Source organism: Ranitomeya variabilis, chromosome 3 (assembly GCF_051348905.1).
Source record: "Ranitomeya variabilis isolate aRanVar5 chromosome 3, aRanVar5.hap1, whole genome shotgun sequence".
In the NCBI taxonomy this organism is placed as follows: Eukaryota; Metazoa; Chordata; class Amphibia; order Anura; family Dendrobatidae; genus Ranitomeya; species Ranitomeya variabilis.
Window position 1 is genome coordinate 724,719,855 of NC_135234.1, and position 144,179 is coordinate 724,864,033.

The 144,179-nt window shown below is 43.6% G+C and overlaps 1 protein-coding gene and 1 long non-coding RNA gene across 4 annotated transcripts; one reads left to right on the forward strand and one right to left on the reverse strand.

The window, feature by feature from the left end:
- Nucleotides 1-12,941: 12,941 nt before the first annotated feature.
- LATS2 (large tumor suppressor kinase 2) lies at nucleotides 12,942-87,121 on the reverse strand. Of its 3 annotated transcripts, none has more exons than XM_077298374.1 (8): nucleotides 86,933-87,121; nucleotides 67,832-68,297; nucleotides 28,356-28,488; nucleotides 25,189-26,681; nucleotides 21,549-22,131; nucleotides 17,987-18,169; nucleotides 16,307-16,413; nucleotides 12,942-14,099 (listed from the first exon to the last, which is right to left on the reverse strand). In XM_077298374.1, exons 2-8 carry the CDS (start codon nucleotides 68,177-68,179, stop codon nucleotides 13,605-13,607), a joined length of 3,342 nt encoding a protein of 1,113 aa, XP_077154489.1. In that variant the 5' UTR covers nucleotides 68,180-68,297; nucleotides 86,933-87,121; the 3' UTR covers nucleotides 12,942-13,604. The 3 variants fall into 3 exon arrangements, with proteins under 3 accessions (XP_077154489.1, XP_077154490.1, XP_077154491.1); XM_077298375.1 differs by lacking the exon at nucleotides 86,933-87,121 and adding an exon at nucleotides 78,693-78,939; XM_077298376.1 differs by lacking the exons at nucleotides 67,832-68,297; nucleotides 86,933-87,121 and adding an exon at nucleotides 42,122-42,592.
- On the forward strand, nucleotides 13,668-18,056 carry LOC143817187 (uncharacterized). The gene is made up of 4 exons (XR_013224083.1): nucleotides 13,668-13,752; nucleotides 14,476-14,557; nucleotides 16,324-16,436; nucleotides 17,920-18,056. It is a non-coding gene; the product is annotated as an uncharacterized LOC143817187 (long non-coding RNA).
- Nucleotides 87,122-144,179: the final 57,058 nt, after the last annotated feature.

Here is a 144,179-nt window from a genome sequence, read left to right on the forward strand (position 1 = left end):
TACAATCATGTGATGACATCCACCTGAAGACTACAGACCAGCAAACTGAAAAACTTCTGCTCTTATAAAAAATGAATCTGTGACGCTAGTCACAACCCACGGCCAGGCCGTGAATCAGCGCAGTCAGACGTTCCAGGGTCAATACCAAAAGATCACATAGTAAACCAAGGGAAAATAGGAAGTCGCAAGTCAGGTCACATGCCAGGGTCAAAATGCCACAGAAACAGCGGATAAGCAAAGGGGCAATAACAAACGGGTAGTCTGAACACGGTCCACAGGTCAGGAGCAGTATAAGATCAGAACTTGCAGCACAGGGTACAGGCAAACACACCAGAGAGCACAAGCTTAGAACAAGCTTTTGACTGGCAATGATCTGGGCCAGACAGCTCACCTAAACAGGGCAATTAGCAAGAATATGGAGCATTTATGGAAGTCTCTGCACCTTCCAGTCAGATAGGTCAACCAAGCTGTCAATCAAAGCACCAACAGCTGAGCACGCCCCAGCACAGGATAGGATTCCAGAGCTGTCCATCACAGAGTCCCAGACACTCTGAGCAGAGGAATCATGACAGAATCCAAGGGTCTGGGGCTTCCACCACTAAGGTTGAAATGAGTGTAATATGATGACACAAAAAACTTCCAAAGGATTTCTTGATTTGGTTTATTAAAACAATAAAAACACAACGCATTTCAGCTGAGAATAGCCTTCTTCAGGTGTCTACAAGTAAAATGTGAGATCTAACTCTTATACGCTCTTCGACTAAAGAGGAGTGGAGTTAATCGGGTGACAAATACATAATGTTTTTCCCTGATTCTGAGATTCGTGACATATTGTACTTCATGTTAGTGGTAAAATTTCTTTGATATGACCTGCGTTTATTTGCAATTTTAAAACTTTGAATTTTTATCCCTTAAATCACTAACCCTAATCCCAACCCTAACCATAATCCTAGCTCTAAGCCTAACCCTAACTTTAGCCCAACTCTAACCCTAATGGAAAAATGGAAATAAATATATATTCTTTTATTTTACTATTTTTCCCTAACTAATAGAGTGATAAAGGGGGTTTTATTTACCATTTTTTAAAATATTTTGATCACTGTGATAGACCCTCTCACAGTGATCAAAATGAACCAATAGGAAAAAATTTCCTTTGGTTGCCGGGTGCTGGCTGGCAGACCTCAGCGGGCGCACACCATTTTCTCCAAGAAAATGATGCCAGCGGCCCGGGGGACTTCATGAGGGATGCCTGGACACCAGAGGTACCGGGAGGGTGATCGGGGTCCCTAATTCTCTCTCCTCTGATGTGCGATCACATCAGAAGAGAGAGAAATTAAATGGAAAGTCAGGCTTTTTTTTGCGGTCCCCGTTGTACTGTTAACGGCGATTGCAACCCCTGGGTCGCTAAAAACCGACCTGAATCATGTTCTCTGGGGTGTCAGCTACCCCCAGCAGCCGAGATCCCAGAGAAATTCTGACACTGGGGGGCGCTATTCACTTAAACCTCAGTGCCGTTAAAAAGCAGCTCTGTGGTTTAAGTACCCTTAACCGCTGCCTTTTTGGAGATGGTAATTTCATTCTCCAGCAGGACTTGGCACCTGTCCACACTGCCAAAAGTACCAATACCTCGTTTACAAACAGTATCACTGTGCTTGATTGGCAGCAAACTCGCCTGACCTCAACCCAATAAAGAATCTATGGGGTATTGTCAAGAGGAAGATGAGACACCAGACCCAACAATGCAGACGAGCTGAAGGCTGCTGTCAAAGCAACCTGGGCTTCCATAACACCTCAGCAGTGCCACAGGCTGATCGCCTCCATGTCACGCCACATTGATGCCCCGACCAAGTATTGAGTGCATTTGCTGAACATACATTTCAGTAGACCAACATTTCGGATTTTAAAATAAGGTTTCAAGCTGGTGTTATAAATTATTCCAATTTACTGAGATAATTACTTTTGGGTTTTCATTGGCTGTAAGCCATAGTCATCAACATTAACAGAAATAAACACTTGAAAAAGATCACACTGTTTGTAATGACTATATCTGAGTTTCACTTTTTGTATTGAAGAACTGAAGTAAATTACCTTTTTGATAATATTCTAATTTAGTGAGAAGAACTTGTAGTTATACTCAGACAGAAATCACACAATCAATAACAGTCTTTAGAGGCACTTCATGGTACAACTTGGAAAAAGTAGGGGGACACCTGGGGATTCTAAAAAAGTTAATTTACATATTTGATACATACTGATCAGTTGAAGTATTAGAATATTCTAAATGTTAAAAAATTAGATGAGATTGATTTTGTATTGATGACGAATGTGAACTTTGTTTATATTTGTGGACATGTCTATATCCTTTGCTCTTTTTCTCATCAAATAAAAAAAAAAAGTTTGTTAAAAAAAAAAAACATTACAAATGTGGTATTGCTGTGATCGTACAATTTTATCACACATGGAACAGCATAACCCCCCCCCCCCCACAATAAAAAAAAAAATCCTGTATTGCTGGTGTTTGTTCATTCTGCCTCCTAAAAATCAGAATGGAAAACGATCAAAAAATTGAATGTGCCCAAAAATGGTACCAATAAAAACATCAACTCGTTTCGTAAAAACAAGCCTTCACATGACTCGATGGGTCGAAATATTATAGCTTTCAAAATATGACGATGCAAAAAACTAGTTTTTGCAAAAAAAAAAAAAGGAGTCTTTGAGGGTATCTGCACACGTTCAGGTTTTTTCGCGGTTTTTATAAAAACTCATTAAAAACATACATTATGTGTCCTATCATTTAAAATGCATTCTGCATGTTTTGTGCACATGGTGCGTTTTTTTCCACGAAAAAAATGCATTGCGGTAAAAAAAGCAGCATGTTCATTAATTTTGCAGATTTTCTGCAATTCTATGCATTTGGAAAAAAACACACCAAAAAGGCACAAAAAACGCGTCAAACGCATGAAAAAACGTGAAAAAAACGCATGCGGATTTCTGGCAGAAATGTCCGGCTTTTGTCAGGAAAATTTCTGCTAGAAATCCTGACATGTGCACATAGCCTTAGTGTATGACGTGCCAAAGAAAACTATATAAATCTGGTATTGCTGTAATTGCACTGTCCGAAGAACAAAGATGTGTAATCACTTATACCGCACAAGGAACGGCGTAAAAAATAGATAAAACCATTTATTCACCTGCTGTTGATTTGTTCTATCTGCCTCCCAAAGATTGCAGAAAGGTTTGACTCATATTTATCCTACACTCTATGCTGAGCGCTTACACCAAAGTTTCAGTGTAAATCTCTGAAAGACGTGATTCAGCTGGAACCCACGATGGAAGATTCCCAATAATGAGGCAGATGGAGGCAGTGTGCACACCGTCTGACCTGCAATCCGGTTTTGTCCGTCTGTTTATTAGGAGCGCATAAAAGTGCCGTCAGCCGCAGTTTTGTGCACCTCTGAAAAAAAGGACACTGCTCAACAGAGGCCAGACGGAGTCCAGAGTAACTCTGCTGCATCATTATAGTGAGTGCCTCCCTTGGGGGTTTCATCTGAATCACGTCACTCAGATTTACATGGAAACCCCAATATAAGTGCTCAGCTTAGAGTGCCAGATAAATGAGCTCCCAAGCATTATTTAAAATGTTCCTAACAAAACCATCAAGTCAATCCACAAAAAAAGCAAGTCCCCACTAAGGTCCATCATCTGTCAATGGAACTATAGGGGCTTCCACGTTAATGATAGTATAAAGGCTCTGGAAAGGTGATATGGCCCCTCAACGCTCAAAAGAAATCCAGAGAATTCTGTGCTCCCAAATCGAAATGCCCCCTCCCTTCTGAGCACCACAGTGTGCCTAAACCGCAATTAGCGTCTACATGTTTGGCATTTCTGTAACTGAGAGCTCACCTAGTTTACGGATGCATGTCTCCAGAAGCACAAGCTGAGCACAACGTACTGGTGACTACAGCGTACTGGTGACTACAATGCACTGGTCACTACAATGGCAGTTCACAATTTTCACTCAGAAGCATCCACTGCTGCTTGTTTCTGGAAAACACCCATGGAGTAAAATCGGCACACCTGTAGATAAATTCCCAAAGGGGTATAATTTCCAAAATGGGTTCACTTGATTCTGCTTTTTTATCACTTAGGAGCTCTATATATGGAATCCGCAAACTATTGTAGGAAAATCTGGGCTCCAGGAGGCAAATGGAGCTCCGTCCGTCCCTCCCGAGTGTCACCGTGTGGCTAATCAGTACTCTACAGCCATATATGGGGTATTTATACATTCATCAGGAATTTTCTACCCATTTCCCACTGTGAAAAGGTAAAATCTGGGGCTAAAACTAAATTTTGGTGGTTAAAATGTAATTGTTTTTTTTCTTCACTGCCCAATGGTATACAATTCTGTGACCCACCTGTGGTGTCAATCTGATCACTGCACCAGTAGATGAATTCATTGAGAGGTCTAGTTTGTAAAATGGGGTCCCTTATCGGGGTTCTGTTGTTCTGGCACCTCAGGGGCTCTACCAATGTAACATGGCACCCTCAAACCAGTCCAGCAAAATGTGAACTCCAATATGGTGCTTCTTCCCTTCTGAGCTTTGCACTGTGCCTCAAAAGTAGTTTTTGACCACATATCGGGTATCTGCGTACTCAGGAGAAATTGCATGAATACGGTTAGTGACTGTACTTAGGTGATGAAATTAGGGTAAGACAGTGTTAATGTTTGGGGCTAGCACATAGTTTGAGGGGCTTGGTATTAGGGCAGGTGACTGTAGTTAGGCAGATAGAGACAAATTCAAGTTGATGCAAGAAGTGTCTGTGAGCATTGCTGTCATTTGGGTGAACTACTAAGATGGAGACTAAGGGACAAGGGAGTAGCGCAATCTGGAATTGGCCAAAGATGAGACAGTGTGGCCTTAAGCCTTCAAGGGGTCCTTGGAAAGGACGATGTGTCGTGAGAAATCCTGAGCTTCCAAAATGTCAACGGGTAACGGACCTAAACAGGACTGAGTTTGTGGGACTAGTGGGTGGTCTCGAGTGGTAGATTCAGGGCGCCAGTAGAAGAAATATTACACAGAACCACTGAGCAGGTAGAGAGACTTGCTGATCAGGACTGTGGCAACAAGCTAGGTTGTGACAAAGTAGGGCGAAACAGTGTGCGTTACCGGCCCTGGGGTGGACTACAGTGGAGGGATAATGTTTTTGAAAATGCTTTACACTGTGAAGGAAACGTCCATAACACTTTGTACTCGCTACCCCTTGTACGTAACCCTAACCAAGTAACTGTTCAGTAAAGACAGGTGGGGGCTGGAATAGGAACAGCTAGATGGAAGCACCTCATGACTGCAGTTGGCTAGGAGGGGTTTCCAGAAGGGGTCATAGGAAGGACAGGGATTGGTTGAGGGTTAGAAAAGGGGGGGTTATAGGGAGCGGGCCTACACAGTAGTTTGGGCGGGAAAAAAGTGTGGGAATATCGCCATTTTCAAAAAGAAACCAGAGAGTGAAGACCCACCCACCCTTCCTCTTTTTGGCTGTTCGTGGGTTGGATCAACGTGTGGAATTTTTATTTACAATTATTTTTTAAGGGGTTGTTTATTGTGTATATATATAATTTATAAAAAAAAATTGGTTTACGAGTGGAGCAGGGTAAAAAAAATAAAATAAAATTCCGTGAATGATGGTTGTTTTTAGTAGATGGAGTAGAACAGTACTTCGTCACAGTGGCTAAGTTGCCGGGGGGGTAGGGTTCTTGGAGTTGATGCTGATTTGTCGGGGAAGGAATTGTGAGTAAATTCTGGACAGTAAAAATGAGATGGGGTTGATCTGGCATTCGGCTATGGGCTCTGGACAGGGTCTTACCCTGGGAGCTTTGGTGGTTAGTCTTCCCTGAACGGGTTGTTTGGTGCCCTCGAGCTGGTGGTTTACGGCTGACGGTAACATGGTGGTTGAAGTTCGTTGGTTATTGCTAAATAAAAGCCAGATCTTTTAACTCCAAGAACCCTCCCCTCATTTTAGAGATTATATCAATAATTGATATGTATTTCTTATTTGTTATTAAACTGGCCACTGTGGCCAATATTATCCAAAGAAACGATGAATAGTGTTTTATTTTCGAGGGGTATAATGGTCTACGGGTTGGGTGCAGATTGTGGGGCAGTTGTAAGGTAAGAAACCCGTATTTGCCATACGCGGTCATGAGTTTTAGAACGCAAAAGTACTGCTGATCAGTGGAGGTCCTGGCATCTCATCGATCGCTGAAGCTTCAGGAGCGCTACACAGTATGGATTCATTAGAAACTTTGTGGGCCTTTGAGAGCAGTGTACAGACCCCCATAGACTTCCTACTGAGCCTATGTACCTTGTTATATAGACACTATATGGAGAAAGGTATTGGGGAACTTTCACATTACACCTACAGAAGCTTCTCTTACCTCCAATTCTTAATCCATAGGCATTAATATGGAGTTGGTCCCTTTGCAGATACAATAGGTCCCGCTCTTCTGGGAAGACTTTCCACAATGTTTTGGAATTGTCTGAAGGAATCTTCACCCATTTATCCAGTAGGACACTTGCGGTCTACACTAATGTTTGATATTTCTAGTTCATCCCAAAGGTGTTGGATGGTGTAGAAGTCCAGGATCTGTGCTTCTGGTCATGTTCTTCCACACCAAAGTCCGTCAACTATGTCTTTGTGGACCTTACTTTATGCGCTGGGGAACAGTCATGGGCCTAAACAGTTCCTACCAAGCTGAAAGCTACAATTGTCCAAAATGTATTGTATGCTGAAGCTAAAATTTCCCTTCATTGGAACTAAGAGGCCTAGGCCGACCCCTGAGAAACCGCCCATTTCATTATCCCAAATGTTACAGTTGGCACAATGCAGTCAGGCAGGTAACGCTCTCCTTACATTCACCATCCCAGGCCCGTCCATCAGTTGCCTCACAGAGAAGTGAATCAAGCAGCAGAACATATTTCCTCTGCTCCAGAGTCCGGTGGAGGCAGCTTTACCCCACTCAATCTGACGCTTGACATTGTGCTTGGTGACGTAAGGCTGCATGCAGCTGCAAGGCCATGAATACTCACATCATGAAGCTCCCAGCATATAAGATTTGAGCTGATGTTAATGAAAGAGGAGGTCTGAACATCGTGGCCTCCACATTGGGGCTGAGTTGCTGCGGTTCCTTCCACTTCTCAATAATATCACTCACAGGTGATGGGGGAAGATTTAGGAGGAAGAAATGTCAGGAACAGACTTGTTACCCTGGTGGCTCCTATTACAGGACCTCTCTGGTGCCAGTGAGGTCTGCACCACCAGCCATTCTGTCATATATTAGTAAAGGCAGACGGCATGGCGAGGGAATGGAGATTATACACTAGGGGCAATGGGACTGAATGAAAAACCTGAATTCTATAATTATAAGGCGAGTCCTTCTGTCCAGTATCTGTTATCTGTCATCGTAATCCTGGCTTTTATAATAACAAAATTATTCTTGTAAACTGGGAGCAGGACCCTCGCTCCTCTTGTTCCAGTTATTGAATAATGTCTGATATGTATCCTCTGAATTGCAAAGTGCTGCGGAATATCTTGGCGCTATAGAAATATGGACAAGTTTATTATGAGGCTCAGTGGCCACTGCTTTGACTGCAAGATTCTCTTTTTTTTTTTAGTATAAATGATATGGGAAATAAAAAAAAAAATCACTGTAGGTATCAGATTTGTTTTTCTTTACCCCCATTACAAGCTTTAGAAAGACGAATTTCACACAAGTACAACTTTAGATGCAAGGTTTTGTTAAAATAAAGAGATTTATTCAATGTATCATACACAGAAATTATATATTTTATTATTTATTGTAAATAATTGTGTTTCCCTTAAGCCCAACAGGATGGGATAGCAATTATTTATCGCGTGATACAATCTCTTCTTTATCTGTTGGTTATTGAGGTTTGCATATGGCACATACGATAGATTAGGATGGAGCGCTGGGCAGACAGTGGGGGTTATTCCCCGTAAGTGAGCGATATCATAGATTCATACAGATGCAGCAGAGGTGAATTATGTCCTCACAACGTATGCACTAAAGCCGTAATCCATGCGCCTACAGTGGGGCCCTTTAAGAGAAGGGACCTAAGAGAAGGGACCCAGCCCTGGTGACTCTCATAACATTAAACACTCCAGAGGAATTGCAGTTTGCAAACTAAGGCCGAGTGCACACTGCGCCTGTGAACTTGGCCTACATTAAACGTCAGCAACTTTCCCGGATGTGGACGGTGACCTTCCCTTAGGCCCCCAGTCATAAGACATAGGGCAAAAGTGTGTTCTTTCGGTCACCGTCAGGCCAGGAAAGTGCAGCAGACTGAGCATTCTTATATAGAAGGCCACTGCAAAAAAAAAAAAAGCAAAAACCATACCGTGTATACATATAAGTGTACATTTTTTTTTAAAATGAGTCCTGATTTATACATTTTTTTTACAAAGTGAAAAAAAAAAAGAATCGGCCACAATTTGGCCAACATCGAAAGCAGCATGAGATAAGAAACATCCATAGTTACGGAGGAGAATAAACAATAGTGCATAAAACTATAGAGAAGGGTGAAATATTGTCTTGGATAGGTCAGTCAGCAGCTAAACGCTTGTGTATTGGGCCCATATGGTGGTTAGATGCCTAGGCATCCCGCCTACTGTGGGCTCATAGCAGTGTCGGACTAGGTTGGCAAAGGTCCACCAGTAACTGCACTCAAATTTACTTTTGCTTCTATGTAATATTAATTTGGCTAGCTTGTTTACTGAATGAATTCATTTTAGCTTTTATCAGCAAATTGTGAATCAACCGTAATAGCACTACTCATTAGCACTTCATCACAGCGTCCTACCGGAGGATTCTCCGTTTCCCCCGTGGGCCAGTCCGAGCCTTATGAATGGGAAATTGGAGCAATAATTATGGGAGCAGCGGCATCATAATAGTGGGCCCATTTTGATCTTTGTTATGTGTCCTTTCTTCTATGCATTAAAAAAAGAACCAAGTGGGCACAACCCTATGGATCCATCTATAGAAAGCCAAAATAGATAATGAAGAAACCAGAAAAGAACTATGCCAAATCAGGGATCCCTATTTTGGAATAGTTCTTTTCTGGTTTCTTTACATAACACAGATGAACCCCGGAAAGTTAGTGCGCTCAGAATCTGCTATGGACAAGATGTCCGGGTGTGTTGTGCCTGGGCTTTCACATGTGACGCCCAATAGATCTTTCTGCAGATAGCTCATCATGATATGACCATGTATTGTGCCTAATGACAAACTCCGGTCTGCTGCATGTGTATGACTAAATTGATCTGGAGTCATTGACGAGGCACCGTTCTGTTAGACTTCACTTAATAACAGTGATTTATCGGATAACCCCCAATGTATGTCCGTGTCCTCCATCCAACAGGTTTCTCGAATCTGAAAATAGAACATACATTTAGTGAAGAAGCCTCTCTCACATAAGTAATATATTAAAACTGATAATGCAAAAGCCTTAGAGAGGTGCGGATCAAAATCATTTACTTATTGCCGCGTACACATCACCGGCCCACGGTGCAGGCGGCCGATCCGGAAGAACCACCAATATGATGTAGGCTCAACCCCAGCGAGAAACGGCTCACTGCACCGCGTGCAGGTGACCGGTACAGGTCAATGTGGTTATAGAGATACATACAGAACAATCCAGAATATATTACACAAAATACATCCACATTCTCCAGCAGAGCCCTTGAGAGCCGCCATCTTCCTCTCTCCTGACACAAAAGCTGGACGGAAGACAAGTGCATAGAAAAAAAAACGAAGATTGTAACATCAAGCCTATTGTTTCCCGATGTGCTCATCATCCTTTGGTCCAGCCTTCGCACGGACAAACACACAATTATTACACACATCACCAAATTTCTCAATTCCTACTTCCTCCTACAGTCTCACGGGACCGGCCTGTGAATCTGGGGACAATAAAACCTAAGAGTCAAAACCAAGCAATATGCAAACACTTACTCACACGTCCTACCAAAAACCCGCCAGGCAATTACAGAGCAGCCAAGTAAGAAAGGATGTATAAATGGCACAAACACTCCTATAAAACATACCAAACAACAACAACAAAAAATATATATAGTGTATTCATATTGCACAAGAAAGATGTCACATGTTTTGGGGTTAAAGGCCATTTCCTAATTTAGGATTTTTTTTTATTTATTTAGGTGCAGTCTCATTTCTCAATATATATAGATATAAAACTTTATATAAAAATCTGTTTCATTTACAATTTACAACCTTTTTTTTTTTTTTTGTACTTTTTTTTCTATTTTGTTTCTCGAGTCAGTAAATTCCATTAATATGGTTTAAAGGGAACCTGTCGCCAGGTTTCACCGATATGACTTACGGCCACCACCTTTCCGGCCTTATTTGCCCCCAACGAAACCTGTAAGAGAAGAAAAATAACTTTTATTATAATCACCTGCAGGGCGATCCGGTCTGAGGAGTGTCGCTGGTTTTGGCTGGCGACTCCCATCTTCGTACAATCGCCGTCCTCCTTCTTGGTTCGTGTGGATGACGCGTCCCTACATCATCCACACGATCTCCCCGGCACCGTGCTCCGGCGTACTTTGTCCTGTTGAGGGCAAAGTACTGCAGTGCGCAGGCGCCGGGAAAGGTCAGAGAGCCCCAGCGCATGCACACTGCAATACTTTGCTCTGCCCTCAACAGGACAGAGAAGTACGCCTGCGCTGGAGCGCGAACCCAAGGAAACTGTATGGATGAGGCAAGGACGCGTCATCCACACGAAGCCAAAAGGAGGACGGCAATTGTAAGAAGGTGGGAAGCACCAGACCAAGACCAACGACGCCCCTTGGACCGGACCTCCTCGTTGGTGAGTGTAATAAAAGTTATTTTTCTTCTTTTTCAGGTCGGGTTGGGAGCAGATCTATGATGCTGTATATCAGCCCTGATAGGTGGTGGCCGTATCTCATATCGCCCAATCCTGGTGACAGGTTCCCTTTAAAGGTGTTGTTGAGCTTGGGATCAAAATTCACTTTAAGTGATTGCAGAATCGTGACAGTGTTCAGTGCACACGCAGTCAGGATTCCCCCTGTGCGAGCGAGTACATACTTGCGGTCACTTGCCGACTAACGTGTGCAAATGGCCTATAGGCGGTCTCGTAGAAAACCGATGAATTGTGACAATGTGTGCGCCATCATGATTCCACAGACTGCAGTCACAAAGTGGCCACAGACTTTTCTACCAAGCCTTGACAACCCGTTAAAAGGCCTAGAAATTGTTGTTGGTTTTTTTTCAGTAAATATCTTCCAAGAGGAAATTTTTGTTAAGAATACTGCCGTCTTTATTATATATTGGTTACAAATTTTTTTAATTTAGCTTTTCTCGAATAAGATCTCCCTCTTCCTAGGGGATTACAGTACGTGTGGTGACCTTGCCCGAGGCTATAAAACCCGGTCACTTGCAGAGCATAGTAGACAATCATGGCTTATTGTTGTGGCGTATCTAATAATCTAACAGTTCTTTAGTGTCACAAAACCTGTCGCCAGCTACATGAAGTGGCCGATTTGCTGCAGTCGCTTCTCTGTGGAATAAAAAAAAAAAAAGAAGAGGTAGCTTGGCTTATACATGATCCTCTCCATTAAAGTCTATTGGAGAAAAGCAAAGCAGTTTTCTGCAAATCCACAGAGAAAAAAAGATAGTGTAGAATTTATAAGCCTCGATTCATCAACGTTTTTACGCCCCAAAAATTGGAGAATAAACTTTGAAAAGTTGCAAAATTTTTAGCCCAAGTCAAGAGTTTTCACGTCAGCTCCACTGATATGGGCGGGATGGGAGCGCCGTGAGGGCATGACGCCACAACTCCTCTAGTTCATGACGACCTGAGGCTTTCCCTACACCAGAAGTCTTACTCAAGTCCTTGAGTGGAGTAACATTTCTGGCGGGGTGCACACTACTCATCAGATGCTCCCGATTCTTTGAAAGGCGTGCACCTCTTAATGAATCAGGAGCGTCTGACTCCATCACACCCCCTCATCAATCCCGGGCTAGAAAACCACCGGGCTTTAGGAATCCGGGCCATGGTGTGAAAGATGAGGGTCCCAGAGATGGAACCTCTATAATGGAAATTTGCAGTATTGGCAGACCTCATTGTCCCTTCGAGTGATCAGCCAAATAATCATCAACAATATTAAACTCTGTATATTAGCTTAAAGGGGTTGTCTAGTATTCGAAATACCCATGCCCATACCGGTCCATGGGCCAGTGATAGGTATTGCAGATGATCTCATTTGAAGTGATTAGGGTTGGACGCAATGCCACATGGAATTGCACGGACTGGCTGGCAGCTGTATAGAAATATATGAAGCTGTCAAACTCGGCTCAGGAGAGCCGCCAGCCAGTCCGTGCACTGATCTCAGGATGATTTATACGGTAGTCTAACTGCGGACCAAGAAATATATGAACCCATTCAAGTTTTTTGAAGAATCCAATAAAGGAGAAGGTTTAACCTCTATAATTTAGGCTCTGATCACACACACATCATAGCTTCCATTCACACAGAAGCTTTTTGAACAGATCCCAGCCACTTACAATAGAGTTCATAAAAAAAAAAGTAACCACTAATGGAACGGCAGAAATATAAAATGTGAATTTTACCCTTGAATCAACCTCCACTACCAAATACTGTCAAGTCGCCATCTAGTACATTAACCTTTTTTTTTTTTTTTTTTAACTTATATTCTGCATTTTAACTGCAGCGTAAAAATCCAATAAACTCTGCGAGGATCAAACCAATATTAGAAAATATATAAGTGCTCTTTTGAAAAATATATGGGTAATGGTTTGAGGCTGTAACAGAAGTCTTAAGATCTATAAAGTTTGTAAGAAACAATAAAAAAACAACAATAGTTAATCTCCTTCAATATCCGTAAAAATATTTTTGACCAAGTAGATAAAGCAGCGGACTGAGGATTTCCCACACTGCCGTCCTCCCCGCGGTGGTCTCCTCTCGCACATCACAGTTCAGTCATACGCAGAATATTTATGATAAGTGTTTGAAAATGATGGACCCCTTTTCCAAAGTTTCACAAAAAAATGAACCAAGATGCAGCCAGGGAAATCAGAATATTCTTCAGATGTGAAGAAGCTGAAGTCTGGTGGAAAGACATAGGCTACTGCTAGGTAAGAAAGGAATAAACTGTGCTGCATCGGAGGGCAAGTCAAGTACGAGACCACTTCTAATGATACCGTTACTTGGCTGGGATAATGCCAAAAAGGTGCCACGTGGTACAGGTACCATAGTCTTTGGTTTTTGCTGGTAGCGTATCATCTACATGTATCAGCTCATGCCGTGACACAGCCTCCATAAGGTACAAATGGTGAGATGCCAAGAAGTCCCAAACACTTCCAACGCTCTGCTTCTATCCTGATAAGTGCCATTTTCCTAATGCCTCAGTATTGTGGCAAGTGGCTGATAATGATCCAAAGGCAACCCATCTTAAGGACAGATATGGACATCGGTCATGGGTACTGGCCTCACTGGAGAAGATTTTCAGCACACGAGTAGTGAACCATTTCATACATAGACCGGTTGGCAATTCTCCGTCTCACTTGTGCTCGTTTCTTGACTTTCTTCCCTAGATTCTTCGAAAGGTGAGGGCTCCATTCGAGATGGCTTTGGATAGCGGAAAGGATAGCCATTATCATCAAAGAACCTTCTGAAGGTAAATTCGTAGAAAGCATGTTCCGTGTGCTTGCTATTAGGCGACATGAAAGTGTCCCAAGCCATGGTGCTGTCTCCACTCTCATTCCACGGGCTTTCTTCATCCACCGGATCAAAATTGGACGTGTCCATTGGGTGACTGATTTTAGGGACATAAGGTGCTGGCTGCCGTCTGATATCAGAAGAGAAGTCAATGGACTTGAAGAATGGGTGGGCTTTAATTTCATCTGCCCCATTTCTGCCGAGTCTGTTCTCTGCAGCACAACAGAGTTTGGTGATCAGATCTGTCGCCTCTGGGCTAAGCTTGATCTGGGAGGGAATGTGAAGTGTGTTCTCCCAATTTATTACCTTTAAAAACAAAAGTGAAGCCAATATTAACGCATAACATACCACATACAACTGATGTAAAAAAAAGTAGAAATTCAAACCAAACTAGATCAAAGCCATTTTTGTTACTGCTGACTACTGGTGATGAGTGAACGTGCTGGGATAAGGTGTTATCCGCCGTGCTCGGGTTCTAACCGAGTGTCTCCGGCGTGCTCGAATAATATGTTCGAGTTCTCGCGGCTGCATGTCTTGCGGCTGTTTGACAGCCTCAACACATGCAGGGATTGTCTAACAAACAGGCACTATGGCAAATGTATAACCCCAATATTACGTGCTGTAATTACCGGTATGTTCAGGAAAAAAAAAAAAAAGTTTAAATGTAAAATTTTTTTTTTAGCATTAAATTACCGTAACTGATGTTCGATCTGAATTTACTGACCAAACTGTGGCCAAATAAATCCCCATGTTTCTGTATTGAGGTTGGTGGATTTTATCTTACATATAGTGTACAAATAAAAGGATAAATAACGAATGAATGAATGACTGAATGAATGAATGAATAAATAAATGCTGATATATACAGTGGGGAAAAAGGTATTTAGTCAGCCACCAATTGTGCAACTTCTCCCACTTAAAAACACGAGAGAGGCCTGTAATTGACATCATAGGTAGACCACAACTATGAGAGTCAAAGTGAGAAAACAAATCCAGAAAATCACCTTGTCTGATTTGGCAAGATTTATTTTGCAAATTATGGTAGAAAATAATTATTTCGTCACCTAAAAACATGCAAGATTTCTGGCTCTCACAGACCTGTAACTTCTTCTTTAAGAGTCTCCTCTTTCCTCCACTCATTACCTGTAGTAATGGCGCCTGTTTGAACTTGTTATCAGTATAAAAAGACACCTGTGCACACCCTCAAACAGTCTGACTCCAAACTCCACTATGGTGAAGACCAAAGAGCTGTCAAAGGACACCAGAAACAAAATTGTAGCCCTGCACCAGGCTGGGAAGACTGAATCTGCAATAGGCAAGCAGCTTGGTGTGATGAAATCAACTGTGGGAGCAATAATAAGAAAATGGAAGACATACAAGACCACTGATAATATCCCTCGATCTGGGGCTCCACGCAAAATCTCACCCCATGGGGTCAAAATGATCACAAGAACGGTGAGCAAAAATCGCAGAACCACGCAGGGGGGACCTAGTGAATGACCTGCATAGAGCTGGGACCACCGTAAAAAAGGATACCATCAGTAACACACTGCGCCGCCAGGGACTCAGATCCTGCAGTGCCAGACGTGTCCCCCTGCTTAAGCCAGTACATGTCCGGGCCCGTCTGAAGTTTGCTAGAGAGAATTTGGATTCTCCAGAGGAGTTTTGGGAGAATGTCCTATGGTCTGATGAAACCAAAGTAGAACTGTTTGGTAGAAACAAAACTCGTCGTGTTTGGAAGAGACAGAATGCTGAGTTGCAACCAAAGAACACCATACCTACTGTGAAGCATGGGGGTGGCAACATCATGCTCTGGGGCTGTTTCTCTGCAAAAGGACCAGGATGACTGATCCGCGTACATGAAAAAATGAATGGGGCCATGTATCGTGAGATTTTGAGTGCAAACCTCCTTCCATCAGCAATGGCATTGAAGATGAAACGTGGATGGGTCTTTCAGCATGATAATGATCCCAAGCACACCGTCAGGCAAATGAAGGAGTGGCTTTGTAAGAAGCATATGAAGGTCCTGGAGTGGCCTAGCCAGTCTCCAGATCTCAATGCCATAGAAAGCCTTTGGAGGGAGTTGAAAGTCCGTTTTGCCCAGCGACAAGCCCAAAACATCACTGCTCTACAGGAGATCTGCATGGAGGAATGGGCCAACATACCACCAACAGTGTGTGCCAACCTTGTGAAGACTTATAGAAAACGTGTGACCTCTGTCATTGCCAACATAGGATATATAACAAATTATTGAGATGAACTTTTGTTAATGACTAAATACTTATTTTCCATCATAATTTGCAAAACAAATCTTGCCAAATCAGACAAGGTGATTTTCTGGATTTGTTTTCTCATTTTGACTCCCATAGTTGTTGTCTACCTATGATGTTAATTACAGGCCTCGCTCATCTTTTTGAGTAGGAAAGCTTGCACAATTGGTGGCTGACTAAATCCTTTTTTTTTTTTTTTTTCTACGTACAGTGGGGAAAAAAGAGAAAGATCTGGGCTCTTACCTTTAGTTGCGTTTCAGTAGGGTTGGGGGCAAGGAAAGGCGGCTGTCCGACCAACATCTCAAACAAGATGACGCCCACACTCCACCAGTCACAGAGCTGTGTGTACCCTGCACAATGACAGCAGACCGTGGTAAGACAGCATTCATGAGAGCAAATCGGAGTTTATTATGTGATCATTCAATATTTTTTACGTCTGTTTGTATTAAATATTTTTCATGATTATATGCAATATCAAAAAGTGCATCCATCAAATATGTATCTAAAATTGTGCATTTGATTCAATGACAGAGTAAAGTTAATTTTCCAATATTTTTTTTTTAAAAGTTCATCCTTCTATTTTTTCCTATATTCAGATTTCAGAATAAAAAAATGAAGTTTGTATATTTGAAAAACGGAAATTAAAGCTTGGTTTGGGTCGCCATTTATCAGCAGTTGGAACTCTGAGGGCTTGTTTTTTTGCATGTCTAAATGTCATTTTTATTAATATTAATTTAGGATTCATATGTTGTTAAAGGGAGCGGTGATGACCGAAAAAAAGAATAATTCTGGCTTTTTTGATTTTTTTGTTGTTGTTTTGCTTTACTGCGTTTACCATACAGGCTACATATTTTTCAGTTTTGATACATCGGAATTTTAAGGATATGCCAATACCAAATATGTTTTTTTCTTATTTTTACAATGGAAAAAATGGGTGATTTTTTTTTTTTTTTTTTTTTTATGTAAGGTATTTTTAGAAACTCTTTCACTTTATACCCAGTGCTTAACATGAGTACCAGCATGGCAGCAATGGGGGCATTTAGCCGGCCCCGAGCTGCCAAGACATCCCGCATTTGCGTTGATGGTGGGAGGCAGATGGACGCTAGAATTTCTTCACCATGGAGATTGCACCACTGATGCTGCCTGTTAATGATGACAGTGCCATTTAAAGGGTTAAACAGGAGTGATTGTACCTAGATCGGGAAGTGGGTGATATGGGAAGCTGTGTCAGTAATCATTTGGGATCTAAGGGGTAATGTTTCTCCTTGTGGACAGTTACAAGCCAGGCCTGGCATGTCAGAGTGAGGAGACTTATACACCATGCATGCTCGTCTGGGAAATTAAATATGCAATGTGTCTCTTCAGAGAGGAAGAGGACTAAAACTCAAGTGCCGCCTATTGGAAGTAGCAATCCTAAAAGTCAATATCGACCCTTTAATGAGCCTTGCCACATGACTTAGGATAAAAGCCAAATCAGAATCCCAATTTGCAAACAGTGTTTCGGGGTGCTGCCCCTCATCAGTGCAAAGTATTAAATTTGATCTCATACTTCCTACTTCTAATAGGTGGCGCTAGAGATCAAGTCCTCTTCCTGTATTAAGAGGCAGTTTGCATATAGTAATCATTTGGGAACACTTGTGACATGGGAAGGATCGTTTGCTGTCACCCAAGGATCTGGTATAGAACTTTGCGAAAAACCTTGTGTATTGGTTTAAATGTTTAAGTTTTTGACCAGCATCTCATATTTGGGTTGTTTACCATATATGTCTATTAAATCTTTTATTGTTGGGTCAATTAAAAAAAAAGGCTTCTGAATCGGTCCGTCTAGCTTCTATCATCAATTTTGGATTTCACAGAAACGATGGCTCCAAGTGATGAAAATGCTGAGCCATCATATGGACAGAGGATTTCTGGACTCCTCACCTTTACGCAGGAGAACTTCTGGGGCGATATAGTTAGGGGTCCCCACTAATGAATGAGCCAGACATCGATGGTGCTGTCTCTTAGCTCTTTGCTCCAGCGTTTTCAGACGATCTCCACATCTGCAGTTGGATACATCGTCCCAGTGCTCGCTGGGCTCCATGCTGTCCTGTCGAATGTGATTCCCTGAGAGATAGAAAAATCTGGAATGAGCATAAGAGTTTCAGAATTTGTCTCCAGTGTATCTATCGGCTGACTTAAATGTCAGGCAGAGTAAATACACTGAGATACTTATTAATAAAAGATAATTATTAATGACATTAATCACATTTACAATAGTAAGTTTTAATTTTTTTAGCACATAGTAAAAGATACAATATATTTCATGATCTTTCAGAAGATCGGCTTATTATAGGATAGCATGGTTAGTGGACAAATGGGCCACAACCAAAAGAGGTGAAGAATACAATTTTTGCCGAGGACGAGTTTTGCTAAATATTTGGGCAGTTTGTGCGCTACAAATAGGCTAAAGCAGATTTTTGATATACCGTATTTTCCGGCGTATAAGACGACTTTTTAACCCCCGAAAATCTTCTTAAAAGTCGGGGGTCGTCTTATACGCCGGGAATCGACTTGTACGCCGGTGTATATGGTGGGTGGGGAGGGGGAGTGATCCTGATGACGAGGGGGCGTCTCACAGGAAAGTGAGTAATCCCCATTACCTTATCCTAGCGGTGCAGCGTGGGGGTGTCAGTGCTGGGAGCGGCGGCGGCTGCTGTGTTCTGGTGCGGCGGCTCCTCTTCTGTGTGGGGCCTCTGTGCTGTGAGGTGGCGGCGGCAGCGGCGTATCTTTATCCAGTTGGGGCTCCTCCGGCATCTCCTTAGCCCTGGAGGCCCCGCCGCAACTCCATCGGTGCAATGTGGTGGCCTCCGGGAAAATGGCCGCTGCTCAGATTCAGATCTCATGTCCCGAGATTTCGGGACGAGATCTGAATCTGAGCAGCGGCCATTTTCCCGGAGGCCACCGCATCGCACCTATTGAGCTGCCTCCGGGAAAATGGCCGCTGCATTGCACTCATGGAGTTGCGGCGGGGCCTCCAGGGCTAAGGAGATGCCGGAGGAGCCCCAACTGGATAAAGATATGCCGCCGCCACCGCCACCGCCCAGCACAGAGGCCCCACACAGAAGAGGAGCCGCCGCACCAGAGCACAGCAGCCGCCGCACCAGAGCACAGCAGCCGCCGCCGCCACTCCCAGCACTGAGACCCCCACGCTGCACCGCTACGATAAGGTAATGGGGGATACTCACTTTCCTGTGAGACGCCCCCTCGTCATCAGGATCACTCCCCCCCCCCCCCCCCCAAAAGGCACATATTCACCGGCCCTATAAGACGACATAGGGTGTATAAGAAGACCCCCGACTTTTAAGAAGATTTTATATTTTAACTGGTAAAGTTGGGGGGTCGTCTTATACGCCCAGTCGTCTTATACGCCGGAAAATACGGTAATTTATTTTTTATGTAAACTATTATAAATCAGTTAGGTCTTGGACAACCCATTCCTCATGCTTTGGGCTCATCCAGACTGCTGTGCACATCGGTCCCAGATCGGACTAACCAAGGATCTCTTGCTTTGGGCTCATCCACACTGCCGTGCAGATCAGTCCCAGATCGGACCGCAAGGCACGGACTGACCACAGAGCTCTTGCTTTGGGCTCATCCACACTGCCGTGAACATCAGTCCCAGATCGGACCGCAATGCACGGACTGGCCGTGGGTCTCATGCTTTGGGCTCATCCAGACTGCCGTGCAGATCGGTCCCGGATCAGACCGCAATACACGGACTGACCACGGATCTCTTGCTTTGGGCTCATCCAGACTGCTGTGCACATCGGTCCCAGATCGGACTAACCACGGATCTCTTGCTTTGGGCTCATCCACACTGCCGTGCAGATCAGTCCCAGATCGGACCGCAAGGCACGGACTGACCACAGAGCTCTTGCTTTGGGCTCATCCACACTGCCGTGAACATCAGTCCCAGATCGGACCGCAATGCACGGACTGGCCGTGGGTCTCATGCTTTGGGCTCATCCAGACTGCCGTGCAGATCGGTCCCGGATCAGACCGCAATACACGGACTGACCACGGATCTCTTGCTTTGGGCTCATCCAGACTGCTGTGCACATCGGTCCCAGATTGGACCGCAATGCACGGACTGGCCGCGGGTCTCATGCTTTGGGCTCATCCAAACTGCTGTGCAGATCAGTCCCAGATCAGACCGCAATGGACGGACTGGCCGTGGGTCTCATGCTTTGGGCTCATCCAGACTGCTGTGCACATCGGTCCCAGATTGGACCACAATGCACGGACTGGCCGCAGGTCTCAAGCTTAGGGCTCATCCAGACTGCCGTGCAGATCAGTCCCAGATTGGACCGCAATGCACAGACTGACTACGGATCTCTTGCTTTGGGCTCATCCAGACTGCTGTGCACATCGGTCCCAGATCGGACTGCAATGCACGGACTGGCCGTGGGTCTATGCTTAGGGCTCATCCAGACTGCTGTGCAGATCAGTCCCAGATCGGACCGCAATGAACGGACTGACTACGGATCTATTGCTTTGGGCTCATCCAGACTGCTGTGCACATCGGTCCCAGATCGGACCGCAATGCACGGACTGGCCGCGGGTCTCATGCTTTGGGCTAATCCAAACTGCTGTGCAGATCAGTCCCAGATCGGACCGCAATGGACGGACTGGCCGTGGGTCTCATGCTTTGGGCTCATCCAGACTGTCGTGCATATCAGTCCCAGATCGGACCGCAATGCACGGACTGGCCGCGGGTCTATGCTTAGGGATCATCCAAACTGCAGTGCAGATCAGTCCCAGATCGGACCGCAATGCAGACTGGCCGCGGGTCTCCCGACACGATTGTGACAGTTTCATTCTGTGCATTAGAGGTTCCTGCTCATACCAATGTGCACAGACATCTGAATCAGCCCTGAGCCTGTTTACACGTATCCATTTTTTTTCTCATCCCATTTTTTTTTTTTTTTTTTTTTTAGTAAAGCAGGAAGACTTTCTGGACTTTTTTAGCCGATGACTTAGCAATGGATTAGTTAATCACGGATGAAAAACTGAAGTACAAAGTCTGTCTTCTGTGTGTCATCCGTGTTATACAGATTCCTATAGGCTTGAATGGCCGAGTCTGATCTGCAAAAAGGATGAGAATTGGGCAAGCTCTGATTCTCACCAGAGACACGGATACATTTTTATAACTGATGTGTGTACGAATCAATTAAATTCTATAGGTCCGTGCGCTGTTTGAGGAAACAGAGAGCGCGAAGACGTGTCACATGGATGTGTGAATGAAGCCTAACTGATCAACTTTTTGAGGAGTGGCAAAAGTGATGGAAACAGTGCAAAAGGTCAAATAATGCGCAAATATTTTCACCTTCTTTTACCACAATTGTGGAGCATAGCTCTTCATAAACCCACCACAGTGTCTAAAATACGTAGTAACAAGCACAGCATGCGTTTGCATTGTGGATACCCATAAATACTTGCTTACCTTTCTGATAGTATTTGGAGTTATGCGTCCATCTAAACCCAGTACAAAGTCCAAAATCTGTTAACTTTATATGTCCATCTAGATCAATGAGGATGTTATCAGGCTTAATATCCCTGTGGATGAATCCCATCTTGTGGACACTTTCAATGGCCAGAGTCAACTCTGCAATGTAAAACCTGGCCAAATGCTCTTGGAATACCTCCATGCGTATTAGGAGACTCATCATATCGCCTCCAGGGATGTAATCCATCACAAAGTATAAATTATCTTTGTCTTGGAAGGAATAGTAGAGTTTCACCACCCACTCATTGTCAGCCTCGGCCAGGATGTCTCGCTCAGCTTTCACATGGGCCACTTGATTTCTGTTAAGAACATCCTTCTTTCTCAGGGTCTTCATAGCGTATAAAGCTTTGGTGTCCACTTTGCTGGCCAAGCAAACTTCTCCGAAAGCACCTATGCCCAGGGTATTAATCTTCACAAATAAGGACTTGTCCATTTTGGCTCTTTTTAGCCTGTTGTAGTTGGACTCCTTTTGGTAAAGGATTTTTCTCATCTGTTCCTGAACGGCCTCACAGAGTCCAGCCTGAAAAATATGAGCCATCAAACATACATGTAACATGGTACGGCAGTATAAAGGAGACAGGAGTTCGCTCTAGATCAGTGATGTCAAACTCGAACACATAGAGGGCTAAAATTCAATGCTTCGACAAAGTCGCGGGACAACCTTGATATTTATTTTAAAAAAAGTCTACAGTTGAGGAAGCTTTTCCTGATCATCAACTATAATGATGAACCTGTTCAAATGCAAATAAGCCTAAAGGAGTTGTCCCATTAACAAAGAGCATTTTAATTAATAGATCTTAAGAGTCAGATCACATGACCGGAGCATTGGGTATTTCCTCGCGGGCAGGGGCGTACATAGAAACTATATGGCCCCATACCAGAAGTTCTAATTGGGGACTGTGACAAGCCTGCACCTCGCCACCCCACCTGACGTCACTATTATGTCAGAGAGATCACGCAGTATGGTCTTCGCACTTGCACCAATGTAACGTTCTGCACCCCCTGGGGACACATAAGGTCAGCTTGGCACAGTTTTACAAAGACACCCCCTGTCCAGGATTATATCGGACCATAAACCAGCCCCGGTAGCATGGAAAGTTTAGCTGAGAACACAGACGTGTGGATTCGTGGATAGAGATAAAAGAGCAACCCAAGGTTAAACTATATATTTACTTGCCTTAAGGGCACACTAGACAATATGCTATATACACAAAATGTATACATATACAATGGTCAAATATGCAAATACAAATAGTGGAAGGACAAAGTATGCACAAAATGAGAGTCAGTTACTAGTCAGATGAAAGGCTAGTGGCTGGTGGGGGAGGGGCTGCCACATGGGAGGCTGGTGGTCCCGTCTGTTCCTTGACTTCTCCCCACATGATATGTCATTGTGACCTCCCCAGAAAAGCATTTAACCACTTGGGGTTACTCCCCTCCTGCCCCCTTGGCTGGACTTAAATCCCCTCCCCTTGCATCTAAAAACTCCAAAACCTAAGATGAGTCATAACTCCTTAATGGATGGTCCTAGGGAGGCGTTTCTGGTGATATGTGATCTGGCCGGGCCTCTGCTACGTGTTGAGACCAAACATGGCTTTGCTGCCTGGCTCCTACTAGTCATTCTATATAGCTCCCCACCATGGGGTGCTAGAACGGATCGAGAACCTGGAAGGTGTTCAGCCCTTTCCAGAGATCTTGAAAATGTAACCAGTGTGTGGTTTGGATGTACAATAGCTTCATATTTTCCTTGTGAAATCCTAGCTGTCTGAACAAAGTTACACTACATCAGCTCCACAGGAGGTCTTCTTGAAGGAGCTTGGATACTAGCTAGTGGGTCTGGACCACCTGCTGATCTAGGTGTCCTGTTACAGCTACACATGTTTTCAGGAGGTTTGAAAGCCATTAAATCCCCCCATCCGGGTCACAGAGAGAATACCTCACAACTTTGCAGCCCTTACAAATTAGTTTTCCTCTTACTGAAGCCATTTGATTGCCCTTTCATTGCCCCCATAAATTATGATGCTAACAAACGTTCTCCCCAAACACAGTATGATACCCCAACAGTGAATTCCTCCACACGAGCGGTATGATGACCCCACTCTACCCTCAACTTCATGGCAAAATATAGTCACCCCAACCGAGCATGGTGCCCTAACAGTGATCCCCACTCAGATATCCACCCAGTATAATAGGCCCCACATAGTCCCCCATAAAGTTTAATGCGCCCCACATAGTCCTCCATACAGAATAATGGTCCCCACATAGTCCTTCACACAGTATATAATGGCCCCGCATAGTCCACTCCAGTAGGGATAAGTGGATCAACAGCAGGTGATGAATTAACGAAGTAACAAAGGATCCCAATAAGTATATACCGTACTTTTGCAAAACCATTGTGGATTTCCCAAATGTAACAATGCAGACCACTAATATAAAGCCATGCAAAACAAAACTAACAAACATTTTACTGAAATTTTTTTTAAAAATGCTTCACTCGTGCACTTTCTATAATTACTATCCACATTGTTTACAAGGTTCTGAAGCAAATATCTTGTGAATGTCATGTACTGGAGACAGAAGGAGATCCTTGAATCAAAAATAGACGATTCTTTCTCTCCAGCTGTCACAATTAGACAATCTCAAAATAAAGGTTTCAGAAAAATGTCACTAAATATAGCAACTAAATGACCACATCATCTAATATATTCTGGGATGTATTTTTAAGCGGTGCCCATGATCAGTCTATATGTCTGACAGAGGGAATGTAGCACCAGCTCTTATTACCCAACCAGCAACTGTCTGCGCTCCAGAGGCATATTTTCATATTTTTATGTTGAATAATTTATTATCCTTATCTACATGTAGCCATGCTATTGTCGGACCCGCAAAGCTAGGCTACTGCCTAGAATAATGCGTCCACATTTTAGCATCTCAAGCCCATGTCCCAGACCCTACTGTAAAACCTTATGTAGTCCAAGTTTGGTTCACAGTGAGGAGTCCAAGTCTTGTGAATGCTAAAATGTACTCCTCATTACGGGCATCTGAATAGGACCGTAAAGAGAGACCTTTGGGTCAGGTCTCCGTAACATCATGGTTCAAGACAACTTATAACAGTATGGCTGTATTGCCACTCACTGGCATTGACCTATACCTGGCAAAAACTGAATTGGAGGGCACTGCAAACTGTATTGTCGTTCCTTGGAAAAAAAAAAGGACATCAGACGGATAGCACTAGGACCAATGGTATTCAGTTGGGCTTCTCAGATGACCGTTTTTTACATGGACCAAATTGGTGTGCACACGTTCACATTATAGCCAATGTTCAAGAGCACATGGCCGATTTTCTCTATATCGCCCAACAGTCTGCGAGGAAAAAATGGCAGCTACACTGGTCTGACTTACGGATCCCACTAGTGTATGTAATTAGCAGGCAGCTCCATCACTCGTCTGCTATGCGGATGAGCACACGGAACCAGTATAGAGAACTAGATATTGATAGGGTTGACAGAGAATGATTCTTCCCCATGTTATTGAGCCTTACAGATTAGTGTTAAACTCGAGAAACAGAGACAATTACCTCGGCCATCTCTTGTTCCAGCTGTAGCCGCCTATTAATCTTTTGCTGGTAGGTTTTTATTACATTCTCCACATGTTGCTCCATGTAAAACTTGAAGGCAAATGGTGAGTAGCTCTTGATTCTCGATTCCCTCTTTTCCTCATCCTTGCTATTTTTACGCACCGGTACAGGTGACGTTTGTATCTGTTTTTTATCCTTCCCAGACTTACTGGTTTTGGAAGGTTTATTTGCTTTCTCATGTTTTACATCACCATTGACTTCGTCCACTTGATTATTTGTCACGTTGTCCACGACGCGCAGATTCTGCTCCACTCCTTTGCATATAGAGTTTATATCATGCTGCTCTGGGTGGAAAATGTGCTTTGGGTAGGGTGGAGGTGGAAATCTCATATCCTGACTACTATAATCTACATCAATCCCATAAGCACCTTGGCCACCAACAGATAATGGATGGGACTCAATCTTCTCTAGATTGTCTGAGACCGGTGTTTGTGAAGGCAACCAGGCAGGGTGTGATGGGCCCACTGCAGTCAGGGGTTCTGGCCTCAGCACCCTCATACTCTTTACTGGTTGAAGAACGTGGGCTGAAGTCAGAGTCGTGATGGTTGGTGAGACCATAGAAGTATCTGGTTTGTTCTGAGGCGTTTGCCACATTGGCACTTGCTTTTGTTGCTGGTGGTTATTAAAGGAGTTAGTACGGCTTGGTACCTGGGACTCTGTTCTGAAGGGGACATGTTGCCGTATTGAGGATTCAATTACAGCACCTTGTAGAGAATCACGGCGTGACTGCTGATTTTGCCACACACCTCCCATATCATACATTTCCATATTCATGCTATTTGGTGTTGGATTCAAGAGGTTCTGAGGAGCATCTGGAAAGTCGTTAGTATATGGAGACCCCCTAGACATGACAAGCATCTGATGGGAAGGACTTGACTGCTTGTGGTGGGGATGTGGCATGTACAGACCTGCTGATGCTTGCTGAAATGTATGGCCTGGGCTTGTCTGTACCACTGGTCCTTTGTTCTGAATATTTACATAGCCACCATCTTGTTGCATTTTGTTTTGAAATGAAGGGGTTCTTTGCACACCGTAACCCATCGGCTCTCCCTGTACAATCAGATGCTGACGGGAATAGTGTGGGCTGTTTGATGTGTGAGGAGGCTGCATTGGTAAACCCTGGTTGGTGATAGTATAGTTCATGGCAACTGATTCTACATTGGCAGCATAGGCCTTCTGTTGGTGCTGATGGCCTGCGGTAGTAGTATGAGCAGTAGGTCTTGGAGATGGTCCATTCATTGCTCCTGACTGAGGAGCAGAAAGCAAATAGTCCATGTATTGCCGTGGAACATCATTAAGAACATTCGCACCTTCAACAGGAAAGTTCGGACCATCATAGGTTGCATTATTCATTGGATGGTAAGGCGGAAAAGGTTCACTTGGTCCTTCAAAGCTTGACCGGTGAAGAACGTTATTTGGGGCTGGACCTTTCCCTTCAAAATAAAACACATACAAATAAAAATTAACAGCACTAATTACTGTCCAACCGCTTTTCTGCATGTACTGAATTAATGCACAGGAAACAGAATTTTATAGGGTAACCTTAACTTAATACCAACTCCATATTTTATTGAATTAGGTCTCGGTATTTATATCCAACTGGGACCGGTATAGAGTGTTTTAATACTCCCCAGCCATATTTAACCATAAATAAGCCTCAAATTATAGTATTTGACTCTATTTAATCTCAATCTTCTGCTTAATGTATGTCCCAGAACTATGCATATGTAAGCACATGTATGCCCATATAAATATATAGTAAAACGTAGTCCAAAATGGCAATGGTCTCTTGGCATTAAAAAACTTATGGTTCATCACATTATAGGTTTCTCTGGTTAGTGCAGGCTTCATGACAAACTGACATAGTGGCAAACCTCTTTAAAGAGAATCTGAGCCATGAAAATGGTCCCAGACCACTATTTTGTCTGGATACAAATTAATGACTTTCTGAACTCACTTTTACTCTGCTTCAATAAGCTGGCAAATAGTCCTTGCTCTGCATCTAATGCAACTCTAAGACTCCTAAGCTAGTAAAATAGTACAGCGGACTCCTAGATGCCTCATTAGCATATATAAAAGGACTGTTCGCTAACAATTCCTGAGACCCTGCTAGTCTCCACTTCCTGGGACCCAGCTAGTTTCCACTCCCAGGGAACCCGCTGGACTACACTTCCTGAGAACACGCTTGTCTCCATTCCCGGAGAACCCGCTCATTTCAACTTCCAGGGTAACCGCTCGTCTCAACTCCCGGGGTTACCGCTAATCTCAGCTCCCAGGGTTACCGCTAATCTCAACTCCCAGGGTTACCGCTCGTCTCAACTCCCAGGGTAACCGCTCGTCTCAACTCCCAGAGTACCCGCTGGTCTCAACTACCAGGATATCTTCTGGTCTCAACTCCCGAGGTAACCGCTCGTCTCAACTCCCAGGGTAACCGCTCGTCTCAACTCCCAGGGTAACCGCTCGTCTCAACTCCCAGAGTACCCCCACTGGTCACAACTACCAGAATATCTGCTGGTGTCAACTCCCAGGGTACCCGCTTGTCTCAACTACCAGGGTACCTGCTTGTCTCAACTATCAGGGTATTCGCTTGTCTCAACTACCATGGTATCCGCCGGTCTCAACTCCCAGAGTACCCGCTTGTCTCAACTACCAGGGTACCTGCTGGTCTCAACTTCCAGGGTGCCCGCTGGCCTGGTGGGTTCCACTTCCTGGGAACTTGCTGGACTTCACTACCTAGGAACCCACTGGTCTCTGCTGCCTGATAACCCACTGACTTCCACTTCATAGGAACCCAATGGACTCTACTTCCTGGGAATGACTCCTTAGCCAGTCATAGGCTGCAATTGTGACCCAGCACATCGTGCCGTTGCCTGTGTAGTCATTTCCGGTGTGTTGAAGAAAACCAAGAAGTTGTGACTAGTGAGAACCCAGGAAGCATTAAAACGAGAGCAATGGGAGATTGGTGAGTACAATTTATTTTATTTTTTAATGATTTTTTTTCTAAATATTAGCTGGACAACCCTTTTAAAATACTCTACAACTAAAACTATTATATAAAATAGCATGAATGTGCGTACAGTGAATCCATTATTCATAAGGGATTTTACCTGGTGACGTTTGCTTTATTACTTGAACGATCTGCTCATTTCTGGGGTCCAGATATCCCATTTTACTATAAAATTCAAGTGCTGCCTCAATGCTCCGACTCCCAGTCTGCTTCAAAGCTCGTATTGCCATTTCCTATTTACAAAGAAAATAACGACGAGTAAATTAGAAGATTAATGATAAATGGTCTCTAGATATCATAAGGAACAGTGTTATTCATTCTATCAGAATACAGCCAGCTTTATAGATGATGGGGAGTGCGTTGGGTTACTGGTTGATGACTTAGAAATACATCAATACAATAACTGCAATTGTTCTTGGAAGATACTGGGTCTTCTTGTGGAGATCCAGCTGCTGCAGGGAATTCGATAAGCAGTGCTTCCTGGGAAAAATATGTCAGGTAGCTCTCCAGTAGGGTAAAAACAGTCTCCCTAATGCCCCCTATAGCTAGCAACTATGTAAGTCAATTTACTACCCATTAATGAGCCTTGAAACGTAACTAGGGTTATGAGCTAAGTAAGAGCCACCATCTGTAGACCTCAGTTTCGGAGTTCTTGCTTCTCGTCAGTGTAAAATACCCCTGTATGCAAATTAGTTCCTCTCCAAGAGGAAGAAGGCTGACTGTAGCGCTACCCATTGGAGATACGGTAACTATTCTTCAGTATAGAGTTAGCTTTCTTACTTGGACATGAGCTAATTTACATACCTTTTTCCCAGGGAACACTGCCAGGCCTTTTAAGTATCTAGCTGGTGGCAGACTTCAGATACAACGGTTGAAATAGCAGATTTCCACCATTATCTCCCCAATTATTGCCCTTCACTTAACAGTGATCCAAAGGCCATTCTAAAAAGGCTTTATGGTTTTTCTTTTTTTGTGTGTGTCTATTACGGCGTTAGTAAAAAGTACAGTTAGACTAGTGATTGCGCATCGGTTGGCTACGTCAGACCTCATGTTTATTGCCAGATAAAAAGTCATAACTAAAAGCTGCCAGTTTAATCAGGCTGCCAATTACCCAATGAATGAGCGAAACGCAGAGAAAAACATCATCATTCTTGGCGGTGCATTGTCCTGTGAAAACAGCACTCACACAGTCAAGAACAATGGCAGCCTGTGCTGCGTGCACTGAGCGATCTATGATAGATAGTGCAGCATGGATCATTTACCATGGTCAGCCTCTATATACAGGCTATTAAATTACTGTTGATCAGTAAAGGTTGGTGGATGTTTAATTCCGCAAGTTGGTCCATGTAGGCAGACCCCGAGACAATATGGTATCAACATACACATCCAAATTCCTACGATTGTTTGCCACATTAGATAAATGTCAGCTGATGGATCCAATGTTGGTAGAATCCATTTTGATGTGTCTGTCGGAAGCACAACAGTTTCCTGGCAGTGGAGAAAACACGGACTGGTGGCACATTGGATTGCAACATGCCCGATCCTGTGTTCCTCCATTTGAAACCAGTCCTCGTTACTTTAAGTGATATCTGATTTATTTCCAGTTCTCAGGCCAAGGCTTATCTACCAGTTACATTGGCATCCTTTCAACGACAATTAAAAAGAGTGGTATGACAGTTTCACCCCCCAAAAAAAGAAAATGCGAAAGGAAAAGACAGAAAGGAGGTCCAATGAAACTAAGCAACAAGAACAAATATAAAGACACGGCTCGTAATATGACTTCAGGTTTCCATTCTGAATCAGAATGGATTAAGATTATTTTCTTAGCACCACAGAACAACAGTGGCTAAAATAAGAGATGGCGTGACCGGCTGACACTTCATGGATGTCATGAGCAGTTTTACTGAAACCATCCATTATATCACCAAGAGTGATCCCACCCAAAGCCCATGCAGTGTTCTAATTATCTCAATCTTGACTATAACTAGAAAAACAAATGAAAAGGTTTTGCATTGACAAGTCCACATTTCCATTCTGTAGCTGTTACATTCATGAACACATCCATTAGCACATGGGCAAGCTTTCCGTTGGAAGGCAATGTACAGAATTATTTTTAAATTCTAAAAATGGAACAGGATAATCTTAAAATGTACTGTATGCTGCCACAATAGTAATGGAAGGGCCATCACTAAGAATTTTCATATGCTATATTCAGTATTTCTGTACAGTCAAAGTAATAGTGTGGCTGTATGGTGCAAGTCCCTATGGGTCCATGTTGCATTTTTTTGGTCCCTTAGAAGCAATGCCCTTATGGTATAATTTTTATTTCTTGCACGTATATATATATATTTTTTCAAAGCAACCTATAGAATTATAAGTTACCTATGGATAACTACACAGGCCCCACATTACACAACATGGTTGTGCGCAAAAGGCAAATTTTTGAGAAAAAAAAACTACTGTTTCATATTTCGTATTTACACTTGGGGACATCCATGTGATGCATTGGTCAGGAATCTGATTTCAATGAGTGCAGTGTAATGCCTACCTTCACCTGTGGAGGCGTTGTCGAGACACTAAGCACTTGCTGTTGGGTTGCCCACCTGTTAAAAAAGATTTTTGGGGATCACAAACAATGTGACGCCCATTTACCAGATTTTAGTTTAGGGACCCTACTAACAAAAAGGGATTATCCAGAGTGAACAATCCATTTTGTTGTCAAGACAGCTTGGCCTAACATTGAAAATTCTGATCAATTTGAAGTCATCATCTTCATAATTGTATCCCAAGCTGTAAATATACAGAGCAGCAAGGTATAAACCAAGCCTACCCTACAGATGGGTATCAATTTGTGCCTAAATTTGCAAGATTTTCTGGTGTAAAGCAGACGCTGTTTAGCATACTCACTGAAAAGGAAAGGGAAGGGAAGGGAAGGGAAGGGAAGGGAAGGAAGGAAGGAAGGAAGGAAGGAAGGAAGGAAAGAAGCTAAATTGTGGGAAATGTCACACTTTTTGTAAGTTTCTTTACAGAATTTGTAACTTTTGCAAGTTCTTGCACAATTTGCCACTTTTTGGGGCTCAGTTTATACAAAAAACTGGCATAAATTGATTGCTAAGCATGGCTCAAGCTGTAAAGAAAACCAAGGAACTTTCTATGTGATGCAGGAGTAAAAGAGGCCACATGACATACCAACAGTTTATTTTTTTCATAGTTCAATAAATTAATGAGACTGCAGGAATTCACCTATAACGCATCTCACGCAATGGATTACTCCAAGTCACTGCTGAGAAGAATGCTGAGCTAATCTGACTTCTAAGAATTTCGGAAAAGAATTGAAGATTCATGGCTAAGATTATAAGCAACCTCCAGCTGTGGCCAAGCATCATGGGAGATGAAAAACTCAAAGACAAACATCAAACTGTTCTTTGTATAATCCCATCGCAGAGATGGAAGTACGGCCGACCATAACAAAGCTGGAGTAAAACAAGAGCAGCTATGAACTATGGAGCGATGGGACCAAGAAGAAAATGTATTCTGAATATGGGCAGAAGTTACTTTTTCATTTTTACACAATATGGCATATTTAGCATTACTGTCTAATTTTTGGACAGTTAAACTTATACTAGATTGAATTACTGTGTAATTTTTGGACAGGCAAATTTAGACTAGAAAGTTTCAAAGTGCACCCTATTTATCATATCTGCTCTTACCGCTTGATGAATTTGGCAACTATTACGACTGTCTAGTCTAAGTTTACAGTATCTATTTATTGACTTAACTTGTGCCATAAGTTCGTGCCAAAAATTTTCCGCACGGTGTCACTAGTGATGAGCGAGTATACTCGTTACTCGGGTTTCCCCGAGCACGCTCGGGTGGTCTCCGAGTATTTGGATGTGCTCAGAGATTTAGTTTTCCTTGCCGCAGCTGCATGATTTGCGACTGCTAAACAGGCTGAATACATGTGGGAATTCCCTAACAAACAGGGAACCCCCACATATATTCAAGCTGTCTAGCAGCCGCAAATCATGGGGTTGGGGGGGGGGGTGAACGAAATCTCTGAGCACATCCAAATACTCGGAGACCACCCCAACATGCTCGGGGAAACCCACACATTAGGCCATGCCTCTTCCACTTAGCCATGTCCTTTCACCAAAGCTACACCTCATAGATGCTGAAATTGTGGAAAACACATGTTAAATATAGTGGAAGTCACGCAAAGAAGCTTTTTGGCGCAAATACGGCAATTTTGTGCTTTTTTTTAACCAAAAAAAATAATCACATGATATTGCAGAGACCATTACAATTGGGAGCACAATTTTGCATATGAAAAAGGTCTCTGCAAAATAATTTTAAAAAATTGTTTAACCAGCAATTTTGGCTGCACCATGCATTGTCTTGGCCAGTCGTTTTACACTTAGGGTACCGTCTCACAAAACGATTTACCAACGATCACGACCAGCGATACGACCTGGCCGTGATCGTTGGAAAGTCGTTGTGTGGTCGCTGGGGAGCTGTCACACAGACCGCTCTCCAGCGACCAACGATGCCGAAGGCCCCGGGTAACCAGGGTAAACATCGGGTTACTAAGCGCAGGGCCGCGCTTAGTAACCCGATGTTTACCCCGGTTACCATCGTAAAAGTAAAAAAAAACAAACCGTACATACTCACATTCCGGTGTCCGTCAGGTCCCTTGCCGTCTGCTTCCCGCTCTGACTGAGTGCCGCCGTAAAGTGAAAGCAGATCACAGCGGTGACGTCACCGCTGTGCTCTGCTCTTACTTTCCGGCCGGCCGTCAGAGCGGGAAGCAGACAGCGAGGGACCTGACGGACACCGGAATGTGAGTATGTACTGTTTTTTTTTTTTTTTTACTTTTACGATGGTAACCAGGGTAAACATCAGGTTACTAAGCGCGGCCCTGCGCTTAGTAACCCGATGTTTACCCTGGTTACAAGTGAACACATCGCTGGATCGGTGTCACACACACCGATCCAACGATGACAGCGGGAGATCCAGCGACGAAAGAAAGTTCCAAACGATCTGCTACGACGTACGATTCTCAGTGGGGTCCGTGATCGCTGCTGCGTGTCAGACACAGCGATATCGTATGGATATCGCTGGAACGTCACGGATCGTACCATCGTAGTGACAAAAGTGCCACTGTGAGACGGTACCCTTACATCTTAGAATAGGTGTCTAAGAAATAATCTAGGACTCCCTGAACAATTATAGGTGAAATAATCGTATATTAGTTGACATCAATAATTGATAATGTCTTAGTTGTGTCCTTCATTTCATTTTGTACCTTCTGCAGCCTCCCACCATACATGATGCCAGTCTTCTTTGGCCAAGTACTAGTCTTTATATTTGCGGCCTAATCATCTATTACATCTTTTTTCTCTCCCTTCCCTACCTCACCAACCCAATACATACTCATTTTCATTCTGTACTTTTACATCTTTTTCATTTATTGACTGTGGCACTATTTTTTCATTTTTTATTATTACATTTCTTATTGGTGTGGAAATACTAAAAAAAAAAAAAAATTGGATTTCTTGGCCTCTTAGCTTTCCCAGAATGAACCAATATAGAAGATGAACAACCTAGTTAATTTGTTATTTTAATAACTAAGTATGACTAAGATTTGACTGGAACAAGTAAAAACAATACTTGAAGCCCGTCCCGTGTATGTCCCTGTATGTAGAACAATATGTGCCTGAAAGTAATATTTCCATTCCCTACTGACTAGCAAGAAATCGTACACATTTTGTACTAATGTCATGGCATAGTAATCTTCTAATCTTTCTAATGAAGGCACAGTGGCATTTTTCCAGAAAAGATCATCTAGATTGGAAACATATGTAACACACATTCGGAGGGGTATAAAGCATTTTTGTGGAACAAGCTCTCTCTACAAGTCATCATTCCTGCCATTCTCGTTTGGGAATGTAAACATTTCATACCTGCTTATTGAAGACAGATTTCTCAGAAATGCTGCGGGTGAAAAACGCTCCATCGACTGCCTATGAAACTTGGCGTACCACTCATTTGTAGCCATTTTTTTTTGATAGTGCAACAAAAAGAAATAAAACTTATATATACCCACACAACGTCATGGTCGAAAGTGTTGACACCCTTGAAATTATTCCAGAAAATGAAGTATTTCGCTCAAAAAATTATTACAATTAGGCTGTGTGCACACGTTCCGGATTTTTTTTGTGTTTTTTCACTAGAAAAACGCGATAAAACCGCGGAAAAAAACGCATCCATTAAGCATCCTATTAATAGAATGCAATCCGAAATTTTTGTGCACATGTTGCGTTTTTTCCCCACGAAGCATGTTCATTAATTTTCAGGATTTTTTGCGGATTTCCCGCTATTTAATGCATTGGGAAGTTCTGGAAAAAAAACATGCATTCGTATTTCCTGCAGAAAATGTCCGGTTTTGTTCAGGAAATTTCTGCAAAGAATTCTGAGGTGTGCACATAGCCTTATGCATTTTGTTGTATACATGTTTATTTCTTTTGTGTGTATTCGAACAACACAAAAAATGAGAAAAAAATACAAATTAGACATAATTTGACACAAACCATGCCAAAAGGAGAAGGATTCAGAGCAATGATTTATAAAACAAACTTTAATTACCATAAATAGTACAAAGATATATTTCAATCACATATTACATTATTTGACTGAAGCACAGGATGGGTGCCCCAAGAATGCTGAAGCAGCGCCCATCCCCCCATTCCCCCAGATGTTAATACCCTTGTATTGGCATGCATAAAAAGAGGCACCTAAACTATCCAACCAAGGTCCCCCCAAAAAGTGGGATTCTATAATAGTACCATTGAGTATGGTGGTGGGAAAAGGTGCTAGCACTTACCAATATACAGAGGTAGAAGGGGGATGCGGTCGGGCGATGGTCCCCAACGCACGTTTCGTGGCCACCAGTGCCACTTCCTCAGGGGGATGAGGCGCTTTTTATGCATGCCAATACAAGGGTATTAACATCTGGGGGAATGGGGGGATGGGCGCTGCTTCAGCATTCTTGGGGCACCCATCCTGTGCTTCAGTCAAATAATGTAATATGTGATTGAAATATATCTTTGTAATATTTATGGTAATTAAAGTTTGTTTTATAAATCATTGCTCTGAATCCTTCTCCTTTTGGCATGGTTTGTTTTGAGCTGATTTGGTGAGGTCGGGGTCGTTTGGCGTATTTACTGCCAGACCTCGTTTGCTCACATTATGCATTTGGGAGTTTTGTGTTCATAATTTGACACAAAACCCGAAAAATGGGCCAGATATATTGTTGGCACCTTTCCAAAGTTATGGGTAAATAACTTCGTTTCAAGCATGTGATGCTCGATCAAACTCACCTGTGGCAAGTAACAGGTGTGGGCAATTTGAGAATCATACCTGAAACCAGATAAAAAGGGGAGAAGTTGACCAATCAGCGACGGGCACAGTATCGACGTAGATGTCATAATGGTTGCCATGGCGACGATGATGTCATAAAGGTTGCCTTGACCAATCAGCGACGGGCACAGTCTGCCGCGAATTCTGGAATCATCATTGTCCATATACTACGGGGACATGCATATTCTAGAATACCCAATGCGTTAGAATCGGGCCACAATCTAGTCTATATATATAATTGTCTAAGGGTTTAATTGTCTGTCTGTCCTGGAAATCCCGTGTCTCTGACCAATCAGCGACGGGCATTGTCCTCCACTGCTGTCAAGTGCCGCCATTGTGTTGTCTAAGGGTCTAATTGTCTGTCTGTCTCGGAAATCCCGTCTTGCTGATTGGCCGAGGCCAGCCGGCCTCGACCAATCAGCGATGGGCACAGTCTGCCGCGAATTCTGGAATCATCATTGTCCTCCACTGCTGTCAAGTGCCGCCATTGTGTAGGGTGTGTGCCTGCGTCTCCCTGTATGGGCGGCATCTCCCTGTGTTTCTATCTTAGAATGGGTCGTAAATGAAAATACGCCAATGAGGATGACAGAAAAGCAGCAGCAAGAAAACGACAACATCGGGAACAGGAGACACCACAACAAACTGCCGCCAGACAAGCCCAGGATGTGGAATCTCACAGACAACGTCGCCAACAGGAGACACCAGCAATATACTACGTGCTGGGCAATATACTACGTGACTGGGCAATATACTACGTGGCTGGGCAATATACTACGTGGCTGGGCAATATACTACGTAACTGGGCAATATACTACGTGGGCTGTGCAATATACTACGTAGCTGGGCAATATACTACGTGGCTGGGCAATATACTACGTGGCTGGGCAATATACTACGTGGCTGGGCAATATACTACGTGGACATACATATTCTAGAATACCCGATGCGTTAGAATCGGGCCACCATTATATAGTAGATAATTGTCTAAGGGTCACTTCCGTCTGTCTGTCCTCCTTTCTGTCACGGATATTCATTGGTCGCGGCCTCTGTCTGTCATGGAATCCAATAAGGTAAATTGGTGTGCACTCAGTCAATTTGGAGGGTGAGGTGCAGGTGTCACGGACAAATGAGTCCTCGTATAAGTAAAATTTATAAGACACCGCACACTCTTAGTAATAATTAATGCAAATTGTGCAAGGTTTATTACATATAACACATTGGTGACACATGGAAGCAGGGGGCAATGTACAATTATAAGATAAGCGACCACTTGTAGTAATAATTGACGTTTCGGCTCTCCTGAGCCTTACTCATAATGTCGCTACAAAAACACAAAAAACAGAACAAGGGTAAATAAACATAACAAAAAAATATATACATATATAAAGCATCTGTGCATAATGGACCATTGAGGAATAGTATGCCAGGGCATAAGATGGATGGCAAGCAACTAGATAAATATCCAAGCACCAAGGATGCACCGAAGTGAATAGAACTCCTAGCTCATGGAATCCAAGTCGCTGATTGGTCGTGGCAAAACGCCCACAACCATTGCCACGACCAATCAGTGACGCGCACAGTCCGGAAGAAAATGGCCGCGCCTTACTCCCTGCACTCAGTGCCTGGCGCCCGCATACTCCCCTCCGGTCAAGGCTCACACAGGGTTAATGCCGGCGGTAACGGACCGCGTTATGCCACTGGTAACGCACTCCGTAACCGCAGCTATTAACCCTGTGTGACCAAGTTTTTACTATTGATGCTGCCTATGCAGCGTCAATAGTAAAAAAATCTAATGTTAAAAATAATAAACAAAATAAAAAATCATTATATACACTCACCTTCCGGGGGCAAGGATGGTATGCGCGAAGGACCTGCCATGACGTCAAGGTCATGTGACCGCGACGTCATCACAGGCAAGGCGCGAGAAGGACCTGCCATGACGTCATGGTCATGTGACCGCGACGTCATCACAGGCCCTGCGCGAGAAGGACCTGCCATGACGTAACTGTCACATGACATGACTCTTGCAGTGACTGTGCAGGTCAGAGGGCGCGATGACATATTAGTGTGCACGCCGCCCTCTGCCTGAACAGTCAGTGCGGAGAGACAGGACGCTGAGGAGCAGTGACAAGAGGCGAGTATGTGATTTTTTTTTTTATTGCAGCAGCAGCATTACATGTGGCACAATGCTGTATGGAGCGTCTATGGGGCCATAAAGAACTGCATGGAGCATTATACTACATGACTGGGCAAAATACTATGTGGACATGCAGATTTTAGAATTTTGGACACACCTTCTCATTTAAATATTTTTCTGCATTTTCATGACTATGAAAATTGTACATTCACATTGAAGGCATCAAAACTATGAATTAACCCTTGTGGAATTATATACTTAAAGTGTGAAACAACTGAAATTATGTCTTATATTCTAGGTTCCTCAAAGTTGCCACATTTTGCTTTGATGCTTTGAGGACTGCCTTACACACTCTTGGCATTCTCTTGATGAGCTTCAAGAGGTAGTCACCGGGAATGGTCTTCCAACAATCTTAAAGGAGTTCCCAGAGATGCTTAGCACTTGTTGGCCCTTTTGCCTTCATTCTGCGGTCCAGCTCACCTCAAACCGTCTCGAATGGGTTCAGGTCTGGTGACTGTGGAGGCCAGGTCATCTGACATAGCACCCCATCACTCTCCTTCTTGGTCAAATAGCCTTTACACAGCCTGGAGGTGTGTTTGGGGTCATTGTCCTGTTGAAAAATAAATGATGGTCCAACTAAACGCAAACCGGATGGAATAGCATGCCGCTGCAAGATGCTGTGGTAGCCATGCTGGTTCAGTATGCCTTCAATTTTGAATAAATCCCCAACAGTATCACCAGCAAAGCACCCCCACACCATCACTCCTCCTCCTCCATGCTTCACGCTGGGAACCAGGCATGTAGAGTCCATCCTTTCACCTTTTCTGTGTCGCACAAAGACACGGTGGTTGGAACCAAAGATCTCAAATTTGGACTCATCAGACCAAAGCACAGATTTCCACTGGTCTAATGTCCATTCCTTGTGTTCTTTAGCCCAAACAAGTCTCTTCTACTTGTTGCCTGTCCTTAGCAGTGGTTTCCTAGCAGCTATTTTACCATGAAGGCCTGCTGTACAAAGTCTCCTCTTAACAGTTGTTGTAGAGATGTGTCTGCTGCTAGAACTCTGTGTGGCATTGACCTGGTCTCTAATCTGAGCTGTTGTTAACCTGCGATTTCTGAGGCTGGTGACTCAAATAAACTTATCCATCCTCAGAAGCAGAGGTGACTCTTGGTCTTCCTTTCCTGGGGCGGTCCTCATGTGAGCCAGTTTTTTCGTAGCGCTTGATGGTTTTTGCAGCTGCACTTGGGGACACTTTCAAAGTTTTCCCAATTGTTCGGACTGACTGACCTTCATTTCTTAAAGTAATGATGGCCACTCGTTTTTCTTAGCTGCTTTTTTCTTGCCACAATACAAATTCTACCAGTCTATTCAGTAGGACTATCAGCTGTGTATCCACCAGACTTCTGCACAACACAACTGATGGTCCCAACCCCATTTATAAGGCAAGAAATCCCACTTGTTAAACCTGACAGGGCACACCTGTGAAGTGAAAACCATTCCCGGTGACTACCTCTTGAAGCTCATCAAGAGAATGCCAAGAGTGTGCAAAGCAGTCATCAAAGCAAAAGGTGGCTACTTTGAAGAACCTAGAATATAAGATATAATTTCAGTTGTTTCACACTTTTTTGTTAAGTATATAATTCCACATGTGTTAATTCATAGTTTTGATGCCTTCAGTGTGAATGTACAATTTTCATAGTCATGAAAATACAGAAAAATCTTTAAATGAGAAGGTGTGCCCAAACTTTTGGTCTGTACTGTATATTATATATATATATATATATATATATATATATATATATATATATATATATATATATATATATATATATTTAAAAAAATTATTTTTATGAAATTATCAATCCAATAAAAACAGAGGAAAGGTACAGAAAAAGGATGAACATAGAGGGTTTTTTGTATCATTAGGGCATTAAGTTAAAATAATATGATGATTGCAATATATTAAGAGAATATAAACTTTGATGGGAGGAGGAGAAGGGCTTCTGTAATAGGAAACTTTCTGAGATGCTGGACATATGCTTGTGTTTGAAGATTTGGGCACCTTTCAGATGTAAGGTGTATTATTAGTACATTTTATAACGTTCTAATTATTAGTCATTTGAATGAAATTTTTTTTTTTATTATTATTAATAAAAAAAGCTTGTGTTGTAATTTGTATATAGCTTGAAGATATGTATATTTATGGCAAGAAGAAAACCGGAGGGCAGGTCTCCAATATTTTACAATGTATTTTGGACACGTGTTTAAAATTCTTTTTTATTCTTATATTTGCTCAATGTCGGTCAGAGATCCACCTGTCTACTTAGGTTGGTCTAAAAAGATCGCTTATTACGGTATGTTAGGAATCTTTTCTTCTGCAATCTGGCTTCTTCCAGCTATGTGCAGCATGTGTTGAACCAGCAACGTTTACAGCTAATTCTGAAAAAGCATTCCCACTCCAAAAATAATGTGTCTGGATAATACATGGGCGAACCAAGGAGGACACTGTTCTGTGTCAGCGACAACCGGGACTCCACATATAACCGAGCCCTGGACCAATATCTCCAGGACGTTCTGCAGGGCATTATACAGGTTAATAGTATCAGTTAATTTGCATATGCAATGCCAAATGATTCAATAATCGTATTGATGACAGTACTGGAAGCTTCAGCGTCCATCTAGGTAGACCGACCCCTATAGTGAATTCTTTGTGGCCATAATATACTATGGCAAAACTTCTGCTGGGTTTATCAAATTGATGGAATACTTCCTGCCGCGGAGACTACACTCCCATCCTTTTAAATAAACAGTTATAACTCAAGGGAATACTAAATTATCAGATACCTTCCTGCCAGACTGCCGGCCATTCCGAACAATCAATTCTTACAGGGCACCTATCACCAGTCTAGGGCTGCCCTTTTTATTTAAGAATAGAGTGAGCAGCCTCAGACATGTGATTTTTGTACATACGAGCTATTAAAAAAAAGTGGTCATACGGGTCCCTAATGCCCCCTAAAGGATCCAATTTTCTAGCAAAAATTGGTTCCGAACTACAGGATTTTGGGATCCTGGCATGCATAGTGGAATACCATCGCCCTCCTTGCTGTGACGGAGTAGAATCTCTTTTTTACATATTAGCTATTCAGAAAGTGGTCAAAAGGGTCCCAATGACCCCTAATGCATCCAATTTCATAGCAAAAATTGGTTCTGAACTACAGGATTTTGGGATCCTGGCATACACAGTGGAATACCATCGCCCTCGTGGTTGTGAAAGAGTAAGATTTTGAGTTTTATTGCAAGATCACGCTACTTGCGCTAACCCAGCACTGCTCCACAATAACTGCTATAGTGATGGGACCGTTCAGTTACCGATGGTGGATACAGAAAGGCTGTAATTCCTACTTCCCCTGCAGACACATAAAAAACCCTGTATGTGCAGATTTGCCCATTTGTACATATAAATTGTGTGTGTCCTTTTCCTAACCATACAGAGAAAGCTTGTGAGTTTTTTTTCTGGCCACATATAAAGCATGCGAGTCCAGCTTCCTCTTCGTAAACAGAAAAAGCCTGCAAGTCCTACTGTCCCTTTGCAAAGTGATTGACAGCGCTCCCTGTATGCAAGGTGCAGATGTAGGACTCACAGGCTTCTCCATGTGTGGACAGAGGAAACAGAACCCAAAGGACATCAGGACTCACAGGTTTCTCCATGTGTGGACAGTTTCAGCAGGACCCAAAGGACATCAGGACTCAGTCTTTCTCCATGTATGGGAAGTGGAAGCAGGACCCACAGGACAGGAGAATTCACAGGTTCCTCCATGTGTGGACAGTGGAAGCAGGACTCACATGAAAGTAGGGCTCGCAGGCTTTACCATGTGTGGGCAGTGAAAGCAGGGCCCAAAGGAAAGTATTTATAACACATGTGGAATCCTATATATCCCCAACCACAGTGTATCTTCCATTACTTTTCAGTGCTACTGGTGAAGAGGAATGGAGTGCCCGCTAGGGCCGTGGGGTACTCGGGCCTGGTCGGGCAGTTCTTTGGCAGCAGTGACCCCGTCCGTGGCCCTGGGCATCCAATAAAATAATGAGGGAAAGGGGAATAAAGTTTATAGGGGATTAGTTTGTGACGCCACCCGTGGTGTTCGGCAATAAGAAAATGGCCGACTCTGCGATTCAGGTCCACTGGGGCAGTTGGCGATGCAGCTTTCCACGGGTAGTGCTAAAGTCAATTATGAATTATTGTAGTGCAGGGCAGGTGACGCAGTAATAATTCTGAGGATACAGCAGGGTGCAGTTTTCACTCTTTACTCACAGATGTTAGGTTACAGTCACCAGCCGGGTGCTGTATCCTCCGGGTTGGTGGTCTAGCCAGCTCTCAGGTAATTTGGGTGCACTTTACCCAAGAAAAGGGAGTCTTGGAACCTTCCCAGGCCGTCTCTCTGTGCTGGCTTCGCCCTCCTGCCCTGCGCCTCACACACAGTGTCCCAAGCCAGCAGCCTCAGGTCCTGTCGGGCGACGCTCTCCTGGTCCCCATGACCCTATATGACTGCCTTTTCAGCGAAAGTGCGTGGATTTGGCTGTGGTGCATACAGATACCACAGCCTCCGGTTTGCTATCAGAGTCTTGCAGTTCCTCCACTAGTCTGGGGCCGGTCCCCAACTGCGACCTGGTCCTTCCACCCGACTGCGGTCGGATGGATTCGGGCGCCACGGGTGGATTCCTCACTTCACCTACTCCTATGACCCCTTCTCTCTCTCTCAGGAGCTCCTCTCTTCACGTTAGCTCCAATCAACTCCTTCTCACAACTGACTACTTTTCCTCCAACTGTCACACCACTCCCCACCAGAGCTGGGGCCCCTCCCACCTAGCCTGGAGCAGTGTCGTGTTGGATGAACAAGTGCGAGTCCCGGGTAGTGCCCCCTCCTTACCCGATAGCAGAGTACCACACCTCTGGCTGAGGTGCAGTACCTCTGTGGTGACAGGACCCTCTGGGGCGCCACAAGTAGGAGACCTACCAGAGCCATTAAAATAATAGAGTTTTACTATACCCTCTTAGGAGACAAGTAGACAAACTTCCAAAAGAGGAAAATCTACCAAAAAAATGTACATGAAAGACAGGAAAAGATCAGTAGGTAAATTGTTTAACTCCAACCTGACCTTACCCCAAGGCCTCCAGCACATGGCAGTCATGTGCTAAAGCTGTACAGAGAACCGGAGTCCCCTGTGGCTCCATATTATGTAGCTCCAGGGTTTGCCGCTTCGTGATGGGTGCCATATGTGGGAGAACCAATACTTCTAGGTGATATATCTTTGTAATATGGCATTCATTAGTGTATGACCCATATGAAATCAGAGGGTAGCATTTCTAGCTAAACTATTATGGCATGCAGGCAAAAATGAATGTGGCATATTGGACCCCACCAGAATATCCAGGTTTCTAACACCAGACACGATCCATTTTAAAACGATCTTACTTTTCAAGTTACAAAGTTTGGAATAATAAAAAAAACATGTCTAGTCAGAGCCGATGCATGAATTATATCCACGGAGGAATGTGTGAGATATACATACTGCGCATACCTTCACAGGAGGCAACTACATTACAGGGTAAATAATTCACTGTGGACACGTTAAACTATGCAAACGCTGCCTTCTCTACGTTACACTACTTGTTCTATAAGTCTCCAACAAAGCTTCCAAGTCTGACAGCGCGCATCTCACCAGAAAGTGAGGTTATTGGTGAAAACAAAACAAAATGATTTCAAAACAGTTTAATCAGTGGTGACTTGGATGTAGAGACCACCACTAAAACGAAAGGGCAAAAAGACCCCAACACTGAAGATGAGCTCAATAGAAATTCTATGGTGTCCGTCTTTACTGTCGAGAGAAACACTCAGCTGACTCCACAAAACAATACTCTAGAACATGTCAAGTTGCTTTTCAAATATATGGTGGGTTAACGCGATTATTTTTTAGAACTTTCACTGTATGGAACATTAGAAGCACAACATTTTTCCTGCTTCCAGTCTCAAAATTCCCTAGATCCCTCCTGCCAATGAAAATTCCATATACAGGAGCCCCAGGCTGAGAAGGGTTTTTCTCTACTTTTCCTGTGTAGCTATCAAGCCAATTACGGTACGTGAAGAATAGAGTCTTACCTTGAGGCCAAGTGCAGACTGGGACTGAAACTCAGCCCTGGCATTTGAAATCACACAGGCCCATGTTGTCCCCGTCCCCAAGCACCGTATGGGATATATTACTAATATTACCCTGGATGGAGGAAAGGAAGATTTACTACAAAACCAATATTTCTAATGATCCTTGTGACCTGCTGGGGTAAGTGATGGAGTCAGCGACTTTGTGCAACTCTTAACAGTATGGGTGTCTTGAGAACACCGATTCTGCTTGAGGCCACGTTTACACATTCAGTATTTGCTCAGTGTTTCACATCAGTTTTTGTAAGCCAAAACCAGGAGTGGGTGATAATTACAGAAGTGGTGATGTGTTTCTATTATACTTTTCCTCTAATTGTTCCACTCCTGAATTTGGCTTACGAATACTGATGTCAAATACTTACCAAATACTGAACGTGCATTTTATACTTTATAAAATACTGAACGTGTGAGCATGGCCTTAACTGGCTAAAAAAAAAACTTCAGCAGAAAAGTAGAATTAAGTCAAGTATTCAGCCGAGGTCTTCTACAAGCAATGATAGTAGGAGATATTTAGGCCCCCAAACTCCCGTCTACAGAAGCTACAAAAGTAGCTTCATACATTATCTTATGTCCTAGGTTCTCAACCTGTGTTATGTGATCAAGCCATGTCTCTAGAACAGCATTTCTCAACCGGGGTTTTGTGAGACCCTCAGAATTCCCATGCAATGTCGTAGATGTTTGCACAAGTTTCAAGGCTGAAACATTGTGCTGTACAAAAAGCACACAAGTAAAAAATTTATTAAGTTAAATATTTCTTATGAAAAAAAAAAAGTAAGTAGTAGGGGTTCCCTGTATTAACTTATCCCCAAGGTTTCCCAATGCAGGGAAACCCTGTTTTATGAGAACCCTTGAAAATACTGTGATGTTTTACCCCTTCTTCCTAGTTCAGTAACAATATCCTCGTACTCTTGTCTGCCATGTTTCAGAATCAGTAGAGCTGTGGCCCTTCATGGTTTCTTCAGACTGACACTTCTATTTCCATTCCTCCCTTATTCATTGATAGTCCACTCCTGACCCTTCTCACACTGCCTGCTGGAATCAGTTCTGATGCTGCTGTAATCATAGGACTATAAGATAGCAAGTTCCTTGTCACAGGTTAACAGCGACAGAGGAGCCAGAAGACCGCAGCGCCTGCGTTCTCCTACTCCTGCGCTGAATAGAAGCACTTCACCTTCTTATTAAACTGTAAATTTCTTTTGGAAGTGCAGGGGTTAATCTGCTCTGTTGAGAGCTCCTGGAGCTAATGCTATCAGTTGTGCACTGTTAGCCACTCCCATCTCCTACATACTCTGGGCCCTGTCTAGCACTCATTGTCAGAGTTAGCTTATGCTGCATGAGTGGAGGTTGTTGTTGGTTATTATTGGAGAAGGCATTTGCTGGATTTATCGGTGACTTTTGCTAGGTTTTGAGTGTGTGATAATTCCATTTCTTTTCCTACTTTGGTTTAACCCCATCCACCACTCCCCGATGCATTCCTCTGTTATTTGTGTGTGTATATTTCTATGTTTGGTATTTGCTCATAATACCTTGTTAGCCTGGTTGGTGTATTACAGTACACTACTACCACCCTCTTCCCTGGGTGGGGGGAAGGGTACAGACTGAAGGTGGATTCAGGAGCTAAGGTAAGGTATGTGGCCCTGGCATCTTCACCATCAGAAGTAATCCGGGGAACAGGGCAAGCTAGGGCACCCGTAGCATTAGGGACAAGGAAGGAGCCCCTGGTCCCAGGACACCTGACAGCAGAGTCGTGACATTCCCTCTACAGGTAAATCTGTTAACCAAATTACCTATTTAAGTTATTTTAGCAGTACTTCTATCTATATATACCAACAGCACTCCGAAAACATGACTTTACCATTTTCATCAAAATGTGTGAGCCCATTTGCAAGCAACAATGCAACTCATTTCAGTTGTAACCCAATACTAAAGGTGTCCCTATGTCTGTGCATAGGCCTGCTCTATTTCTAAAGTCTTAGAAAGATGGGTGGATAGTGTGCAAGGCCTTGGGGGTATGTATCTAGATAATCTGTCTACTTTATCTATCCATCCATCTATCTATGTACTCATGCAGGAAGTTAGTATAGTAATTCCATATTTATTTTCCTGAAATGTATAGTGTGTAAACTGTCCGTAGATGCAGATATTGCTTCCAATTCCCAACCTCCTGTTATACTGCACTATGGACGATCATTTCCATGAGCACGAAGGGCGGAGGGGCTATAAAAGCAGCTTCTGCAACTGTAAAAACACAGCAAATAAAAGCACATTTCACCAAATGCAAATTCTAAACACAGTAAAAACCAGAACCCTTGTTCTGCAGATGTGGAAGACGTCCAGCAGGAAGTCACCACGGAAAGTCAAGCATGTGTGACAAGTCTGGTTTCTTCCCATATAGTGCAGATAATACGGGATATACCCCGGTGTGCATCTTATCCTGCGGCTCATGGACGTAGACTGTCTATGCTGCCAAGTTTAACAGTCGTGTTTTTTAACCTCTCTCAGCAATTACTGAGCAATGATTATATGTCTACACCCAGATCGTTTGGCTTTCTAATAATAAGCAACTTTCCTGGCATAAGTTTTTTGACAGAATGACTTAAAATATTCAGCAAAAGCAAAATGACCGTCAGCGATCATCCTGCTTAGAATCACTACTGCTCCTACTAGACTAAGGAGCAAGACTTAGCCCCGCTACTCCTTCCTGACTTGAGACACAGAATGGTTTACTGTGCCTAAAGGGGTTGTCCGCTTTAGAAAACCCATGTACTCCCTTGACTGTGCACACAACGTCTTTTAAAGTTAGGCGAACCCGATGAGTTTTTCAAGATTCTTCAGGAAACGCTGGAGTTTTTTTTTCCTGAAGCTCCTTTTGTGTAGTTCCCTTTTCAGTTGTTTCCTGAGTGTTTTTTTTTTGTGTATGCTTTTTTTTTTATTTTCAGACGGTGATTTTGGTGGGTTTTTGTAATTTTTTTTTTTTTTACTTTTGTTTTCCAGTCATTCTTTTTATTCCATTGAATAATTAAGAAATCGCTAAAGTTTTTTTCAAATATTGGCAAAGTGTTAAAAGAAAACGTCCGGTCAACAACCAGGCGTCTTTTGAGCTTTCCCATTGAGTTGTATTGTAAATTACACAGCTGAAAACGCTAGTAGAACAAGTAGAACAGGTCAATTCTTTTAACCGCTAGGTATTTGTAGAAACCTGAAGTGGTTAAAAGAAGCTCCAAAGACTGAAAATACGAACAGCGAGTCGTTTTTACATAGAAATGCTTGTTTGTTCTTTTGAGCATTTTTGACAGGTTTTTCAGGCATCGACCTAAAATAAGTTGTGTGTATATAGCCTATCGGGAAACTCTGCGTTAGTCAATATTAGGACACTCATCGCATGGCCAGAACGTCGCAGAAATCCTCGCGATTTGGATTAGCCATTGGGTACACCTTGATTTCCCTTGTAGTGCTGCAGGGTAATAGTTTCCCCATAGATTACACCTGATTGATGAAAGTCAACGCATGAAATAGAAAATGTACCAAGTTTAGAACAACCCTTTTATAAGATTTGATGATGATTAGTGAATAACAATGATCAACAATGCTACAGTCCATGGACAAGAGTGGCGACGGGTGGGAAATATAGTTAAAATATCTGTTTTTTTAATTGTTTTTGATACATTATGATTTTCTACTTTTTTGCTAAATGAACTGAAGAAAACAAGACAACTCATTTCTTCTTGTAGTTTCCTTATAAAAACTTTTCAACATGTATATATCTATATCTTCCCTGAGGACACATTGCGAAACGTACGTTGAAGGGTGAGGAAGAGGATGAGCAGTGCACTCTGGAAATATCCATAGTCCTTTATTATTCTTCTAAAGAAGTGACAATAGATCCATTATTTTTGCATATTTTTAGGCAATTTATCCTTGGTATTTTAATCAGTTATTATTCTTTGAAATCTATATTATTTATTTCATCATGAATTAAGAGATGTATTATTTATTGTGCACTGGCACTTTGTTTTCTATACTGTATATAATAAACATTTTAATAATTCACATCGGTCCTGTGCTGGATTTTTGTAGGTTTTATTACTTTTCTATTTATATGACTGACTTATTAGTCTTCAATATATGTTTTGACCCTCTGCTATAGGTGTTAAAGGGAACCTCTCATGTAAAATAACGCTATTAACCTGCAAATATGGGGTTATTCTGCAGCTTAATAGCGTTCTGACACTGACAATGCAACCGGGGAAGTGTGTACCGAGTGGCGGCCACAAGGAGAATGAAACTGCATTTTCTCCCTGCAGCCGCAGCTCCATAAGCCGGATGTTATCTCCCTGCAGATAAATCCTATATCCGCAGGGAAATAGAGTTTCTGAATATCAAAGTTTTTGTTTAAATCTCAAATTAGATACCACATCTTCAGTATTTGTATATTACATCAGTTTAGTCTTTCACTGAGGCAAAAATACACTTAAGGGCTTGTGCAGACGACCATAAAAAGCGAATAAGTGCGATGCGTCGTTTTGACGGATAGCACCTGTCCCAATGTAATTCTATGGGGCCGTGCACATCTTTTTTTTTTCCTCGGACCGCCATGCATGAGTTGCATCCCATTACTGGATTGTACTCGGCCATTCATGTCAATGGGTCCGTGGAACAAAAAAAAAAAAAATCAGATCGCAGTCGGATGACCTCAGAACAATCCGATTTTCACGGACTGACAGAATGGAGAAGATGGAGAAATATCTCCACGTGACAGAATGACTGCGAAATAAAGAGATCGATTTTAACTTGTGTACATTTATAATCAGAGAGGAATTTCCTAGGACCATACTTTACATTTTCTTCATATTTGCAGCCATTAATAATCCTCTTTACATGCTTTGTCCTGTGCAGCCAATTCAATGGTAAGGAAGAGACAACGCCTCCCTGGAAAAAGCCTGGAATGCTTGTAATTAGCCTGACACATTTCCTCTCCCAGTAACGGGCTGGAGAAACTGCAAGGAAGCTCAGGCCACCCCCCACCCAGGACCACACCGCTCCAGTATTTCCACTCCGGAATGTAGGATCTGGTTAACCCATTTGTGTCTGTCCGATTCTGTGCAGCCAACACGCCAGCAATATACAGCAGGGTATCTTAATGGTGCACTGGAAAAATTGGAATATACAGATGCTAGCATTCGTCCAGTATGGCCAACGTCTTCATAGACTACGCACAACGCTGACTGAGTAAATCTGAGAGCCAAGAACTGATCTGAATATTAGGCTGGGGCTTCACGACAACTTTGGTTACGCCACCAAGGTTTTCCCAGTTACGCCACCAAGGTTTTCTCTACATCGTGAATGGGGTCCCATTACGACCCCGAGGGTACTGCAAGTTGCAAAAAATCCGGCAAGGTTGGACTTCTTACGGTACTCTCAGGGTCACAATGAGACCCCACTTACTTGTGTTGCGGTGTGATGTATCACTGGCACTGAGTGGGCGTAATGGCATGCCAGGTGTTGCCGCCAAAGCTGCCGTGTAGTCTCACCCTTAGGGTGCACTCAGACATCTGTGCAAATGAGTTCCTAGATCGGAACGGAATGCACGACTGGTCGCGGGTCTTCTGATCCGGGCGTGATGGCTTCATAGAAATATATGAGAGACACTGGGGTCAGGAGACGCTCAGCCAGTCAATGATTTGGGGTCCAATCTTGGGCCAGTTTTGTACGGACGTCTTAATGCGCTCTCTCTCTAAAGGGCTACGTCACACATCAGGGATTTTTCTCATACGCAAAAAAATGGTCTAAAGTTCATTAGTGTTTCTGATCAGACTGTCATCAAAGTCTGGTGAGATTGTCAGTTTTTACTATCAGAGTTTGGTCAAAGATTTATAAACTTTTCTCGAATGAAAAAAAAAAAAATTAAATAAATAAATTTATTTTTTTTTGTTTCCCAAGCGACTTGCATTGGCAAGTTTGATCCAACACTCAGATGAGTCTGGGATGGGTCTCCGTGCCTTTGTGCGGACCACTTGGCCAGAGGAAAAATAAAAAATAAAAATAAAAATCGGACATGTGAACTGCTACATAGACTATCTTACGAACGAGTGCTATCCATGAAAAAAAATAAATAAAGGAGATAAAATTAGTACCTGTGAAGGAGCCCTTACTTTGCTTATAGGGAAGTTAGGGGATAAAGCGGATGGTTGGCATAAGCCTAGGAAATCATGGCAACGTGCTGCGCGGCTCAAACATCATGGTGTCGCATTATGGTGTTGCACCTAATAGTTGTCAATGGTTGTCGCCGTCACGCTGCAATTTCCAAACTGCAACCCCTGCACTCGCTAAAGTTACGCCCCTGGCACGAGTATGATCCCGCAGGAGAAATTATACAACAAGCAAGGAGAATATGGATTTATGCATCCGCCATGATTTAGCATCAGAGTCACATTTTCTGTGTCTTTTGGCAGCAAATAATTACAGACAGGCAGAAAAAGTAAATGATAAAGACTCCCTGCCAACACTGCAATGAGAATATTAATGTAAAAACTGCAGCTAAGATACGGCATACACCCAAGAAAAAGAATATAATTATAAATTAGGTTTACTCTAAATTACAGGACTTGGAAAACCCCGATCCTAGATCAGCCAAAACAGCATATGGAATGCGGGTTTCCAAAGTGGGCACTGCTTACTTCGCTGTCTCCAAAGCGTCCATAGACCAGGATGAAGAGTCCTTACCATTCAGTCTGCACCAGGAGGGGTCTAAAATAAGCAAACCCCGCACTCAACTGAAGTGAACAAACGATAATATAATGTGGTTCACTGTAGTAATCAAAAACGTTTCAGTCTTACATCAGACCTTCCTCAGTTACGAGTTGCAGTGATTCTATTGTGTCGGGTGGACCAATAGGTTCAGTGATAGATCACTAGATCAAAAGACTTCGTCCTGGAGAAAGGGATGGAGAGAATAGCGCCTGTATCCTGATAGTGCGGCGTGCCACCATGGCGTTTATGGACGAGGTGTCCACCGCTGGTCCAGGAGGTGGACGTCTTCCTTTTTTCCAATAAGTGGGTGTCGGGAGAAAATCTCTATGTCCATCTAGTACTACATTCAGAGGCTTAACTAGAGTCTGAGTCTGCTTCTGGGACAAATATTTAAGCAGTTCTTCATTGTTTGATGGCTTGTGACTATCCATCATCCTGTTGATTACATTCCAGAGGTTTTCAATGGGGTTCAGGTCTGGAGATTGGGCTGCCCATGAAAGGATTTTGATGTGGTGGTCTCTTAATTTTTGACACAGCTGTATATGGCCCTAATCTTGGCTCCATGATGGTATATGTTCCCCGTTCTGTCGCTGTTCTTTAATGTATAGAAGTAAATGAACCATTATACTCACCAACGGGCGTACATACAAGTCACAGGGCTCCATGGTAGAAGTATAATGCACCCCATACTCATCCATTTAATATAATGCACAGTCCATAGTTCTCCATACAGTATAATACATAGCCCATATCCTTCATATACAGTGCCTTGCGAAAGTATTCGGCCCCCTGGAACTTTTCAACCTTTTCCCACATATCATGCTTCAAACATAAAGATACCAAATGTAAATTTTTGGTGAACAACAAGTGGAACACAATTGTGAAGCTGTACTAAATTTATTGGTTATTTTAAATTTTTGTGGTAATTCAAAAACTGAAAAGTGGGGCGTGCAATATTATTCGGCCCCTTTACTTTCAGTGCAGTAAACTCACTCCAGAAGTTCATTGTGGATCTCTGAATGATCCAATGTTGTCCTAAATGCCTAATGATGATAAATATAATCCACCTGTGTGTAATCAAGTCTCCGTATAAATGCACCTGCTCTGTGATAGCCTCAGGGTTCTGTTTGAAGCACAGAGAGCATCATGAACCAAGGAACACAACAGGCAGGTCCGTGATACTGTTGTGGAGAAGTTTAAAGCCGGATTTGGAAACAAAATGATTTCTATAACTTTAAACATTTCAAGGAGCACTGTGCAAGCGATCATATTGAAATGGAAGGAGTATCATACCACTACAAATCTACCAAGACCCGGCCGTCCCTCTAAACTTTCATCTCAAACAAGGAGAAGACTGATCAGAGATGCAGCCAAGAGGCCCATGATCACTCTGGATGAACTGCAGAGATCTACAGCTGAGGTGGGACAGTCTGTCCAATAGGACAACAATCAGTCATACACTGCACAAATCTGGCCTTTATGGAAGAGTGGAAAGAAGAAAGCCATTTCTCAAACATATCCATAAAAAGTGTTGTTTAAAGTTTGCAAAGAGCCACCTGGGAGACACACCAAACATGTGGAAGAAGGTGCTCTGGTCAGATGAAACCAAAATTGAACTTTTTGGCAACAATGCCAAACGATATGTTTGGCGTAAAGGCAACACAGCTCATCACCCTGCACACATCATCCCCACTGTCAAACATGGTGGTGGCAGCATCATGGTCTGGGCCTGCTTTTCTTCAGCAGGGACAGGGAAGATGGTTAAAATTGATGGGAATTGGTGGGAAGATGGATGGAGCCAAAATACAGGACCATTCTTGAAGAAAACCTGTTGGAGTTCGCAAAAGACCTGAGACTGGGACGGAGATTTGTCTTCCAACAAGACAATGATCCCAAACATAAAGCAAAATCTGCAATGGAATGGTTCACAAATAAACGTATCCAGGTGTTAGAATGGCCAAGTCAAAGTCCAGACCTCAATCCCATCGAGAATCTGTGGAAAGAGCTGACAACTACTGTTCACAAACGATCTCCATCAAACCTCACTGAGCTCGAGCTGTTTGCCAAGGAAGAATGGGCAAGAATTTCAGTCTCTTGATGTACATAACGGATAGAGACATACCCCAAGCGACTTGCAGCTGTAATCGCAGCAAAAGATGGCGCAACAAAGTATTAAGTTAAAGGGGCTGAATAATATTGCACGTCCCACTTTTCAGTTTTTGAATTTCCACAAAAATTTAAAATAACCAATAAATTTCCTTCAACTTCACAATTGTGTTCCACTTGTTGATGATTCTTCACCAAAAATTTACATCTGGTATCTTTATGTTTGAAGCAAAATATGCAGGAAAAGGTTGAAAAGTTCCGGGGGGGCGAATACTTTCGCAAGGTACTGTAATATAATGCACATTCATAGTATAATGCAACCCAAAATTCATCTATGTAATATACTGCACAGCCCATAGTCATCCATGTAATATAATGTACAGTCCATAGTTCTCCATACAGTATAATACACAGCCCATATCCTTCATATAATATAACTAGATGGTGGCCCGATTCTAACGCATCGGGTATTCTAGTATATGTATGTATGTATATATAGCAGCCACACAGCATATAGCAGAGGCCACGTAACACAGACAGCCACGTAGTATATAGGAGCCACGTAGTCTAACACAGCTACGTAGTATATAACACTGCAGACGTAGTATATAACACAGCCCACGCAGTATATAACACAGCCCACGCAGTATATAACACTGCCCACATTATATATAACACAGCCCACGTAGTATATAACACTGGGCACGTAGTATATAACACAGCCCACGTAATATACAGCATCCACGCAGTATATAACAGCCCACATAGTATTTAACATTGCCCACGTAGTATAGAAAATTGCCCAAGCAGTATATAACAGGCCACACAGTATATAACACTGCCCACATAGTATATAGCAGCCTCGCAGTACATAAACACAGCCCAAGTACTATATAGCACTGTGGGCACCATATCCCTGATAAAAAAAGAATGAAAATAAAAAATAGCTATATACTCACCCTCCGGCGTCCAGCTAAGCTGTCCCTATGCGCGTGATGCGGCCACCAGCTTCTGTTCTGTGCATTGCGAAATTACCCAGATGACTTAGCGGTCTCGCGAGACTGCCAAGTCATCATCTCGCGAGACCGCAATGCATGGCCCGGAGAGTCACGAGGAGCGGGAAAGGCGCCGGAAGGCGAGTATACAATGATTTTTTTTAATTATTTTTAACATTAGATCTTTTTACTATTGATACTGCATAGGCAGCATCAATAGTAAAAAGTTGGTCACACAGGGTTAATAGCAGCGTTAACGGACTGCGTTACACCGCGGTGTAACGCAGCCATTAACCCTGTGTGAGCACTGACTGGAGGGGGCACTGACAGAGTAGGAAGGGGCAATTTCGCAGCCCAACTGTGCCTGTCGCTGTCCGTGACAGACAGACGGAAGTGCCCCTTAGACGATTATATATCTACAGTTATATGAAAAAGTTTGGGCACACCTATTAATCTTAAGCTTAATGTTTTATAAAAAAAAAAATTTTTGCAACAGCTATTTCAGTTTCATATATCTAATAACTGTTGGACACAGTAATGATTCTGCCTTGAAATGAGGTTTATTGTACTAACAGAAAATGTGCAATCTGCATTCAAACAAAATTTGACAGGTGCATAAGTATGGGCACCCTTATCATTTTCTTGTTTTAAATACTCCTACCTACTTTTTACTGACTTACTAAAGCACTTTTTTTGGTTTTGTAACCTCATTGAGCTTTGAACTTCATAGCCAGGTGTATGCAATCATGAGAAAAGCTACTTAAAGTGGCCACTTGCAAGTTGTTCTCCTGTTTGAATCTCCTCTGACGAGTGGCATCATGGGCTCCTCAAAACAACTGTCAAATGATCTGAAAACAAAGATTATTCAACATAGTTGTTCAGGGGAAGGATACAAAAAGCTGTCTCAGAGATTTAACCTGTCAATTTCCACTGTGAGGAACATAGTAAGGAAATGGAAGAACACAGGTACAGTTCTTGCTAAGGCCAGAAGTGGCAGGCCAAGAAAAACATCAGAAAGGCAGAGAAGAAGAATGGTGAGATCAGTCAAGGACAATCCTCAGACCACCTCCAGAGAGCTGCAGCATCAACTTGCTGCAGATGGTGTCACCAGGGCCGTATTTGCCACTAGGCACGTGCCTAGGGCGGGGCAATGCGGGGGGGGCGGCACCTGAGCAGGTTTTTTTTTTTTTTTTTTTAATATCACTTTGTCCGGTCCTGTCCGCCTTCCCCCCCCCCCGGCGCCGCCCCCATTCACTGTCTGTCTCATACTCACCTCACCTGCTCCAGCGGTGCCGGCTGGTCTGCTCTCAGCGACTGCAGCTCGCCCTGTGTGAGCGGTCACATGGTGCCGCCTCATTAAGGTGATGAATATGCATGCATATTCATCACCTTAAATGAGCTGTACCACCTGACCGCGGCGCTCACACAGGACGAGGCGAGGAGGACGGTGCTGCGCAGGGACAGAGCCTGGCGGAGGATTCCGACTCCGAGGATTCCGTCCTTCTGCGCGGTGTGTGTGAGGTGAGTATGAATGATGATTGACAGCGTCAGCCAGGGAGGAGGGGGGGGGGGCCGGGGAGGATGTAGGAGGCCCGCGGTGGACGGGGAACCGAGCCACACAGGATGGGAGCGTCGGTGAGCCGATGAGCCGCGGCACCACGCATACAGCCAGAGTCAGGCCCAGGGGGGGGAGATGAGCCGCGCATACGGCGGGGCCGGGGGGGGGGGGGGGTGTGTGTGTGTGTGAATATGAGCCATGCATACAGTAGGGGGGTGAATATGAGCCATGCATACAGGGAGGGGGGGGGGTTAATATGAGCCATGCATATAGGGAGGTGAATATGAGCCATGCATACAGGGGGGGGGGGGGGAAATGAGCCATGCATACAGGAGGGAGGTTAATATGAGCCATGCATACAGAAGAGGGGTTAATATGAGCCATGCATACAGAAGGGGGGTTAATATGAGCCATGCATACAGAAGGGGGGTTAATATGAGCCATGCATACAGGAGGGGGGTTAATATGAGCCATGCATACAGGGGGGTGAATATGAGCCATGCATACAGAAGGGGGGTTAATATGAGCCATGCATACAGGAGGGGGGTTAATATGAGCCATGCATACAGGAGGGGGGTTAATATGAGCCATGCATACAGGAGGGGGGTTAATATGAGCCATGCATACAGAAGGGGGGTTAATATGAGCCATGCATACAGAAGAGGGGTTAATATGAGCCATGCATACAGAAGGGGGGTTAATATGAGCCATGCATACAGAAGGGGGGTTAATATGAGCCATGCATACAGAAGGGGGGTTAATATGAGCCATGCATACAGAAGGGGGGTTAATATGAGCCATGCATACAGAAGGGGGGTTAATATGAGCCATGCATACGGGGGGGGTGAATATGAGCCATGCATAGGGGGCGGGGAATATGAGCCATGCATACAGTAGGGGGGTGAATATGAGCCATGCATACAGAAGGGGGGTTAATATGAGCCATGCATACAGAAGGGGGGTTAATATGAGCCATGCATACAGAAGGGGGGTTAATATGAGCCATGCATACAGAAGAGGGGTTAAAATGAGCCATGCATACAGAAGGGGGGTGAATATGAGCCATGCATACAGAAGGGGGGTTAATATGAGCCATTCATACAGAAGGGGGGTTAATATGAGCCATGCATACAGAAGGGGGGTTAATATGAGCCATGCATACAGAAGGGGGGTTAATATGAGCCATGCATACAGAATGGGGGTTAATATGAGCCATGCATACAGAAGGGGGGTTAATATGAGCCATGCATACAGAAGGGGGGTTAATATGAGCCATGCATACAGGAGGGGGGTTAATATGAGCCATGCATACAGGGGGGGTGAATATGAGCCATGCATACAGGGGGGGGGGGGGGGAATATGAGCCATGCATACAGGAGGGGGGTTAATATGAGCCATGCATACAGAAGGGGGGTTAATATGAGCCATGCATACAGAAGAGGGGTTAATATGAGCCATGCATACAGAAGGGGGGTGAATATGAGCCATGCATACAGAAGGGGGGTTAATATGAGCCATGCATACAGAAGGGGGGTTAATATAAGCCATGCATACAGAAGGGGGGTTAATATGAGCCATGCATACAGAAGGGGGGTTAATATGAGCCATGCATACAGAAGGGGGGTTAATATGAGCCATGCATACAGAAGGGGGGTTAATATGAGCCATGCATACGGGGGGGGGGGGGTGAATATGAGCCATGCATAGGGGGCGGGGAATATGAGCCATGCATACAGTAGGGGGGTGAATATGAGCCATGCATACAGAAGGGGGGTTAATATGAGCCATGCATACAGAAGGGGGGTTAATATGAGCCATGCATACAGAAGGGGGGTTAATATGAGCCATGCATACAGAAGGGGGGTTAATATGAGCCATGCATACAGAAGGGGGGTGAATATGAGCCATGCATACAGAAGGGGGGTTAATATGAGCCATGCATACAGAAGGGGGGTTAATATGAGCCATGCATACAGAAGGGGGGTTAATATGAGCCATGCATACAGAAGGGGGGTTAATATGAGCCATGCATACGGGGGCGGGGAATATGAGCCATGCATAGGGGGCGGGGAATATGAGCCATGCATACAGTAGGGGGGTGAATATGAGCCATGCATACAGAAGGGGGGTTAATATGAGCCATGCATACAGAAGGGGGGTTAATATGAGCCATGCATACAGAAGGGGGGTTAATATGAGCCATGCATACAGAAGGGGGGTTAATATGAGCCATGCATACGGGGGGTGAATATGAGCCATGCATAGGGGGCGGGGAATATGAGCCATGCATACAGTAGGTGAATATGAGCCATGCATACAGGAGGGGGGGGGGGGGGTCAATATACAGTATGGAGAACTGTGTGTGGCCATAATACAGTATTGAGCATCATGTGTGGCCGTTATACAGGATGGAGCATCATGTGTGGCCGTTATATAGTATGGAGCATCATGTGTCGCCATTATACAGTATGGAGCATCATGTGTGGCCGTTATACAGTATGGAGCATCATGTGTGGCCAATGGCCATTATACAGCATGGAGCATCATGTCGGGCCATTATACAGTATGGAGCATCATGTGTGGCAATTATACAGTATTGAGCATCATGTGTGGCCATTATACAGTATTGAGCATCATGTGTGTTCATTATACAGTATGGGGCACTGTGTGGCCATATTTTTTGTTGTTTATAATTATTGTATATAAAACAGTGTGATCAGCAGTGCTAAATGGCTGTGGTTGGAACGTGGATATGGGTGTGACTAGTTGTGAAATGGGTGTGGTCAGAGGCGTGGCCTAAAATTTGCCGCGGCGCACTACGTGCGCCGCAATCTTTATACCTCCTTCCCTTCTTCAAAAGTTGGGAGGTATGGTACCACATTTTCCAGATCATGGCAAGTGCCACAAATCCCATAGGGAATTAATGACGCCAAACGCAGTGTTGCTGTAAGTGATCCGATACGCGGCACATGCAGAAAAACTGCCGGATCTGCTGCAAAAGGCGACTTTCACATCAGCGATTATTGCCAAAGTCACTGCCGATAGTGTCATACTCACCAAAGGGGGAGGCAGCGCTAAAAGTGCCTAGGGCAGCAGAAACTCTAAATACAGCCCTGGGTGTCACTGTGCATCGGTCAACTATACAACGCACTTTGCACAAGGAGAAGCTGTATGGGAGAGTCATGCGAAAGAAGCCGTTTCTGCAAGCACGCCACAAACAAAGTCGGCTGAGGTATGCAAAAGCACATTTGGAGAAGCCAATTTCTTTTTGGAAGAAGGTCCTGTGGACTGATGAAACCAAGATTGAGTTGTTTGGTCATACAAAAACGCGTTATGCATGGCGGCAAAAAAACACAGCATTCCAAGAAAAACACTTGCTACCCACAGTAAAATTTGGTGGAGGTTCCATCATGCTTTGGGGCTGTGTGGCCAATGCCGGCACCGGAAATCTTGTTAAAGTTGAGGGATGCATGGATTCCTCTCAGTATCAGCAGATTCTTGCCAATAATGTTCATGAATCAGTGACAAAGTTGAAGTTATGCAGGGGATGGATCGTTGAGCAAGACAATGATCCAAAACCCCGCTCCAAATCTACTCAGGCATTCATGCAGAGGAACAATTACACTGTTCTGGAATGGCCATCCCAGTCCCCAGACCTGAATATCATTGAACATCTGTGGGATCATTTGAAGAGGGCTGTCCATGCTCGGCGACCATCAAACTTAACTGAACTGGAATTGTTTTGTAAAGAGGAATGGTCAAAAATACCTTCATCCAGGAACTCATTAAAAGCTACAGGAAGCGACTAGAGGCCGTTATTTTTGCAAAAGGAGGATCTACTAAATATTAATGTCACTTTTCTGGTGAGGAGCCCATACTTATGCACCTGTCAAATTTTGTTTGAATGCAAATTGCACATTTTCTGTTAGTACAATAAACCTCATTTCAAGGCAGAAACATTACTGTGTCCAACAGTTATTAGATATATGAAACTGAAATAGCTGTTGCAAAAACAAAACAACAATTTTTATAAAACATTAAGCTTAAGATTAATAGGGGTGCCCAAACTTTTTCATATAACTGTAGATGCACATTCATAGTATAATGCACCCCATAGTCATCCAAAAAGTATAATGCACCTCCATAGCATATTGCACTCCCAGAGTCGTCCATAAAGTATAATCATGGCTGGTTTTAGGCAAAGTGGGGCTCTGGGCAAACGTTTAACCCCTTTACCCCCAAGGGTGGTTTGCACGTTAATGCCCGGGCCAATTTTTACAATTCTGACCACTGTCCCTTTATGATGTTATAACTCTGGAACGCTTCCACGGATCCCAGTGATTCTGACAGTGTTTTCTCGTGACATATTGTACTTCATGATAGTGGTAAAATTCGTTTGATATTAGTTGCATTTATTTGAGGAAAAAAACGGAAATTTGGCGAAAATTTTGAAAATTTCGCAATTTTCCAAATTTGAATTTTCATACCCTTAAATCAGAGATATGTTACACAAAATACTTAATAAGTAACATTTCCCACAGGTCTACTTTACATCACAATTTTGGAACCAATTTTTTTTTTTGTTAGGGAGTTAAAGGGTTAAAAGTTGACCAGCGAGTTCTCATTTTTACAACATAATTTATTTTTTTAGGGACATCACATTTGAAGTCACTTTGAGGGGTCTATATGATAGAAAATACCAAAAAGTGACACCATTCTAAAAATTGCACCCCTCAAGGTACTCACAACCACATATAAGAAGTTTATTAACCCTTCAGGTGCTTCACAGAAATTTTTGCAATGTTTTAAAAAAAAATGAACATTTAACTTTTTTCCCCCAAAAAATTACTTCAGATCCAATTTGTTTTATTTTGCTAAGGGTAATAGGGCAAATTGGACCCCAAAAGTTGTTGCACAATTTGTCCCGAGTACCCGGATACCCCATATGTGGGGGTAAACCACTGTTTGGGCGCATGGCAGAGCTCGGAAGGGAAGGAGCGCCATCTGACTTTTCAATGCAACATTGGCTGGAATGGAGATGGGACGCCATGTTGCGTTTGGAGAGCCACTGATGTGCCTAAACATTGAAACCCCCCACAAGTGACACCATTTTGGAAAGTAGACCCCTAAGAATCTTATCTAGATGTGTTGCGAGAGCTTTGAACCCCCAAGTATTTCACTACAGTTTATAACGCAGAGCCGTGAAAATAAAAATTCTTTTTTTTCCCCCACAAAAATTATATTTTAGCCCCCAGTTTTGTATTTTCCCAAGGGTAACAGGAGAAATTGGACACCAAATGTTGTTGTGCAATTTGTCCTGAGTACGCAGATACCCCATATGTGGGGGGGAACCACCGTTTGGGCGCATGGCAGAGCTCGGAAGGGAAGGAGCGCCATTTGGAATGCAGACTTAGATGGATTAGTCTGCAGGCGTCACGTTGCATTTGCAGAGCCCCTGTTGTACCTAAGCAGTAGAAACCCCCACAACTGACCCAATATTGGAACCTAGACCCCCCAAGGAACTTATCTAGATGTGTTGTGAGAACTTTGAACCCCCAAGTATTTCACTACAGTTTATAACGCAGAGCAGTGAAAATAAAAAATAATTTTTGTCCCACAAAAATGTTTTTTTAGCCCCCAAATTTTTATTTTCCCAAGGGTAACAAGAGAAATTGGACCCCAAAAGTTGTTGTCCAATTTGTCCTGAGTACGCTGATACCCCATATGTTAGGGTAAACCCCTGTTTGGGCGCACAGGAGAGCTCGGAAGGCAAGGAGCATTGTTTTACTTTTTCAACGCAGAATTGGCTGGAATTGAAATCGTACGCTATGTCCCGTTTGGAGAGCCCCTGATGTGCCTAAACAGTGGAAACCCCCAATTCTAACTGAAGCCCTAATCCCAACACACCCCTAACCCTAATCCCAACCATAACCCTAACCACACCCCTAACCCTGACACACCTCTAACCCTAATCCCAACCGTAAATGTAATCCAAACCCTAGCCCTAACCCTAGCCCTAACCCTAATGGGAAAATGGAAATAAATACATTTTTTAATTTTTTATTATTCCCAAACTAAGGGGGTGATGAAGAGAGGTTTGATTTACTTTTATAGCGGGTTTTTTAGCGTATTTTTAGGATTGGCAGCCGTCACACACTAAAAGACGCTTTTTATTACAAAAAATATTTTTTTGCGTTACCACATTTTGAGAGCTAGAATTTTTCCATATTTTGGTCCACAGAGTCATGTGAGGTCTTGTTTTTTGCGGGACGAGTTGACATTTTTATTGGTAACATTTTCGGGCACATGACATTTTTAGATTGCTTTTTATTCTGATTTTTATGAGGCAGTATGACCAAAAACCAGCTATTCTATTCATGAATTTCTTTTTTACGGTATCCACTGAAGGGGTTAACTAGCGGGACAGATTTATAGGTCGGGTCGTTATGGACATGGCGATACTAAATAGGTGTACTTTTATTGTCTTTTTTTATTTAGATGAAGGAATATATTTATGGGAACAATATATTTTTTTCTTTATTTAGGAATTTTTTTATTTTTACACATGTGAATTTTTTTTTTTTTACTTTATAACATCAGGCATCATGTTATAGTGACAGATCGCTGATCTGACACTTTGCTGTGCACTGTGTCTGATCAGCGATCTGACGTGCAATGCTGCAGGCTTACCAGCGCCTGCTCTGAGCAGACGCTTGGTAAGTCACCTCCCTGCAGGACCCGGATGAAGGACCCGGATCCGGGCCTGCAGGGAAGAGGAGGTAAGAGACCCTCAGAGCAACGCGATCACATCGCCTTACTCCGAGGGTCTCAGGGAAGCACGCAGGGAGCCCCCTCCCTGCGAGATCTTTCCCTATACCGCCGGAACACTGCGATCATATTTGATCGCAGTGTGCCGGGGGGTTAGTGTGCCGGGGGTTAATGTGCCAGGGGCGGTCCGTGACCACTCCTGGCACATAGTGCCAGAAAACGTTTGACCTCTGTCATTGTAAACAAAGGATATATAACAAAATATTGAGATGAACTTTTGAAAAATGACTTATTTTCCACCATAATTTGCAAAATAAATCTTTCCAAATCAGACAAGGTGATTTTCTGGATTTGTTTTCTCACTTTGACTCTCATAGTTGTGGTCTACCTATGATGTCAATTTCAGGCCTCTCATCTTTTTAAGACAATGAGAAAAATATCCGGCACTCCAAATAAATTATAAAATTTTATTCAACACAAATCCAGTTTAAACGTAACGTTTCGGTCAATCCTGACCTTCATCAGACTAGAACATAAAAGACAGATATAACACGATATTACATAAATATCAATCCATACTACAATCAAGAAATTTAGAGAAAATACAAAATAAGGAAGAAAAAATCAGTATAAACTGTTGTACATGATTTATCCAATATTATCGATCAAACACCATCCACATGATGGTAAAATTATAGATTTAACATTAGTATACAGTTCACAGAAGTGCTTTTCTCCATAGACATATACATATTGGATGTGGCCACACAGCTCTCCATTAAATCAAAACAATCAAAAATATAAAAAGACAAAATAAACGCAGCAGCGTACAGCCCCTTATGGAAACGAACAAATCAGTTTGCTTACCGCTGTATGCAATAACAGTACGGACCACCTTTAATATAAATACACGTGACTCCGGCAGGAGTTCTATAAGGCAAGTGAAAAATGATCACAGTCAGTGAAAACAAAGTGAAAAGAAAATAATGTGAAAAGAAAATAATGATAGAAATGAATACGGTGCCGCCCTGTACCAACATGACTATAGTCCAGCTTAATCTAAACAGAGAAAGGGGCTTATCGCAAATGTGTCCGGTGATCAGGAGATAGTGAACCGCCGTCCGCGGCAAACAGAAAGTCTGCATACATTCACCTATGCGTCCCCGCATTAAGTAGCCCAAAACCCGGAGGTGACGTCTAGTGAAAAGCGGCTGAACCGCAAGGTGGAACGCATAGATCGAGACGTCCCAACCGGAAATACCTCACCGCTAGTGCAGGGAAAGTCCATCCTCCTATGGGAGACGAAGTGTCAAGAACGTGAGTAAGCGGTGAATATCTTAACATCGTGCGGTAATTCCCAAATCCAGTGCCACGAAGAAATCAACGCTGGAGCATGTGGACTAGGTAAGTATAGAGTAAAATTAGAAAATCAGATGGCAGCCTGGAAGAAGCAAAGAAAGTTTGAATAAACAGTATATAAATACTATTCGTGCCACAGTCTCTCTTAACTCCATTTAAAATAATAAAGTTATAATAAAAAGGAAAAAGAAACAAAAGATTTCCCATCCACAGACAGGTTTGGACATTCCTATTCAAGGATTCTTTACGTGTAATTCAAAAGAGGTGGTATATGCCATAAAATGTCCCTGCGGGAAGATGTATGTGGGGGAGACTACCCAAACTATTAAAGAACGCATCTCACATCACAAGTCTGATATTCGGTGTGGGAAATACCATCTTCCAATTCCTAATCATTTCCGTGAAGCAGGGCATTCGATAGCCCAATTACGATTTTTGGTACTGGAACAAGTATCTTTAAATAGGAGAGGAGGGAACTTGCATAAGAAATTATTGCGGAGGGAGGCTTTTTGGATTTATTTTTTGCAGAGTCTGGAACCCAAGGGCTTGAATAGGGATTACAATCTCTCTAGCCTTTTCTGAAGTTAATTTATAAGGCTATATATTAATATGGGTCCCCTTTTTTAGGGACATTAGAAAGGATAAGGACGGCTTGGGTAATCTGACCGGGTGACTTGTGATGTGGCTTTCTTTTTCTTTTGTTCCTTTTTTTCTTTTGTTTCTTTTTCCTTTTTATTATAACTTTATTATTTTAAATGGAGTTAAGAGAGACTGTGGCACGAATAGTATTTATATACTGTTTATTCAAACTTTCTTTGCTTCTTCCAGGCTGCCATCTGATTTTCTAATTTTACTCTATACTTACCTAGTCCACATGCTCCAGCGTTGATTTCTTCGTGGCACTGGATTTGGGAATTACCGCACGATGTTAAGATATTCACCGCTTACTCACGTTCTTGACACTTCGTCTCCCATAGGAGGATGGACTTTCCCTGCACTAGCGGTGAGGTCTTTCCGGTTGGGACGTCTCGATCTATGCGTTCCACCTTGCGGTTCAGCCGCTTTTCACTAGACGTCACCTCCGGGTTTTGGGCTACTTAATGCGGGGACGCATAGGTGAATGTATGCAGACTTTCTGTTTGCCGCGGACGGCGGTTCACTATCTCCTGATCACCGGACACATTTGCGATAAGCCCCTTTCTCTGTTTAGATTAAGCTGGACTATAGTCATGTTGGTACAGGGCGGCACCGTATTCATTTCTATCATTATTTTCTTTTCATATTATTTTCTTTTCACTTTGTTTTCACTGACTGTGATCATTTTTCACTTGCCTTATAGAACTCCTGCCGGAGTCACGTGTATTTATATTAAAGGTGGTCCGTACTGTTATTGCATACAGCGGTAAGCAAACTGATTTGTTCGTTTCCATAAGGGGCTGTACGCTGCTGCGTTTATTTTGTCTTTTTATGTTTTTGATTGTTTTGATTTAATGGAGAGCTGTGTGGCCACATCCAATATGTATATGTCTATGGAGAAAAGCACTTCTGTGAACAGTATACTAATGTTAAATCTATAATTTTACCATCATGTGGATGGTGTTTGATCGATAATATTGGATAAATCATGTACAACAGTTTATACTGATTTTTTCTTCCTTATTTTGTATTTTCTCTAAATTTCTTGATTGTAGTATGGATTGATATTTATGTAATATCGTGTTATATCTGTCTTTTATGTTCTAGTCTGATGAAGGTCAGGATTGACCGAAACGTTACGTTTAAACTGGATTTGTGTTGAATAAAATTTTATAATTTATTTGGAGTGCCGGATATTTTTCTCATTGTCTGGACAAAGGGGTGGCATCCCTCCTCTGAGCACCCTATTATCTGCAATTAGGAGTGACGTGATAAAATATTTTTTCTCATCTTTTTAAGTGGGAGAACTTGCACAATTGGTGACTGACTAAATACTTTTCCCCACTGTATCTCACACAATTTTAGCACTTTTCCTCCCATCTGTCAATGTCCACCTTTTTATATTATAGTCAGCAAATAAGTAATGAAATAGAGAGAAGATATACAGGGAGGAAGAAGGGGGAAACGTGGAGAGGAACAGGTCCACCCCTGGACTATTGTCAGTCAGCTTCCTCTGACTAGAATTGATGAAATGTTTGTCACGAAACACTAGGACCTATGTTTTCTTTCCAAACTCTAGACAGCCCCACCAACAAAGCAAAACCTACAAAGTCCTAACGTCAATCTATGAATGATTTAAAAAGCTGGCGTCACGTAAGCACTAGGAGAAATAGCAATTTTATTCTCCTGTCAAATACTGGACAGCTCCGCTGTCAATCTCAGAATAATTCTGGGCAAAATGTTCAATTTTGTTAAAAATATTATGAACTCCAAACAAAATTATGAATGCCAAACAAAATTATACATTTGGGGCAGAAGTGGAGCATAACTCTCGACCTGGAAGACAGAAGTCACAGACTAAGCATCTGCTGCTCAAAATTAGACATCAGAAGGATTTATAGCAATGGGGTGGTCTAAATACTCTTGGAGGAAAATTTCCTTTTGCGTAAAGTTATTCTTTACACGGTTTTGAGATACATACAGCTTGTGTATCTGAGGACACGTAATGCTTCTAGGATATGAAGTCCTTAAAAGGGGACACTGTCAGCAGAGAATGACTGTTCAAACCAAGTACAGGCGCTCGGTGCACAGAGGCGGGGTCAATCATTTAAGTGCAGCTTCCTACCTACCTGATTTTCCTCCATCTGCACCCTTCTTTGACTCCAATAAGCCAGAGCTGTCATTCAAAGAAGAGGGAGGAGAAGATATAGGGAAAACAAGTAGGTGGTAAGGTGCACTTAAATGTTTGACCCCGCCACGATGCACTGAGCGCCTGTACTTTGCTTGAACAGTCATTCTGTGCTCACAGAGTCCCTTTAAGACCAACCATATTAATGAAGATGAATTCTACTGTATGGCATCCATCACAGTTATCTATTTATGGAGGTTTGAGTCTTCGTGATTGGAAACCACTCTAAAGCAGTGGTTTCCAACCAAGAGCTCTCCAGCTGATGGAGAACTACAACTCCCACCGTGCATGCCAGAACTGCCACAGTTAACAGCTGGTGATGCATGAGTTGGAGACCGCTGCCCCGAAGTGAAGAGGTGCTATACATAACACGGCCATTTGCTTCAGACTGCATTTATATTTACTAATTAACTCAGAGATGCACTTGGAGACTACAAGTGAAAAACTTCTAAAAATGCAACTAGTGCCACAAAGATCAAAGGAATGGTGGAATGCAGTCAATAAAAAGAAAGATAAGCCAACACTTAAATTCCAAGACCAGCATGTAATGCACATGACAAGATCTAGTAGGTGCAGACCAGCTTAGCATGAAAACATCCCGTCCATTCTGGATTCCTCTTGAAGACGGTGTCGAGACCTCAGACTTTAAATACCCCGGAATGCTCTTGGATTAGGTTAGGAGGGAGACTGCTTTATCTTTGGAAGAGAATTTGTACAATCTCTTCAATATATTTAAGTATCCTCCACATGCCATCACTGCAGTGAATTTAGCCGAGAGTGACACTTTCCACTGGAAACCGTCACCCTACAACCGGATTTGCTGTCCGATCTCTTTCAGAATATGTGGTGTCCCATTCATTTCCATCTAAATGTATTTTGCGCAGGTCAATTATTCTACCCAACACAACAACCTAATCATTATTTGACTATTTTTGAGTCCATCTGATTATTGACGCACAGGATTCACTTAAAAAAAAAAATGGCTGCTTTCTTCCAAAAATGTCCTCAGGTTGTATATTATATTGCAGCTCCACTCCCTTGAAGTTCATTACTGCACACAGGATAAAGGACCGGCCATGCTGCCTAATATCAGACGAGTTGACATCATGGTCAGAATACAAGGAACAAGGCAAAGAGGAAGACCATCACCCCGATGGCTTGATACCATGAAGATAACGCCAGAGAAGACTCTGGTAGACCTATCTAGGCTTGCAAAAGATCGTTCTTCCTACAGATTGTTCATCCATCAAGTCACCATGGATTAAGATCGAGCTGAAGGCCGTTAAATAATAAAAGTCGCCATACTATTAGATCATCAACTTCCACAAAGCTTTAGCTACAAGTTTGGCACATAACAATCAGTAAGTGACCGGCTTACCCCATGACAGGGCACTAATCATTCTCTGAATATAATTATGCAATTATTGAAGAAATGCCTGAAGCGTACCTGATCACAGCCAACTTTCACCAGGTCTTGCAGCATTTGTCTATTCACCTCTACCGCTGCAAGGTTTCCAGATTCATTGGCGAAGGGTAGAAGAGAGTAGCGGATCTCTCGTAGAGCCTTCTGGTAGGGTGCAAACTTGGCCGGCTGTCGGAGCTGCTGCTGCTGCTGTTGTCTTCCTGCATCTTTGCCAGGAATAACTTTGGCGTCCATTAGGCCATCATTGGCAGGTCCAATAGATAAACCCTGAGCCAGTGGTTTGGATGGCTGTTTTAATCCCTCACGGATTTCCTGCAGTCTCTGCCTGCTGTTTCCAGAATATGTGGTGGTGGGGAAAGTTTTTGGTCTCATGGTGAATCCAGTTTAGAGTATTCAGCAGGCAGTTGTTTTATAATCTTGGATTACCATTGGGTTTCCTTGTTTTATGGTGCAACCACTCACGAGCAGTGACGAGATCCACATTCTCAACCTGAAACAGAAGATACAGAAATGAACAGGTCTTACAGGTTTGCAAGCAGGCGGAAAAATCTTGGGTGGACAATCTTACTAGTAGCGCTCGAATTGGCACCTGCAATCTTATACAGCGGATAAAGATGGTGGCCCGAGACCAGCGCAGTAGAAAACTCAATAGGGCAGCTTGGAATAGACGAAGAACAGGGCAGGATGAGGACACGAGTAATGAATGTCAGCTTGTTGCCAGGCACAAAGCAGTGCAAAATATAGGAACTCTCCACCGACAATGACAACTTCTCATTGTTTTTCATGAACAGGAGAGCGGTTGTCACACCGAGAAGCTCAATTAGATATGCAGCCAGAGGAATGTACAAGGATTCCCATACATGCCTTCAGGAATAGGAAAGAGCAAGTAAAGCCAAGTCTGTGTATTCCTGTCCGCTTAATAACATACCTGAAATATCTCGTGTGTTTATACTAAACTAAACCTTCCAAGCATGCAGCCGCTTTAACCTTTACAGAAAGCAGACGTAGCTCGGGACAGTGTTAGTGTCTCCATCTTGGAGCTTTCAAATAAAGGTATGTTCACACAGTGCATTTTTGCAACCCCCCCATTAAATAAAAAAAGTGTTGGCAGGAAGAACGTTGAATGCGTTAGTCATATTTTTGATGAGTTTTTTTAATGCAATAAATTGAATGACTAAAAAGCGCAACAAAAATGTTAAATGTTAAAAAAAACACACCATATGATTGAGATTTTAGGAATCCTAGTTATTTTGCTGCTATTGTAAAATGCTCTATTTTTTTCCCGTGAACTAAGTGTGAACAACCCCTAAGTTGGCTTTTTGAACGGCCAGAAAAATAAGACGATTTTTCACCTGTATGGCATCCATTTTTATACATCATCAGTTGTTAAAATTTACGGGAACATATATATTAATAATGACAATGTATCTGTAAAAATCAAATGCTATACAGATGATATGCATGGGGTCCAATTTTGTTTTGCGCTACCATAGACTTAGAAGAACGTCTCATCCAAAATACAGATAGCGCACGCTGCCAGTTCTTACACCCATACAGTCCGTGTGAAAATATTGAGATCTGAAAAGCCCGATTGCATAACAGTGGTCCAAGTGCTGGAAATAAGGTTGTGTGAATATAGCCATGCAGAGATGATGTGTCAGTGGTGGCGGACATGGTCCAAGAAGGGACACCATTTTAACATGAAATAAGGAATATCAATTCTAAGAACATTTATTCTGTTGACAAAGTCTCATCACAATCGTAAGAATAGTTGGAATCCTTGAGAATATCAAGAGGGAAGCATGGGATTGCATGGGGTTTACCACCACAAAAAGTCACTTTCGAAACATAATGCAATTGTACAGTACTCTTATTCCCCTCTATTACCTAGGATGTTATGAGCTGGTGACCTTGGAGCCGCATGAAACTTTCTCTGGAGTCGGTGGAACCTGTACTGACCGCAAATCCTGAACTAACACCGCAACTTGAAGTAGCCGTGGGGTGTGCCTAACATACCCTAGACACCTCGATACAACCGGAGGACTAAATACACCTATAGATGGAAATAGGAATGCTACCTTGCCTCAAAGCAGACCCCCAAAGGATAGGCAGCCCCCCACGAATATTGACTGTGAGTAGGAGAAGAAAAGACACACGCAGGTAGAAAACAGGATTTAGCAAAAGAGGCCACTCTAGCTAAATAGGAAAGGATAGGACAGATTACTAGGCGGTCAGTATTAAAACCCTTCCAAAAATACCCACAGCAGATAATACAAAAAGTTCCAAAATCTAACTAAAGACATGGAATGTATATCTGCCACTCCAGAGAATCCAACAAGACTGAGAAAATACTGACACAATCTAAGCTGGACAAGAAAACACAAAGAATAGCACTGAATTGTGAAGCACACAACATGTGTGCCACAGGGGAAAAAAACCCAGACACTTATCTTTGCTGATTTGGCAGAAAGGCAGGAGGAACCAGGCAGAGGTCCTACACCTCCCAACAACAATTGACAACTGGCAAGGACTAATGAATCCTGCACGCCTAAATACCCCAGTCAGAACTGCAATCAGCAGATACACCTGACCAGGACTGCAACTCAGGGGCAACTGCATTACCACCTACAACCACCGGAGGGAGCCCAAAAGCAGAATTCACAACAGTACCCCCCCTTGAGGAGGGGTCACCGAACCCTCACCAGAGCCCCCAGGCCGATCAGGACGAGCCAGATGAAAAGCATGAACCAAATCAGCAGCATGGACATCAGAAGCAAAAACCCAAGAATTATCCTTCTGGCCATAACCCTTCCATTTGACAAAGTACTGAAGCCTCCGCCTCGAAAAACGAGAATCCAAAATCTTCTCAACCACATACTCCAACTCCCCATCAACCAAAACAGGGGCCGGAGGATCAACAGAGGGAACAACGGGCACCACATATTTCCGCAATAAAGATCTATGGAAGACATTATGGATAGCAAAAGAGGCCGGAAGCGCCAATCGAAAAGACATTTAATTAATAATTAAAAGATTAATAATCTCAGAAATCCTATAAGGACCAATAAACCGAGGCTTAAACTTAGGGGAAGAGACCTTCATAGGAACATGACGGGAAGACAACCAAACCAAATCCCCAACCCGAAGCCGGGAACCAACACACCGACGACGGTTAGCAAAACGTTGAGCCTCCTCCTGAGACAACACCAAATTGTCCACCACATGAGCCCAAATCTGCTGCAACCTGTCAACCACAGAATCCACACCAGGACAGTCAGAAGGCTCAACCTGCCCAGAAGAAAAACGAGGATGAAAACCAAAATTACAAAAAAAAGGCGAAACCAAAGTAGCCGAACTAGCCCAATTATTAAGGGCAAACTCGGCCAATGGCAAAAAGGCCACCCAATCATCCTGATCGGCAGACACAAAGCATCTCAAATAAGTCTCCAAAGTCTGATTAGTTCGCTCGGTCTGGCCATTTGTCTGAGGATGAAATGCAGAAGAAAAAGACAAATCAATGCCCAGCCTAGCACAAAAGGCCCGCCAAAACCTAGAAACAAACTGGGAACCTCTGTCGGACACAATATTCTCCGGAATACCATGCAAACGAACCACATGCTGAAAAAACAACGGAACCAAATCAGAAGAGGAAGGCAATTTAGGCAAAGGCACCAAATGAACCATCTTAGAAAACCGGTCACAAACAACCCAGATAACCGACATCCTCTGGGAAACCGGAAGATCAGAAATAAAATCCATAGAAATATGCGTCCAGGGCCTCTCAGGGACCGGCAATGGCAAAAGTAACCCACTAGCACGGGAACAACAAGGCTTGGCCCGCGCACAAGTCCCACAGGACTGCACAAAAGAACGCACATCACGTGACAACGAAGGCCACCAAAAGGACCTACCAACCAAATCTCTGGTACCAAAAATACCAGGATGACCAGCCAACACAGAACAGGGAACCTCAGAAATCACTCTACTAGTCCATCTTTCAGGAACAAACAATTTCCCCACAGGACAGCGGTCAGGTCTATCAGCCTGAAATTCCTGAAGAACCCGCCGTAAATCAGGGCAAATGGCAGAAAGGACCACCCCTTCTTTCAGAATGCCGACCGGTTCAAGGGCCTCAGGAGAATCAGGCAAAAAACTCCTAGAAAGGGCATCAGCCTTAATATTCTTAGAACCCGGAAGGTACGAAACCACGAAATCAAAACGGGAAAAAAACAAGGACCATCGAGCCTGTCTAGGACTCAGCCGTTTGGCAGACTCGAGGTAAATCAAATTCTTATGATCGGTCACGACCACAATACGGTGCTTAGCTCCCTCAAGCCAATGTCGCCACTCCTCAAACGCCCACTTCATAGCCAACAACTCCCGATTGCCGACATCATAATTGCGTTCAGCAGGCGAAAACTTGCGGGAGAAGTAGGCACACGGTTTCATCAAAGAACCAACAGAATCCCTCTGAGACAAAACGGCCCCTGCCCCAATCTCAGAAGCATCAATCTCAACCTGAAACGGAAGAGAAACATCTGGTTGGCGCAACACCGGAGCAGAAGTAAATCAGCGTTTAAGCTCCTGAAAGGCAGAGACAGCCGCAGAGGACCAATTCGCCACATCAGCGCCTTTTTTCGTCAAATCAGTCAAGGGTTTAACCACGCTGGAGAAGTTAGCAATGAAACGGCGATAAAAATTTGCAAAACCCAAAAATTTCTGAAGGCTCTTCACGGATGTGGGTTGAATTCAATCATGAATGGCCTGAACCTTAACCGGATCCATCTCCATAGATGAGGGAGAAAAAATAAAGCCCAAAAAAGAAACCTTCTGCACCCCAAAGAGACACTTAGACCCCTTCACAAACAAAGCATTGTCACGAAGGATCTGAAATACCATCCTGACCTGTTCCACATGAGACTTCCAATCATCGGAAAAAATCAAAATATCGTCCAAATATACAATCAAGAATTTATCAATATAAGTCCGGAAGATATCATGCATGAAGGATTGAAAAACAGATGGAGCGTTAGTGAGCCCGAATGGCATCACAAGGTATTCAAAATGGCCTTCGGGCATATTAAACGCAGTTTTCCATTCATCACCCTGTTTAATACGAACAAGATTATATGCCCCCCGAAGGTCAATCTTCGTAAACCAACTAGCCCCCTTAATCCTAGCAAACAAATCGGAAAGCAAAGGTAAAGGGTATTGAAACTTGACCGTGATCTTATTCAAGAGGCGATAATCAATACAAGGTCTCAAGGAGCCATCCTTCTTAGCAACAAAAAAAAAAACCTGCTCCCAACGGTGAAGAAGATGGCCGAATATGCCCTTTCTCCAAAGACTCCTTAACATAACTCCGCATGGCGGTATGTTCAGGCACAGACAGTATGAAAAGTCGACCCTTAGGAAACTTACTGCCTGCAATCAAGTCAATCGCACAATCACAGTCCCTGTGCGGTGGAAGGGAACTGGACTTGGGCTCATCGAATACATCCTGAAAATCAGACAAAAACTCAGGAATTTCAGAAGAGGAAGAAGAGGAGATTGACATCAAAGGAACATCATTATGAACCCCCTGACAACCCCAACTAGTCACAGACATAGATTTCCAATCCAACACAGGATTATGTACCTGCAACCACGGGAAACCCAGCACGATAACATCATGCAAATTATGCAACACCAGAAATCGACAATCTTTCTGATGGGCTGACGCCATGTGCATGGTCACCTGTGTCCAAAACTGAGGCTTATTTTTAGCCAAAGGTGTAGCATCAATCCCCCTTAAAGGAATAGGGTTCTGCAAAGGCTGCAAGGGAAAACCACAACGCCTGGCAAACTCAAAATCCATTAAGTTCAAGGCGGCGCCTGAATCCACAAACGCCATGACAGAAAATGATGACAATGAGCAGATCAAGGACACCGATAACAGAAATTTAGGTTGTACAGTACGGATGGTAAATGAACTAGCGATCCTCTTTGTCCGCTTAGGGCAGACTGAAATGACATGAGAAGCGTCGCCACAATAATAACACAACCTATTCTGACGTCTGAATCCTTGTCGTTCCGTTCTAGACAAAATCCTATCACACTGTATTGGCTCAGAACTTTGCTCTAAAGGACAACGCCATAGCGCGCACAGTTCTACGCTCCCGCAAACGCCGATCAATCTGAATGGCCAGAGACATAGAATCACTCAGACCGGAAGGCGTGGGAAACCCCACCATAACATCTTTAACGGATTCAGAAAGACCCTTTCTGAAAATTGCCGCCAAAGCATCATCATTCCATTTAGTCAACACAGACCATTTTCTAAATTTCTGACAAAACAATTCTGCCATCTCTTGACCCTGAGACAGGGCCAACAAGGTTTTCTCCGCTTGATCCACAGAATTAGGTTCATCATATAATAATCCTAAAGCCTGAAAAAAGGAATCTACATTAAGCAAGGCCGGATTCCCAGATTCCAGGGAAAATGCCCAATCCTGTGGATCGCCACGCAGCAGGGAGATGACAATTTTAACCCGCTGAATGGAATCACCGGAGGATCGCGGTCTCAGAGCAAAAAACAGTTTACAATTATTTTTAAACCCCAAAAATTTGGACCTATCACCAAAAAACAAATCAGGAGTAGGAATCTTCGGCTCTAAAGCAGGAGTCTGAACAATATAATCAGAAATACCCTGTACCCTAGCAGCAAGCTGGTCTACACGAGAAGCTAATTCCTGAACATCCATGCTGGCACAAGACTCCTCAGCCACCCATAAACAAAGAGGGAAAAAAAGACAAAACAGACTGCAGAAAAAAAAATGGCTCAACACCTTTCTTCCCTTCTTCTGAGATGCATTTAACTCATTATGGGCCAGTTGTACTGTTATGATCTGGTGACCTTGGAGCCGCATGAAACTTTCTCTGGAGTCGGTGGAACCTGTACTGACCGCAAATCCTGAACTAACACCGCAACTTGAAGTAGCCGTGGGGTGTGCCTAACATACCCTAGACACCTCGATACAACCGGAGGACTAAATACCCCTATAGATGGAAATAGGAATGCTACCTTGCCTCAGAGCAGACCCCCAAAGGATAGGCAGCCCCCCACGAATAATGACTGTGTAGGAGAAGAATAGACACACGCAGGTAGAAAACAGGATTTAGCAAAAGAGGCCACTCTAGCTAAATAGGAAAGGATAGGACAGATTACTAGGCGGTCAGTATTAAAACCCTTCCAAAAATATCCACAGCAGATAATACAAAAAGTTCCAAAATCTAACTAAAGACATGGAATGTATATCTGCCACTCCAGAGAATCCAACAAGACTGAGAAAATACTGCCACAATCTAAGCTGGACAAGAAAACACAAAGAATAGCACTGAATTGTGAAGCACACAAGATGTGTGCCACAGGGGAAAAAAATCCCAGACACTTATCTTTGCTGATTTGGCAGAAAGGCAGGAGGAACCAGGCAGAGGTCCTACACCTCCCAACAACAATTGACAACTGGCAAGGACTAATGAATCCTGCACGCCTAAATACCCCAGTCAGAACTGCAATCAGCAGATACACCTGACCAGGACTGCAACTCAGGGGCAACTGCATTACCACCTACAACCACCGGAGGGAGCCCAAAAGCCGAATTCACAACACTAGGCCTGGTAGCCACTAAAACCTCTGAGCTTCATACAAGAGAGCACCAAAATACAGTAGGTTTGTCCATTGACACAGTCTATTTGACTAACCTTAACGAAGACTGAAAAGACAATTTTGGTGTGAATGACCTATGTACAATATTGGGGTCTCCTTGATCTCTCATGACAGATGACAGAGGAGAACAGAATCTCACATTTGGACTTTACATCCTCAAACTGTTTGTTTGCAGGGGAGATAAACTGTCATGTCTGACAGCTGCTTAATCTCTTCTCACCATTAAAGGTGTTCTCGGGGAATAAAAAAGTATGGTAAATACATAAATAAAAGGACATTATAATTAAATTCCTAAATTTCTTTACTTAGCAAGTCACACTCAATGTTCTAATCACTGTAGAACATTACCATGTCCGCCATCTTGTTACACTGACAGAAACCTGTACTTGAATGGTAATAGGACAGGAGCCTGTGCAGTAGGAAGCTCCACTGCTGTGATCTGGAGATAGCATGACGATACGTGGTATATACTGCTTAGCATTTGGAAACACAGGGTGGACAGCAGTCTTAGCAGCTAACAGCCTCTTCTTACCTCAGCACCCCTGGCATATCGAATATTAGATCATATAAACAGGATGGATAGCAGTGTGAGCAGCCTCTTCTTACCTCAGCATTCTGGTATCTCCAGTATTATATCAGATGGACAAGGTGGACAGCAGTGTGACTGGCCTCTTACCTCAGCACCCCTAGTATCTCTAGTATTAGATCAGATACACAGGGTGGACAGCAGTGTGACTGGCCTCTTACCTCAGCACCCCTAGTATCTCTAGTATTAGATCAGATACACAGGGTGGACAGCAGTGTGTGCAGCCTCTTCTTACCGCAGTACTCCTGGTATCTCCAGTATTAGATCAGATAGACAGAGTGGACAGCACTCCTGGGGTCTCCAGTATTAGATCAGATAGACAGGGTGGACAGCAATGTGAGCAGCCTCTTCTTACCTCAGCACTCCTGGTATACTGGTATATCCAGTATTAGATCAGAAAGACAGGGTGGACCGCAGTGTGAGCAGCCTCTTCATACCTCAGCACTCCTGGTATACTGGTATATCCAGTATTAGATCAGAAAGACAGGGTGGACCGCAGTGTGAGCAGCCTCTTCTTACCTCAGCACTCCTGGTATACTGGTATATCCAGTATTAGATCAGAAAGACAGGGTGGATCGCAGTGTGAGCAGCCTCTTCTTACCTCAGCTCTCCTGGTATCTCCAGTATTAGATCAGATAGACAGAACGGTCACCAGTGTGAGCAGCCTCTTCTTCCCTCAGCACTCCTGGTATCTCCAGTATTAGATCAGATAGACAGGGTGGACAGCACTCCTTGTGTCTCCAGTATTAGATCAGATAGACAGGGTGGACAGCAATGTGTGCAGCCTCTACTTATCTCAGCACCCCTGATATCTCCAGTATTAGATCGGATAGATAGGGTGGACAGCAGTGCGAGCAGCCTCTTCTTACCTCAGCACCCCTGGGATCTCCAGTACTAGATCAGAATACCCACTGTGGGTCCCATTAACTTCCTAGGACAGGTTTCTGTCAGTTTAACAGGATGGCGTACATTTGTATGTACTATATTGATTACCTTCCTTGAAAAAAGGAGTGAGATTTTCAGCTTAAAATCATTTAGGAATTTACTTATAATACCATTTTAGTTATGTATTTTTTTTTTATTCTGGGAGAACCCCTTTAATAACACAGGTATGCTTAGCTACGCTGAGTGTGCATGTTTCAGGTACTGGGGCAAATTCAGAAAGGAATAGATGTCAGCCAAACATCCATTCAGCCAAAAACGATGTAATGCATGTGGCCAGCCTTAAAATTATAACCCAAGCATCAAATATCAGCACCATCAACTGTTAAGAGTCTCCCAGAATTAATAAAAATATGTATTTTATACAGCAAGGATCCAACCGCATTTGTTGCGACTTAAAGCCAACTTATGCAGATTTATTCTCCAAATTACTATATAGGTTAAAAATGTCTCCCCCACCGAAAAAAAAAAAAAGCAAACATTTTCTTAAAAGGAGAGTTCCAATTTACAATGATGCTCCAATCCGGAAAGTCACATAACACTCTACAAGGTAAGTGAACCCAAATGTCACAACTCAAGGGATTAGTTACTGAAAATCTGACATTGACAGAAATGGCATGTGTTTGGCCCCATTACGGTTCCCCATTAGTAAAACTAGACGTTACCGCATCATTAAAAACATCTAAAATATTTTGTGAAATGAGAGGTGGTGATGACAATAATGCCCAATACTTCATGTGACAAGAACAATCCAGCGCACACACGGCTACATGTAATCTCATTCCGCTCAGTAATACAATCGAGTCGACATTCTGACAAACTAAATTGTGACGGATCGGGATACGTTGTCCTGTTTTCATCATGCGCCCTATAAATAATAAATCACACCAGCGGAAATCAGGGATATACTGCGACAGCGGCTTCCCTGCAAGGAAACGTTTAATTGGGACCTTTGGAAAGGAATATCAAGAACATATGCTGTAGAGATCCTACGGTTCAAGACGACGGAGGTAAGCCTGTGCACATCTTCTTCAAATTTCAACCATACAAGGTATGTCATGGGCTCGTTAAAGAGTCAGTGAAACAGGTTAAAAGCACATCTGATGAAAACGGGATCACAAAGCCCCCCTCACGTCACACCGTAAAGGATCGAAATGGACAGCGACCAACTCTGCACGGTCGGAGAAGTCCACATACCTGTGGTCACGGAGTGATCGCCACTCGGATAGATGTGTGATTAGAGTCGTATTTCTGTGAGTCAGACACTATATTTAACTCTTTTATGAAGAAAAATGCACATCTGCTTTACAACCGAGTATGAAAACCGCCATATAACACAACAATAAATCTGCTAAATATGTGACGCTGCAGTTCTACACGTCTCGATGTATCAAGACGGTCAAAAGGCATGAACTCTTAATTCTTGGTGGTTCTCAGGTCATAAATGGACCGGGACTGCATTACCCATAAAAAGGCGACTCACGACTTTCCTAATTACCTTACATTCCTTCCCATACAAGACTTAAACAACCTCAACCCACGTAAAAGTGGCCTCATGACACCCCGCTGTGAAACAGAACTAAGCAGTCCGAGGACGTGTCCGATGTGTTGACAAATTGGTTTCGAACGCGGCGAACAGAGCACGTTACCTTGGCTCGTCTCCCGGCCTTGGCTGTGCCACTTTCCAGTTAATGGCACGATCATATCCTTCATAGAGGGACGCTGAGAAGAGGCTTCTATGTGACAGAGAGGGGAAAAAAAAAAATCTGAGGAATAGGACACCTCCTTTCTCTTTGGGAAGTTGCTTAAAGTTCCTCCTTCACCTCCTCCTCTTTCCTCTTGGCGTCAACTACTCAGTCACAGAGGCACATTCCAAGCTGGGGAGAATTTACAGTCCGATCAGAGACTTAGGAAAAGAAAAAAAAATCCCCATGTGCATCTCATGCAGCAGGAATGAGCTGGGCCCGGACGAGCACACTGACTTATTATTGGGTTTGGGATTTTTTTTTTCTTTAAGAAACTTAAGTCTATACGAAGAAAATTAGGGCTGAGAAATGATATAACCGAAGCGCTATAAACTATGTAGAAACAGTACGAATGCTATGATACCGATATGGTCCCATGTATAAGGAAAGGTCACATCAGCATATCATAACGACCCGAATATGGGACGCATGACCAAGACCATTCAGAAACACAAAAGTAGAACATAATGAAAAATAGATAAAAACATATGAAAAAAATACAGATCCGGGAATCCGTACAAGGTTAACAACCGGACAAAAGGAAAAATGGACAAGGCAGTGAGAGGATGGCACAACGCAGATGGGCATGCATGAAGGAATGATGATGAAGTAAATGAAGTATATATAATTTAAAAAAAAGTGCAATAATCAAAAGGTGAATGATACCAGTAATAATAATAATACTAAAAAAGTACAAGAGTATACAGTATATAGTGATGCCAGTTATAAACAATAAGTATAATTGAAGATAATAATGATAGGCATCAAACATGTACAAAGTGGTTACTGGAATCACACACAACAGAGAAAAATCACTCAAAATATAATATAAATTAAACAATGTTAGAGCATGACGAAATGCATAACATCAGCTAAAGTGTCCGGACAACCTGACGCGCGTTTCACACAACATGCTTCATCAGGGGTACTAATACTACATCATATTAGAGCCTGCAGAGAACATTTGCAGTGAAGGCTTATCAAACACATGTATAAGCCCCCCATCAACCGGACAAAGTCATAGCCCATTTATTAGAGTTGCTTTTTTGGTCTCCATTGGACCGATATGTCTTTTTGTCATGCTGGCCAGCACTGATGTGCTATTTTATACATGGGTATCCAGGTATACATTCTTATGACATGGGTGCCTATGAACAATTTGAAACGCAGGAGACATCTGCAGCCAAGCCAGAAAAACTGCGGCATGCAATCGAATCTTCTGAACCCTATTCACACGCATTGATCTGGAGTTAGTTACAGACATGCTAAGCAGAATCCAAACCAAGAATCTGCGCCACCTACTCCACCTGTGAGTATGGCCGAACTCTGGCATTGCCCAGTAGAGCAGTGTTTCTCAACTCCAGTCCTCAAGACCCCACAACAGGTCATGTTTTCAGGATTTCCTTACTATTGCACAGGTGATAATTTCATCACCTGCTCAAGCATTAATTCCATCATCAAGTGGGGTCTTGAGGACTGGAGTTGAGAAACACTGCTGTAGAGGAAAGGTCGGTGATGAGACACGCACAACCCCCAAGCTGAAAATATGTGGAAGAGATCCCAGGTAAATGGACAATCAATGATTAACAATTTTATGGAAACAGCGCCACTTAAGGCTGCGTCTGGCATTGAGGTCAATTCAAGTAAATGGGGTTCAGACATACCGTATATCAGACAGTAACTACTGCAATTGGGGAAAGACCCCCCATTGCTACTTCGTACATGCTGCTGTCAATCGTGGCAGCGGCAGAAAAAAGGTTAGCAATGGTCGTCTCCATTCTGTCATACTTTAGTGTTGCATAAACAATAAAGCGATCACAGTTTCACCTAATACAAAAAAAAAGGTAAATATTTTTTCAAAATATAAAAATTAAATAAAAGAAATGTAAATCGCAAAATATAGAAAGATAAAAAGTGTACTTACGGTATTTGGTTCTGCCATGTGGGCAATTATCAGAACTAATAAAAATATCACAATTCCTATCCTTTACGGTGAACTCCAAAATTAAAAAAAATCTAACACAGCAGAATCAATGTTTTTAGTCATTTTTCCTTCCCCCATGTTTTTTTAAGTAGTACAACAAAGAAGAAGTGTGTGTGTGTGTGTGTGTGTGTGTGTGTGTGTGTGTGTGTGTGTGTGTGTGTGTGTGTGTGTGTGTGTGTGTGTGTGTGTGTGTGTGTGTGTGTGTGTGTGTGTGTGTGTGTATATATATATATATACACACACACACACACTCACCGGCCACTTTATTAGGTACACCTGTCCAACTTCTTGTTAACACTTAATTTCTAATCAGCCAATCACATGGCGGCAACTCAGTGCATTTAGGCATGTAGACATGGTCAAGACAATCTCCTGCAGTTCAAACCGAGCATCAGTATGGGGAAGAAAGGTGATTTGAGTGCCTTTGAACGTGGCATGGTTGTTGGTGCCAGAAGGGCTGGTCTGAGTATTTCAGAAACTGCTGATCTACTGGGATTTTCACGCACAACCATCTCTAGGGTTTACAGAGAATGGTCCGAAAAAGAAAAAAAATCCAGTGAGCGGCAGTTCTGTGGGCGGAAATGCCTTGTTGATGCCAGAGGTCAGAGGAGAATGGGCAGACTGGTTCGAGCTGATAGAAAGGCAACAGTGACTCAAATCGCCACCCGTTACAACCAAGGTAGGCCTAAGAGCATCTCTGAACGCACAGTGCGTCGAACTTTGAGGCAGATGGGCTACTGCAGCAGAAGACCACACCGGGTACCACTCCTTTCAGCTAAGAACAGGAAACTGAGGCTACAATTTGTACAAGCTCATCGAAATTGGACAGTAGAAGATTGGAAAAACGTTGCTTGGTCTGATGAGTCTTGATTTCTGCTGCGACATTCGGATGGTAGGGTCAGAATTTGGCGTAAACAACATGAAAGCATGGATCCATCCTGCCTTGTATGGAGCATCTTTGGGATGTGCAGCCGACAAATCTGCGGCAACTGTGTGATGCCATCATGTCAATATGGACCAAAATCTCTGAGGAATGCTTCCAGCACCTTGTTGAATCTATGCCACGAAGAATTGAGGCAGTTCTGAAGGCAAAAGGGGTCCAACCCGTTACTAGCATGGTGTACCTAATAAAGTGGCCGGTGAGTGTATATATATAATACTCAGGATCCTCATTTCTTGACCAGAGTAGGTGTTAAGGCCACGGTCACATGATGAGTTTGTGGTCAGTTTTTTACCTCAGCATCTGTAAGCCAAAACCAGGAGTGGGTGATAAATACAGAAGTGGTGACGTGTTTCTATTATACTTTTCCTCTGATTGTTCCACTCCTGGTCTTGGCTTACAAAAACTGAGGTAAATTACTGACCAAATACTGAATGTGTGAACATAGCCCACTCTGGAGGACCTGTCCTGTCCTGCATTACACAGACAACTAGTGATGAGTGATCGTGCTGGGATAAGGTGTTATCCATCATGCTCGGGTGCTAACAGAGTGTCCTCGGCGTGCCCGAAAAATATGTTCGGAGACATGAGCATTTTGTTTGAGCACACCGAAGACACTCAATTAGGACACGAGCATGGCGGATAACACCTTCTCGTAGCACGCTAGCTAATCACTATAGACAACCCATAAATGTGAATAATTAAGTTGTAATGTTTAATTTATCCTATGGTGGCGCTGCAGCGAAATTAAACACTTATTGGCAAGTTTTCCTTCAGATTACAGCTGGTTGCCGGGGTACACAATCATAATCTACATCATTAATATCTCACAGTCATTGCAGGATAATAAAACACAGGACATGAACAGATCACTTCACCAATATCAGAGTTTGCAAGTATGATAAACTAGATGGTGGCCTGATTCTAACGCATCGGGTATTCTAGATTATGTATGTATATAGCAGCCACATAGTATATAGCACAGGCCACGTAGTATATAGGAGCCATGTAGTATATAGCAAATACAACGTGGCCTGTGCTATATTCTATGTGGCTGCTATATACATACATACATATTGTAGAATACCCGATGCGTTAATACAGCCCACGCAGTATACAACAGTGGCCACGCAGTATATAACACAGCCCAAACAGTATATAACACAGCCCACGCAGTATATAGCAGCCACGCAGTATATAACAAAAGCGACGTAGTATATAACACAGGCCACGCAGTATATAACACAGGGCAGGTAGTATATAGCACAGCCCATGCAGTATGTAACACAGCCCAAACAGTATATAACATTGCCCACATAGTATATAGCACAGCCCACGCAGTATATAGCAGCCATGTAGTATATAATGCAGCCCACGCAGTATATAACACAGCCCTCTTAGTATTTAGCAGTGTGGGCACCATATCCCTGTTAAAAAATAATAATTAAAATAAAAAATAGTTATATACTCACCCACCGGGATCCAGCGAAGCTCTGGCGATGCACGCGCGGCTGCCACCATCTTCCGTTCCCAGGATGCATTGCGAAATTACGCAGTTTCGCGAGACCGCTAAGTCTTCTGGGTAATTTCGCAATGCATCTCTGGGAATGGAAGATGGTGGCAGGCGCGAGCGCATCGTCCGACGACGGAAGGTGAGAATAGCAGGTTTTTTTGTTTTTTTATTATTTTTAACATTACATCTTTTTACTATTGATGCTGCATAGGCAGCATCAATAGTAAAAAGTCGGGGACACACAAGGTTAATAGCAGCGGTAACGGAGTGCGTTACCCGCGCCATAACGCGGTCCGTTACCGCTGGCATTAACCCTGTGTGAGCGGTGACCGGGGGGGGGGGGGGGGGGAGTATGGAGCCGGGCACTGACTGCAGGGGAGTAGGGAGGGACTAATCGGACTGTGCCCGTCGCTGATTGGTCGCGGCAGCCATGACAGGCAGCTGGCGAGACCAATCAGCGACGCGGGATTTCCGTGACGGAAGTTGCAGACAGATAGACGGAAGTACCCCTTAGATAATTATATATATAGATGTAAGATTGGTAAGCAACTAAAATCACAAAAAGGCGGCTGAGCGAGGGCTCAGATGCCTCCAATCCAACATTTGTGCTGAGGTGGCCTAATACACGATGTATGTGGTAATAAGTGGTGTAATCCCTATTAAAGCTATAAGCCCCCCTATAGCACTGCTTGCTTATCTTATTGCTGCAGGACCCCCAGAGCATCGCTTGCCCACTATTAGTCTTTATTTGCCCTCTAGCAGTTTGACTACTCTTACTTATCCCCTCTAATATTGCTTATCAAATATAAATCCTGCATGCAACATTTAGTAGAAATGAGCAAATAAATTCACCGGACCCTGGACCAGCAGCCAGGTCCGTATTCTGTCATTGCTGCACTCATGAAGTCATACCAGGCTGGCTAATCAAAAGTGGCGTCAGTAGGTAGGAGACAGTTGGCAGGGATACTGATCAGGCCGCTGGGCCGTGGTCATAGAAAACAATTTTCTCATCTCAAAGTTCTATGATTGTGTTCCCAGTACTAATACTGCATGTCGGATCAGATACTGTTTGTCCTCGGGTGCATGCCCCCTCTTTGGCACTGTGTATAGGTGATACATGCCCCCTCTTTGGCACTGTGTATAGGTGATACATGCCCCCTCTTTGGCACTGTGTATAGATGATACATGCCCCCTCTTTGGCACTGTGTATAGGTGATACATGCCCCCTCTTTGGCACTGTGTATAGATGATACATGCCCCTTCTTTGGCACTGTGTATAGATGATACATGCCCCCTCTTTGGCATTGTGTATAGATGATTCATGCCCCCTCTTTGGCACTGTGTATAGGTGATACATGCCCCCTCTTTGGCACTGTGTATAGATGATGCATGCCCCCTCTTTGGCACTGTGTATAGGTGATACATGCCCCCTCTTTGGCACTGTGTATAGGTGATACATGCCCCCTCTTTGGCACTGTGTATAGGTGATACATGCCCCCTCTTTGGCACTGTGTATAGGTGATACATGCCCCCTCTTTGGCACTGTGTATAGATGATGCATGCCCCCTCTTTGGCATTGTGTATAGATGATTCATGCCCCCTCTTTGGCACTGTGTATAGGTGATACATGCCCCCTCTTTGGCACTGTGTATAGGTGATACATGCCCCCTCTTTGGCACTGTGTATAGGTGATACATGCCCCCTCTTTGGCACTGTGTATAGGTGATACATGCCCCCTCTTTGGCACTGTGTATAGGTGATACATGCCCCCTCTTTGGCACTGTGTATAGATGATACATGCCCCCTCTTTGGCACTGTGTATAGGTGATACATGCCCCCTCTTTGGCACTGTGTATAGATGATACATGCCCCCTCTTTGGCACTGTGTATAGATGATACATGCCCCCTCTTTGGCACTGTGTATAGGTGATACATACCCCCTCTTTGGCACTGTGTATAGGTGATACATACCCCCTCTTTGGCACTGTGTATAGGTGATACATACCCCCTCTTTGGCACTGTGTATAGGTGATACATACCCCCTCTTTGGCACTGTGTATAGGTGATGCATGCCCCCTCTTTGGCATTGTGTATAGATGATACATGCCCCCTCTTTGGCACTTTGTATAGGTGATACATGCCCCCTCTTTGGCACTGTGTATAGGTGATACATGCCCCCTCTTTGGCACTGTGTATAGGTGATACATGCCCCCTCTTTGGCACTGTGTATAGATGATACATGCCCCCTCTTTGGCACTGTGTATAGGTGATGCATGCCCCCTCTTTGGCACTGTGTATAGGTGATACATGCCCCCTCTTTGGCACTGTGTATAGGTGATACATGCCCCCTCTTTAGCACTGTGTATAGGTGATACATGCCCCCTCTTTAGCACTGTGTATAGGTGATACATGCCCCCTCTTTAGCACTGTGTATAGGTGATACATGCCCCCTCTTTGGCACGGTGTATAGGTGATGCATGCCCCCTCTTTGGCACTGTGTATAGGTGATACATACCCCCTCTTTGGCACTGTGTATAGGTGATGCATGCCCCCTCTTTGGCACTGTGTATAGGTGATGCATGCCCCCTCTTTGGCATTGTGTATAGATGATACATACCCCCTCTTTGGCACTGTGTATAGGTGATGCATGCCCCCTCTTTGGCACTGTGTATAGGTGATGCATGCCCCCTCTTTAGCACTGTGTATAGGTGATACATGCCCCCTCTTTGGCACTCTGTATAGATGATACATGCCCCCTCTTTGGCACTCTGTATAGGTGATACATGCCCCCTCTTTGGCACTGTGTATAGGTGATACATGCCCCCTCTTTGGCACTGTGTATAGGTGATGCATGCCCCCTCTTTGGCACTGTGTATAGGGGATGCATGCCCCCTCTTTAGCACTGTGTATAGGTGATACATGCCCCTCTTTGGCACTGTGTATAGGTGATACATGCCCCTCTTTGGCACTGTGTATAGGTGATACATGCCCCCTCTTTGGCATTGTGTATAGGTGATGCATGCCCCCTCTTTGGCACTGTGTATAGGTGATGCATGCCCCCTCTTTGGCACTGTGTATAGGTGATACATGCCCCCTCTTTGGCACTGTGTATAGGTGATACATGCCCCCTCTTTAGCACTGTGTATAGGTGATACATGCCCCCTCTTTGGCACTCTGTATAGGTGATACATGCCCCCTCTTTGGCACTGTGTATAGGTGATACATGCCCCCTCTTTGGCACTGTGTATAGGTGATGCATGCCCCCTCTTTGGCACTGTGTATAGGGGATGCATGCCCCCTCTTTGGCACTCTGTATAGGTGATACATGCCCCCTCTTTGGCACTGTGTATAGGTGATACATGCCCCCTCTTTAGCACTGTGTATAGGTGATACATGCCCCCTCTTTGGCACTCTGTATAGGTGATACATGCCCCCTCTTTGGCACTGTGTATAGGTGATACATGCCCCCTCTTTGGCACTGTGTATAGGTGATGCATGCCCCCTCTTTGGCACTGTGTATAGGGGATGCATGCCCCCTCTTTAGCACTGTGTATAGGTGATACATGCCGATGTGTGTGGTTGCTCTCTCCCCTGGCGTTTCTGCTGCATTTCCTGCCTGCTGATAACTATGCCTGATAGTCTGTGCCCCGTGCACGCTGTACAGGTGACTTCTGGCAGTTATGTAGCAGGGGAAGGCGGGTTATTACCGGTTTCTCGGTCGTTGCTGCAGCTGGATACGGGTTCCTGGGGGTCTCCTCTCCGGTCTCCCCCCACAGCACATACACACAGAACAGCACCACTGACTTGGACGGTCACTGCATTGTTTGCATTCCATTGTGATCACGTGTCCAGTGCTGCCTGCGTCATTTCACTGCCTGCTGAGGATTGGAGGAGGCTAAAAGGGGGCGGAGCCTTCACCCAGGGTAGACGCGAGATCCAGACCTCAGGTGATCAGTCACGTGCTGTGTGTAGCTATGTGTGCATGAAAGAAATCGCATGCACGAGGCGCGAGAAAATAATCTGCATCGTAAGGCCACGTGCACACTGTCAGTATCTGGTCAGTATTTCACCTCAGTGTTTAACCTCTTAAGCCCCGAGGGTGGTTTGCACGTTAATGACCAGGCCAATTTTTACAATTCTGACCACTGTCCCTTTATGAGGTTATAACTCTGGAACGCTTCAACGGATCCCGGTGATTCTGACACTGTTTTCTCGTGACATATTGTACTTCATGATAGTGGTAAAATTTCTTCGATATAACTTGCGTTTACTTGTGAAAAAACGGAAATTTGGCGAAAATTTTGAAAATTTAGCAATTTTCCAACTTTGAATTTTTATGCCCTTAAATCACAGACATATGTCACACAAAATACTTAATAAGTAACATTTCCCACATGTCTACTTTACATCAGCACAATTTTGGAACCAACATTTTTTTTTGTTAGGGAGTTATAAGGGTTAAAAGTTGACCAGCAATTTCTCATTTTTACAACACCATTTTTTTTTAGGGACCACATCTCATTTGAAGTCATTTTGAGGGGTCTATATGATAGAAAATACCCAAGTGTGACACCATTCTAAAAACTGCACCCCTCAAGGTGCTCAAAACCACATTCAAGAAGTTTATTAACCCTTCAGGTGTTTCACAGGAATGTTTTGAATGTTTAAATAAAAATTAACATTTACATTTTTTTCACACAAAATTTACTTCAGCTCCAATTTGTTTTATTTTACCAAGGGTAACAGGAGAAAATGGACCCCAAAAGGTGTTGTACAATTTGTCCTGAGTACGCTGATACCCGATATGTGGGGGTAAACCACTGTTTGGGCGCATGGCAGAGCTCGGAAGGAAAGGAGCGCCATTTGACTTTTCAATGCAAAATTGACTGGAATTCAGATGGGACGCCATGTTGTGTTTGGAGAGCCCCTGATGTGCCTAAACATTGAAACCCCCCACAAGTGACACCATTTTGGAAAGTAGACCCCCTAAGGAACTTATCTAGAGGTGTGGTGAGCACTTTGACCCACCAAATGCTTCACAGAAGTTTATAATGCAGAGCCGTAAAAATAAAAAATCATATTTTTTCACAAAAATGATCTTTTCGCCACCAATTTTCTATTTTCCCAAGGGTAAGAGAAGAAATTGGACCTCAAAAATTGTTGTGCAATTTGTCCTGCGTACGCTGATACCCCATATGTGGGGGTAAACCACTGTTTGGGTGCATAGCAGAGCTCGGAAGGGAAGGAGCGCCATTTTACTTTTCAATGCAAAATTGACTGGAATTAAGATGGGACGCCATGTTGCGTTTGGAGAGCCCCTGATGTGCCTAAACATTAAAACCCCCCACAAGTGACCCCATATTGGAAACTAGACCTCCCAAGGAACTTATCTAGATATGTTGTGAGAACTTTGAACCCCCAAGTGTTTCACTACAGTTTATAACGCAGAGCCGTGAAAATAAAAATTCTTTTTTTTTTTCACAAAAATGATTTTTTTAGCCCCCAGTTTTGTATTTTCACAAGGGTAACAGGATAAATTGGACCCCAAAAGTTGTTGTCCAATTTGTCCTGAGTACGCTGATACCCCATATGTGGGGGGGAACTACTGTTTGGGCACATGGCAGAGCTCGGAAGGGAAGAAGAGCCATTTGGAATGCAGACTTAGATGGATTGGTCTGCAGGCGTCACGTTGCATTTGCAGAGCCCCTGATGTACCCAAACAGTACAACCCCCCACCAAGTGACCCCATATTGGAAACTAGACCTCCCAAGGAACTTATCTAGATGTGTTGGGAGAACTTTGAACCTCTAAGTGTTTCACTACAGCTTACAACGCAGAGCCGTGAAAATAAAAAAATCCTTTTTTTCCCACAAAAATGATTTTTAGCCCCCCATATTTTTATTTTCCCAAGGATAACAAGAGAACTTGGACCCCAAAAGTTGTTGTCCAATTTGTCCCGAGTACGCTGATACCCCATATGTTGGGGTAAACCCCTGTTTAGGAGCATGTGAGAGCTCGGAAGTGAAGGAGCACTGTTTTACTTTTTCAATGCAGAATTGGCTGGAATTGTGATCGGACGCCATGTCGCGTTTGGAGAGCCCCTGATGTGCCTGAACAGTGGAAACTCCCCAATTCTACCTGAAACCCTAATCCAAACACACTCCTAACCCTAATTCCAACTCTAACACTAACCACACCCCTAACCCTGACACACCCCTAATTTTAATCCCAACCCTAATCCCAACCGTAAATGTAATGCAAACCCTAACCCTAACTTTAGCCCCAACCCCAACCCTAACCCTAACTTTAGCCCCAACCCTATCCCTAACTTTAGCCCCAACCCTAACTTTAGCTCCAACCCTAGCCCCAACCCTAACCCTAACCCTAGCCCTAACACTAACCCTAGCCCTAACCCTAGCCCTAATGGGAAAATGGAAATAAATACATTTTTTTAATTTTATTATTTTTCCCTAACTAAGGGGGTGATGAAGGGGGGTTTGATTTACTTTTATAGCGTTTTTTATATCGGATTTTTATGATTGGCAGCTGTCACACACTAAAAGACGCTTTTTATAGCAAAAAAGTTTTTGCGTCTCCACATTTTGAGACCTATAATTTTTCCATATTTTGGTCCACAGAGTCATGTGAGGTCTTGTTTTTTGCGGGACGAGTTGACGTTTTTATTGGTAACATTTTCGGACACGTGACAGTTTTTGATCACTTTTTATTCCGATATTTGTGAGGCAGAATGACCAAAAACTAGCTATTCATGAATTTCTTTTGGGGGAGGCATTTATACCGTTCCGCGTTTGGTAAAATTGATAAAGCAGTTTTATTGGTCGGGTCAGTACGATTACAGCGATACCTCATTTATATAATTTTTTTATGTTTTGGCGCTTTTATACGATAAAAGCTATTTTATAGAAAAAATTATTATTTTGGCATCGCTTTATTCTGAGGACTATAACTTTTTTATTTTTTTGGTTATGATGCTATATGGCGGCTCTTTTTTTGCGGGACAAGATGACGTTTTCAGCAGTACCATGGTTATTTATATCCGTCTTTTTGATCGCGTGTTATTCTACTTTTTGTTCGGTGGTATGATAAAGCGTTGTTTTTTGGCTCGTTTTTTTTTTTTTTTTCCTCTTACGGTGTTCACTGAAGGGGTTAACTAGTGGGACAGTTTTATAGGTTGGGTCGTTACGGACGCGGCGATACTAAATATGTGTACTTTTATTGTTTTTTTTGTTTTTTTTTAGATAAAGAAATGTATTTATGGGAATAATATTTTTTATTTCTTCTTTATTTAGGAATTTATTTATTTATTTTTTTTTTACACATGTGGAAATTTTTTTTTTACTTTTTTACTTTGTCCCAGGGGGGACATCACAGATCGCCGATCTGACAATTTGCACAGCACTCTGTCAGATCGGCAATCTGACATACTGCCGTGCAGGCTTACCAGCGCCTGCACGGCACCCGGAAGTACTCCCTGCAGGACCCGGATGCAGCCCCGCGGCCATTTTGGATCCGGGGACTGCAGGGAGGAGACGCTCGGTACAAGGTGAGTACATCGCATTGTACCGATCGTCTCAGGGCAGCACGCAGGGAGCCCCCTCCCTGCGCGATGCTTCCCTGTCCTGCTGGTACACCGCGATCATGTTTGATCGCGGTGTGCCGGGGGTTAATGTGCCGCGGGCGGTCTGTGACCGCTCCTGGCACATAGTGCCGGATGTCAGCTGCGATAGGCAGCTGACACCCGGCCGCGATCAGCCGCGCTCCCCCCGTGAGCGCGGCCGATCGCTATGACGTACTATCCCTTCGGTGGGAATTAAGGCCCACCCCACCTCGACAGGATAGTACGTCATATGGGATTAAGGGGTTAAAAGCCAAAACCAGCAGAGGAACAATATAATAGAAACACGTCACCACTCCTGGTTATGGCTTACAAATACTGACCTAATACTGACCGTGTGAACGTTACAAATACTGAGGTAAAATACTGACCGTGTGAACGTTACAAATACTGAGGTAAAATACTGACTGAATACTGACCGTGTGACCGTGGCCCTCACCTTTATGCTGCAGATGTCCCTGTGGATTTCACCCTCTAAGGCCGGTTTCACACGTCAGTGGCTCCGGTATGTGTGGTGACAGTTTCCTCACGTACCGGAGACACTGACTCACGTAGACACATTAAAATAAATGTGTCTCTGCACATGTCAGCGTGTTTTCACGGACCGTGTGTCCGTGTGCAAAACACGGAGACATGTCAGTGTTCGTGGGAGCACACGGATCACACGGACCCATTAACCCCTTCAAGTCATGGCCCTTTTTCGTTTTTGCGTTTTTCACTTCCCTCCTTCCCAGAGCCATAACTTTTTTATTTTTCCATCAATATGGTCATGTGAGGGCTTATTTTTTGCGGGACGAGTTGTACTTTTGAACGATGCCATTGGTTTTACCATGTCTTTTACTAGAAAACGGGGAAAAAATTCCAAGTGCGGTGAAATTGCAAAAAAAGTGCTATCCCACACTTGTTTTTTGTTTGGCTTTTTTGCTAGGTTCACTAAATGCTAAAACTAACCTGCCATTGTGATTCTCTAGGTCATTACGAGTTCATAGAAACCTAACATGTCTAGGTTATTTTTTATCCAAGTGGTGAAAATAAATTCAAAACTTTGCTTAAAAAAAAAAAGAAAAAAAGTGCCATTTTCCGATACCCGAAGCGTCTCCATTTTTCGTGATCTGGGGTCGGGTGAGGGCTTATTTTTTGCGTGCCGAGCTGCGTTTTTAATAATATCACTTTTGTGCAGATACATTCTTTTGATGGCCCGTTATTGCATTTTAATGCAATGTCGCAGCGACCAAAAAAACTTAATTCTGGCGTTTCTAATTTTTTTTTTCGCTACACTGTTTAGCGATCAGGTTAATGCTTTTTTTTATTGATAGATCGGGCGATTCTGAACGTGGTGATACCAAATACGTGTAGGTTTGATTTTTTTTTTTATTGTTTTATTTAGGATGGGGCGAAAAGGGGGTGATTTAACCCCTTCACCCCCGGAGCTTTTTTCGTTTTCGGTTTTTGCTCCCCTCCTTCCCAGAGCCATAACTTTTTTATTTTTCCGTCAATATGGCCATGTGAGGGCTTATTTTTTGCGGGACGAGATGTACTTTTGAACAATACCATTGGTTTTACCATGCCGTGTAACAGAAAACGGGAAAAAAATTCAAAGTGTGATGAAATTGCAAAAAAAATGCAATCTCACACTTGTTTTTTGTTTGGCTTTTTTGCTAGGTTCACCAAATGCTAAAACTGACCTGCCATTATGATTCTCCAGGTCATTACGAGTTCATAGACACCTAACATGTCTAGGTTATTTTTTATCTAAGTGGTGAAAAAAAAATTCAAACTCAAACAGCTGACATGTCGCGGCTTTGAGGTGGGTTCACCGCCGGAGCCCACCTCAAAGCGGGGGATCTGCCAGCTGACGTACTATTCCGTCAGCTGGCAGAAAGGGGTTAAACTTTTATATTTTTTATATTTTTTTCATATTTTTAAAAACATTTTTTTTTACTTGTGCCATGCTTCAATAGCCTCCATGGGAGGCTAGAAGCTGGCACCACTCGACTGGCTCAGCTACATAGCAGCGATCATGAGATCGCTGCTATGTAGCTGAATTGCAGGTGTGCTGTGAGCGCCGACCACAGGGGGGCGCTCACAGCAGGCCGGCATTAGTAACCATAGAGGTCTCAAGGACCTCTATGGTTACCATCCTGATGCATCGCCGACCCCCGATCATGTGACAGGGGTCGGCGATGACGTCAATTCCGGCCGCCTTGCCGGAAGCGCCGGTTAAATGCATTTAACAGGTTAATAGCGGCGTGTGAATAGCGATTTCACCCGCCGCTATTGCGCGCATGTCAGCTGTACAAAACAGCTGACATGTCGCGACTTTGATGTGGGCTCACCGGCGGAGCCCACATCAAAGGGGGAGACACGACATGCGCAGTACATGTACGGCGCATGTCGTGAAAGGGTTAAAGTCAATGGGTCCGTGTAAACACGTACCGCTGTACACGGATGCTGTCGGTGTGCTGCCCGTGTGCCAACTGAGGACCACACGGACTGTGCAGGAGACAGCGCTAGAGTTAAGCACTGTCCCCAGCGTGTGGTGCTGAAGCCGGCATTCATTCCTTCTCCCCAGCAGCGTTCGCTGGAGAGAAGGAATGAAAAATCAAGGTTTTTTTTAATTATTTTTGTGTTTAAAATAAAGTTCCTGGTCACCTCCCACCCCCTGTGCGCCCGCCCGCTTGTATTAAAATACTCACCCAGCTCCCGCGATGCCTCCTCTCAGCGCTGGCAGCTTGTCCTGTGTGAGCGGTCACGTGGTGCCGCTCATTACAGGGATGAATATGCGGGGGTGGAGCAAACTTTACCATTTCCAGAACTACATCTGCACTGTAATGTTGTGGGCGATGATCAGGAGCGAACATTAGGGTAACGGTGCGATTCCAGCTGTCAGACGACAGTTCATTAATACCACGCTCCCTGCTTATATTCTAAGTAGTTTGAAATTTACAAGTTTTACCTTTGAAGCCAATTTTTTTTTTTATCATAAATTCAACTATAGCGGGCTTAACCTATTTTTCGGAGTTAGGTTTCAGTAAAAACGTTTGCCCTTTTTTCCTTCTATAGCCCGTGTTCTGCACAGTCTATTACAGGCTGCAGAATGAGTTATCTGAGAATCCAACAGTGAGCTCCTGAGTTTGTCACTCTTATCTATCGTATTATTTAATTTATCATCAAATGAAAGTCCATCTCAACTCTGATTCAGTTTGTGGTCATAAATCAGCCAAGAGGACCTCAGAAAAAAATGCTTACCCCATGTGCATGACATTGCAGTATCTTAGATAACCATGGTTACGACCACTAACTGTCTGAGTGGTCGTAACCATGGATACCTAAGCTACTGCAATGCCCTACACATGAGGAAAGCGACATAGCGAATCTGAAGAACTACACTACATTTCTAATTGGAGGTATTTGCTAATATTATTTTTATTACACCTACTACATACAGTATTGGGATAAGATCTTGGAGATGGGAATACCGCTGTAATGTAAGATCTATCCTCTAAATAATAGACTATGCCACAGAAGAAAAATGATTATTTTCTCTTTTTATGCATCCTAAAATTTGACTTGCATTTGCAGCTGCTACTTGGCATTACGTAGTGCAGCAACTGGAATACTCAAATCCTTCTTTTTTTTACTCTGCTCCAGATTAGCCCTACACACCATACTATGACCATACAGTGGTAGATAGCGGCCCTGCAGACCCAGCAAGTGATTACAGTGCAGTAATAAATAGCGACTCATGGTTGACATCCTTTCTGATGGAGTTGTTCACTTTAATCATATTTTCCATCTAGCCCAGACCGACGTGACATTTGTTTCCCTCCACAACTCATCTACAAAGTTTACAACAAAGACACATTTGACTTCTCACATTTCCAGCATTGTCCCCTCCTCTTCCCAGCCTGCACATACTCGCCATCTTGCTGATACCTCTATGCTGAGCTTGCTGCTGACGTGTACGCAAACAGTACTTCACTGCACCACTGGACAGAGTTGGATTCACATCTACACCGCTCAGTACTACTGTACAATGTTCTTCATGCTGCTGCTGATCCTCTCTACATGTTAAGAAGTGAAGAGCAGTAATATCTCTTCGTGTGAGGTGTTCAATATGACACAGATCATAGCAGCTAGTCTCCTCCAACCACCTCAGAGTCAATCGCAAATCAGGAGAGGGGGAAAATTAGAGGCCTCGAGGTTTCAGATTATATAATGGCCAGAAATAGTGTTGTTCCTTATGAACATACAGGAGAGTTTATTCTAAAAAGTTACTTTTATTTATTCTTTAAATTCGATGACCTTTATATCTTGGAATGAACTGTTGATCACGTTTATTGTTTTTGATAAAGTATGTGATGGTGTATTACTTACCATTTACACACAGCAATCCAAAGTTGTGTAATATTATTGCTCCATCATTAAAATATCAGGCTAAGGAGCCAGCAAAGTGCTTCTTGCCAGGGTGATTGCACAACCTTTGTGCTGAAACCTATTTGGAAGCATAGATAAAATCTGCATAACTGTAACCACGCTACAATTGTGCATTACATCCCTAAGGGTACCGTCACACAGTGCCATTTTCATCGCTACGACGGCACGATCCGTGACGTCGCAGCGTCGTATGATTATCGCTCCAGCGTCGTAGACTGCGGTCACACTTTGCAATCACGGCGCTGGAGCGATGCCGAAGTCCCCGGGTAACCATGGTAAACATCGGGTTACTAAGCGCAGGGCCGCGCTTAGTAACCCGATGTTTACCCTGGTTACCAGCGTAAACGTAAAAAAAAACAAACAGTACATACTCACATTCCGGTGTCTGTCCCCCGGCGCTGTGCTTCTCTGCACTGTGTAAGCACAGCGGCCAGAAAGCAGAGCGGTGACGTCACCGCTGTGCTCGCTTTCCGGCCGGCAGGCGCTCACAGTGCAGAGAAGCTGAGACGCCGGAGGACAGACACCGGAATGTAAGTATGTACTGTTTGTTTTTTTTACGTTTACGCTGGTAACCAGGGTAAACATCGGGTTACTAAGCGCGGCCCTGCGCTTAGTTACCCGATGTTTACCCTGGTTACAAGCGAACACATCGCTGGATCGGTGTCACACACAACGATCCAGCGATGTCAGCGGGTGATCAAGCGACGAAAGAAAGTTCCAAACGATCTGCTACGACGTACGATTCTCAGCGTGATGTCTGATCGCAGTAGCGTGTCAGACACAGCGATATCGTAACGATATCGCTAGAACGTCACGAATCGTGCCGTCGTAGCGATGAAAATTTCACTGTGTGACGGTACCCTTACATGACAATTCCATGTCTTCTCTCTTCCCCACCCCCAATTCATTACAATTCCATGTCTTCTCTCTCCCCCACCCCCAATTCATTACAGTTCCATGTCTTCTCTCTCCCCCACCCCCAATTCATTACAGTTCCATGTCTTCTCTCTCCCCCACCCCCAATTCATTACAGTTCCATGTCTTCTCTCTCCCCCACCCCCAATTCATTAAAATTTCATGTCTTCTCTCTCCCCCACCCCCCAATTCATTACAATTCCATGTCTTATCTCTCCCCCACCCCTAATTCATTACAATTCCATGTCTTCTCTCTCCCCCACCCCCAATTCATTACAATTCCATGTCTTCTCTCTCCCCCACCCCCAATTCATTACAATTCCATGTCTTCTCTCTCCCCCACCCCCAATTCATTACAATTCCATGTCTTCTCTCTCCCCCGCCCCCAATTCATTACAATTCCATGTCTTCTCTCTCCCCCACCCCCAATTCATTGCAATTCCATGTCTTCTCTCTCCGCCACCCCCAATTCATTACAATTCCATATCTTCTCTCTCCCCCACCCCCAATTCATTACAATTCCATGTCTTCTTTCTCTCCCACCCCAATTCATTACAATTCCATGTCTTCTTTCTCTCCCACCCCCAATTCATTACAATTCCATGTCTTCTCTCTCCACCACCCCCAATTCATTACAATTCCATGTCTTCTCTCTCTCCCCCACCCCCAATTCATTACAGTTCCATGTCTTCTCTCTCCCCCACCCCCAATTCATTACAGTTCCATGTCTTCTCTCTCCCCCACCCCCAATTCATTACAGTTCCATGTCTTCTCTCTCCCCCACCCCCAATTCATTACAATTCCATGTCTTCTCTCTCCCCACCCCCAATTCTTTACAATTCCATGTCCTCTCTCTCCCCCACCCCCAATTCATTACAATTTCATGTCTTCTCCCACACTCACCCCCAATTCATAACAATTCCAGATACTCTCTCCCACCCTCACTCCCGATAATTACATGTCCTCTCCCAGTCCACCTCAAATTCATTGCAATTCCATGTTTTCTCTCCCACCCCCACTTAATTACTATTCCATGTCCTCTCTTCCACCTTCACTTCCCCAATTCATTATCATTCCATATTCTTTCTCCCACCCCACCTCCCCAATTCATTACAATTACATGTTTTCTCTTCCACCCCCATTTTATTACAATATTGTCCTTTCTTCCACCCCACCTCCCTAATTATTTACAATTTCATGTCCTTTCTCCTCCTAATTCATTACAATTACATGTCAGCATAGATAAAATCTGCATAACTGTAACCACTCTACAATTGTGCATTACATTACAATTATTATTATTTATTTATTTATATAGCAGAAGGGGTTACATCAAAATACAAATATCACTTACAGTAAACAAAACTAACAATGACTGACTGGTACAGAGGGGCGAGGACCCTGCCCTTGCGGGCTTACATTCTACAGGATTATGGGGAAGGAGACAGTAGGTCGAGGGTTGCAGTAGCTCCAATGGTGTTGAGGTGGCCGTGTGGTCTTTACAGGCTGTAAGCTTCTTTGAAGAGATGGGTTTTCAGGTTTCTTTTGAAGGATCCAAAAGTAGTGGATAACCGGATGTGTTGGGGCACTGAATTCCAAAGGATGGGTGATATTCGGGAGAAGTCTTGGATGCGATTGGGTGAGGAGCGAATAAGCGTGGAGGAGAGGAGGAGGTCTTGGGAGGACCGGAGATTACGTGAGGGAAGATATTGAGAGATTAGTGTGGAAATATACGGAGGAGAAAGATTGTGGATGGCTTTGTAGGTCAGTGTTAGTAATTTAAACTGGATACGCTGAGAAATTGGGAGCCAGTGAAGGGATTTGCAAAGAGGGGAAGCAGGAGTGTAGCGAGGAGAGAGATTAATTAGTCGGGCAGCAGAGTTAAGGATGGACTGGAGGGGTGCGAGAGTGTTAGAAGGTAGGCCACAGAGGAGTATGTTGCAGTAGTCGAGGCGGGAGATGACTAGGGCATGCACGAGCATTTTGGTAGAGTGTGGGTTGAGGAAAGGACGGATTCTGGAAATATTTTTGAGCTGGAGGCGACATGAGGTGGCGAGAGCTTGGATGTGCGGTTTGAAGGACAGGGCAGAGTCAAGGGTTACTCCAAGGCAGCGGATTTTGGGGACAGGGGAAAGTGTGATTTCATTTATTTTGATAGATAGATCAGGTCGGGAAGATATGTGAGATGGAGGAAAGATAATTAGTTCAGACAATAATTAGTTCAGACAATTCCATGTCTTCTCTCTCCCCACCCCCAATTCTTTACAATTCCATGTCTTCTCCCACACTCACCCCCAATTCATAACAATTCCAGATACTCTCTCCCACCCTCACTCCCGATTAATTTCAATTACATGTCCTCTCCCAGTCCACCTCAAATTCATTGCAATTCCATGTTTTCTCTCCCACCCCCATTTAATTACTATTCCGTGTCCTATCTTCCACCTTCACTTCCCCAATTCATTATCATTCCATATTCTTTCTCCCACCCCACCCCCTCAATTCATTACAATTACATGTTTTCTCTTCCACCCCCATTTTATTACAATATTGTCCTTTCTTCCACTCCACCTCCCTAATTATTTACAATTTCATGTCCTTTCTCCTCCTAATTCATTACAATTACATGTCTTCACTCTCACCAGCACCCCTAATTCATTACAAATCTATGTCCTGATCCAATACATTAATTACATATTCTCTCTCACACGCCCCACCCCCAATTCATTACAATGCCATATGCTTGCCCCCTTTAATTACAATATCATGTCTTCTCTTCCACCCACTCCCAATACATTACAAAACCATGTCCCCCTCTTTCATTACAATTCCATCTCCTCTCCCCCAATGGTGCTGAAAAAAGACTAATAAGGGTGATCTGGTCTTGGCTCCATCCTCCCCTAGTGCTAGCCCAGTTTGCCTCATAATTTGTCCTTGGCTGTGGGCTGTAGGAAATTGCTTCAAAGGCTGCATATGGCCTGTGTGTTTGAGTCCCCTGGCTTAAATGGTCCGTGGCTACCCTGATGAAAGCTTTGATGAACACGTGGTGACGTTTCATATATGGCTAATTGCACATATATGAACATCCAGTGACAGCATGTGGATCCCAGCTGTTGACCACTGTTGGTATAATCTCTATACTGTCCAGCTGTTCAACAGCGAATATATATTTATTCACAAAGATTACACAGCTGACAACCGGTATTTCTTATACATAGCTTAGGATCTTAGCAACTTCTCTGTCAGCTTGCAAAGTGAAAGTAAAATGTGCTCCAGCTACACACACAGTGAACAGGAACTTCCTGGTTTTTTTTTTTCACTGTGCTTTATTGGCAATATAGTACTATAGCTGGAGACAGAAAACAATGCACTGTTAAACAGTAGTATATAGTAGTTGTTGCAATACATAATAACAATCATTAGCCCAACACCCCACTCAGCAACTGCTTATTGTGTTAGTCCCATAGTGGTTATGGAATCTTCAAATTTGCCTCTTTGTCATAACATCAGCTATCATCTGGGCAGTCTTGCAATAAACAAACTTAATTATGCCACGTGATGATGTTCAACGTCAATGTATGTGCTTCTTGCATTGGTCTTCTCACAGCATGCAACTTTAACCCTCTCCTGATATATATATATATATATATATATATATATATATATATATATATATATATATATATATATATATATACATATACACTCACCGGCCACTTTATTAGGTACACCATGCTAGTAACGGGTTGGACCCCTTTTGCCTTCAGAACTGCCTCAATTCTTCGTGGCATAGATTCAACAAGGTGCTGGAAGCATTCCTCAGAGATTTTGGTCCATATTGACATGATGGCATCACACAGTTGCCGCAGATTTGTCGGCTGCACATCCCAAAGATGCTCCATACAAGGCAGGATGGATCCATGCTTTCATGTTGTTTACGCCAAATTCTGACCCTACCATCCGAATGTCGCAGCAGAAATCGAGACTCATCAGACCAAGCAACCTTTTTCCAATCTTCTACTGTCCAATTTCGATGAGCTTGTACAAATTGTAGCCTCAGTTTCCTGTTCTTAGCTGAAAGGAGTGGTACCCGGTGTGGTCTTCTGCTGCTGTAGCCCATCTGCCTCAAAGTTCGACGCACTGTGTGTTCAGAGATGCTCTTAGGCCTACCTTGGTTGTAACGGGTGGTGATTTGAGTCACTGTTGCCTTTCTATCAGCTCGAACCAGTCTGCCCATTCTCCTCTGACCTCTGGCATCAACAAGGCATTTCCGCCCACAGAACTGCCGCTCACTGGATTTTTTTTCTTTTTCGGGCCATTCTCTGTAAACCCTAGAGATGGTTGTGCGTGAAAATCCCAGTAGATCAGCAGTTTCTGAAATACTCAGACCAGCCCTTCTGGTACCAACAACCATGCCACGTTCAAAGGCACTCAAATCACCTTTCTTCCCCATACTGATGCTCGGTTTGAACTGCAGGAGATTGTCTTGACCATGTCTACATGCCTAAATGCACTGAGTTGCCGCCATGTGATTGGCTGATTAGAAATTAAGTGTTAACAAGAAGTTGGACAGGTGTACCTAATAAAGTGGCCAGTGAGTGTATACACTCACTGGCCACTTTATTAGGTACACCTGTCCAACTTCTTGTTAACACTTAATTTCTAATCAGCCAATCACATGGCGGCAACTCAGTGCATTTAGGCATGTAGACATGGTCAAGACAATCTCCTGCAGTTCAAACCGAGCATCAGTATGGGGAAGAAAGGTGATTTGAGTGCCTTTGAACGTGGCATGGTTGTTGGTGCCAGAAGGGCTGGTCTGAGTATTTCAGAAACTGCTGATCTACTGGGATTTTCACGCACAACCATCTCTAGGGTTTACAGAGAATGGTCTGAAAAAGAAAAAAAATCCAGTGAGCGGCAGTTCTGTGGGCGGAAATGCCTTGTTGATGCCAGAGGTCAGAGGAGAATGGGCAGACTGGTTCGAGCTGATAGAAAGGCAACAGTGACTCAAATCGCCACCCGTTACAACCAAGGTAGGCCTAAGAGCATCTCTGAACGCACAGTGCGTCGAACTTTGAGGCAGATGGGCTACAGCAGCAGAAGACCACACCGGGTACCACTCCTTTCAGCTAAGAACAGGAAACTGAGGCTACAATTTGTACAAGCTCATCGAAATTGGACAGTAGAAGATTGGAAAAACGTTGCTTGGTCTGATGAGTCTCGATTTCTGCTGCGACATTCGGATGGTAGGGTCAGAATTTGGCGTAAACAACATGAAAGCATGGATCCATCCTGCCTTGTATGGAGCATCTTTGGGATGTGCAGCCGACAAATCTGCGGCAACTGTGTGATGCCATCATGTCAATATGGACCAAAATCTCTGAGGAATGCTTCCAGCACCTTGTTGAATCTATGCCACGAAGAATTGAGGCAGTTCTGAAGGCAAAAGGGGGTCCAACCCGTTACTAGCATGGTGTACCTAATAAAGTGGCCGGTGAGTGTATATATATATATATATATCACCATGATGATATGGGCTTTTGGCTTCTGAGTCATTGGGCCTATAACCTGTGGGCAGCAGATTAATCTCTGCACGGTCCAGCCGTTCAATAGTGAATATCTATTTATTAAGGAACAAAGATAAAACAGCTTACAACTGGTATTTCTTATAGCTTAGGATCTTAGCATCTTGTCTTGTCTAACAGTGTTTTACTGGCAATACAACACTATTGCTGGAGACAGAAAGCCATGCACTATTAAACAGTAGTAAATAGTAGTTGGTGCAATATGTACAATAGTAAGGGTGGTTTCACCCTATTTGTATAGAGTGGGCAATTGCTCCTTGGCAAAACTGCGCACAGTTTACTGTAAATTGCGACTTTGCAGTCACAAACCACATTTATAATAAAATAATTGTAAACTGAATGCATATCTTCTACAGGCGAAACCAGTTCCTTCAACTTGTTTTAGTTGTAGAAGCCATGTAATCAGAAATAGTATCGCAGAACTGTGACAGTCTTGGAAAAAATGGTGTTTTTCCGTGAATAGCAAAAGACAGTGCCATTCGGCTCATGTGAGAGCTGAACACCCTTATCAGTGTGCTGAAAGAGATGTCTCACAGACTTCAGGTGTTGTGAAACATCCAGACCAACCATGACATCCCTGATCGATACTGTCTATTACCCAGATTCCTCCGCATGGCGGTGAATATTTTAGGATGTGGGTTTTGTAATGAATAGAAAAAAAAAACAGAACACTATAATCATTTATATTAAATTCTTTTGGATAATTATAGAACAGCAGAGATATCTTCAGTAAGTAACGGAAAAAATAATGGGCACTGGGGTTATATTGAAGTATGTCTAACCATAAGAGGGTATTATAATGGAGACTGAGAAGACATGACCGCTGACCGCATGTGTGCGGTCATCAATGGACCCTACTGTAAGGATGCCGTCATATTGGGAACCTTTTAGCTCAGGATCACTTAGTGTTTCACAATCCTGGAGTTACACAAGACTTTAGGTATGTGTACCCCTGCCCCCCCCAATATTGACACGATACTGTTAGCACTTAGTCATAGCAATGCCTTTTGCTCAATGCTGTGCCAGAAAATTTGGCCAACAGCTTGCGCCTAGAGGGAAGAAGTGTGTAAATAGCCATTGTAATACCACAGTCTTCCTCATACGCCCTTGGGCTCCCATCCTCTCCACATGTGACTGACTCTTTTATATGACATTTGTTTTTAAAGAGATTAAAGAAAATGACTGTAACCCATTGAGGTCTGGAGTGCACCCACAATACATCATCAAGAATGTAGAGAATGCAAGCAGCTTACATTCCGGGAGAGAACAGCACCTTGTGTTATTACTCTCACCCAGTGTGAACAATTAGGGGGTTTGTTTCCTTTTGGTTGGAGGCATTCTGACATTCTTGACCGGTATGCATAATCACAGCTATTCATTAGGATATATTAACCTTCACACCAGTGGAGCCAATAGCTTATCTATAGGTCACCTTGTTTACTACTGCCAGTAAGAACCAATGATGAGTCTACCTTTCCATCAGGCCCATGGATTGTGCAGAGACAAATGCCGTGTTCCTGTAGGTGCACACTTGAGATGGGTTTGGAGAGAACATTCCTGGATAAGATCAGCCTATGGTCATACTGTAGTAGGCAAAAGCACTTAACTTATTTATACAATCATGATGTTATGGTGATCTATTGGCCTAGAATCTCACTACTCTGATACATACTTGATGAGATGATGTCCCTCACACCTGAGCCTTTTCTGATTTTTTTTTTTTTACATTTTCTGTTATTTGTGTTATGCCTTACTGTTTGAATAAACTTGATTTATATTAGTATCTTCTTGTAGTTATATACCCACCCATAACCTTTATATAATATAATACACGGCCCATAGTCCTACATATAGTATAATGCACAGCCCATAGTCCTCCTTATATAATACACAGCCCATAGCCTTCATATAATATAATGCACCCCCTAGTCCTCCATACAGTATAATGCACAGCCCATAGTCCTTCATATAGTATAATGCACAGCCAATAGTCCTTCGTATATAATACACAGCCCATATCCTTCATTTAATATAATGCACCCCCTAGTCCTCCATATAGTATAATGTACAGTCCATAATCCTCCATATAGAATAATGCATAGCCCTTAGTCCTCCATATATAATACACAGCCCATATCCTTCATATAATATAATGCACTTCAATAAACAATGCACAGCCCATAGTGTTTCATATTAGTATAATACACAGGCCATATCCTAATATACTATAATGCACAGTCCACAGTCCTACCTATAGTATAATGCACAGCCATATATATATTCCTCCATATAGTATTATGCACTTCCATATATAATGCACAGCCCATAGTCATCCATGTAGTATAATGTACAACTCATAGTCATCCATGCAGTATACTCCACAGCCAATAGTCATCTATGTAGTATAAAGCACAGCCCATAGTTATCCATGCAGTATAATGCACCCCATAGTCCTGCATGCAGTATAATGCCCAGCCCATAGTTATCCATGCAGTATAATGCACCCCATAGTCCTGCATGTAGTATAATGCACAGCCCATAGTAATCCATTTAGTATAATAAACAGTCCATAGTCATCCATGTAGTATAATGGGCAGCCCAAAGTCATCTATGTAGTATAATGGACCTCCTATAGTCATTCATGTAGTATATTGCACAGCCCATAGTCATGCATGTAATATAATGCACAGTCCATAGTCATCCATGTAGTATAATGCACAGCCCATAGTCCTCCATACAGTATAATGAGCCCCATATATTGCTCCACACAGCATAATGGGCTCCATAAATTGTTCCCTTCAGTTCAATGGGCCCACATAACGCTCTATGCAGTATAATGGGCCCCATATATTGCTCCATACATTAAAAATAAATAATCAAATACTCACCTCTTGCCGTTCCCCTGCTGCTCCAGTCTCCTCAGCATCTTCTGACCCTCTGCACTACTTGGCACAGAGGATGTGCTGTAGTGACGTCATTGCGCCCTCGGGTTGAGACATCACAGAGCTCAGATGCAGAGGGGAATGATGGGAAAGGGAATGTCTGCTGCTGAAACAGCTGAAAGTGCGATGAGGCAGAGGGGCCCTACTGGTCAAGATACGTCAAGTGACGATGTTCCCGATGGCGAGTGAAACCCCCGTTTGTCCAGGGCCCTGGCACTTGCCCAAGTGCTCCGTGTGGTGACGCCAGCCCTGATTATGAGCAGATTCCACCACCGGCATCACAGATATTGACTTTTTCAAAGTCTTTTTCTCTGACAATTTTATAGATGTCATGGCGGCTGTTTCAAGTGTGTCACATCCTCCTGGGAGGTCTCGGGTGAGGGGACCTTTAAGTACTGTGAATTGCAGGTCTTCCATTTCTCCTGTGTGTTTTGTTCCTTATATTAAATGGACTTTGTTTCCCAAAACATTAGTTTTCCCACCACATATGGCATTTTAGCGTACTCGGGAAAAATTGCACAAGTTTTGGAGTTCCCTTTCTCCTGTTACCCTTGTGAAAATTAAAAAAAATGGGGCTAAAACAACATTTTACTGGGAAAAAGTGAAATTTGCATTTTTCCCTTCCGCTTTAATTCCTGTGAAGCACCTAAAGGGTTAATAAAACTTCTTTAATGTGGTTTTGAGCACTTTGGTGGGTGCAGTTATTAAACTGTCAATTTGGGGTATTTTTTGTCATACAGGCCCTTCAAACTTAGTTCAAATGTGATGTGGTCCCTAAAAAAAATGATTTTGGATATTTAGTCGGAAAAATTATAAATTGCTTATAATTTTTTAACCCTTCTAACTTTCTAATATAAAAAAAGTTTCAAAAATTATGCTGATATAAAGTAGATATTTATCAACTATTTTGTGTGATATAACTCTCTGGTTTAAAGGGCCACTGTCACCCCCCTCCAGCCGTTATAAACTAAAAGAGCCACCTTGTGCAGCACTATGTGTTATGTATTATGCACAGTGCGGGGCTGGGATTCCAAAGGTGGGTGGCCGCACTGCCCGTGCAGGCGCAGTGTGCAAGCCTGGCTGGGATATCAGACGGCCAGAGCTTACTGCGTCTGCGCAGGACACCAGTACACAGCGCAGGCGCCGGTTTTGAAATGATAACAGCGCTGAGGGGGCGGCGCCGAAAGCGCAGGAAGATGTGAGTGACGGCAGAGGAGCTGGCCAAGCTGGGGAGTGAGGACCCGCCTCCCTGGCTAGAGACAGGAATTGTGGCTAAGTATAAAAACGCTTTATTTTGGGGTATACTTGAACCTAAAACTAAAAGAGCCACCTTGTTAGAATGCAGCATTACTGCTGCACAAGGTGGCTCTTTTAGTTTATAACGGCTGGAGGGGGGTGACAGTGGCCCTTTAAGAAAATAAATATTAGGAAATTGCGACATTTTGCCAAAATTACGATATTTTCAAAAATAAACAAAGAAAATTTCAGCCTAAATTTACCACATATAGAAAATTTCAACCTAAATTTACCACAACATGAAGTACAATGTGTCACGAAAAAAAAAATCTCGGAATCAGTGGCATCCATTGAAGCATTCCAGAGTTATTACAACATAAAGTGACACTGGTCAGAATTGTAAATTTGGCCTGGTCAAGAAAGTGAAAATTGACTCGGAGTGAAGGGGTTAATATACAAATAGAGGATAGAGCATAAAAAAAGGTTACAAAAGGTGAAATAAGTAAAAGACATACTGTACATAGAAGCAAAAACAGTATAAAATAAAAGGGGAAAAAAAAAGATATTTCTTATGAATTGGATTTGTGAGAACTTCTGGTGAAGGAGAACCCCACATATGGACAGATCTGTAATACTCGTTGCTTCTCCTGGGGTCTGACCATAATATTCGGTAGATGAGATGTTCTAAAAGATCTCATTAGATCCCTCACTCCCGGGAGGCACAGCTGATTGGATTACATTCTCTTCCAGTTTTACACCATATTTATGTGGTAGGTCATATTTTCCCCCCAGGAATCTCCTAGAGAAACAGTATTTCCATCATCTTACCAAACATCCCTTAAGCATTCTATACATACCACACATGAATATGGTATAATATAGTATAATTCAGAGATATTGCGTTCCTGTGGGTTGCTAGCTTCCAAAACTTTTGCGATTTTACCCACAGATGCGAATATGTTCCTGATCATAGATATATTCATGGATTGTGTAAAACTCGGATAATATAGATCCGACCAGGACGGCTCTAATGGTGGCTGGGTTATGAGCTGAATCCGCATATATTAAAGCATTGACCAAAGTTGGCTTCCTATAGACAACAGTCTGTATGGAGAGATTGTCATCAATACCCAGAGTGATGTCCAGGAATTCGATTTTTTTTTAGTTATAATAATTATAGGTCAATCTGATGTTACGGGTGTTGATATTGAGTTGATCCATGAATGCCTCCAACTGCTGCACCGTCCACCATCTCAAAATCAGAATATCATCAATGTATCTCAGCCAGCACAGCACATGGTCGGCATGCCCCGCGCCCTCGTCACCAAAAAGGGGTCTTTCCCACGACTTGATGAATAGATTGGCAAACAAGGGTGCGCACGCCACACTCATGGCTGTGCCGCATTTTTATCAATAGAAACAATCCTTAAATGCAAAGAAAATGTAGGTGAGGACAAAGTGCAGCAGTGCGAGGATGAGTTCACACATAGGGCTGTTCAGGTCGGGAGCCCCCAAAAAGAGGCGAACCGCATCCAGTCCTTGGGTATGGTCAATGCACATATACAGTGTCTCAATGTCAGCTGTAACAAGTAGGGTACCCTCTTCCACAAAGATTGTTAACTACTTTGAATATACTCTCCATGTCTGCTCTCCATCAGATAACCTGCTTCCATTATCTGTTCACAGCGAGGGTGCAGGCAGTGATTCAATGGCCCCAGCCTTTGATCTGTATCAATCATACTCCATTTATGACTGTTGAATGTGTTAGGCTACTTTCACACATCAGGTTTTTTCATAACGGCTGATTACGGCTCTTTTGTGAAAAACCGGAACTGGGGAAAATAAAAACCGGAACCGGTTTTTCCCCATTGACTTGTATTAGCGCCGGATTGCGCCGCATGGCCCAGCGTTCCTTCCGTTTTTTTCCGGATCCGGCAAAAATTTAGATTCTGGCATCTGGAAAAAACGTCTACAGTAACGTTTTTTGTCTGCGGCGAAAAAGCCGGAAAGGGCCGGATCCGACTCTTCACTACAATTCATGTCTATGGACGCCGGCCTGATCCGTTTTTTTCATCTGAGCAAGCTCAGAACCTATTGGCCTGCCCCAGGACACATATATAAAACAATGCCATTGAGGCCCTCACTCATTTCCAGCCATACTGCAAGAGAGCCAACACCCTGCCTTCCAGCAAGAGCCTGCCTGCCAGCTAGAGCCTGCCTGCCTGCCGGCAAGAGCCTGCCTGCCTTCCAGCAAGAGCCTGCCTGCCTGCCAGCTAGAGCCTGCCAGCAAGAGCCTAGCCTGCCTTCCAGCAAGAGCCTGCCTGCAAGAGCCTGCCTGTCTTCCAGCAAGAGCCTGCCTGCCTGCCAGCAAGAGCCTGCCTGTAAGAGCCTGCCTGCCTTCCAGCAAGAGCCTGCCTGCCAGCAAGAGCCTAGCCTGCCTTCCAGCAAGAGCCTGCCTGCAAGAGCCTGCCTGCCTTCCAGCAAGAGCCTGCCTGCCTGCCAGCAAGAGCCTGCCTGCAAGAGCCTGCCTGCCTTCCAGCAAGAGCCTGCCTGCCAGCAAGAGCCTGCCTGCCTTCCAGCAAGAGCCTGCCTGCAAGAGCCTGCCTGCCTTCCAGCAAGAGCCTGCCTGCCTTCCAGCAAGAGCCTGCTTGCCTGCCAGCAAGAGCCTGCCTGCAAAAGCCTGCCTGCCTTCCAGCAAGAGCCTGCCTGCCTGCCAGCTAGAGCCTGCCTGCCAGCAAGAGCCTAGCCTGCCTTCCAGCAAGAGCCTGCCTGCAAGAGCCTGCCTGCCTGCCAGCAAGAGCCTGCCTGTAAGAGCCTGCCTGCCTTCCAGCCAGAGCCTACCTGCCTGCAAGAGCCTGCCTGCCTGCCATCAGCCATGTCTTCTTCTGGGAGCCCTCCCTCTCGTCGGCAGCTCACTGAGGTAAATATATGTTTTTTATATAATTTCTCTCTCTCGCGCTCTCTGTCTAGCTCTCTCTCTGTCTAGCTCTCTCTGTCTAGCTCTCTCTTTGTCTATATATATTAATGTATTTCACCATCTTTCATTTTTGTAGGAAGCTGCTGCTGCAGCAGAAGAGGTGCTTCCCGAAGAAGACCGAAGGGGTGGAGAAAGACCTGGTGCGGGATCACAATTGGTATGTTTCTTTCATGCATCGCGGAACCACATACCACACACTACACCCAACACATAAAAACAAAAGATCCTTACAGAAAGAACAATGCACACAACACATAGAAACAGATCATTGGACACATCACACAACATAAACAGAATGATCATTATAGATATCAAAATGTACACAACACATAAAAAGGCTAACTACAAGCACATCATTTTTATGTTATTTTTCTTCTAGAGTTCGGATTCTGGTGCTCGATCCAGAGGTCCTCCGAGTGGCTCCCAGGGTCGTCGGCGTGTGAGTCGTTGCGGCCGTCATCGTGTAAGCAGCATATTTTTTTTTTGTTTGTTTTTAGAATTTTCTTTATGTTGTTTTGAATCTAATTTTATTTTTTTTGTCCTTTTTTATAACAGGCTTCACAGCGAGCTCCTGATTTCAGACGGTGAGGAAGTCGGCCTCAATATTGACCTCCTCATCGATCTGATCCGAGACAGGGAGCCGCTGTGGAACATGGGTGACCGCCGCCATGCTGATGTCATAGTGACCCGTCGACTCTGGGAGCAAGTATGCCAACAGCTAGTAGAGAACTGGGAGGACCTCGATATTCGGGCCTAGAATCAAGAATGTAAGTATACACAGTTCAGTTATGTTGATTCATTCTAAGTATTGTATCTTAACCAATTTGTGTTTCTCTTTTTTTCACAGGTGAGAGGATTGTGAAGCGGTGGCGGTCTATCAGGGATCGCTTTAAGAAGGAGTTCAACAAAGAGATGCGGGCACCGAGTGGTTCTGGAGGACGCAGGAGCAGATACAAATATGCCCAAGCCCTGTCGTTCCTCAGGACAATGATGGTGACCCGAAGGTAAATATTACCCACCACATGTAATAACCAATGTTTTATATGTCTAACTCTCTTTTGCTGTTTCAGCCAGGGCCATGCAATATCAGTATATTAATTATATTTTTTTCTCTTTGTTCCATAGCACTGTCGGGAGCACTCGGGAGCCTGCAGCTGAGTTGAACCCTACTGGGGCGATCCCTCAGGAGTCCGCCACCGAGGGACACTTTGACAGTCCCAGCCCCTCCTCACCTTCCTACTCTGCACCTTCCCAGCCTTCCCACCCATCGGATCTCTCGGTCCCATCCACCAGCGCTGGAGCATCCTGGCCGGTTCCATTGCATGAATCTGCTGGTGAGGATACAGCTTTTCCTGTACCCCACCCCTCTGCTGCTGCCACCTCTAGTACACCTGTGGCTTCAGGGTGCCAGCGGCAGAGGGGTCAGGTACAGAGCTATGCGCCCGAGTTCTTGCACCTGAAAGCATCCTTCCAGAACTGTCTCAAAGTTTTGTCCAAGCAAATGGCTGCAGATGTCAATTTAATAAATAAAAGCATACTCGAGTTGCATACACTTCTGCTAACGATGCGTTCAGAGGCAAGTCAGTCACCGAACCATACTTATTTCCGGTCGGTACTCGAGCAAATGGAGAAGCTATCTACTGATCAGCAGATGCAAGTAATGGAAGCCTGCCAGTCTACTCTAGCGCTCATTGCCTCCAAAGCCACCACACTTGCCACCCCTCCTGCACCTGCCCCCCCTTCAGCCACTGTCCCTCACTACAGCCACTACCATCCTCCTGACCCGTACCAGCAACCTGCCGGCGCCCCGTCCCAGCAACCTCACCATTATCCACATCGTGCCCGTGCCCCGTCCCACCATCCAGACCATCACCAGCATCCTGCCCGTGCCCCGTCCCAACATCCAGACAACTACCAGTGTCTTGCCCGAGCCCCTTCCCACCATCTAGACCAGTATGAACATCCCTCCCCATACCAGTTCCAAACAACATCTTCCGCGCCTCCTCTCCCTGCCCACTACCACCAGCCTCCTTCACCCGTCATGTCCCAACCCTCTTCTCCACTCATCACCGCTTCTGCCTCCCAATCCATCAGCTACACCCCTCCATCATACCAAATTCCTAACCCAACTCCCAGTTTCCTGTCCACCCGTTCACTTGCTTTCTCCACCCCTTCACCACTACCTATTGATCCTTCCCCACCACCACCACCACCACATTCCTCTCTCCACACTCCCACTGTCGAAGTGTCCCTATCTGACAGCCCCTCCAGCACTATTTCCACCCCGACTTATTCAAACCTCTAATTTTTTGGCGCAGCCAAATAAAGTTTATTTTTGTGTTGCCAAAGAGAAGTTTATTTTTGTTCTGTTAAAATTTTTTGTAATAAAACAGTGTTTTTAAAGCAAATTTGTATTTTTTTATAAGGTATAGTTAACACCTGGGTTAAACAAGGTTTATTGGTTAGAGGTAAAATACTTTGGGTAGAACCCAAACAGGTACACAACTTGGGTAAAAGAAGGTAATATACTTTGGGTAGCACCCAAACAGGTACACAACTTGGGTAATTAAAAGTTTAATACTTTGGTGTGAACACAAACAGGAACACAACTTGGGTAAAAGAAGGAAATATACTTTGGGTAGAACCCAAACAGGTACACAACTTGGGTAAAAGAAGGTAATATACTTTGGGTAGCACCCAAACAGGTACACAACTTGGGTAATTAAAAGTTTAATACTTTGGTGTGAACACAAACAGGAACACAACTTGGGTAAAAGAAGGAAATATACTTTGGGTAGAACCCAAACAGGTACACAACTTGGGTAAAAGAAGGTAATATACTTTGGGTAGAACCCAAACAGGTACACAACTTGGGTAATTAAAGGTTTAATACTTTGGTATGAACACAAACAGGTACACAACTTGGGTACAATATGGTAAAATACGGTTAGAAGGTCAAAGATAAATTGTTCAAACTCTCTCATCCTGCCAGTCTATTCTTCCTTCCGGTGAAATAAAGTATTCTGCGAATTGGTCCCTAATTTGGGAAACTGCCACAGAACTTCTATACGTAATGTTGTTATAATCAGCCAAGGTGGTTTCTTCAGAGTGGTCCTCAATGGAAATCTGTTCCTTGGATATCACATAATTGTGCAGAATAACACACGCTTTCACCACCTCGTCAACAGTGTCTGTCTTCAAGTTTATAGATGTCAGTAGAACTCTCCATTTGGCGGTCAAAATCCCAAAAGCGCACTCCACCATTCTCCGTGCACGTGTGAGGCGGTAGTTAAAAATTCTTTTAGTTTGGGTTAATCCACGGCTGGAGTAAGGTTTCAAAAGATGTTCTGACAGCTGGAAGGCTTCATCCCCAACACAAACAAGAGGCATTGGTGGCCCAGAGGTTTGAGGCAGTGGTCTTGGGGGGGGGGGGGGGGGGGAATTGAAAGGTGTTTCCATACAAATGACGCCCCATTGCAGACAGTTTGAAAACTTGGGAATCATTTGAGCGGCCATACGCCACAATATCCACCGCTACAAATTTGTAATCCGCATCGGCGATGGCCATCAGCACAATGGAAAAGTACTTTTTATAGTTAAAATATTCTGATCCAGAACCAGCCGGTTTCACGATATGGATATGTTTCCCATCCACCGCGCCCAAGCAATTGGGAAACTAACACACTTGCTGGAATTTCTCAGCTACTTCCAACCAACTCTCCATTGTGGGGTGTGGTATAAAATCATCATGCAAAGAGTCCCACAGTGCACGGCAAGTGTACTTTACAATTCCGGAGATGGTTGAAATTCCCAGTCTGAACTGGAAATGTAGTGACGAAAGGGATTCGCCAATAGCAAGGAATCTGTGAACAAAAACAAGGCAAAAATTACTACAAAATCAAATTACAATCAATGAAACTGTGCTACAGGAGTACATACAATAAAAATGGCTTACCGAAGAGTGACCATCAGACGCTCGGCCGTGAAATAGAGAATCGGCAATATGTATCACTCCTTCGGATGAGATGTTCAATTCGGTCCACCAATAGATCAAAGTTCTCTGCTTTCATCCGCACGAGAAAAATTTCTCTGGGTCTCCTCGTAGCTCCATGTACTGTGTAGAAAACACCCCACGTGTGATTCTCTGTGCAGTGATGGGGTGGATCCACAAACGGCGTCGGCACAGACGCAGGATGCGTTGTCTTTCTCGCTCCTTCTCCAGAACAATTGCTTTCAAGCGATTCACCTCCACAATGAAATCCACGTTGTTCTGCAGAATATTCGCAATAACGACATCCATCTTTCTCTCCAAACACTTGCTCCTCTCCAACCTGTCACTGATCGGCTGTAGGAAGACTGTATATATAGTTTTCAGGGGGCCAATCACATTTTGGAGCCTCCCAGGGGCGTTCTTAAAAACCGGATCCATCAAAAACCGGATGAAAAAATGGACAAAACGGATGCCAACCGGATGGATTTTCCGGCGGTAAACCGGATCCGTTCCTTCCGGTTTTCACAAATTATGCCGGATCTGTCCGGCACTGCGGCGCGACGCCGGAATCGGCATGCCGCGAAAAACCTGATGTGTGAAAGTATCCTTACAAAAAATGTGCTCCGGGGCAGCCTGTGGGGGGGTCTTCATGTGGTGCTCTGATTAGGTATTCATCAGTACGGCTTCTGACAGGACACTGATCCCTCGCTGACCTGCCCCCTAGTTTACATAATGAATAAGGTTGTGTTTTATTTATGAGGGATCAGTGACCTGTCAGAAGCCTTATTGATGAATACGTTAGCAGAGCACCACATGCAGACCCCCCACAGGCCGCCCCGGGGCACGAGCATATCATTAACTCAAAACTGATAATAAGGATTAAACAACAACCACAAGACTGATTTCATCAACCCAGGTATCATTTTAATCAGCATAACAGCACCGACCTGACACTGTCTGTAGGTTACTGTGCACAATCCTACTGACAGGTTCCCTTTAACTTCATAGAAAGCAGCATCTGCGATCCCATGCTGTAATGTTTTTAAACTCTTTCCCCCATGGTCGGGAGCAGAGGTATGGGCAGGCCATGTTCCTGCACGGTCAGACACAGCTGCTTATCTTCCATAAAAATTGTAATTCCCATTACCTGATCCTCTTCTATCGACAGATGAGTGGGAAGTGTCCATGAAATTATCAGACGGTAGACTGGTAACGCTGAAATAGGTGGCCAACTTTCATCTAATGGTATGGATTTGCAAAAATCCACAATACATTTACAGTACAATGGATTTTACAGAAACCATTCACACGCAGTGGATTTTTCTGTTGCAGATTAGGGTGGATTTTGCCAAGGATTTGCCGAAAAACTGTGACGTCTGAAATAAACAAATGTGTCCGAACGATCACCTACCGAATAATGATCCATAGTTACCCTGGGGGGCCAGTACAACCCTGCGTCACGCTTCATTGTTCTCGGTTCCCTCTAGTACTGCTATGGGATTTACTTTATTTGTAGAAGGTCGATATAGATAAGAGGCATGAAATGGAATGTGCCGCCGCACGCGTGATAACAAGCCGGATATCTCACTATTTAATAACAGATAATGGGTGGAATGCAGAACAATCGGGACAGAAACGTACAATTACAATCAGGGGCACGAGAGTTTAAGGTACCGTCACACTAGGCGATATCGCCAGCAATCCGTGACGTTGCAGCGACCTGGATGGCGATATCGCTGTATTTGACACGCAGCAGCGATCTGGATCCCGCTGTGAAATTGCTGGTCGCTGCTAGAAGGTCTGCACATTATTTGGTCGCTAGGTCGCCGTGTATCGCCGTGTTTGACAGCAAAAGCGACGATACCAGCGATATTTTACACTGGTAACCAGGGTAAACATCGGGTTACTAAGCGCAGGGCCGCGCTTAGTAACCCGATGTTTACCCTGGTTACCAGCGTAAAAGTAAAAAAAACAAACAGTACATACTCACCAGCGCGTCCCCCAGCCTCTGCTTCCTGACACTGACTGAGCGCCGGCCCTAAACTGAAAGTGAAAGCAACAGCGGTGACGTCACCGCTGTGCTGTTAGGGCCGGAGCTCAGTCAGTGTCAGGAAGCAGAGGCTGGGGGACGCGCTGGTGAGTATGTGCTGTTTGTTTTTTTAACTTTTACGCTGGTAACCAGGGTAAACATCGGGTTACTAAGCGCGGCCCTGCGCTTAGCAACCCGATGTTTACCCTGGTTACCCGGGGACCTCGGCATCGCTGGTCGCTGGAGAGCGGTCTGTGTGACAGCTCTCCAGCGACCACACAGCGACGCTGCAGCGATCGGCATTGCTGTCGCTATCGCTGCAGCGTCGCTTAGTGTGACGGTACCTTTACAGAAAGCTCTAAGAACAGTCGGCGAATGAAGAAAATTGATAACAGCGAGTCGATGGCTGATAACGGGCAATGAGAGCTAGTCAGTAACCTTTATGTAGACGATAAGAGCTCGTCAATGGTGCTTAATTACAGCTATTGAATGGAGTGCTGTTACAGATGGACATATGTAACAATGCTGTTTCCTGCCGTAATTCATGAATGGGTGTGTAATAAAATCGGCTTAACTAAATATAACACTGATTATACTATAAGGGATGGAAATTATACCTATAGATATTCACATTCCTCACTACAAGGAGAAATAACCTGAATTGCCGGTAAATATGTTACCGAATTGTCCTTTTCTGACAAGTTATTAAACATTTCTTAATTACATGTTTTGGGGAAAGTAGGGTGACAACCAAGATTACACTCATTACCATTATTACATTTTCTATGGCGTGATGGTATTATTTCAATACTGAATGTTAATTTTCTTTGGGCATTTAAAGTGAATCTGTCAACAGGTTATTGCTATATAATCTGAGAGCCCCATAATGTAGAGACAGAGACCCTGATTACAATGGTGTATTACTTACTGGGCTGTGTTTTGCTGTTTATATACAATCAGCGTTTTATCAGCAGGAGATTATCACTAGAGGACAACTGGCCTGGTGCATCCTAGTCCAACCACATCCCCAGTGCTAATTAGGAGCTCTCTCACTATAATATCTACATAGAAAGCTGTGGTGTGGGAGGGTTATACACAGCTCAACAACTGAGCTCTGTAGCAGAGAAAACCTGATATCATAACTGCTGCACCCAGCTAACTAAATGATACATTGCTGGAATCAGGGTCTCTGTCTCTACCTCATCCTGCTGTCAGATTATATAGTAAAAACTTGCTGACAGATTCACATTAATGGCAGCATTATGTGGATCATATAAAGCAGTGGTACACCAGCACTATATCTTAGTATTATTTGGCATTGTCTGGCAGGCTCATTGACTTTCAGTGGAGCAGCGCAGCCTGATGCTCTATTCAAAGTCTCTTCACAAAATAGATTTTTTTTTTATAGAGAAGATGCACAAATGTATTCATAATGGCAGCTGTTAATCAATTAAATGTGAATAATTTTCTTTTTTTTTTTTTTTTTGCTGAAACCAATGATTTGGCTACAATAAGACACAAGTTCCGATATTTTTACTGCCATCTGTTTCGCAATTTACAAGGAACAACAGACGAACCTGACTTAATTTGTAAAAATGCATCCATATTCCAGGATTGACAGTGTGGTACTGCCAGGTGGTTCCCTGGCGTCTGACGTAAGATAGAAGGGTAACTGATCTCAGGGCGGTAAAGGTAGAAGGAGGTTTTAGGACCTGTATAATTTTAGGCTGTGTGCACATTTTGAGTTTTTGCTGCATTTTTTTTTAGTACAGATTTGTCACAAAACCTGAATTGTTTCCTGATGCCAGCAAATGGATTGAGAATCCTGAAGATTGAAGAAAAATCTGCACCAAAAACAAAAGTAAAAAACGCAGCAAAAATGCCACTGCGTTCTTCCTGCCAAGAGTTGCAGAAATGGTGCACAAATTTCTGCACCAAATACTCACAGTGTGCACATACTCTTACTGTTTATTGCATGCTTTGAAGAACATAAGTAAAAATGATCGCCCATCATGGAATTCCTTTTTTCTACAATGGTCCTCCAATGATAAGCAAAATAGTGTGTTTGGGCTACTGAGATCCCAAGTGATCATCTGTAACATATAGAATCACCTGCAAGCAGGTGTTTAAAGGGGTTGGCCAGTTGTAAGGAGATGGACATACTGCCATCATTCCCCCTTAAAGACACATGTATTGTTGCAGTGTATAGTAATGTGTATTGTGACATGTGTTACTGGTGACAGAGTTGTGTTCCGACTGCAGGGAGAGTTAGGGTTAATGTTTGGGAATAGCCCAGAACAGGAGGGGATAAGGTGAAGGGAGAGGTGTAAGGAGCTGGATATATTGCCCACGTTTCCCCCTTGAAGAACAAGTGTCTTATTATAATGTGAATTGTGCTATACGTTAATGATGTGTGTTGTTCCACAGTAGGAAAAGGGGGATTAACCCAGAGTGGGAGGGGCCAAACTGATGGAGAGACACTGTTTCCCATTACGTCAGAAAGGACCCACTGTGCGTAGAAAGCAGACCTAAGGTCTAATGTGAGCAGTGCTGCATGACGTGGGTGCCCCTAATGTAAGAGGAGACCAAGCTAAAAGATAGCGAGATTCTAGCGGAAAGAAGAAGAGAAGTGGCCGAAGGAACGGAGTGATCGACTAGAGGTGAGTCCTAGGACAGGACACCCAGCAGTACGGCCCCGAGTTTATAACTACCAGAGGTAACGGGCCTAGACGGGACTGAATATGTAAGATGAAGAGAATGCCCTGGACGGGAGTTCTAGAGCGTCAGGGACAAAGAAGATAAGTACCGGCCATACTGGCAATATAGCTCCCTATAGGGGAAAGAAGACGCAGAACTGCGAGTTGAAAATAGGACTTATGCTAACTAGACTGTAGTACTAAGCTGTGGTGAAGTAGAAAGGAACTTTGAAGGTAGAAGATATACAAATAAAGAGGAAGGAATTGAAACCTTGTGTGGAAAATGCTCCGTATTGTAAAGGAAACATTCATCAAGCTGTGTGCCCACTCTCCCCTGTATATAATCCCCCTAAACTTATAGTTGAGTAAAAAGTTTATTTTTGACTGGTGGTCTCCCTCACTGAACTGTCAAACATCTGTTCATGGACAAAGAAAGTCATCGGTTCCATGTGGTCAGCTAGGGCCTAGCACCCCCACAGCAGCAGTCCACACAACCAGCCAGGACCCCCACCTTTATGTAACGTTGTGGGGTGTATGAGTCGAGTACCTTGCCCAAGGCTACCACCCTGCTCCACTTTTCAATGGGACAGTTTCTTGTCAGGAAGGAGACCGGGCAGAGCGTGCCAAAGACGCAGACCTAAGGGCTGGACAGTAAGCAGTGCCGTTTGACTTGGATGTCCCAAAGTGAGAGGAGACTGAGACAGTTGATATCATGATCTGGTGTAAAAAGAAAGGAAAACTGACAGAAGGACAGAGTGGTCAGCCAGAGACGGTTCCTGGGAGAAAATGACAAGGAGTATGGCCCCAAGTTTACAACTCACAGGTAAATGGCCAGGAAGGAACAGAAAACGTGGGATGAAGAGAGTGCCCCAGGCGGGAGTTCCAAGGCGTCAGAAGCAGAGATGCTAAGTATCGGCCATATTGGCAAACTAGTTCCCTAGAAAGGTGAGAGAACGCAGAAACGCGGGTTGAGAATAAGACTCACTAACTGGACTGAAGTACTGAGGTGGGTTATGGTGAAGGACAGTGAACCAGTGGAGACAGAGACCAAGTGAATTAAGAGAAAGGAACTGAGACAGTGTGTGAATATGCTCCATATTGTGAAGGAAACGTACACAAGCTGTGTACCCACCCCACCAAGCTATCATTCAGCAAAAACTTTATTTGTGACTCGTGAACTCCCTCATTAAACTGCTCAACATTTGGTCCTAGCCATCTCAAGTCATCGGTAACATTCAGCCTGCAGGCAACTAGCGTCCCCATAGACGAAGTTCATGCACCAGCCAGGACCCCTACCTTCATGTAACGTGGTGGGCCGCCCCACAGTCACAGAAAAAAAATATTCACTCACTCAACACGGTGTGCACAATTATTAGGCAATTTGTATTTTTTAATATTAAATTTACTATTGAACCACTACACTGCAGTTGATCTAGCCAAAAGGTCAATAAATCCAAAACTCCACAATGTCTCAGGAACTTCAAGTGTGTTGTATCCCTATGTAAAAATTTGTACAATTTTTGACTCTTTGGAGTCAGTTAAATCTCTTTCTTTTTCCTGAGGAAAACAAGTTGCCTAATAATTCTTTACACCTTGATGCAGAGTGTTGCATCCTTAGGCCTCACCCTCCGGAATACACAAATACACAGCACCTGATCTGCTTCATCCAATAAGCATTCAAGTTTATACGGCGCCAGAGTTGTAAAATACATACAAATTATGATTTGGTTAAAATACTCACTTTCCTGATAATTCTGCACACAGTCTATGTGACTCACGGCTGCGGAATCATGACAGCGTGCAATGCGTGCACGATTACCCTGTCTTCCCAGTATGGGAGGGTGGTCACATTACAGCATGTATGCCATTGGCATCCTTACAATCACGTGATGACTTGACTCTTGTGCATCTTTTAATTCTGTCTTATTGAGAGAAGCTGAGTGAGACTAGTTGGCATGTGACCCAGAGCATGAAAATAATAACCACTGACGTGAGGAAATCTTGATAGTGTGTGCAGACTCTTCTTCTGAGACCTGACAACCTCTTCATTGTAGGTAGATTGGCTAAAGATAGCATATTAATCTTCCTAAGTACACCGCAGCTTGTCTACAGTGAGTAAGAAATATCAGGATGGGTCGTGCTCGGATAACTGCATGTGAACGTATGAGCTCTGACTGAATACCAAATGTAGCTGGGAAAATGGAGACGCCCAAAGAACAATCAGTAAAAGATAAACCATGCACCAACTTGTGGTGGTTCACCCTAAACTCAACATCCAAAGACTGAGAGCAGTACATTTCCAATAAATAATACAGTATATAATAATGGACGATTTCATATGCAGTGTATCACTGGGATAATTCCTGATTTTAATGGGCTTTTCTCTAACTTAAGGGGTTGTTTTCATTTTACTTCTTCTGGACCACACAGATCTAGGGCTATGGAGTCGGTAAGTCAAACCACCATCTCTGACTCCGACTGCTCAATTTCCCTGACTTTCGACTCCCCATCACTGGCCACTACTGAGCATGTACATAAAGTGCAGCACAGATTCATCTCAACTATGGCTCCACAGCACTGGTCACTACTGAGCATGTACATAAAGTGCAGCACAGATTCATCAGAACTATGACTCCACAGCACTGGTCACTACTGAGCATTTACATAAAGTGCTGCACAGATTCATCTCAACTATGACTCCACTGCACTGGTCACTACTGAGCATGTGCATTAAGTGCACCACAGATTCATCTCAACTAAAAGCCCAGATCCTTAGCTCAGGACCAGAGCAGACATTTTTAGGACATTTCTTAACTTTCAAAAATTCTTATGAAAACATTTATAGCACATCCTGCATTTTACTGCTGAACCCAATTTATTATATATTTTAGGAGTCAGTCCATTTTATCCTGACTCAAACTCCGACTCCACAACTCTGACGCCCTGCATAGATCTGCAGGATTTCAACTTTTTGATTGCTGGATGGTGGACGGCTGCGGCAGCTTGATTGACAGTTCAGGCCAGCAGCATTGTTGCCCTGATGGCATGAGCTGTATGCACTGAAATGGTGATATATGAGGCAAACTAGGAGCATAGTGGAAAGGCAGAGGCGGCCGGTAGTACAAACTAAGTGCACTCCAGCGATCTCAGCCAGGATCGGTGCAGCGCCTACAATCCCAGTAAGGGCTCATGCACACAATCGGATTTTCGGTCCCGTTACAATTCTTGAAACAAACGGGCAGCACTCAGACCAATGTTATTCAATGGGCGGTGCAGATGATTTTTTATGTGTGAGTAAAAAAAATCAAATGCCATATGGAGCATACCGATTTTTATGGATTTGAATTCTGTAACATGAAACTGTAAATGATCTTGTAAATTATTAATACCTGTTACAAAAGCAGATTAAATACAGATCACAATTGAGAAAAAAAATTGTTACGCTTTTCTGGTTGAAAAGCTGAATTATTTTTTTTTCATATGCTTGTGTGAACCTGCCCTAAAGAACAGCTTGTAAGCACTTTTCATGTTTAGCGACCACCTCTCTCTGCAGTGGTAGGCCCCCTTAGCAACGAGCAGTAAGCAATAAAATAGAAAAATAGTATTCAGGAAATAGAGACAAATGGAAATTTTTAAAAAATTGCAAATTTGCTTGTTTATTTTCCAGCACTATCTAAACATAGCCATCTTAAAAAATGGAAATAACCCCTTAAGTTAATATAAAGGGGGTCGTGATGGAGCACAAGGTGCCTGATAAAGGAAGAGGAGCGCTCCTCTTAATGAATCAGACGAGGTGCGAATTAGCATGGGCCATTGTGTGCTGCTCGCCACGAGTCTTACTCTGGTCGGTGAATGGAGTAAGACTTGTGGTGTAAGGAAGCAGCACAGCTCGGCATGAATTTGAGGAGCTTTGGTTACCACACCCTGTCTCACCAGCGCAATGCCCAATTTTTTAGAGCTGGGCAATAGTAAATTTATTGCGCAACAAAAAAATTAAGACTTTTCAATTTTTTTTTTACATCAGATTTCTGGTGTAAAAGCTTTAATGAATCTGGGGCCGAGTGTTCACTTACAAGAAAATCTTAGGAATTTCTTCAGATAAAATTCAATAGAACTCTTGCTTAATTTTTTCTTATACCGCCGTACTGTGATCTCTGGAAATAAAACAGTTATTTGATTCCAATTGGCCACACATGAGATGGATCTGGGAATCTCTCAGACCCACATCAACCTTCAGCAATGCCAACGTATTGTGTGTTCTTCTGTCTGTTCCTGCCAATGCACCTAAAATTCAATGTGAACTTCACTCCAGCAACAGAATAAAAACACATTCCTATCAGTCAAATTGCGATAATTTATTCTTCCATCACTACTTATAGTTTAAAGAATACAATGTCAAACGGAGAGTGAGGTGCCCAAGTAGGGTTTCCAGCCCGTAAGTTACAACGTCAAAAAACTTGGCACTCAGATAGAATTGTTTTGAGAAATGAAGTTCCTTTTTATTTTGCATTCAATGTTGTTAAACATTTTCCGTCCTAATGTACCGGAAAATAAGAGGGGGTTTCATATAGTCGTACTGACAAATTCATAGACATGATGTATACAAAAACATAACGGATTCATAGTTGATCATTTGTAGTTATAGCAGAAAACATGTCATAAGTATATAAACAAGAGAAAGAAAATATGCACTATAAACCTGAATAGAGAATTGATTCATACTCTGTGATAAACCGTGAAGAAAGCAAAAAAAAGGGAAGAGAAAAAAAAACAGAAAGAAAAGAAAAAAAGTCACATAGAGAAAACATTTGTATTATTACTAGCAGAAGAAAAAATAGAACAGTCTCACCAATTGCTGCATGAGGAAGGCCTTTTAAAACCAAACCTTTGGTGTCCTTCTATTCAGCCCTTCGGTGACCTGTTCATTGCGCTGCCTATGCGTTTCGTTTGAAAGAACTCGTCAAGGGAGAAGATTCCAACGCCTCGCATACTATAGCCGGGCACCAGTGAGATTGCCCCTCAGGAGGTTGCCTACCTGTGAGCGTGTGGTCACTTGAGTCCTTGTGTTCCCGGTGGCATTGCCCCCCCACCTCGTCTTCCTCTTTGTCGACCACGAGTTTTCCCTAAAATTGAAGTATTAGGGGTAGAGGAAAAGGAAAATAAGGGAGAAGAGGCAAAGGTTACACTTGCCGTTATGGCAAGAAGATATGATGAAAGGATATGGGTTTATCCTGTGGAGGAAACTGGGGAGAGAGTCCTGTCGGCTATTCCAGTTGGAAAAAGGGAAATGGGTGCAGAAAATCCTAGTATTCTCAGTGCAGACTTCCTGAGAAATATTGGTGGTTCTAAGGGTCTCAATGTATCTTGAAGGGTGAGAGCATGTTAGTATCATGGGGTTCATAACATAGGATACAAGGGGAACAAAAATAAGACATGTGTCCAAGCACACTAATATTGGAGGGAAGTTACCAGAATGCTGTGGAGGAGGAGGAACCTGGGTGCAAAAGCGCAAGGTGCTGCGAGCTGCGTCGCTGTGGAAAGTGCTCTGTGTAATGTAGGCTCCCCAGGAATATATAGCATCCGAACCTGGAAGTGTGGGTATCATGTGATGTGACCGCGCCACGTGATCGTGGGGCATAGAGTTATCATGTGTGGGACCGCGCATGCGCACTGGGGTTTGTCTGAGGATGTTGCTGTAATGGTGGGCATGTACCGGTGGTGCCGTGCCCTGGCTGTAATGTGAGCAGTGGGGAGAATGGAAGGGGAATGTGGATGTAAAAGTGAAATTATGGTGAATAGTAATCGGAGGACCAATGTATAAAGGGATCATCAGTGTAGTGTGCCAATCGGTTTGTTCCAGGTTTTACTGCAATCTATGGCATGAAGGTTGTAATAATGTGTATTGGAGTTGTATGGCTTTAAACTTGTAGTGTGATATATACTATGTAATATGGGTAATGGGTTGTACATTGAGAACACAGTGATATACTATACCATAAAGTAATCAAGGGTGATGAGGAATAGATGAAAGATGCTCCTTCGATTTGATGACCCTCACATTCTTTTTTAACAAAAGAATCTGGAAAAAAAAAATCAACATTCAAAGAGCGTCATTAGAGACTCAACTCTGAAGTACCATGACTCCGGAACAATTCCAGGAAACAAAGACCAAAAACCAGGAAGCCATACGGGACTATCGCCAGGACCTGGAGAAGAAAAGATCAAAGTTCTTTTTTTTTTTGTTTCAATAATTTTTTATTTGAAAATGTTTTTTACAATAATCTCCCAACATGGGAGTGTTGAATATACAGAAATCACATAAATATCAACAATAACATTGTAATATATGGGGGAAGTATAAATGTTGATTAATTTAAGACAAGACAAAAACAGGACAGAGACAAAAGGGGATGAGCTCAAGATCGAAAACAATATAAAACCACTGTACAATTTTACAATAAATTTCTCTCATATTAACCATTATCAATTGGACATCAACACTGGCCAGTTCAGGAACCCTCAGTCCACCGAAGAGAAAGAGAAGAGACAACACTTCACGGAGATAGGGTGAGAGCTAGCTTCATTTGATCATCCGGATGTAGTTCCAGCCATGGCGACCAGGTTTGAAAAAAGGAGTTCCAGCTATCGGTTCTCGTCGTTTGTCGTTTAAATACGCTCATATATCATGATAGTGTTCATTCTATCTTTGACAAGAGATATTGAGAGCGAAGGAGACCTCCATTTTGACGCTATGTGTATTTTGGTCGCCATTCACAATAGAACCACCAGTCTATGTAATTTTTTGGATAATCCCTGCGGTTTTAATCCCAAGAGGAGGGTCAGTGGGTCTAGTGGTGTCTCTTTTCCAAACATCCTATCTACCAAGAGCTTTACCTCCCGCCATAGATCAGTCACAACCGGGCAGGACCACCATATGTGACCCATATCTCCAGGTGCGTCGCAACCTCTAAAGCATTTGTCAGAAACCATCGGATATATGGTATGCAACTTTGTAGGGACTAGGTATGTTCTATGTAATACTCTAAGGGAAGACTCAACCAGAGACACCTGATGGGAGCCTCTTGACAAGGTGTTACAACAGCTCTGCCACTCCTTCAGTGAGATGTCAAACCCCAGATCCTCTTCCCACTGTTGCATGAATCTAAGCTTTTTCTCCTCTTGTATACTAGCCAGGGGTGGATTAAGGGTAGCCAGGGCCCCGGGCTGTTCAGAAACTGTGGGCCCCCCCGGTCATGTGACGGGGGGGGGGGGATTTGTTCATGTGACGGGGGGGGGGGGGGGTCATGTGACGGGGGGGGGGGTCATGTGACGGGGGGGGGGGTGTCATATTATACCCGAACCAGATTATTCCAGAAAAATGGCCGGGCCCTACTCTACTGTAACCTATTAAATATTTGTTAAAATCTGCAATATAATTTAGATATACACTCACCGGCCACTTTATTAGGTACACCATGCTAGTAACGGGTTGGACCCCCTTTTGCCTTCAGAACTGCCTCAATTCTTCGTGGCATAGATTCAACAAGGTGCTGGAAGCATTCCTCATAGATTTTGGTCCATATTGACATGATGGCATCACACAGTTGCCGCAGATTTGTCGGCTGCACATCCCAAAGATGCTCCATACAAGGCAGGATGGATCCATGCTTTCATGTTGTTTACGCCAAATTCTGACCCTACCATCCGAATGTCGCAGCAGAAATCGAGACTCATCAGACCAAGCAACGTTTTTCCAATCTTCTACTGTCCAATTTCGATGAGCTTGTACAAATTGTAGCCTCAGTTTCCTGTTCTTAGCTGAAAGGAGTGGTACCCGGTGTGGTCTTCTGCTGCTGTAGCCCATCTGCCTCAAAGTTCGACGCACTGTGCGTTCAGAGATGCTCTTAGGCCTACCTTGGTTGTAACGGGTGGCGATTTGAGTCACTGTTGCTTTTCTATCAGCTCGAACCAGTCTGCCCATTCTCCTCTGACCTCTGGCATCAACAAGGCATTTCCGCCCACAGAACTGCCGCTCACTGGATTTTTTTTCTTTTTCAGACCATTCTCTGTAAACCCTAGAGATGGTTGTGCGTGAAAATCCCAGTAGATCAGCAGTTTCTGAAATACTCAGACCAGCCCTTCTGGCACCAACAACCATGCCACGTTCAAAGGCACTCAAATCACCTTTCTTCCCCATACTGATGCTCGGTTTGAACTGCAGGAGATTGTCTTGACCATGTCTACATGCCTAAATGCACTGAGTTGCCGCCATGTGATTGGCTGATTAGAAATTAAGTGTTAACAAGAAGTTGGACAGGTGTACCTAATAAAGTGGCCAGTGAGTGTATTTTGACCAATAATATCACATACAAGGAACAAATACCACCGCACCATGACCAGACCACAAATTACAAACACAGTGATCGAATAATATCACATACAAGGAACAAATACCACCGCACCAGGTCAAGACCACACATTACCACCACTTGGTGACCAAATAGCACATTCAAGGGACAAATACCACAACACCATTTCCAGACCACATATTACCACCACATAGTGACTGAATACTACAATACTGATACTGATCAGTAATAATAAAAAAAAAAAAAACCACAATACTATCACCATAAGTGCCAGTATTCACAGGAGATCTGTACTTAGTATGCAGTGTCTGTGTAGAGGTGTATAGTGTCAATGTATAGGTAACACTGACTCACCAATGACGTCTCTAGGTGAAGTCCTTCATCTTTCATCCAGCACAGACCGCCATCATTTCTTCCAGCCAGGACTCGTTTCTGCAGGAAATGACACAGTTATCTCGAGCTCTGCTTGCAGAACACATTACTTAATTTTTCACAACTTCTACATTACACATGGAGAAAAAAAGGCGATATAGAGTCACTCTGCACAGTAACAGGACCGCCCCCCCCATTTAAAACAGTATACTCAAAAAATAAAATAAATACATCACTGCAGTAATAATATCCCTTAATTAGCCCCTATGGTAATAATATTCCCCACCCTGGCCCCGTGTGTCTCATTCCTGGCTCCTGCCATATGTTCTCCCATCCTGCACTCATGAGTATCCATTCTACCCCATGTGATCTCCCCATCCAGCCCCATCTGTCTCCATTGTATTCTCCTGCCCCATGATCCAATCCTGCCCCATGTCTTTCATTCTGCCCCGTCTCTACATTCTGCCCATGCCTCCAATCCTGCCCCCAGTGTGTCCAGCAATCTGCCCCAGTGTGTCCAGCATATTACCCCCAGTGTGTCCAGCAATCTGCCCCAGTATGTCCAGCATATTGCCCCAGTAACCAGCAATCTGCCCCAGACAGTGTCTCCAGCAATCTGCCCGTGTCTGACTCCAGCATATTGCCCCCAGACAGTGTGTTCAACAATCTGCCCCAGTATGTCCAGCATATTGCCCCAGTGTGTCCAGCATATTACCACCAGTGTGTCCTGCAATCTGCCCCAGTATGTCCAATTGTCCAGCATTGCCCCCAGTGTGTCCAGCAATCTGCCCCATTGTCTCCAGCATATTACCCCCAGTGTGTCCAGCAATCTGCCCCAGTATGTCCAGCAATCTGCCCCAGTGTCTCCAGCAATCTGCCCCAGTGTCTCCAGCAATCTGCCCCAGTGTGTCCTCCAGCATTGCCCCAGTGTGTCCAGCAATCTGCCCCAGTGTGTCCTCGAGCATTGCCCCAGTGTATCCAGCAATCTGCCCCAGTGTCTCCAGCATTGCCCCAGTGTCTCCAGAAATCTGCCCCAGTGTCTCCAGCAATCTGCCCCAGTGTCTCCAGCAATCTGCCCCAGTGTCTCCAGCAATCTGCCCCAGTGTCTCCAGCATTGCCCCCAGTGTCTCCAGCATTGCCCCAGTGTGTCCAGCAATCTGCCCCAGTGTCTCCAGCAATCTGCCCCAGTGTCTCCAGCATTGCCCCAGTGTCTCCAGCAATCTGCCCCAGTGTCTCCAGCAATCTGCCCCAGTGTCTCCAGCAATCTGCCCCAATGTCTCCAGCAATCTGCCCCAATGTCTCCAGCAATCTGCCCCAGTGTCTCCAGCAATCTGCCCCAGTGTCTCCAGCATTGCCCCCAGTGTCTCCAGCAATCTGCCCCAGTGTCTCCAGCAATCTGCCCCAGTGTCTCCAGCAATCTGCCCCAGTGTGTCCAGAAATCTGCCCCAGTGTGTCCAGCAATCTGCCCCAGTGTCTCCAGCAATCTGCCCCAGTGTCTCCAGCAATCTGCCCCAGTGTCTCCAGCAATCTGCCCCGTGTCTCCAGCATTGCCCCCAGTGTGTCCAGCAATCTGCCCCAGTGTCTCCAGCAATCTGCCCCAGTGTCTCCAGCAATCTGCCACAGTGTCTCCAGCAATCTGCCCGTGTCTCCAGCATTGCCCCCAGTGTGTCCAGCAATCTGCCCGTGTCTCCAGCATTGCCCCCAGTGTGTCCAGCAATCTGCCCCAGTGTCTCCAGAAATCTGCCCCAGTGTCTCCAGCATTGCCCCAGTGTCTCCAGCAATCTGCCCCAGTGTCTCCAGCAATCTGCCCCAGTGTCTCCAGCAATCTGCCCCAGTGTCTCCAGCATTGCCCCCAATGTGTCCACAGTCCACCGTTAGCTTATAAAAAAAAAACAAAAAAAAACAAAACAGTCTCCTCACCTTACCAGCGCTCCATGCGGCGAGCTCCCTCCAGCCGCGCACACTCGCCGGTGACTGACAATGACGTCAGATGCCGGCGACTGACAATGACGTCAGACGCCGGCGACTGACAATGACGTCAGACGCCGGCGACTGACAATGACGTCAGACGCCGGTGACGTGTGAGCTGCGGCCGACTTCAGCTGCCAGCCTCCAATTGGCTGGCTGGCGGCTGTTGTTAACTATTGAGGTGCGGGCGAGCGCCCGCACCTCAATAGGAAAGCGCCGCAGCGCCGGAAGGGGCCCGGTGAGCAGATGAGAAGGGGCCCGATGCGGACCCCCTCTCTCTGCCCACCGGGTCCGGGGGGCGGGGCACATAAATGCCGGCGGGCCGGGCACACTCCGGCGAGATTATCAGAGGGTCAATCTGCGGTGGCCCAGGGCCCCCCCAAGCCACTGGACCCTGGGCTACCGCCCATATTGACCCTCTGATAATCCGCCCCTGATACTAGCAAAGGAAGAGTATAAATAAGAGATAATCCCCCCCATCCAGTGGATCACCTGTACATTTTTGTTCAAATCCAGTAATTTGAAAAGGCCTCCCACCCGGTACATTCTTTCTAACAAAATCGAAGATTTGGTTAATACGGAATACTTCTCGTGCTGGCGGATCATACTTTTGAATGAATTCTTGTTTAGATAAAACTATGTTAAACGGGGGAGCAGAGATGTTTTATTGTGGTTATTCCTCTCAGAATCCACCAGGAAAAGGGCTGGGGATCAAGACCCGGGGGGAAGGCCGGATTGCAAAACAATGAATTTAGTGGCGTATTCTTGGTTTGCAGCTCATTCTTAAACCTCTCCTTCCTCCAAAGGAGCAGAGACTGGGCTGCGAAAGGTGAGATATTAGCAAAGTGTTTAGGGAGCATAGCTTCAGTCCACAGAAGGCCCATCAGAGAGTAAGGTTTCAATTGGAATGACTCCAGTTGTACCCACCTAGGTTTGTCAACTGTTGAGCATATTCTAGATAGCTGGGCAATCTGGGCTGCTTTAAAATAATTTATGAAGTTAGGTAAGGAGAATCCTCCTTTTTTCCGGTGAATAAACATGATCTGTTGTTTGATTCTAGGCTTTTTCCCCTGCCAAATAAATTTGGAAACCATAGAGTGTATATCTCTTAATACTCTCGAGGGAACTGGAATGGGGAGGGAGCGGAACAGGTACAGAAACCTTGGGAGAGAGACCATTTTTATGGCGTTTATTCTGCCTAGCCATGAAAGTGTCAGTGACGACCATTTAGCCAGATCTCGCTGAAAATTCTTTATAAGGGGGGTATAGTTCCATTTATATAAAGTAGATCTGTCAGATGTCAGGTTAATTCCCAAATAGGTTAGAAAGTGCTCTTTTTTTTAAAATCCAAATTGCGACACTAGATATGCTTGATCTTTTTCAGATGTGTTCAGGAAGAGGGCCTCTGACTTATCAATGTTTATTTTAAGCCCTGATACCGACTCAAAATCACAAAGTAGTGAGAATAAATTTGGAAGGGTGGTGTGGGGGTTAGAGAGGGTTAGAAGCAAATCGTCGGCAAACAGACTGACTTTATATTGATCGCCCAAATCTGCAGGCCCTAAGATGTCGGGGTTTTTCCTTATGGCTTCAGCGAGAGGTTCCATTACTAAGGCAAACAGAGCTGGCGAGAGAGGGCAACCCTGTCTAGTTCATCTCATTATGTTTATTGGGGTGGGTTGCAGCGATGGGAGCTTAAGAAATGCAGTTGGTTTATCATATAGTAGAGTTAGGCAATTGACAAGTTTGTGGGGCAGACCGAACAAAGATAGTACTTTGAAGAGTTATGGCCATGACACCGAGTCAAAAGCCTTCTCAATGTCTAAGGCTAGAAGCATAGTAGGCCGCTGAGAATTGGTTGCTGAGTGTAAAGATCAAAGTTCTTAAGAGACACAGAAGACTACCTTCAGAACAGTATACCAGTGGCGGGACTCCCAACAAACCAACAATCGCCAGGTCTCCCAAGGATCCTCCAGCTCAAACGGCAGCAGATATGGCCCCACACACACCTCTACCTCTAATACTTCATTGTTATGCCAACAAAGAGGAAGACGAGGTGGGGGAGCCAATGCTACCGGGGACACAAGGACCCAAATGACCACATGCTCATAGGTAGGCAACCTCCTGAGGGGCAATGTCACTGGCACCCGGCTATAGTTTGTGAGGCATTGGAATCTTCTCCCTTGATGAGTTATTTCAAACGAAACGCGTAGGCAGCGCAATGAACAGGTCACCGAAGGGCTAAATAGAAGGACACCAAAGGTTTGGTTTTAAAGGGCCTTCCTCATGCAGTAATTGGTGAGAATGTTCTATTTTTTATCTTCTGCTAGTGATAATACAAATGTTTTATCTATGTGACTTTTTTCTTTTCTTTCTGTTTTTTCTTCTCTACCTTTTTTGCTTTCTTCACGGTTTATCGTAGAGTATGAATTCATTCTCTATACAGGTTTATAGTGGCAATTTTCTTTCTCTTGTTTACATACTTATGACATGTTTTCTGTTATAACTAAAAATTATCAACTATGAATCCGTTTTGTTTTTGTATACATCATGTCTATGAATTTGTCAGTACGACTATATGACATCCCCACTTTTTTTTCCTGTACATCCTCCAGTTTAATTAGTTCTGATGAAGGTCTAAATTAGGACCGAAATCATTTAACAACATTGAATGCAAAATGAAAAGGAACTTAATTTCTCAAAACAATTCTATCTGAGTGTCAAGTTTTTTTTTTACGTCGAACACAATGACACCATCTTGAGGTTTACAGCAATAAGTTACAATTTATGCTGATTTTTGTCTCCACTTTGATTGCATTTTGTAATGTGCCTGGATCTCTTCAATGGTAGATTAGGAGGGTGCAAGGGTGGATTTTACTTATGGGTTTCAGACTACGTGGAATTTGTGCAACATGGATGCATCACCACATGACTGTGTAAAATCAGTGCAAAAATGTTTAGTTCCCTTTGACACTGCTAATCTCAGCAGAAGGGTAAAAATGGAAAAATCCACTCTGCAGCCTTAACCTGTCACATTGAATTACAATATTAACATGCAGATATAGGTTTAATCTAGAGGTTACTAGCGTTACGAAGGTTCCAGGCCGCCATACTGAAAGTGCAGCATCCAGGAGAAAATTAACCTTATTCCATCTGGAAGACGCTGGCTTTCAGTCATTCAGGTGTGCTGATGAGGCTACAGTCACCACTCACAGCTCTGAGAGTGGCGGCGGTAAGCACGCAGCGGCACTTTGAGTTAAGGTTCACCAACTTTCATCCAATGAGTATGGAGCCTTGAGAGTGGGTGAGTACAGCATAGATGCATGGGGGGCTCATGGAAACCCAATACTGTTCGAGTTTTGTGTAAATACAGTTTTTGTACTGCAAAAGGAATCATGGATACTGAACACCTACCCATAATGAAACTTATAGCATAGATCCTAACCATCCCGGATTCAGCAGGTCCCGCTGTCAGCGCAGGTCTGTGCTTTGTTCCGAATTCCACTCACTCTCTCAATCCGAAGTCTTCTCATGGCATCTTCATTGCTCCAAGCGGGGCTGGTAATCCCATTATACACACACTGACAATTAATCAAATAAACAATTCTCTTTTCGTTATCTGGTTTCCCGAGGAGTTTAACCCACAACCTGTATCATTGAAGACAGAAGTTAAAGCTCTGAGCCACAACCTGCACTTACACTTCTGGGAGATTATACTGATAGAGATACAGTGCCTTCCGAAACTATTCGGCTCCCTGGAACTTTTCAACCTTTTCCCACATATCATGCTTCAAACATAAAGATACCAAATGTAAATTTTTGGTGAAGAATCAACAACAAGTGGAACATAATTGTGAAGTTGAATGAAATTCATTGGTTATTTTACATTTTTTTGGAAATTCAAAAACTGAAAAGTGGGGCGTGCAATATTATTCGGCCCCTTTAACTTAATACTTTTTTTACGCCATCTTTTGCTGCGATTACATCTGCAAGTCGCTTGGGATATGTCTCTATCAGTTTTGTACATCGAGAGACTGAAATTCTTGCCCATTCTTCCTTGGCAAACAGCTCGAGCTCAGTGAGGTTTGATGGAGATCGTTTGTGAACAGCAGTTTTCAGCTCTTTCCACAGATTCTCGATTGGATTGAGGTCTGGACTCTGACTTGGCCATTCTAACACCTGGATACGTTTATTTGTGAACCATTCCATTGTAGACTTTGTTTTATGTTTGGGATCATTGTCTTGTTGGAAGACAAATCTGCGTCCAAGTCTCAGGTCTTTTGCAGACTCTAAGCCAGAGGTGTATCTAGCCTTTCCTGCACCCGGGGCAAAGGATCAGTTTGGCCAACACAACCCCCCCCAAAAAAAACCTCCCCCATTTGAACCTTAACTCTATTGAAATTGTATGACCAAGCCAAGGTACATTCCTGAATCTCCATAATGTTAAAATAGATACCAATAAAAGTAAAATTAATTGAGACATCAGTAGGTTAAGTGTTTTTGAATATCCATATTGAATCAGGAGCCCCATATAATCCTGCATAAAGGTTAATAATGGCCCCATAAGATGCTCCATAGACACACTTGCCCCATATAATGCTGCACAAATGTTATGGCCCCATAAGATGCTTCATACAGACACTTGCCCCGTTATAGTGCTGCACAAACGTTATGACCCCATATAGTGCTGCACAAACGTTATTGCCCCATATAGTGCTGCACAAACGTTATGGCCCCCATATAGTACTGCACAAACATTATGGCCCCATATAGTGCTGCACAGACATTATGGCCCCCATATAGTGCTGCACAAACATTATGGCCCCCATATAATGCTGCACAAATGTTATGGCCCCATAAGATGCCCCATACAGATATTTGCCCCATTTGCTGTTGCTGCGATAAAAAAAAATCACATACTCACCCTTATAGTGCTGCACAAACGTTATGGCCCCACAAGATGCTCCATACAGGCACTTGCCCCATATAAGGCTGCACAAACGTTATGGCCCCATAGATGCTCCATACAGACACTTGCCCCATATAGTGCTGCACAAATGTTATGGCCCCCATATAGTGCTGCACAAACGTTATGGCCCCATATAGTGCTGCACAAACATTAAGGCCCCCCATATAGTACTGCACAAACTTTATGGCCCCCATATAGTGCTGCACAGACATTATGGCCCCCATATAGTGCTGCACAAACATTATGGCCCCCATATAGTGCTGCACAAATGTTATGGCCCCATAAGATGCCCCATACAGATATTTGCCCCATTTGCTGTTGCTGCGATAAAAAAAATCACATACTCACCTCTCCGTCGCTCAGGCCCCCGATACTTTCAATATTGACCTGCTCCTCATTCCATTCTCCGCTCCATCTTCCGCCTCCTCTGAACTGACATTCAGGCAGAGGGTGCGCACTAACTACGTCATCGCGCCCTCCGACCTCAGCGTCACTGCTGAAGACGGAGCGGCGCCGGAACGAGAAGCAGGTGAATATCGCGCAGCGCAGCGCTCCCCTCCTTGTTATACTCACCTGCTCCTGGCGCTGTGCAGTCCCTGCTTCCCCGGAGCTGCTGCTTCTTCCTCCCGTATGGGAGGTGGAGCCGCATATTCATTACTGTAATGAGCGGTACCATGTGACCGCTCAGTACAGGAAGAAGCCGGGGCGCCGGGCAGCCAGGGACCTGCAGGGACTGCGCCAGGAGTAGGTGAGTATAATTAGACAGCCCCCGCTCCCTGACCCTGCCAACCCCCTCCTTGGACCGCCACATCATCAGGCGGCCCGCTGGCTCCCCGCTGTCGGCTGCGCCCGGGGCACATGCCCCGGCTGCCCCCCCCCTGGATACGCCACTGCTCTAAGCGACGGCTGGGTCTTGGTAGATTTGCAGTGGTATGATACTCCTTCCATTTCAATATGATCGCTTGCACAGTGCTCCTTGGGATGTTTAAAGTTTTGGAAATCATTTTGTATCCAAATCCGGCCTAAAGGGAATCTGTCACCCCAAAATTCGCTTATAAGCTAAGGCCACCGGCATCAGGGGCTTATCTACAGCATTCTGTAATGCTGTAGATAAGCCCCCGATGTAACCTGAAAGATGAGAAAAAGAGGCTAGAGTATACTCACCCAGGGGCGGTCCCAGTTCGGTTCAGGTCCGATGGGTGTCATGGTCCGGGTCCAGCGCCTCCCATCTTCATACGATGACGTCCTCTTCTTTGCTTCCTGCCGCAGCTCCTGCCGGGAAATGTCAGAGAGGCCCGGTGCCTGCGCATTGCAGTACTTTGCTCTGCCCTCAACATGGCAGATAAAGTACACCTGCGCAGGAACCGCGGCATGAAGCAAAGAAGAAGACGTCATCGTATGAAGATGGGAGGTGCCAGACCCGGATTGCGACGCCCATTGGACCTTAACCGAACTGGGACCGCCCCTGGATGAGTATAATCTAACTAGTTTTTCTTATCTTTCAGATTACATCGGGGGCTTATCTACAGCATTACAGAATGCTGTAGATAAGCCCCTGAAGCCGGTGGCCTTAGCTTCTAGGCAAATTTTGGGGTGACAGATTCCCTTTAAACTTCTCCACAACAGTATCCCGGACCTGCCTGTTGTGTTCCTTGGTCTTCATGATGCTCTCTGTGCTTCAAACAGAACCCTGAGACTATCATAGAGCAGGTGCATTTATACGGAGACTTGATTACACACAGGTGGATTATATTTATCATCATTAGGCATTTAGGACAACATTGGATCATTCAGAGATCCACAATGAATTTCTAGAGTGAGTTTGCTGCACTGAAAGTAAAGGGGCCGAATAATATTGCACGCCCCACTTTTCAGTTTTTGAATTTCCACAAAAATTAAAAATAACAAATAAATTTCGATCAACTTCACAATTGTGTTCCACTTGTTGATTCTTCACCAAAAATGTACATTTGGTATCTTTATGTTTGAAGCATGATATGTGGGAAAAGGTTGAAAAGTTCAAGGGAGCCGAATACTTTTGCAATGCACTGTACATCTGTGTATAGCAGTGTATTTTTATGTTCTTGTATTTTAAAGGGAAAGTTAGGCTAAGTGCACACGTCGCAGAATTTCCGCGGAAATTTCCACGGCAATTCTGCAACTCGTGCCGTGGGTATATCGCATGCGGTATTGGCATGCATATTCCTGCTAAACACTAGCGTTTTGCAACCATAATTAGCTTGCAGAATGCTAGCGTTTTCCAAGCGATCTGTAGCATCGATTGGAAAACTGATTGACAGGTTGGTCACACTTGTCAAACATAGTATTTGACAAGTGTGACCAACTTTTTACTATTGATGCTGCCTATGCAGCATCAATAGTAAAAAGATATAATGTTAAAAAAAAATTAAAAAATGGTTATTCTCATCTTCTGAAGGCCCCCGATCTCCTCAGCGGTGCACGCGGCGGCTTCTGTTCCTATAGATGCTTTGTGTGCAGGACCTGCGATGACGTCACGGTCACGTGACCGCGACGTCATCGCAGGTCCTTCACACAAAGCATCCATGGGAGCGGAAGCGGCCGCGTGCACCGCTGAGAGGCGGGAAGACTCCAGGGGCCATCAGAAGGTGAGTATATGACTATTTTTTATTTTAATTCTTTTACCAATTATATGGTGCCCAGTCCGTGGAGGAGAGTCTCCTCTCCTCCACCCTGGGTACCAACCGCACATGATTCGCTTACTTCCCGCATGGTGGGCATAGCCCCATGCGGGAAGTAAGCGGATTAATGTATTGCTAGGTGTGCGGAATCCCCGCGATTCCGCAAATGAATGAACATGCTGCGTTTTTTTCTGAAATGTGTTTCCGCTCAGGAAAACAATGCAGCATGTGCACAAAAAATGCGGATTGCATTCTATTAAATAGGATGCTTAATGTGAGCGTTTATTTTGCGGTTTTATAGCGAAAAACTGCAAAAAAAACGCGCCGTGTGCACACAGCCTAAAAGTCAGATTTGTTTTTCTTCCTGTGTAATTAGTAAAAAATAATGAAAAACAATTACACAAATGTCATTTTTACTGTACTTAAAAAAGCAATAATCATCACAAATCAGTAAATAACATATTTGGTGTCCCTCAAATAGCAACAACCCACACAACACAGTGATCAAATTTTTTATGGTGTTCAGTGGCGAAAAGAAAATTAAGGGGTTGTTTTTTTCCTTCATTAAACTCACAAAAAATGTAATAAAATATAACGTTGAGGCTGTATTCATACGTAGCGTAGTTGTTGCGTTTTTTGCAATGCTTTTTTTCTACATGTCCGCACCACACAATGTATGCAATTGTTGCATTTTGCTGCGATTATTTTATGCATTTCCTCCTAATTTGATGCATTTTTGGTGCAGATCCAGCACTTTCAATGCGTTTTAATACTACAGAAAAGCTTTAATTCTACACTTAATGATGCAACAGTGATTTCAGCCAGGTTCAGCACCACACTCAGGGGAACAGTGGCTTACAGTAGCGCTGCTTCCCCCACATCCGTCTGTGCGCACGGAGGACAGTGTACACTGTTCTCTGTGTGCTGGACGTTTGGCAGGCCGTGTGTCTGGGTAAAAACGGAGATATCTGTTTGTTTTGCACACGGTCACACGCTGACATCTGCATAGACCCATCCATTTGAATGGGTCTACATGTGTCAGTGTCTCCAATACATGAGAAAACTGTCACTACACGTACCGGTGGCACTGACGTGTGAAACCGGCCTTACATGTAGGGTATTGGCGCACTCAGGAAAAAATGGACCTCAGTTTATTGTAAAGAAAAATCTTATTAGCCGTTAGAAAATGTAAAAACTTGGGGCTAAAACCACATATTAGTGATAAAAGTGTAATTTATTCTTTCTTCACCACTCTATGGTATAAAATTCTGTGAGGCACATGTGGTGTCAATATGATCACTGCACCCCTAGATGAATTAATTGGGGAGTGTAGTTTGTAAAATGAGCTCACATATAGGGGGTTTCTGTTGTTCTGGCACCTCAGGGGCTCTGCCAATGTGACATGGCACCCTCAAACCATTCCAGCAAAATCTGATCTTCAATATGGCGCCTCTTCCGTTTGCACTGTGCCTACAAAAGTTGTATTCCCCCACAAATGGGGTATCAGCGTACTCAGGAGAACTTCTATGCTCATTCAAGTTGCTCACCACATATGTACATACATTCCTTGAGGGGTCTAGTTTCCAAAATGGGGTCACTTGTGGTGGGTTTCCACTGTTTAGGCACATCAGGGGATCTCCAAATGGGACATGGCATCCGCTAATGTTTCCAGGAAATTTTACATTCAAAAAGTCAAATGACGCTCCTTTCTTTCCGAGTTCCAGTGGTTTTCTCACTCATATGGGGTATCGGCATGCTTATGAGAAATTACACAAGTTTTGGGGTCCCTTTTTTCCTGTTACCCTTGTCAATAGAAAAATTTTGTGAAAAAAAGTTAAATGCTCATTTTTTTTCCACATTTCAAAACAAAGTGAAGCACTTCTTGAATGTGGTTTTGAGCACCTTGAGGGGTGCAGTTTTTAGAATGGTGTCACTTTTGGGTATTTTCTATTATCTAGACCCCTCAAAGTCACTTCAAATGTGATGTGGTCCCTAAAAAAATGGTTTTGTAAATTTAGTTGGAAAAATGAAAAATCGCTGCTCAACTTTAAACACTTTAAAAAAAAATGTTGGTTCCAAAATTGTGCTGATGTAAAGTAGACATGTGGGAAATTTTACTTATTAACTATTTTGTGTGACATACCTCTGTGATTTAAGGGTGCAAAAATTCAAAGTCAGAAAATTGCAAAATGTTCAAAATTTTTGCCAAATTTTCGTTGTTTTCACAAATAAACGCAAGTCATACCAAATAAATTTACCACTATCATGAAGTACAATATGTCACGAGAAAACAATGTCAGAATCACCGGGATCCATTGAAGCGTTCCAGAGTTATAACCTCATAAAGGGACAGTGGTCAGAATTGTAAAAATTGGCCCGGTCATTAACCACCTTCAGGATAAATTGGTTAATAAAAAATAAGGGGGCTCCACACCATTTTTTTAATTTAATTTATTTATTCAACAAATTCAAGTACAGAAAACTACACAAGCAAAGCACTGATTATATATCAGACATATTTCTATCTATGTATCATGTTCCTCATCGCTATCTATCTGTATCTTTGAACTTCTTTAACCCCTTTCTGACCTCGGACAGGATAGTACGTCCGAGGTCAGAAGCCCCGCTTTGATGCGGGCTCCGGCGGCGAGCCTGCATCAAAGCCGGGACATGTCAGCTGTTTTGAACAGCTGACATGTGCCCGCAATACGCGCGGGCAGAATCGCGATCTGCCCGCGCCTATTAACTAGTTAAATGCCGCTGTCAAACGCAGACAGCGGCATTTAACCGGCGCTTCCGGCCAGGTGGCCGGAAATGAGCGCATCGCCAACCCCCGTCACATGATCGGAGGTCGGCGATGCTTCTCCATTGTAACCATAGAGGTCCTTGAGACCTCTATGGTTACTGATCGCCAGTAGCTGTGAGCGCCACCCTGTGGTCGGCGCTCACAGCACACCTGCATTTCTGCTACATAGCAGCGAACATCAGATCGCTGCTATGTAGCAGAGGCGATCGCGTTGTGCCAGCTTCTAGCCTACCATGGAGGCTATAGAAGCATGGCAAAAGTAAAAAAAAGTTTAAAAAAATGTGAAAAAAATAAAAAAATATAAAAGTTTAAATCACCCCCCCTTTCGCCCCAATCAAAATAAATCAATAAAAAAAAAAAATCAAACCTACACATATTTGGTATCGCCACGTTCAGAATCGCCCGATCTATCAATAAAAAAAAAGCATTAACCTGATCGCTAAACGGCGTAGCGAGAAAAAAATTAGAAACACCAGAATTACGTTTTTTGGTCGCCGCGACATTGCATTAAAATGCAATAACGGGCGATCAAAAGAATGTACCTGCACCAAAATGGCATCATTAAAAACGTCAGCTCAGCACTCAAAAAATAAGCCCTCAACCGACCCCAGATCATGAAAAATGGAGACGCTACGAGTATCGGAAAATGGCGCAATTTTTTTTTTTTTTTTTTTTTTTAGCAAAATTTGGATTTTTTTTTCACCACTTAGATAAAAAATAAGTCATGTTAGATGTGTATGAACTCGTACTGACCTGGAGAATCATAATGGTAGGTCAGTTTTAGCATTTAGTGAACCTAGCAAAAAAGCCAAACAAAAAAACAAGTGTGGGATTGCACTTTTTTTGCAATTTCACCTCACTTAGAATTTTTTTCCCGTTTTCTAGTGCATGACATGGTAAAAGCAATGATGTCGTTCAAAAGTACAACTTGTCCCGCAAAAAAGAAGCCCTCACATGGCCAAATTGATGGAAAAATAAAAAAGTTATGGCTCTGGGAAGGAGGGGAGCGAAAAACGAACACGGAAAAAAGGAAAATCCCAAGGTCATGAATGGGTTAATACATAACACTAATTTCTATGGTGCATTTCATTTCTTACGCGTCACACTGACAGCACACAGACGCACGGATTCGGACAGCACAGGGATGTCACATCCGGATACACGGATCTACATCTATGAATGAATGAACAGAAACCAAATCCTTAGGTTCCAACTAGAGATGAGCATGAGCAAAAAAACAGGATGATACGATGCAGCATTTTATTGAATTCTGATATTCTTCCCTATTTCCAAAAATGTTTGGGTGACAACTTGGCTTTTATGGTTAGTGGGATTTTCCTGGCCCTCGTGTAGGCCGTTTGGAAAGAATAATGTAACGCAGGAATATAATGAGTTCCAGGCCGAGGATCTGGCATGCTTCTTCTGCTTCTCTGAACTAACTATTCCTTGGGGAAGCAATCAAATGGCATCTTAGCGATCAGGAACAGATGATATTAATATTGCATTGCTCGGCTAAGCTTATCAAATATTTAGTAAAGAAAAATCCTGTCTGGCTGCACGCCTATTACACCATGTCAAATAAATTCATCTTTCCTGCTACAAATATTGTTTAAATGTAAACAATATGGAAGAAAATGCAGCTTGTGATTTCAACAAGAAACCTGACCGGTGAGCAGGCTCTATCAATGCCAAGATTGTTTGCTGCATTTGTGTTAGATTTGGCAAATGAAGCGTTACGTCACTTTATACCTTTTTATGTTTGTGCGTCGGTGCGTGTAAGGCATGCAACTTGCTTATTTTCATGCTAATTAATTAAAGCTAATTAACAATTTGAGAATCCCCCTTTCACTCCTTCTAATAACAATCTCTACTGTAGCACGGTACAAAATACCAGGGGGAAATATGCCTTTATTTTTACTAATCAGACAGTAACAAGTTTCAGGATACAACCCCCTCAAAAAATAGACCCTGCTATTGAATTTCTTGGCACACTGGCTACCTGGCTTTGAGGATTTGTCTATGCTGGTACAATGCGAACATCATATTTTACTATCATTTGATTTCATTCCAGCCCTCTATTTTGTGCCTGCCATTTGCTGGGTATCGTCCAATATCCCAAAATACCTGTTGTCAAAGTCTAGTACATAAGATGCCGATCCTTGCTCTGCTAAGGCCAGGAATGCCATACTTTAGTCTCTACACTACACCTCCTATTAATCACTGCAATATCTCTCTCCTGTATTAAAGCATGTGCAGATAACCTAGCGCTGAAGGGGTTACTGTGTGCCGTCCCCTCTGCTATATTGCGTTGCCTGTAAAATATGCAGTAGCTATTAAAGCACAATCCAAATGGGGCACATATCTACCTAGGATTTGGCTATAAATAAAGCTATTTACTGTCACAATCTCAGCTCTCCCCCACAGGGCTGTAGAAGAGGCATTCCGCACAATACGGGGAAATGTATATCTGTCAGGGCTCATGTTTCCTCACCATGATGAATGTGTTACAATGTAACCCCATGATCTGGATGTACCCCTTCTCTATACGGGGCTTCATCAAAACCGCTCTGCTAGGAACAGAATTCAATTCATTGCAATATTTTCCACCTTGTGAATGCCAATTTGTTTCACTTCTTCTTCAAAGTGTAGATTAAGGCTAAGGTTTCCTGGCATATGATCTTGAAAATTAAAGAAGCCATGCTTATAATGTCACATACTGCATTTTTTCCCATAAGAACTAACATAGAGAAAATCCCGACTACCTGTAGCTTCATAGTGTAACGCTGGTGGGTGTGGACCACTGCACCACAGGCCAGGCTTACCCTTGAAGGGCTTGACTAGGTGTCTACTGGGTCTTTACTAGAGCCTCTGCATAACACATGCAAAAACAGGACGCTAGCACGCAAACTGACTAGAAACCAATGTTCGAGCTAGGAGTGGTGGTAGGAGCTGCCTAATAAAAAGCCTGCTGGCATAGGATAGGCTGGCGAACCAAATCTCTTGAAGGCACAGTAGGGTTAAATTCCTGCAGAGACCGGTCACACCCCCTAAAGCCAAATGGAAATACATTCAGATGCAGCAGTGCTGAAGAGTGCTGCAAAAGGAAAAACTCAGGGAGACGGCCTGACACCAGTGAAAGCAGTGTGGTAGCCACGGTGCGCTGAGAAGACATGCGAGTTACCGCTGTGATACGTAACCTTACTACTTGCCCCACTTTTGGAGAAGTTTACACATATAGATACATCAAAAACTAGCAACAAAATCGGTGCAAAATACGTCCAAATTGAATAACAATCTTTATTGAATAAATATATGTTACAACAAGGCAAAAAGAAACAGTGGGTTAAAAACCAGATTACATATACAGTACGCATGTAGACAGACCACAGCACCACACACTGGCAGACAGGCAAGACACAGTGGGAAGATGTTCATTGCTCACTGACAGCTCCATCATAGAAATCACTAACCATGTCACATATATGCTTCAGGAGCATCCATCAGTGAATGACCAAAACGGCAGCAATCCAAAATACATTAGAAGGGATCTTACCAACTGCCAGTGCGGGGAGAGCGTCCGCTACAGACCCACCCCTAGTGATTTCTATGATGGAGCTGTCAGTGAGCAATGAACATCTTCCCACTGTGTCTTGCCTGTCTGCCAGTGTGTGGTGCTGTGGTCTGTCTACATGCGTACTGTATATGTAATCTGGTTTTTAACCCACTGTTTCTTTTTGCCTTGTTGTAACATATATTTATTCAATAAAGATTGTTATTCAATTTGGACGTATTTTGCACCGATTTTGTTGGTAGTTTTTGGTTTAGCAATTATTTGGTGTGTCCTGTGACATCCTATACAAGTGCTAGTTGCCTCTCACATATATATACACTAGAATAAGTCATCATGAGGAGAGGTTTTACTGGACTTTGCTTGTTTTGTTTTCCTTGTCTTTACATATAGATACATAAATAGCATTTCTGTAAAATAGTAATATTTTTGTATTTGCACAAAGACATAAGAGTAAAGGTGGTGGCCTGACAAACTTATTCAAAAAAAGGAGAGAACTCCTGGGTCCTTGTAGGTTTCCACCTGTACTCATGGGTGAATTCGTAAATCTATCTATGATGCATGCAGAAGACCTCTCGGTGGGCCCTATCGCTTCCATCATAGACATCCCACAGCCTGAGGAGATGTGGTCTGCCTGCCTCACCTTTCACAGTCATTCATCTGTCTCCAGTGTGCCAGACACAGAACAAACGAGCCAGTTACTTCTTTTATATTTTTACAAGACATTTGGGCAGGAATGGATATCCTGATCCATCTGCAAGTGGCAGTCTCGTCATCACAGTAAAATAGCAGTAAAATTGCCAATTACAGCAGGGTCTTTTTTTGTTTAGGGGTCTCTTAAATATGGGGTGTGAAACATTTTTTCTGATCTAAATTCACACTTGAATCTCTAAGCCTTTATTTTGGCTTCACTGAGTCTGGAATTTGATTTAATTTGGGAATCTGAACTAATTTTGAGGTCACTCTGTCTGAGATCTAAATTCAATAACTTTATTATACAGCTTATTATCATGCGTTACATTTTCCAAATATACTAATGTGGGGAGTGGTATGAGAGATACTAAAACGGAGTATAGTGGGGCAGATTTCCTAATCTAGTCCAATATTTAAATACACTTATTAGACTAGACGGTCTGAAAATGTGTTAAATTTATCACAGTGGCTCATTTGGGATGATAAATTTGGTGCAACTTGGACATTTGTGTGTAACTTTACACCATCTTTTTGTTGGCTTACTTTGTGCCACTTTTCTGTGCCTAAATTTTAACATAGCTAGGAGTATGTTGTTGCATTTAAATACAGTACATTTCTTATTCTTGTCTTGGCCATGTGTTCATGTTGAAAGAGGTGCAAAAATTGGCCAAAACAAAACAAAGAAATCTAAAACTTGATGTGACAATATGAGCCAATTTTTTGTGTCTTTTGTATTAGTCTAATTGGAAACAAAACAGTAAATCTTCCCCAATATATTGAGTATGGTATTGTGTGGTGTCCATGACTAGAGCTGAGCGAACTTGTTCGGAAAATGTTCACCAATCTGAAATTTGGCATGAACGGTGCACATTCTGGTTCGTGTTCAGATTCCCTGGATTTTACCCTAAAAATCGGCAAAAGTCAACCTAAGCTCGGTAAATGACTAAGTTCACTAAGGGCTCTTTCAGATGTCAGTTTTTACGCCAGCATCACGGGCCACAAAAAGTCTAGCACACGTGCACACCGATGACACACGGATTACATCCCTGTTTCATCAGTGTGACACACACCGGTATCTGCTGAATCAGCGGTACTGTTCGCG

Bases quoted from the DNA above. Each gene is read 5' to 3' on its own strand.
- LATS2 (XM_077298374.1), bottom strand. From the start codon at position 68,179: ATGAGACCAAAAACTTTCCCCACCACCACATATTCTGGAAACAGCAGG. The intron at 22,132-25,188 runs GTAATTGTCTCT...CATATTTTTCAG, and splicing joins TGGAACAAGAGATGGCCGAG to GCTGGACTCTGTGAGGCCGT. The intron at 18,170-21,548 runs GTAAGCAAGTAT...TCTATCTCTCAG, and splicing joins CTCCAAATACTATCAGAAAG to GGAATCACATTCGACAGGAC.